Source organism: Leptodactylus fuscus, chromosome 6 (assembly GCF_031893055.1).
Source record: "Leptodactylus fuscus isolate aLepFus1 chromosome 6, aLepFus1.hap2, whole genome shotgun sequence".
In the NCBI taxonomy this organism is placed as follows: Eukaryota; Metazoa; Chordata; class Amphibia; order Anura; family Leptodactylidae; genus Leptodactylus; species Leptodactylus fuscus.
In genome coordinates, this window is record NC_134270.1 from 169,203,747 (window position 1) to 169,347,196 (window position 143,450).

General features: G+C 41.5%; 2 protein-coding genes across 3 annotated transcripts; one reads left to right on the forward strand and one right to left on the reverse strand.

The window, feature by feature from the left end:
• Positions 1–53,987: 53,987 nt before the first annotated feature.
• Positions 53,988–121,582, forward strand: LOC142209006 (G protein-activated inward rectifier potassium channel 2-like). Its single transcript, XM_075277936.1, has 3 exons — positions 53,988–54,078; positions 110,027–110,983; positions 121,009–121,582. The coding sequence occupies exons 2-3, from the start codon at positions 110,047–110,049 to the stop codon at positions 121,329–121,331; spliced, it is 1,260 nt and encodes a 419-aa protein (XP_075134037.1). The 5' UTR covers positions 53,988–54,078; positions 110,027–110,046; the 3' UTR covers positions 121,332–121,582.
• Positions 121,583–125,989: 4,407 nt separating this feature from the next.
• On the reverse strand, positions 125,990–134,722 carry COX6B1 (cytochrome c oxidase subunit 6B1). 2 transcript variants are annotated; one of them, XM_075278879.1, is made up of 4 exons: positions 134,606–134,722; positions 134,066–134,176; positions 127,890–127,990; positions 125,990–126,228 (listed from the first exon to the last, which is right to left on the reverse strand). In XM_075278879.1, the coding sequence occupies exons 2-4, from the start codon at positions 134,166–134,168 to the stop codon at positions 126,175–126,177; spliced, it is 258 nt and encodes an 85-aa protein (XP_075134980.1). In that variant the 5' UTR covers positions 134,169–134,176; positions 134,606–134,722; the 3' UTR covers positions 125,990–126,174. The 2 variants fall into 2 exon arrangements, with proteins under 2 accessions (XP_075134980.1, XP_075134979.1); XM_075278878.1 differs by having other exon boundaries at positions 134,066–134,185; positions 134,606–134,711.
• Between the last annotated feature and the right edge of the window lie 8,728 nt (positions 134,723–143,450).

Here is a 143,450-nt window from a genome sequence, read left to right on the forward strand (position 1 = left end):
AAGGTTGGGATAAGTTCAGTTTCATCCCCATCTCTAGGCCAGATACAGCCTCTGTCACAATTGTATTTTGGAATGAAGCCGTTCCCCCTCAGGACATAGTCATCTGGCTCAGGAGGCATTGTGACCTCATGTCCGATCTTAGTAAGAACAGGGATGAAGACGGGGTCTGGACCGGTGGGTGGAGGGTCCTGGTGAAGTTGCGTCAGCAGAACAACATAACCCAACATCTGCCCAATTCGTTCTTTATAGGCCGAGAAAAAGGGATCTGCTTCTATGCGGGTCAGCCTCGCCGGTGCTTCAAGTGTGGGAAGGCCGGCCATGTGGCCAGTGTATGCTCCATGGTAAAGTGTAGCCTATGTAATGAAATGGGCCACGTGAGTGCCACATGCCAAAGCATTAGGTGTAACCTGTGCGGTAGGATCGGTCACCCCCACAGAGATTGTCCTGATGCCTGGCATAACATCTGTAAGGATAGCCCTGATGAGGACTTGCTGGCAGCGGCTGATGACATACAGGAGGAGGAGGAGGCGCTATTGTCAGGGTCAGTAGTCACGGAGGCGGAGCCTCAACCACATACAGGTGATACCACCCAAGACCAGGCCGAGTCAGGTCCCATTGAGACGACCATGGAGGTTGTCGAGCAGGTTGTACAACCCTCAGTGGTCGTCTCTTCTCCTGCCCGATCATCCAACAATAATAAAAGGAGGAAGAAGGATAAAGCCAGCCGTAAGCCTGAGGGTGAGTGGACCACGGTAGAAAAGCCCACAAAGATGAGAGTAAGTAGTGCAGGCGAGGTCACTGCAACGGGGAATAGATTTAGTGTCCTATCAGAGTCAGACGGAGAAGCAGAACTAGACAGAGAACTCTCACGAATGATGGCGGAGTATGAGGAGGAGCCAGAGGGCGATCCCCCCACTAAGAGGAGACCCCACCGAGATGAGGGGCAGTCCGAATCAGACATGGAAACAGCTGGTCACCAGGACACCTCTGACTCTGATCTATGACAATGGGGCCCATCTCTCTGTTTCTCATATTCCTAGTTGTTCTGATGGCAGGTTTCTATCTTAAAGTTATCTCTAGTAATGTGAATAGCATCCGAGCAAGGAGGACAAGACACGCAGTGTATGAACATCTGAGATATCTTGATGCCGATGTCTATTTCTTACAAGAAACCCGTTTAAATACTTTAGGACTAATACGAGAAGCAGAGAGAGAATGGAAATCTGGCCCGTCCTTCTGGTCTCTGGCTGTGGAACCTTATGCCGGGGTTTCTATACTGTTTAACACCCCTGATGTCACCATACACAGATTCACTGAGGTTCTGATGGGGAGGTGCCTGGTTTTAGAAGTTACCATCCGAGGCAGAAGGCTCCGACTCATTAATATCTATGGTCCACCGCAGTCGGTGATTGAAAGGGCACATCTGTTTGATGAAGTCAAGCAGTACTTGTTTACATCTGTTCCGGTAGTCATGGCAGGGGACTTCAATGCCACCATGTCATCCAGTGACAGACCTACTGGTAGGCCTCTCACCAGGGACTGCAAGGTCTTAAGCAGAATTATTTCACAGGCTGGTCTGTCTGATGTGTTTACTGAGGGTGGTAGGAAACCAAAATTCACTTACTCCTGCGCTGGTAGATGCAGTCGGATAGACTTAGCTCTGGTCAGTCCCGCTGAGCATGTTAGTGAGAAAAGTGAAAAGACAGTCCCTTATTCTGACCATCTGGCTTTGTATTTTTGCTTGGGCTCCACAAAACGCCCTGATATTGGGAGAGGCCTATGGAAGCTCAATTCCAGCCTCTTGGACGATGACTGTGTCCGGAGTTGTGTCCACTCTCTATTTCAGAACCAGCTTGAGAGAGTGGTGTTTTATGACAACATGGCAGACTGGTGGGAGGATGTCAAGGAGGAGATCAGATCCCTCTTAAGGAGACTGTCAGTTAAGAAGGGGAAGAGTAAGTATAGCCAGTATCTCAGGCTGCGGAAAGAATTAGAGTCACTCTATTCGGCGGGCGGGGATAACCAACAGAAGATTGACCGGCTGAAATCTGAGATCAGTCAGTATCAGTACCGCAGGTATACATCCCTGGTTCTTGAACGGGATTATGGGTCCTTAGGGGCTCCGGATCCTTTTGAGAATTGCAGGGAGCGGGTGGCAAATAAATCGGTCACAGGTCTCACTGACTCCCAGGGTGTTTTACAGGAGTCTCGGGAGGGTATCCTGGGGGTGGTGAGAACTTACTATGCTGACTTGTTTCAGAAGAAGGTTTGGGATAGAGAGAAGGTGGCTCAATTCTTGGAGGCAACTCCAGGTCCTGATACTAATGATTTGGACTTTTCTCCTTTGACAGCAGAGTTAACAGTGGAGGAGGTGAAAGAGGCCATAGATAAGTTACATCTGAAGAAGGCACCAGGTCCAGATGGGATTACAGCTGAGTTCTATAAGAAATTCCGAGACCTCTTGGCACCAATTCTCGTGGATGTATACAAAACTAGTCTAGAAAACCACCTGATGCCTCCATCCATGAGAGTGTCCTCCCTGATCCTGCTGTCTAAAGGTAAAGAGCCTAGTGACATCAAGAACTGGAGGCCGATTGCCCTCTTGAATGTCGATAGGAAGATTCTTGCAAAAATTCTGTTCTCTAGATTAGTTTGTTTGTCCCCGGCACTGTTGGCAGGCTCACAGTTTGGCACAGTTAAAGGGCGGAACATCTCTGGAGCAGTTATCTCGATAAGGGAGATGTTTGAGAGATGTAAAGCTCTGAGGTGTGGGAGATATGTTGTGAGTCTTGACCAGGCTAAGGCCTTTGACAGAGTAGACCATGAGTATCTATGGGCGACTTTGACAAAGTACGGTATTCCGGGACAATTTGTGGATTGGCTGAGAACTTTGTACCGTGAGGCGGAGAGCTTTCCTCTGATTAATGGCTGGCAGGGTGATGCTTTCAGGGTTGAGGCAGGGGTGAGACAAGGTTGCCCACTGAGTCCATTACTGTATGTGTTTGCCATAGACCCGTTTCTTAGGTCACTGCAGGAGTGTGATTTTCAGGGGGCGCCGGTCCCCCACTGCTTGCCCCTGAGAGTTGTTGCCTACGCGGATGATGTGACTGTGGTGATATCTGAGCCTCGTGAGGTGGAGATGTTGTCTGCAGCCATCAGAAGTTACTCAGAGGCCTCCGGGTCTCTTGTCAACCTTGAGAAGAGTCAAGCTCTCTGGACGGGTCATACTGGTCCTACATTTGATCTGCCGCAGTTTGCCCAGGCCTCCTCCTATATTAAGATCCTTGGGGTGAAATTCGGGAGGGATGATAATTGCAGACTAAATTGGGAAGAAAAGTTGGAATCCGGAAATGCAAAGGTTCAGCGATGGAAGAACTGGAGGCTGACCTATAGAGAAAGGGTTAAAATGTTGAAGACTTACCTGGTCCCTGTCTTCTTGTACGTCTCTGTTGTCTTTCCTTTGCCAGAATCTTTCTCCGCTAGGCTCTTTAGCCTGTTCTTCCAACTTTTGTGGGGGAACAGGTTGAACCCAGTAAAAAGAGGGATAACCTACCTACAGAGGAGAGAGGGTGGGCTGGATATGTTAAATCCAAGGGTGTTTTTTGACTCCATGTTTCTAAAAGTAAATTTTGGTTGCCTGGACTCAGATAACAGCTCCCTGTGGGTAAATAGTATCAGGGACTGGATATTGCCTTTTGCAGAATCCTGGGTGCGAGGCGGCAGCCTTAAGAGGGGTCGATCGACTCGTGACTACCTCCCCCAGTATCTGGACTATGGCATAAGGTGCCTAAAAAAATGGGGTATTGAAAAGACCTATCTGGTGAGTAAGACCAGGAGAGATCTATACACCAGGGTATGTAAGACCTTCTATTGTCTCCAGCCGGCATTGAGGGACTGTACATCTATAACCCTGCAGGATAGTCTGAGGCTCCTCACTGGTCTGAGGCTCCCTGCAAAGTTCTTTGACATTGCCTGGCTATCTCTGCATGGGAAACTTTTTGTAAGAGGCAACCTAAAACATCTCAGTGTGACAGATCGGGCATGTCCATTAGGTTGTCAGCAGGAGGAGACCATGGCACATTTTATATCAGAGTGCGGGGGAGGGCGAAAGATCTGGCAGGAAATATCCCGGAGGCTGAAAATTCCCCGATTACAATCACTCAAATACCCCGAAATCATATATGGCATCCCAACTAATATAGGTGACATTAACCGGGAGACCCTGTATATTATTATTACTGTCATCAAATATTATCACTGGCATACGAGGACCCAGGTGTCCCTACACAGAGAGCCCTTCCGTCATATGACCGCTGTCACATATATCATGTCTGAACTGAGGTGGATAAAGTCTCTGGAGGTCAGAAAAAAGTCTGATAATGTAAAATTGTGGAGAAATGTATATATCGATTGCTGAATATTCTGATAACACTGCAAATAAGTCTGTTCATTTATTTATGGATTTATTTATTTTTTCCCCCTCTTTATCCTGCCAGCAATGGACTCTTAAGTTAAAGTGATTCTCATTTTTGTTATCTGACAGACATGTCTGATTTATGTTATATTATTATTATTATTATTATTAGTTATTAATTCTGCTGGAATGTAATGTATTTTTGTTTTGTTTTTACTAATAAAAATTACCTCCTATGTACAAGAATATAACTACTATAATACTACCTCCTATGTACAAGAATATAACTACTATAATACTGCTCCTATGTACAAGAATATAACTACTATAATACTGCTCCTATGTACAAGAATATAACTACTATAATACTGCCCCCTATGTACAAGAATATAACTACTATAATACTGCCCCCTATGTACAAGAATATAACTTCTATAATACTGCTTCCTATTATAAGAATATAACTACTATAATACTACTCCTATGTACAAGAATATAACTACTATAATACTACTCCTATGTAGAAGAATATAACTACTATAATACTGCCCCCTATGTACAAGAATATAACTACTATAATACTACCTCCTATTATAAGAATATAACTACTATAATACTACTCCTATATACAAGAATATAACTACTATAATACTACCTCCTATGTACAAGAATATAACTACTATAATACTGCTCCTATGTACATGATTATAACTGCTATAATACTGCCTCCTATTATAAGAATAGTATACAGTATGTTGTGCCTGTCTTGGGTTTCATCAGGTTGATATATGGACGGTAATATATCTAACCCTTCATGACCAGCCATTAAGTCATTGCTCTGTGGCCACCAATCTACTAATAGTCCCGGTGACTAGAGATGAGCGAACAGTGTTCTATCGAACACATGTTCGATCGGATATCAGGGTGTTCGCCATGTTCGAATCGAATCGAACACCACGTGGTAAAGTGCGCCAAAATTCGATTCCCCTCCCACCTTCCCTGGCGCCTTTTTTGCACCAATAACAGCGCAGGGGAGGTGGGACAGGAACTACGACACTAGGGGCATTGAAAAAAATTGGAAAAAGTCATTGGCTGCCGAAATCAGGTGACCTCCATTTTAGACGAATAGTGGATTTCAAATCCGGGTCATATGAGAATGTGAACTTTGTGACTATGAGACAGGGATAGCTGTACAGGCAGGGATAGCTAGGGATAACCTTTATTTAGGGGGGAATGTTATTAAAAATAACTTTTTGGGGCTCTATCGGGTGTGTAATTGTGATTTTTGTGAGATAAACTTTTTCCCATAGGGATGCATTGGCCAGCGCTGATTGGCCGAATTCCGTACTCTGGCCAATCAGTGCTGGCCAATGCATTCTATTAGCTTGATGAAGCAGAGTGTGCACAAGGGTTCAAGCGCACCCTCGGCTCTGATGTAGCAGAGCCGAGGCTGCACAAGGGTTCAAGCGCACCCTCGGCTCTGATGTAGGAGAGCCGAGGGTGCACTTGAACCCTTGTGCACCCTCAGCTCTGCTACATCAGAGCCGAGGGTGCGCTTGAACCCTTGTGCACACTCTGCTTCATCAAGCTAATAGAATGCATTGGCCAGCGCTGATTGGCCAATGTATTCTATTAGCCTGATGAAGTAGAGCTGAATGTGTGTGCTAAGCACACACATTCAGCTCTACTTCATCGGGCTAATAGAATGCATTGGCCAGCGCTGATTGGCCAGAGTACGGAACTCGACCAATCAGCGCTGGCTCTGCTGGAGGAGGCGGAGTCTAAGATCGCTCCACACCAGTCTCCATTCAGGTCCGACCTTAGACTCCGCCTCCTCCGGCAGAGCCAGCGCTGATTGGCCGAAGGCTGGCCAATGCATTCCTATGCGAATGCAGAGACTTAGCAGTGCTGAGTCAGTTTTGCTCAACTACACATCTGATGCACACTTGGCACTGCTACATCAGATGTAGCAATCTGATGTAGCAGAGCCGAGGGTGCACTAGAACCCCTGTGCAAACTCAGTTCACGCTAATAGAATGCATTGGCCAGCGCTGATTGGCCAATGCATTCTATTAGCCCGATGAAGTAGAGCTGAATGTGTGTGCTAAGCACACACATTCAGCACTGCTTCATCACGCCAATACAATGCATTAGCCAGTGCTGATTGGCCAGAGTACGGAATTCGGCCAATCAGCGCTGGCTCTGCTGGAGGAGGCGGAGTCTAAGGTCGGACCTGAATGGAGACTGGTGTGGAGCGATCTTAGACTCCGCCTCCTCCAGCAGAGCCAGCGCTGATTGGTCGAGTTCCGTACTCTGGCCAATCAGCGCTGGCCAATGCATTCTATTAGCCCGATGAAGTAGAGCTGAATGTGTGTGCTTAGCACACACATTCAGCTCTACTTCATCAGGCTAATAGAATACATTGGCCAATCAGCGCTGGCCAATGCATTCTATTAGCTTGATGAAGCAGAGTGTGCACAAGGGTTCAAGCGCACCCTCGGCTCTGATGTAGCAGAGCTGAGGGTGCACAAGGGTTCAAGTGCACCCTCGGCTCTCCTACATCAGAGCCGAGGGTGCGCTTGAACCCTTGTGCAGCCTCGGCTCTGCTACATCAGAGCCGAGGGTGCGCTTGAACCCTTGTGCACACTCTGCTTCATCAAGCTAATAGAATGCATTGGCCAGCACTGATTGGCCAGAGTACGGAATTCGGCCAATCAGCGCTGGCCAATGCATTCTATTAGCCCGATGAAGTAGAGCTGAATGTGTGTGCTAAGCACACACATTCAGCACTGCTTCATCACGCCAATACAATGCATTAGCCAGTGCTGATTGGCCAGAGTACGGAATTCGGCCAATCAGCGCTGGCTCTGCTGGAGGAGGCGGAGTCTAAGATCGCTCCACACCAGTCTCCATTCAGGTCCGACCTTAGACTCCGCCTCCTCCAGCAGAGCCAGCGCTGATTGGCCGAATTCCGTACTCTGGCCAATCAGCACTGGCTAATGCATTGTATTGGCTTGATGAAGCAGTGCTGAATGTGTGTGCTTAGCACACACATTCAGCTCTACTTCATCGGGCTAATAGAATGCATTGGCCAATCAGCGCTGGCCAATGCATTCTATTAGCGTGAACTGAGTTTGCACAGGGGTTCTAGTGCACCCTCGGCTCTGCTACATCAGATTGCTACATCTGATGTAGCAGTGCCGAGTGTGCATCAGATGTGTAGTTGAGCAAAACTGACTCAGCACTGCTAAGTCTGCATTCGCATAGGAATGCATTGGCCAGCCTTCGGCCAATCAGCGCTGGCTCTGCCGGAGGAGGCGGAGTCTAAGGTCGGACCTGAATGGAGACTGGTGTGGAGCTATCTTAGACTCCGCCTCCTCCAGCAGAGCCAGCGCTGATTGGTCGAGTTCCGTACTCTGGCCAATCAGCACTGGCCAATGCATTTCTATGGGGAAAAGTTAGCTTGCGAAAATCGCAAACTGACAGGGATTTCCATGAAATAAAGTGACTTTTATGCCCCCAGACATGCTTCCCCTGCTGTCCCAGTGTCATTCCAGGGTGTTGGTATCATTTCCTGGGGTGTCATAGTGGACTTGGTGACCCTCCAGACACGAATTTGGGTTTCCCCCTTAACGAGTTTATGTTCCCCATAGACTATAATGGGGTTCGAAACCCATTCGAACACTCGAACAGTGAGCGGCTATTCGAATCGAATTTCGAACCTCGAACATTTTAGTGTTCGCTCATCTCTACCGGTGACCTCTTCACCTTTCTCCTGTCTATAATCCATATAGGATATTACATAATGTATTGCCATAAATCCCCGGCAGAGCGCTGAGGCTCCCTGTGACATGTCCGGGGCTCTGTGATCCAGATACCAATAAATGTCCTCTAATATGAGAAATGGTGATTTAGTATTCTTTGATGCTTTTCTGTACTGATAAAATTCACCTGCCATCTTATAGAGACACGTCCTCGGCATTTCAATGTCTTGAAAGTTTTTTTGCAGACTGGAATCTAAATATAAGTGTGTTCACCATGGTGTAAGCATCAGATTTGCCATTCAGAGGTTTGGAGAACCACATCAAATAAATATTACCATAAAGTGCCCTAATAATAGCTATAAAAGGGCCAGATATACAGGATACGTATCGTCCCGGCAAGTACTATTAAACAGTGATGGTTATTGTATACAATGCTGGTGGTCTGGGACAAGGAAGGGAGTAAGGGCTGTCTTCTTGGTGGTCTAGGACAGTGAGGGGGTTAACAACTGTAAACCTGTATTTGTCAGTGTCATGATGATATGAGGCAGTGAAACAGTTAATTTCAATATTTCTGGCGGCCTAAAGCCGTGAAGGAGTTAATGCCTGGTGGTTTAGGACAGTGAGGTGGTTATCTCTAGTATACATTGTTGTATAGTGTGATGAAGGAGTTAATTTTGTTTTCCGGCCACAAGTGGTCAGGTCAGTACTTAGGTCTACTTGGCAGGGGTCTGACACCCAGACCCTGTACCAGTTAGCTGATGTGGCTTTTTCCTGACAATGGAAGCGACAGCACTGGGTGGGACGGGAAGCAGTCAAGTATACGTAGCGCTATACGGTAGGTCTGCGTCTATTACTTGAGCGCTTCCAGTCCCAACCAGTGCTGTCGCTTCCAGCACTGGAAGGCAGCTGGATACGCTGATCAGTACAGGGTCTCTGTGTCACAATCCCACTGATTGGATATCGATGATCTATCCTGTGGTTAGGTTATCAGTATAAAGAGCTACCTGGGGCCACACGCCTTTAATATAAGAATACCGGGTGGTCTAGTGTAGTGATGGGGTTCAATTCAGTATAACTGGTGGTTTATCCCAGTATAGGGGTTCATCTCATATCTGGTCGTTTATGGCAGTGTGGGGGTTCATTTAGGACAATTTAAGGCTGCCTACCTTGGGTCCAGTGGTTACTCATCTCTCCACCTTTTGCATTTCATTGGCTGTATCTTGCTGTTTCCTCTATATGTAAATCATGGATATAAGTGCTTGAACGACATAGAGAGAACTGTGCAGCTGTGACTGTCTGGCTGCACAGTACTCTCTTTGATCAGTCTGAGAGATTCAGGTTCGCTCTGCCTAATCAATAAAGGAGGAGTCAGAGTTTCAAGATGGGCCTCCTGGCTTAGGTGCTTAGTTACAAATATGGCCACTGCGACCCCTTTGGCTACACCACTAGGACTTACTATGTTTTACTGTATGCTAGAGTATTTTTATGTTTTCAATTTCTCTTTCATCTAAATCTCAGAAAATGATCGCTATTTCTCTTCTTCTTCTTCTCCTTATAGATTTGTACCTTGTAAACTCATCCGGCACTTACAGCTCAATCCAGTAACGCGAGGCGGGTCAGTGAGGAGATAGAAATCCATTGGAAACAACATCTTCATTAGTCTTTCGGGAAACGAGTTGTTTCCATTGAACAGGTTAATTTAATGAATAGTTAATGAATGAGACGGCTTCCAGGAAAAAAGGCTTCCCCTCTGTTGGTGGAAACAGACACAGGCGGCCAAGAAAAAAGACAGAGGGAGATAAGACGGAGACGATGTTCCTCCAGATAATGAGCCTTTCCTGGAAAGACACATAGACTTCCTTCTTCAAAGCCCGAAGATCATTAAAGAGGACTTCCCCAAGTGCACATATTTTACAAGCTTTACATGATTAAAGATATTCCAAAGAATAACAGAAATTGTTTTGAAAGCAAGATTATTATAATGTGACTCATGGTCAAGGAGTGACAAAGCTGAAGATCCTGAATGATAGTAAGAATTGTAATACTTGGTATCTTATGTGGAGGTGAAGCTTTGAACTCCCGAAGAATGGGGGTCCAATTGGTTTGAGGTCCAATTGCATTGCTATCTTTGCAGCATCTCCAGTTGCACTGCAGAGCATATGAATCGGGATCTCCATCGAGATGGTGGGCTACAAAAGAGCCCAGATATCAGAGACTTCTCAGTCATGGAAATCTCAGAGAGTTACTGAGAGCCTTATCCCCTTTGTCTTAGGCATTCATGGTGTTCCTTGGTGACTCATGGACCCAATCACTGTAAGCATTGAGTAAATCCACACGAAAACTTAGATTTCTCAAGATCTTATAGGGCTAAGAGTCAACGAGCCACTCTATTGAAGGGACAGTTGATACTAGTGACTATGTAGACTTGCAAAACAGTCAACTAGACCCCAAATGTGAGGTTCCGTGTAGACTCTAAGTATCTATCAAGTCTTCGTTCTACTTACTTCTCTTGGAAAGATGATGGAGACACAATGTAGGACAGAGTTGACATCATGTTGACTCGCTTTAACAGGAAGAGTTTGATATACTGAAGAGGAAAAGGTCATTCAAACCTGCTGGAATCCTTCTGGACATGCTCTCCATCAGATTCAAGCATGTCTGATCTGATCCCTGATCGATACTGGTCCACTCACTTGGGTACAAATACAGCTTTTTCTTCAACTCTACCTACAAATTTTGGATTGGCTTAAGGTCTGGGGACTGTAGGGGCCAATTCGGTACCTCTACTTCATTGTCATTGACGTAGTCTTCGGGTCATTGTCCTGCTAGGACACTATGTTGTCCTTTTATATCCATAGTACTCGAGTGTACAAAATAACTTGTAGGATACTCACGTACAACTCAGCATTCAGGCCGCCATCAATCCTGGCCAAGTATCCAACACCTTTTTCTCATCAGTGTATGTCAACGATTGCCAAAAAATTGGTTCAAGTGTTGAAAACTCCAAAATGTTCGTAAAATTTTAGAAATGTCTTCTATTAAAGTTAAGGCATCACATGAGGCAAAGGATAACAACCAAAGGACTGTTCAGAGACTAAAGCAGATGGAGATCCATTTGGCAGAGTCATTATTTGGTTTGGTCCATTATTTGGTATGGTCCACTTTAAGAGACTTTTTGTACATTTTTGGTGCACGTATTTTATACATTAGGAATCAGTAATCACACCAATGTTTCGGGACTCTCGTCGACACTGCGGGTCTCAGGTGTTTTTGTAGATATTGTACTTTGTCTATGGTTGATTAAGCGTTGAAGAAGTGGTGAGGAGAACAGCTGAGCTCCATCGTCTAGCACCTGAGAACAGCGTGAAGACGGGAGAAGCCTCATTTACTATGGTACGTGAACAATGTGCACTTGAGTTTTCTTTTAATATTAGTTTGTAAGAGGGTTGACCTCATCTGTAGATAATGGACTGCTCATGAATCCTTGCACGTTGCTTTAAAGGGACTACACTTTTTGCTGAGAGACTGCTCAGACATTCATCTACTTGTAGCATGGACGTCTATGTATGTAAGTTTTGGTTTTTTTGCATATATGTTCTTCTATTCATGATGGAAGTAGTGTCTTGTGGGACTCGGACCTGCTAGTATTTTGTGTAGACCACATCCTAGGTGAGACAGCTCATGTGGATAACTCTGGGAATGCTTCTGTTGTTGTAGAAATAGATGGCCCATACAGGTCAACATGGACAGAAGAAAGTCTGGGAGACAATTGTAGGGAGTGGTCAGGTCCCCTTTGGTGGGACAATGTCCCCGTTTGGGAGTGCATCCATTTTGTGACATGGATACAGGGCATGTCGCCCACTCCTCTTTATTGTGCCCCCGTCACATACAAAGTGACAGAGAGTTGGGCAGATTTTCCAGCTCTTCTAGGACTCCAGGAGGTCACCTTAGGAAGCCTCCCTGATGTCCCAGGAGGGTTAACAAGTACGAGTTAGCCCAGTATGCCAGCCATTGTTGGGGAGAGCATTGCTGTGGGATTTAGGAAGATTCCTACAGGAACTGGTTGTGCTGAAGGCTTGAGATGTAACTTAGTGGTTATGTTCTGACCTTGAGTGGAGTAAACTGGTGGAACAGGAGCCTTTGAGAGGGACAGGACCCTAAATGAGAAAGATTACCTACTGTTAGAATGAGCGTAAGACTGTAGAAGGGACCTGTGGTGAAGGTTGATAGCACCATCATGTGGATGACTACTGGACATCACTGTAGAAGACAAACCCTTAAGACGCAGGGATTGTAACCAGGACACCGAGTCCTTAAGGGAAGTCTACCACCAACAAAATTTCTTCTAAACCAATTTGCACATTGGGATCTGTGGCTTCACCCAGGTGCACAGTACAGCTTGTTTCCATATGTGCACCATGTCACTAACCCCCCCTATCATATCATATAAGGGATTTACCAGAGACTTGGTAGTGGTTAGGGCATACTTGTAAGAAACAGAGATAGGCATCTGACACATGGCGGGCAGGGACTGAGAATTTCATGATCAGAATGTTGTTCTTAAAGGGTTTCTGATGAAGAGTACCCCTGCCTATGGAAGTCCTACAGGGGGTCCACCCTTAGTACTAGTTTTGTTATATTACATGGGCCGCCATGTAATAATACATATCCCCACGGGCTTGTGCTTATGCGGAGCACTCGAGCAAAGATTAACTGTGGTATAAAGCATGCGGCCCCGGGCAAAATTATAGGGGACATGCCCATTACAGACACAGATTTATTGGTACAAGTGCAATTTATTGGTTGTATCCCAAACTAGCTACCTAATCCCAGACCCAATCCCTTCCTGTAAGATCTTGAGGCTTTGAAATGCATAAAGTATTATCAGGATCCCGTCCTATAAAGTGAGCCGCGTTTTGGGTTTAGTGCCTTTGTAACGTCTCATGACTATAAAGCTTTCATGCGGCGAGGACCAGCTCAGCAGTGAAAAGCTTAGAAAAGTGATTAGTACATGTAATTGTAGAGGAATTCTCACTTATCGCTCCATTCAGGCCGGGTATTATGTTACCAGCGATTCCTCAAACGGGTGACGTGGAAGCTTTAAGCTCGGCAGGAAACTAAGTGGAATTTCTTATTATGGTCTCCGAGCTCTTTGGTTCAGAAAAGAAGAGCGTGACGACGATGAAAAACCAATACAATGAGCAGAGCCGAGGAGCCTGGGAGAACGGCGTCATAACGTATAGGAGTTTGTGCACTTAAAGGGAACTTTCCCGTTGAAACTGAAGTCTGATCTGTGGGCATCAGGTTATAGAGCAGAAGGAGCTGAGTAGATTGATATATAACTATGTGGGGAAATATTCAGGATAACTTGCCATTTGTGGGTCAAAATATCTGCTCGTGCTATGCTTAGGAGTCCAGTGGGTGGTATTTCTTGATGAGTGGGACTGCCCACTGGACTCCTAAGCCCAGAATGAGGCTTAGGATAAATAAAGTACTAGATATATTGAACATTTTCTTACAAAACCATCCTCATTGATAAAAAAAAAAAAAATCTCAAACCAAATCTGAGTTCTTCGGGCTGGAAGCTTCCTCAGAGTGATGTAATGATGATCCATGGAAGTGGAAGGTGATTGGGAACATGATACAATTGGGCACAGGTTCTAGGACTCTGTTGGGCACCTCTAGCCTGGATACAAGATGAGTAGGGTTGAGTGATCGGCATTGGAAAAGATCGGATCCCGATCGGCGATCGAGCAAATTTCACGATTGCGATCGGGATCAGCTGGAAAAGGATAGGAAATCAGATTTTGAAATCTCAAGATCGGCTCAACCCTAACTGTGACTTTTCCCATAGAGAAGCATTGACTAGGGTTGAGCGATCGGGAAAGATCGGATGCCGATCGGCGATCGAGCAAATTTCACGATCGGGATCGGCTGGAAAATGATTGGAAATCGCATTTTAAAATCGTTCCTGAAATCTCAAGATCGGCTCAACCCTAAAGATGAGATACACTCGTACATTGTGGAGCAACATCCCAGCTGGTCCCATAAATACTCAATTGGAGATAAATCTGGTGGCCAAGGGAGTGTTATAATCTGGTGGAGACATTCCTGGGATTTTCTTGTTTGTGAGGGTGAGCATTATCCTCCTGAAAAATGCCACATGTGGCTGCAGGATGTCCTATACGTATCACTGAACAGTTAGTGTCCTTGTATCACTATTACAAGTGACTGCCATATGCGATGGCTTCTCAAATCATCACTACCGCAGGGGGCAACGCGTCACTGCACAGCGAAGGCATTATTGAAGCGCTCACCACGAGGCCTCCAAACTCCAACCCGACTGTCATTAGATCCCCAAACAGAACCTGAATTCATTCCAGTCTGCACAGTCTGTTCATGACACCGCTGCAAACGAAGGTGAAGGTGTCTGACGGTCAATTATAGAACACCTAATGGGCGCTGTGACACCAATTTTCTTTCTGCTATGCCACCTGTGTCTGGATGGAGGACACAAGCTGCTCGCACTTGTCAGTGGGTCATACAATCCTGTCTGGGCTGTCAGGATTCTGTTCGCCACATGTGCGTGTCCTCACATAACCACTGTTCTCAACACCTCCTAACAGCTAAGTCAGAACAGCCTAGATGGTTGGAAATTTGTCAAAATGACCGTCCTGCTTCTCAGTCCAGTGATGCGCTCCCCCCTCTACGTCAGTCAGCTGGCCATAAGGTCTTTGAGTGTGTCGTAGGATGGGTGCTGGTTGCTGCTGTTTTTAGCTCACATATCGATAAACCATCAGGTTCCAGCCTCTGGGTATCAATGACAGCAAGCAGAGATTTTGAAAATGATGGAAAAATTGAAACAATGTATTAAAAAGTTCCAAATCTTTTCATGCATATAAATCCGGGGCAGCCCCTTTAAGACATATTGTTCATCAAAATGATCTAAAAGGTGTCTCAGGCAGTGTGACCAGGACATGCACATTTTCCTAAACACGTCCTTTGCACCATCACAATGGATTATCTTCTCTTTGACGTCTTCTCCTCGGAAGTCTTTCATCTCCTCCAGGGCTTCGGTGTCATCTGCAGTAACATCACACACCGCTGTTCCTCTGATCCCGTGTTTTACATGTATTGATCTCTACCACGTGTCTCCATTGGCAACGACAACATAATACAGGGCTCCTGCGGGAGCAAGGATGGAACGTTGCCTCTGATCCGGCGGCGCTCATTGTATCTCGTGTATAAAGCTTTCCTGGAAACGATCGGAACGAGGTGTCACCAGAAAATTGTAGAGGAGGACTGGAGTCAGGGTCCAGCACGAGAGGTGATGGGTCGGCCGGCGCTTTGTTCCTCAATGATGTGAAAAAAATATATACAGATGTAACACCCCTTCAGACCTCGCTCTATAGGAAGGGCGGGTGTATCTTTAAATTCGCTATGGCGCAGTGCCTCCACCCGAATCTTTCTCGGAGTTCTGTAGGAAGGCAGGAGGGTTGTCCTCTACTGCCAGGGGTTGACTCGGGAAACCCCTGCCTAAGCTCAGTACACACTCACAGAAATAGGGGTAACACAACCGGGAATATTTATTGGGATAGAACAAATTGCAAAAGTAGAAAGGTAAGATAGCATATAACATAACACATAAACAATCCAGCAGTTGCTCCTTTGTAACCATGAGCTATAAATGTATGCCAGGCCTGGCGGATATAATAGTATAAATGGATCCCCTAATACTCTAAACTCTGGGGAACACAGGATTAATGTACAATGACCCCCACATAGTACCTAACTCTCTCACACACTCCACATAGCTAGCTGCATGTACCAAATCTCCCCTAATAAAGCTGCAGCAACATAAATAACTCAGTCCATCAGTTGGGGCCCTGTTGGCGCGGGTGTTGGCGCGCTTGCTGGAACTGTTGGTGCACTTAGGATTACTGACCTCAGAAATAGTTTCCACAACAAGTCTATAACACAGTTCAGCAGTGGCTGCTCACAACTCCCAGACACATAGGTGCATCCACTTCCAGAATTCTGCTTGGCTCTGCAGCAATCAAGTCCTGGTGGAGTGGGGCAGGGTCTGCCTGTGTGATGAGACAAGGGGTCTCTCCAGAGCCAAGTTGTAGAGCTGTCTAGCTGCCGGGTGACCTCCTCTCCTGGTCTTAGCTGCTGTGCTGGCAGGACTGTCCCTGGAGCTCTGCCCTGTGTCTGCCGGTGCTGGACTCTCTGCTCTCCCAAACATGCGGTCCCCTCATCTCCTTCCTGATTTTTCTTGACCCACAATCCCCCAATCCTCTGCAGCTCCTCCCCTAGGTGGCAGGGGCACAGGGAAGCAGGTGGGGGTCTGTACAGTGTTGTCTACTGCTGTTACTTTACCTCTAGCAGGTGTTACACAGAATTGTGCAAAAGCATACCTAACAACTTTTGAAGGATAGAAAGAGGGACAAAATGTGCGGCGCGCTGAGCGCGCCATGGCAAATTTGGCTCCACCCACTTTTATGTTGATTCTGCCCATTCTCATTGATTTTTCATGTGCTCCCACACAGTATAATCCTCCTATAGTCACCCGTAAATTATATGTCCCCCCTCCATCTTTCCCCCAGTTTCATGTCCCTCCAATTTCATGTCCCCCCCATCTCTGCCCAGTTTCATGCTGTTCTTCCCCCCTTCATCTGCCCACAGTTTCATGTCCCCCCCATCTCTGCCCAGTGTCATGCCGTTCTCCCCCTTGATCTGCACCCAGTTTCATGGGCCCCCACATTATGTTCCATCTTAATGTTTAACACAAACAAACACACTCACCTTCCATCGCTCCCTCGCCGCTCTCTCCCTCATACACATAGTTGTAGGTGCGATGTGACGTCATCACATCGCGGATACAAATGCCGGAGCGCAGTGAGCTCCTGCTTTAAAGAGGACCTTTCATGGTCCAGGACACAGGCAGTTCTATATACTGCTGGAAAGTCAACAGTGCACTGAATTCAGCGCACTGTCGGCTTTCCCGATCTGTGCCCCGTGTAAAGAGCCATTGTCCCGGTACCGTAGCTCTTTACAGTCAGAAGGGCGTTTCTGACAGTCAGTCAGGAACATCCTTCTCCACAGCAGCGCCTATCGTGCTGTACAGTGTGAGTGGGGAGGAACGCCCCCTCCCCTCCTGATAATACTTGTCTATGGACGAGCACTGTGAGCAGAGGGAGGTAACGTTCCTCCCCGCTCACACTGTACAGCGCGATAGGTGCATCTGTGGAGAAGGATGTTCCTGACTGACTGTCAGAAACGCCCTTCTGACTGTAAAGAGCTACGGTACCGGGACCGCTAGCTCTTTACATGGGGCACAGATCGGGAAAGCTGACAGAGTGCTGAATTCAGCAGTATATAGAACTGCCTGTGCCCCGGACCATGAAAGGCCCTCTTTGCCTATGTATTCAGCTCATCGGCGCCCTACGGATGCCGATGAGTTGAAATCGGGACATACCTCCTGCCAACCGGGACCGCGGGACAGCACACCAAAATCGGGAGTGTCCCGGGGAAATTGGGACAGTTGGGAGGTATGCAAAAGTTATAGACTGGTGAGGCAAAACTTTTCAGATATAAAGGGGTTAATGGTTTACCACCACCAATATCTTCTTATAGATGCTTCTCATATCTGTTTGATCTCAACATTTTTGGGACCCTCATTGAGGTCTTATAGTGGCCCTTTTATGGTGAACACCTTTCCCCTTAGTTATGACCCAAAGTCTTGTTATCGCCCTCTGAAGAACATACACATAGACCAACTCCCACCTACTCAGGAAAGCCATAGTTCTCCTAACTTTCCAGCTATGAAGGATCGGCTGTAGATACCCTAAAAAAATATAAAAATTCCATTGAATTTGTCAACAGAAAATTTGTACTTCAGGAGTTTGAAGCAGATTTTTTTTCTCCTTGTCAAAAACCAATGTGGATTTTGACAAATTCCACATCAATTCTGCATCCAACTCCACACTGATGGAAAAGTTGGATTTTCTGCCTTCTATTCATTTCAATGGGAGGTCTCAGAATCCTCTACTGCCGTCTATTCAAATGAATGGGAGACAGATTCCGCCTTAAATTCAGCGTGAAATTCTTATATGTGAACATCCCCTTAAAGGATTGTTCTCATGGTGGAAATTTTCCTACTGCTTCAAGAATTTTTCCTCACTGAAAAATTCAGCTTCAGGAATTTGAAACCGAATCTTCCACATGTTCAAATTCCACATAAAATTCCGCACTTGCCAGGTGGTATTTTCCGTCTCCTATTTACTTCCATGGGAGTTATCAGGCGGAAATTGGTTGAAGATCGAGAAAAAAAAATCAGCTAGAGAAAAATCAGAACTGACTGCCATTGAAGGCTTGTTTTAAGCAGAATTTGGCACTGATTTTAAGGCGGAATCTGCCTCAAATTCAGTGATGTAAACATACCCTATTCAGCTACTTTGACTTACTGGGTGACAACCCTTAATATAAGCCATGGTATTACCCATAAAGGTCCAGTCACACAGAGTTTTCTGGTGCGGATTCTGACGCGGAATCCGCTCGCAGAAAAAGGAACCCATTGAAGTCATTGGGAGGCTTTTTTTCCCGCGCGGATTCTGATGCAAATTCCACATCAGAATCTGCGCCATTAGGCTTCCATACATTCTGCATGCCATAGGAATCTAGTTCATTATAAGAAGTTATATTCACTCTTCTCGCCTGTATAAGTGTCAGTCTTCACTGTTTTTTTAGCATACTATTCATAAATCTGAAAGTTCAGGATCAATAGGTAGGAAACTACTGGAATTGTGGGAGGAATGAAAATGACAATATGAAAACCATCAGTAAGCCATGCCGCGCCGGTCTATGCAAGGGACCGGGGTCTACGGTAATAGCTCTGTAATACAGGAAAATCACACTTTGCACAAAGCTTTAGAAATAGATTATTATGCAGGTGATTCATTCGCTTTTTCACTCCCTTTGAACAATCCAATATTAATAAATTTCCTCCCGTGCAATTTTTTGACTGTTCCATCTGCCGTTTCCCACCGTACGGAGCTGAAACAATGACTGTTTTGTTTGACACCTTGTTCCTTTCATGCGAGCGCTGAACATGGCAGCCTGGCAAGCAGCGGGCAGCTCCAGCTAATCGTTTCCTATCTCCTGGAGTAAATGAACATAAAATATTAGGTCTGAATCACAATGCGGGAACCTGCTCTATTCTTGTTTCTCTCCGATAACACCTCGCGGGCAGAGACGTGAAAGGTGGAAGAAAGCCGAGGCTTCGCCTGTGTACGGAATGGTAAAGCAGGCTGAATGGCTTCATTTAAAAATGAATGAGTCTCTTTACCATAACATTGGCGTTTCCGTTCTCGGCCGCCAGATTGAGACGCTATGGATCCATAAGAACCCGGAGGCGACATCAACAAAAGAGATGAGAGTCGTAAAACCGATATACGGGATGTGCTGTACAATGCTCTGCACTAAAGCCAGCCTTTACAAAACTCCTGCACGTGCTCTGATACGTACCCGCTGAACGCCAGGGCGTCCTGCAAAATACTCACCCCTCCTGGTCACAAGGAGAGAAGAATATCTGCATTCTGGTCTTGAGTCTTTATTTATTTAGAAGGGCTAAGATCTGTTTAGGGGGTCTGGAGTGGGATTGAGGGTTTGGCCTGGGGTCTCTTTTAAAGATGGGCGAAACGGTTCGTAGCAAACCAGATTCGTTTTTTGTAATGAAACCGAACAATTTAGGATATGTCTTGGATTAACCAAAATGGCCCCCTCGACATGCATTGTGGTAAATTATTATACTCTGGGGGCTCTTCAGACCCTGGAGTTTAATAGGTAGAGGCCTAAGGCCTACTTGCAGGATTAGGCGCTCTATCTCTGCCTCCTCAGTGACATCTGGTTCTCTCTTATGATGTCATGCACCTGAGGTCACCGCTGAGGCCTGTGATTGGGCAAAATGAGCGTGATGACGTCAGTGTCCGGCACTTTGTCTGGGTCCTGCTCTGACCTCTCCAGCCTCCTGGGTCACTGCTGAGGTCAGATGGTGAGCGCTGACATCACGTTATTACACAAGGCCTCAGCAGTGACCTCAGGACACATGACGTCACCCAGGAGGCCAAAAGAGGATCCAGAATGAGCGTCGGACATCATGAGGATGCCCAGAACAGGCGAGGGAAGGTGAGTATGACTGGTTTTTACTTTTAACACCTACCCTGGGCCTCTACCTATTATATTTGGGGGTTTGGTTTGTGGTCTGGAATTTGTATTTATTTATGGGGTCTGGTTAGTGGTCTGTGGTCTGTATTTGTTTAGAAGGTCTGAGGTCTATATTTGTTTTTCTGGGGTCTGGTCAGTGATCTGGGGTCTGTATTTGTCTAGGGGGGTTGGTCAGTGGTCTGGGGTCTTTATTTGTTTAGTGGTTTTGGTTACAGGTCTGTGGTCTGTATTTGTTTAGAAGGTCTGGATAGTGGTCTGGGGTCTGTATTTGTTTTTATGGGGTCTGGTCAGTGGTCTGGGGTCTGTATTTGTTTAGCAGGTTTGGTTACTGGTTTGGGGTCTATATTTGTTTTTATGGGGTCTGGTCAGTGGTCTGGGGTCTGTATTTGTTTAGCAGGTTTGGTTAGTGGTTTGGGCCTGTATATGTTTTTATGGTTTGGGGTCTGTATTTGTCTTTATGGGTCAGGTTAGCGGTCTGTATTTGTTTTAGGGTCTGGGGTCTGTATTTGTTTAGCGGGTTTGGTTAGTGGTTTGGAGTCTGTATTTGTTTTATGGTCTGGGGTCTGTATTTGTTTATGGGTCAGGTTAGCGGTCTGTATATGTTTTTATGGTCTGGGGTCTGTATTTGTTTAGCAGGTTTGGTTAGTGGTTTGGGGTCTGTATATGTTTTTATGGTCTGGGGTCTGTATTTGTTTAGCGGGTTTGGTTAGTGGTTTGGGGTCTGTATTTGTTTTATGGTCTGGGGTCTGTATTTGTTTATGGGTCAGGTTAGCGGTCTGTATATGTTTTTATGGTCTGGGGTCTGTATTTGTTTAGCAGGTTTGGTTAGTGGTTTGGGGTCTGTATATGTTTTTATGGTCTGGGGTCTGTATTTGTTTAGCGGGTTTGGTTAGTGGTTTGGGGTCTGTATTTGTTTTAGGGTCTGGGGTCTGTATTTGGTTACGGGTCAGGTTAGCGGTCTGTATTTGTTTTAGGGTCTGGTCTGGGGTCTGTCTTTATTTGGCGTTTCTGGTCTGTGCCTGTAAATATTTATGTAAACCTAATGCCTCTGTATTTATTTAGGGGGTTGCTTTGGGGGCTCATGTGCACTATTTTTCGTTAAATGGTCTTGGTGGGGGTGAATAAGTAACAGGGGCATGTGGTTAAGACATGTGTGCACATTGTGGACATGTTAGGTGTAGCTGAGTTCTTCATGGAGCTTATCTGTCTGCGCTCACCAGGACATTATAAATAAAGATGATTGAAAATAGACACAAGTGCAGCCTCAGCAGAGATGTAAATTGCAGCTTCTGGGCCCAAATACAAAATCAGTAATGAGGCCTCTAGTGGTGCCATTTAGACTGGGGGTATATATTATGTGGCAGGGGGACCGCTGGGGCCCTCTCAGGGCCCAGGGCCTGGTAACAACAGCGGTTATAATCTATGGGGCACCTGAAATAAGTGTTTAATAGAGATATAATAAGGACTAATCTGGCGATAAAGAGAAGATTTGATCAAGGAGCCTCCATAGCCAGTATCGACGTTCCATATACTCGACCCCATCACTATGTTCCTACTACAGTGATGACCCCAGACTCATTACCGTCTCTTTACATTGCTGTGAGGCGCCTGTGTCACATGATAATTAGTCGTCTGACACGGACACGCATGTGTTTTTGCTCATTAGCAGTGACTAGGGGAATGCTCACTTCTTCACCTCCATGACACATATCAGCTCCTGCCCGCTGGGCGACACCTCCAGACAACCGCAAACACGCAATTATTACTGATAATGGTTGTAGAACCAAGAAGAAAGTGTAACGTGTGACCATGGACGTGTGTAACCCTGCGCGCTACACTACCGTAATAATCCTACACACCCGCTCTGATGGCCATTGGCAAATTCTGATCATTAACTCCATTGTTAGAAATATAATACACTGATAACCTGCACTTTTTTAATACAAATCGGATTTTACCTGAAAATTTTTGAATTTTTTGTTATGCGCCGCCCACGCCACTTTCATGGACAGGGACATTGGTGCAATACTAGATTTATGATCATTTAAACCTTGCAGAGAGTACACCTGATTTATGGCGAGGCCTGTACTATGTCATAAACAAGGTGAACCTTCCGCCTTGGCACGAGATATGAAGACTGACATTGAAAGCACTGCACGTCGTAAATCGCACCCAATGACTGGAAATGCTACTGCTTGGGAAGGAATATATAACAATGTGCAAGAACCAAGCTACTGTAATACTGTCTCTTATGTACAAGAATATGACTACTATAATACTACCTTCTGTGTACAAGAATACAACTACTATAATACTACCTCCTATGTACAAGAATATAACTACTATAATACTGCTCCTATGTACAAGAATATAACTACTATAATACTACCTCCTATGTACAAGGATATAACTACTATAATACTGCTCCTATGTACAAGAATATAACTACTATAATACTACCTCCTATGTACAAGAATATAACTACTATAATACTACCTCCTATGTACAAGAATATAACTACTATAATACTACTCCTATGTACAAGAATATAACTACTATAATACTGCTCCTATGTACAAGAATATAACTACTATAATACTGCCTCCTATGTACAAGAATATAACTACTATAATATAACCTCCTATGTACAAGAATATAACTACTATAATACTGCTCCTATGTACAAGAATATAACTACTATAATACTGCCCCCTATGTACAAGAATATAACTACTATAATACTACTCCTATGTACAAGGATATAACTACTATAATACTACTGCTATGTACAAGAATATAACTACTATAATACTACTCCTATGTACAAGAATATAACTACTATAATACTGCTCCTATGTACAAGAATATAACTACTATAATATAACCTCCTATGTACAAGAATATAACTACTATAATACTGCTCCTATGTACAAGAATATAACTACTATAATACTGCCCCCTATGTACAAGAATATAACTACTATAATACTACCTCCTATGTACAAGAATATAACTACTATAATACTACTGCTATGTACAAGAATATAACGACTATAATACTACTCCTATGTATAAGAATATAATTTCTATAATACTGCTCCTATGTACAAGAATATAACTACTATAATACTGCTCCTATGTACAAGAATATAAGTACTATAATACTACTCCTATGTACAAGAATATAACTACTATAATATAACCTCCTATGTACAAGAATATAACTACTATAATACTGCTCCTATGTACAAGAATATAACTACTATAATACTGCTCCTATGTACAAGAATATAACTACTATAATACTGCTCCTCTGTACAAGAATATAACTACTATAATACTGCTCCTATGTACAAGAATATAACTACTATAATACTGCTCCTATGTACAAGAATATAACTACTATAATACTACCTCCTATGTACAAGAATATAACTTCTATAATACTGCTCCTATGTACAAGAATATAACTACTATAATACTACTCCTATGTACAAGAATATAACTACTATAATATAACCTCCTATGTACAAGAATATAACTACTATAATACTGCTCCTATGTACAAGAATATAACTACTATAATACTGCTCCTATGTACAAGAGTATAACTACTATAATACTACCCCTATGTACAAGAATATAACTACTATAATACTGCTCCTATGTACAAGAATATAACTACTATAATACTGCCCCCTATGTACAAGAATATAACTACTATAATACTACCTCTTATGTACAAGAATATAACTACTATAATACTGCTCCTATGTACAAGAATATAACTGCTATAATACTACTCGCTATGTACAAGAATATAACTACTATAATACTGCTCTTATGTACAAGAATATAACTACTATAATACTACCTCCTATGTACAAGAATATAACTACTATAATACTACTCCTACACAAGAATATAACTACTATAATACTACTCCTATGTACAAGAATATAACTACTATAATACTGCTCCTATGTACAAGAATATAACTACTATAATACTGCTCCTATGTACAAGAATATAACTACTATAATACTACCTCCTATGTACAAGAATATAACTTCTATAATACTGCTCCTATGTACAAGAATATAACTACTATAATACTGCTCCTATGTACAAGAATATAAGTACTATAATACTACTCCTATGTACAAGAATATAACTACTATAATATAACCTCCTATGTACAAGAATATAACTACTATAATACTGCTCCTATGTACAAGAATATAACTACTATAATACTGCTCCTATGTACAAGAATATAACTACTATAATACTGCTCCTATGTACAAGAATATAACTACTATAATACTGCTCCTATGTACAAGAATATAACTACTATAATACTGCTCCTATGTACAAGAATATAACTACTATAATACTACCTCCTATGTACAAGAATATAACTTCTATAATACTGCTCCTATGTACAAGAATATAACTACTATAATACTACTCCTATGTACAAGAATATAACTACTATAATATAACCTCCTATGTACAAGAATATAACTACTATAATACTGCTCCTATGTACAAGAATATAACTACTATAATACTGCTCCTATGTACAAGAGTATAACTACTATAATACTACTCCTATGTACAAGAGTATAACTACTATAATACTACCCCTATGTACAAGAATATAACTACTATAATACTGCTCCTATGTACAAGAATATAACTACTATAATACTGCCCCCTATGTACAAGAATATAACTACTATAATACTACCTCTTATGTACAAGAATATAACTACTATAATACTGCTCCTATGTACAAGAATATAACTGCTATAATACTACTCGCTATGTACAAGAATATAACTACTATAATACTGCTCTTATGTACAAGAATATAACTACTATAATACTACCTCCTATGTACAAGAATATAACTACTATAATACTACTCCTACACAAGAATATAACTACTATAATACTACTCCTATGTACAAGAATATAACTACTATAATACTGCTCCTATGTACAAGAATATAACTACTATAATACTGCTCCTATGTACAAGAATATAACTACTATAATACTACCTCCTATGTACAAGAATATAACTTCTATAATACTGCTCCTATGTACAAGAATATAACTACTATAATACTGCTCCTATGTACAAGAATATAAGTACTATAATACTACTCCTATGTACAAGAATATAACTACTATAATATAACCTCCTATGTACAAGAATATAACTACTATAATACTGCCTCCTATGTACAAGAATATAACTACTATAATACTGCCCCCTATGTACAAGAATATAACTACTATAATACTGCTCCTATGTACAAGAATATAACTACTATAATACTGCCCCCTATGTACAAGAATATAACTACTATAATACTGCCCCCTATGTACAAGAATATAACTACTATAATACTACCTCCTATGTACAAGAATATAACTACTATAATACTGCTCCTATGTACAAGAGTATAACTACTATAATACTACCCCTATGTACAAGAATATAACTACTATAATACTGCTCCTATGTACAAGAATATAACTACTATAATACTGCCCCCTATGTACAAGAATATAACTACTATAATACTACCTCTTATGTACAAGAATATAACTACTATAATACTGCTCCTATGTACAAGAATATAACTGCTATAATACTTCTCGCTATGTACAAGAATATAACTACTATAATACTGCTCTTATGTACAAGAATATAACTACTATAATACTACTCCTATGTACAAGAATATAAGTACTATAATACTACTCCTATGTACAAGAATATAACTACTATAATATAACCTCCTATGTACAAGAATATAACTACTATAATACTGCTCCTATGTACAAGAATATAACTACTATAATACTGCCCCCTATGTACAAGAATATAACTACTATAATACTACCTCCTATGTACAAGAATATAACTACTATAATACTGCTCCTATGTACAAGAATATAACTGCTATAATACTACTCGCTATGTACAAGAATATAACTACTATAATACTGCTCTTATGTACAAGAATATAACTACTATAATACTACCTCCTATGTACAAGAATATAACTACTATAATACTACTCCTACACAAGAATATAACTACTATAATACTACTCCTATGTCCAAGAATATAACTACTATAATACTACCTCCTATGTACAAGAATATAACTACTATAATTCTGCTCCTATGTACAAGAATATAACTACTATAATAACACTCCTATGTACAAGAATATAACTACTATAATACTACCTCCTATGTACAAGAATATAACTACTATAATACTGCTCCTATGTACAAGAATATAACTGCTATAATACTACTCGCTATGTACAAGAATATAACTACTATAATACTGCTCTTATGTACAAGAATATAACTACTATAATACTACCTCCTATGTACAAGAATATAACTACTATAATACTACTCCTACACAAGAATATAGCTACTATAATACTACTCCTATGTCCAAGAATATAACTACTATAATACTACCTCCTATGTACAAGAATATAACTACTATAATACTGCTCCTATGTACAAGAATATAACTACTATAATAACACTCCTATGTACAAGAATATAACTACTATAATACTACCTCCTATGTACAAGAATATAACTACTATAATACTGCTCCTATGTACAAGAATATAACTGCTATAATACTACTCGCTATGTACAAGAATATAACTACTATAATACTGCTCTTATGTACAAGAATATAACTACTATAATACTACCTCCTATGTACAAGAATATAACTACTATAATACTACTCCTACACAAGAATATAACTACTATAATACTGCCCCTATATACAAGAATATAACTACTATAATACTACCTCCTATGTACAAGAATATAACTACTATAATACTACCACCTATGTACAAGAATATAACTACTATAATACTACCACCTATGTACAAGAATATAACTGCTATAATACTGCCCCTATGTACAAGAATATAACTACTATAATACTGCTCCTATGTACAAGAATATAACTACTATAATACTACCTCCTATGTACAAGAATATAAGTACTATAATACTACTCCTATGTACAAGAATATAACTACTATAATATAACCTCCTATGTACAAGAATATAACTACTATAATACTGCTCCTATGTACAAGAATATAACTACTATAATACTGCCCCCTATGTACAAGAATATAACTACTATAATACTGCTCCTATGTACAAGAATATAACTGCTATAATACTACTCGCTATGTACAAGAATATAACTACTATAATACTGCTCTTATGTACAAGAATATAACTACTATAATACTACCTCCTATGTACAAGAATATAACTACTATAATACTACTCCTACACAAGAATATAACTACTATAATACTACTCCTATGTCCAAGAATATAACTACTATAATACTACCTCCTATGTACAAGAATATAACTACTATAATACTGCTCCTATGTACAAGAATATAACTACTATAATAACACTCCTATGTACAAGAATATAACTACTATAATACTACCTCCTATGTACAAGAATATAACTACTATAATACTGCTCCTATGTACAAGAATATAACTGCTATAATACTACTCGCTATGTACAAGAATATAACTACTATAATACTGCTCTTATGTACAAGAATATAACTACTATAATACTACCTCCTATGTACAAGAATATAACTACTATAATACTACTCCTACACAAGAATATAACTACTATAATACTGCCCCTATATACAAGAATATAACTACTATAATACTACCTCCTATGTACAAGAATATAACTACTATAATACTACCACCTATGTACAAGAATATAACTGCTATAATACTGCCCCTATGTACAAGAATATAACTACTATAATACTGCTCCTATGTACAAGAATATAACTACTATAATACTGCCCCTATGTACAAGAATATAACTACTATAATACTACCCCTATGTACAAGAATATAACTACTATAATACTACCTCCTATGTACAAGAATATAACTACTATAATACTGCTCCTATGTACAAGAATATAACTACTATAATACTGCTCCTATGTACAAGAATATAACTACTATAATACTGCTCCTATGTACAAGAATATAACTACTATAATACTGCCCCTATGTACAAGAATATAACTACTATAATACTACCTCCTATGTACAAGAATATAACTACTATAATACTACTCCTATGTACAAGAATATATCTACTATAATACTACTCCTATATACAAGAATATAACTACTATAATACTGCCTCTATATAGAGGAATACAACCACTATTACACTGCAGGATGCAGGCCTTCAGGTCATATGATTCTTCAGACATTCCAATTTAAAGTAAATCAATTCCTAATTGTAGGCTCTACTTTGCCCCCTCGCTGTCGGGGTTGCTCCTTTTGATGACCTTTAAAATTATAATTTCTTGACTAAATGCACAGATTATGTATCTGGGTTATGATAATGATCTCCCTAGACAAGCAGGAATCACGGCTCCCCATGGGGGGCTGACAAATGTATCCTTTACCATGACAGCCTTTTTGTTTCAGGCGATAACGTGTGATAATTACCCGCTCGCTTTGTCAGATTGAACGCCGTGTGACAAGATAAATATTGTTTCTTCCCTTCTAGAGAAGTCTATAACACCTTCATCAAAAACATATTTGTATATCTTACATTTGATCTAAGCTTCAGAAGTAGAACTTTTTTCAACTTTTTTACCTAAATAAAAGTTCTTGAAGTTCCTTCTTTACCGAAATCTAAGTTCTATATATCTATAATACAGGATGTAACTCAGGATCAGTACAGGATAAGTAATGTAATGTATGTACACAGTGACTGTACCAGCAGAATAGTGAGCGCAGCTCTGGAGTATAATACAGGATAAGTAATGTAATGTATGTACACAGTGACTGCACCAGCAGAATAGTGAGTACAGCTCTGGAGTATAATTCAGGATAAGTAATGTAATGTATGTACACAGTGACTGCACCAGCAGAATAGTGAGCGCAGCTCTGGAGTATAATACAGTATAAGTAATGTAATGTATGTACACAGTGACTGCACCAGCAGAATAGTGAGTACAGCTCTGGAGTATAATTCAGGATAAGTAATGTAATGTATGTACACAGTGACTGCACCAGCAGAATAGTGAGTGCAGCTCTGGAGTATAATACAGGATAAGTAATGTAATGTATGTACACAGTGACTGTACCAGCAGAATAGTGAGCGCAGCTCTGGAGTATAATACAGGATAAGTAATGTAATGTATGTACACAGTGACTGCACCAGCAGAATAGTGAGCGCAGCTCTGGAGAATAATACAGGATAAGTAATGTAATGTATGTACACAGTGACTGTACCAGCAGAATAGTGAGCGCAGCTCTGGAGTATAATACAGGATAAGTAATGTAATGTATGTACACAGTGACTGTACCAGCAGAATAGTGAGTGCAGCTCTGGAGTATAATACAGGATAAGTAATGTAATGTATGTACACAATGACTGCACCAGCAGAATAGCGAGCGCAGCTCTGGAGTATAATACAGGATAAGTAATGTAGTGTATGTACACAGTGACTGCACCAGCAGAATAGTGAGCACAGCTCTGGAGTATAATACAGGATAAGTAATGTAGTGTATGTACACAGTGACTATACCAGCAGAATAGTGAGCGCAGCTCTGGAGTATAATACAGGATAAGTAATGTAATGTATGTACACAGTGACTGTACCAGCAGAATAGTGAGCGCAGCTCTGGAGTATAATACAGGATAAGTAATGTAATGTATGTACACAGTGACTGTACCAGCAGAATAGTGAGCGCAGCTCTGGAGTATAATACAGGATAAGTAATGTAATGTATGTACACAGTGACTGTACCAGCAGAATAGTGAGCGCAGCTCTGGAGTATAATACAGGATAAGTAATGTAATGTATGTACACAGTGACTGTACCAGCAGAATAGTGAGCGCAGCTCTGGAGTATAATACAGGATGTAACTCAGGATCAAAAAATTGATGAAAAAAATGGGTCCCCTCTCCTATGGAAGTCCTTTTAAAATTTAGCTTTTAATTTATCATATTAAAATCGAGTATCCAGAACAGAAACAAAAAAAGATATCAATAAGTGAAGGTGAAAAAAAACACACAAAGTGATTAAAAACCCATCCAGCTGACGTGTTTCAGGGTACTCTACCCCTTAGTCATAGCCTGTTCATACTTTCTCTCCTTGCAGTTTATAAACCCACTCTACGTACCTTCAACATATGTTGTTAATTAATTAATTAATCAATCAATTAATTAATGTTTTTTTTACTTTTGTTTAAATAAAGTTCTCTTAGGATTACATATATGGTGATCTACAGTCTTTCTTCTCTTTTTTTCACTTTGGTATAACTCAGGATCAGTAGAATATATTTGTGTATTAGTAAGGTTTAGTGCATGTAATGTATTTACAATATGACATCACTTTTTAGGTAGTTTTTGGACTATATGATACTGTTTTATTTCCTGCTAATGAATGTGCTCTACATAGATGGAGTCCGTATCTTCTCTGCTTCTATGGGGCACTCAGGTCCCTTTACCTTTCTCTTTGTTCTAGACGTATCTAGATAACATGGGCTCTGCACAATCTGCCAGGAATCCCTCCCTCATAGATGCTCCGTCTTTCCAGCCATCAAAGCTTTGCAGAATTCCCAGCGTGCTCTCCTCCATAGGCAGGGAATTCACTTTAATTATTTGCCTGAAGGCAAAAAAGATGAAAATCTGCAACTGGAATTTTATGTAAAATATTTAATTTACCAATTAGTCTGTGTCTACCCGTGATGATGAGAGGCGGCATCCTCTAATAGTCACACCAGTGCTGGGCCATGGACAGAGGTGTGTGCCGGCCTCCATCTAGATAGATAGATAGGAAATAGATAGATAGATAGATAGATAGATAGATAGATAGATAGATAGATAGGAGATAGATAGATAGATAGATAGATAGATAGATAGATAGGAGAGAGATAGATAGGTAGGAGATAGATAGATAGATAGATAGATAGATAGATAGATAGATAGGAGATAGATAGATAGATAGATAGATAGATAGATAGGAGATAGATAGATAGATAGATAGATAGATAGATAGATAGATAGGAGATAGATATGAGATAGATAGATAGATAGATAGATAGATAGATAGATAGATAGATAGATAGGAGATAGATAGATAGATAGATAGATAGGAGATAGATATGAGATAGATAGATAGATAGATAGATAGATAGATAAATGATTGATAGATAGATAGATAGATAGATAGATAGATAGATAGATAGGAGATAGATAGATAGGAGATAGATATGAGATAGATAGATAGATAGATAGATAGATAGATAGATAGATAGATAGATAAATGATAGATAGATAGATAGATAGATAGATAGATAAATGATAGATAGATAGATAGATAGATAGGAGATAGATAGATAGATAGATAGATAGATAGATAGATAGATAGATAGATAGATAGATAGGAGATAGATAGATAGGAGATAGATATGAGATAGATAGATAGATAGATAAATGATAGATAGATAGATAGATAGATAGATAGATAGATAGATAAATGATAGATAGATAGATAGATAGATAGATAGGAGATAGATAGATAGATAGATAGATAGATAGATAGATAGATAGGAGATAGATAGATAGATAGATAGATAGATAGATAGATAGATAGATAGGAGATAGATATGAGATAGATAGATAGATAGATAGATAGATAGATAGATAAATGATAGATAGATAGATAGATAGATAGGAGATAGATAGATAGATAGATAGATAGATAGATAGATAGGAGATAGATATGAGATAGATAGATAGATAGATAGATAAATGATAGATAGATAGATAGATAGGAGATAGATAGATAGATAGATAGATAGATAGATGATAGATAGATAGATAGATAGATAGATAGATAGATAGATAGGAGATAGATAGATAGGAGATAGATAGATAGATAGATAGATAGATAGATAGGAGATAGATAGATAGATAGATAGATAGATAGATAGATAGATAGATAGATAAGTTTAGGAGGATCAGCACAATAGAGGCCAAGATGTTACCCATCACTTTGGGCACGTACCCTCACCCCCATCACCTCCCTCCATGCAGATGTGTTACACGTATTGTTTTCTATCTGATGTTTCACCATGTACGGGCCATAGAGCTCACAGATCTGTGTAGGACTAAGCTCTTGTAAGGAGCAGGACTTGCAGGGTATCTGGGCCTGCGGGGCAGACATCACCCAGGACATCTCCTTCTGATGTATCATGACACACCACTGGTCATACGGGAGGATACGATGGGTCATGGACTGGGGCGCACATGTGTTTCTTCCACTGAACCAGTTCTGACACCCTCGGGGTGATGGATCCTCCACAGCTGCTCCCAAGAAGAACCGCAGAAAGTGTTAAAGCCTCTGGCACGACAGCGGAGAAACATAAAAAGTCACTTAGATTTAGCATAATGGCCATCGCCTCCTGCAGGCTCTGACAACCAGCCACTTTATGGGATTTATATACAGCAGGGAGGGAAAAGCTGAAGTTTAAAGAAGAGCACCAGAGAGAGGAGGGGGGGCCGTCTCCATACTGTATTAGGGTTATACAAGTGGGAAAGCTGGGTGCCGCTTGTATTATAGGCAGGTCACATTATAGCTATGGGGTGCTTGCTTTAATCATGGAGAATCTCTAAGTAAGAGTTACAAGGCAATAGTCACCCAACCCTTGTGTGACACTTGGGACACCGGTCTGGGGTCTATATTAGTGTGGGGTCTACAGGAATTATTTATGATTACTGCTTCTGGGCTCTGGACTTATTTAGGGGGACCCAGAGGAAACTCACCCAAACATGGGGAGAACATACAAGCTCCAAGCAGATGTTGCCCTTGGCAGGATTCGGACCCAGGATTCATCTCTATTATTGTCTCTATTGTCTCTTTCAGGAGAAGTCGTCATGGTGGTCTGGGCTGGATGGAGAAGAAAAGGTCAGAGAATCTCTATAGTCATCTGTGAGACACGGGATTTATAGAAGTCTCCTCTCCTGTTTTATGTAGCAAGTACAATGTGTACACAATCATTATGGCCATATTGGAGTATCACGCCATGGCGGCGTTCTAATAGCGAGTGCACAGGGGCGCTGTTGTCAATGCTATCAGACAGAGGTGGTGAGGTTTATAGACATGGTGGGCCAGGACAGTGATGAGGAAAGGAGCAGGTGAAGTCCAGGGACATCCAAGACTTACGTCTATTTGATCCACCATTGAATGGCAGCTATATAGATTGTCAGCTATTATTACACACCATTCCCTTAAAGCCAACTCTGCACCTGTGTGAACATGAGCCAAGAGAGGTTTCTGTCTCTCAATGTAAGCAATGACGGTTTCCTTTCACTGACAGCAAGCGGATGCACAAAGTATATTAGAAAGTTACAGACCTTTGCACAATTCCAAAATTAAAGGGAATGCAAATTTTCTAATTTTTTAAACTATTTTTGAAGAATTTTTGATTTTTTTTTTAGATTTTCCATGTTCTAAAAAAAAAATATCCAAAACTATATACTGCAATTTTAACTCGGATCACTAAACCTAATAATAGACTGACATTTGCCAGGGTTTTCTTTGCAGTGTTTTCATTGACATCACAGTTAGCATTACAATAGAAGATAACGCCTCTATAGATAATACCACTGACCCATCCATGTATCCACTACTGACAGTGGATGATGTTACGTTATGCACAGAGAATGATCCATAGACCTCAATATGACTATGGCCATGACTATGCAGTAAAGTTAAACACTAAATGCTGCAAAGCTCAGGCAAGATGGCCACCACTTTTGAGTAAAAAAAAAAATCTGCCATCAGAAAATAAAACAGATTAGAAAAAAGTGGTTTAATAAACAACAAACTCTGATATATTTACATAAAACTGGAGGACTCCTTTAAGGCGTTGTAAGAGAATTTTCACGGATATTAATATCAATATTCCTAAAGATACAGCTATAGGGGTTGCAGTTACTAATGCAAATCTATAGTCCTTAAATAGACTGAAAATTGACTGTTTAGTTCCTAACTCGGCCTAATTGTGCGCGCGAATCCGATAAAGTTCATTTGGCGGCCTCGGCGCCGTTTGATCTATAGGAACTATCAGGGAGATTTTAATAAGTCTTCATAGTCAGACTTTATCTGTCCTCATTAGAAACGCCGGAGAACGTCCTGTTCCTCTCCGCACAATTACTTTGTGCCTTCCATGTGCAGACTCCTCCGGGCTGGGGACTTTGTTTTGGGGGGGTCTTCCCATCTTCTGTCCCCCTATTATGAATTTCATATAAGACAAAAGGCACCGGGGCATGGATAATACAATGTGATAGTCCGCCTGTGCTCTGTGTGCCTCCTGGGGTCTACCCTATGTCATTATTCAGAGGGTGGAGCCACAAGAAAGTGTCCATGGCGGGGGCGCACTGCGTGGCCAGCACTAACTAACGGTGATAGCCCACAGCGATCCGCCGCGCCTTCCCAGGCTACTGCATAATAAGGGTAGGCTGCTGACTGCATGAATAGTGAAGGCAAATGTCTATAGAACTAAAAGGAAGAGCTCCAGGAAAGAACTGTACAGAAGAAGGGCGGCGGAGCAAGACACGGGGTCAGCATCAAAAGACCCCCCTCACCAGCTCCGACACATCCTATTTCCTAATAATCTCCCTAGAAGTTTAGTTACTTGTCATTTATAATGGAAGTGCATTCAACCAGCACTGATGTTTAGCTGAGAAAAGCTGCACTGTAAAGCATGGGAGTCGGATGGCGTAGTAGTCTTAGCCTGAGCTTGAGGCAGGAGGCCATAGGCATCAGATAAAGGTTTGCTGATCACACAGAGTATAGGAATATGCAAAGCCTGTGTCACTGATTATTACTCTGCCCTATGAAGCAAACCTGTAGTGTAAAGTATGGGGGTTGGCAGAACAGCAGCTTAAAGAGGACATTTCCCACACTCCTCAATAGCCGCTGCTCCACTGATTCCGATGCAGTTGGATTTTTTTCTCTAGCCCCCAGCATTCCCAAGCAATCGTTCATGTAAGTTTCAGCATCCAATATGCCCTGCCCCATCTGATGGGCGGTCCCTGACTATCTGCCTCTACCTAGGACACGCCCACCTGAGAGTAGAGAGTCTACATAGTGTATCGGGTGCTAAAATTAAGAGAAAGATTCTCAGGAACGGTGAGAGCTAGAGAGAAAATTTCAACTGCCCTGGAATCAGTAGAGCGGCGCCTATTGAAGGGTGCAGAGAGTTGGAGTTTCTGAAGGTGGTGAAAGATCCCCTTTAAGACTGATAAGACAAGAGGTGGCTTTCAGATGAGGTATCTTCACCCCTTTTACATGTAAGTTTGATTGTGACAGGATGGGAGTAGTAGTAGTAGTAGTCTGACAACCACCAAGGACTGAAGTGCTGCAAACCAGTTTCAGAGTAAATACAGCAGTACGAGCGCCACGTGCAATATAATATGCAAATGCCGAAAGCTTATAAAGTAAGCTTATTTACTGATGGAATTAAACATTACAGATATGGAAATGCTGCCAGAGATTAAAGAGCGACTTTCCGGAAGATTAAAGGGAACTCTGCAGGCAATCCATGAAGTCTTCATATCCACAGATAATTCCATCACGAGCTGCAAAGTATTGTTAAAACTTTCTATGTAAAAGGGAGACAACCAGGGTGACAACCTCCATTGCCAGGCATTGCTGTACTAGAAGGGGTTGTCACCCAACTTGCCACACACCATGGCGGTATATAAATGAGAATGCTTGTATATAGAAAGCTATACACCGTCCAGGCTACATCACTTTTCATTCATACTGGGGGTGGAGCCTGACACCTACCTGTCATGGGAATAACAGCCACTTACTGCAACAATGTAGACACTGTATCAGTGAGTACAAGGAGCACAAAGACTACAATGTATACATGAGGAACCCATATGGGGGTTGGACGTCCTGTTAACTTTTGACTGGAGTTCCCCTTTAAGCCACTACGTTATATACTGACCACAAAGTAACAACTCATCTCTTGAACTCTAAGATGCCAGAAGATCAAAGATGATCGACTCAATGTACTAAAGCAATATATATCTCCACCCCACACACACACTACCCATGGGACCTCCCCCAAACCACTAGAGACTGTAGCGTCCCCCCACTTTTGAGTATGTGACATGCCCCTTTTGGGATCCATGCCTGAATTTGCTGGATTGTTTCTAGAAATTCAAGAGTTGAAACTATGTATAGTTACAAGCTTCTTTTCTATTATAATTCTGCCTGTGTGTCAGTCTTCACTGCAATTCTGACATTCCGTTCATCAATCAGGAGGTTGAAGATGAGCAAAGCTATACTGTCTGACATTGTTCTGCAGAGCAGAGAATTGTGGGGTAAACAGATAACATGAATGCCCTGTAGGCGCCGGAGGCTGATATCTATATCTTCCAGATCTTCACATCTCAGAATGCTTTCAGGTTTTCTCGGGATTGTATATCGTGTTTACAGTCTCAACCACCAATGTATCTCCTAAGACAGAACAACATCGTGTATCATCTGTGCTGGCAACGAGCGGCATGCCTGGAAGCGACAATGTTTCCTCCCAGAAACTCACAAGCCGACAGATTTTTGGCGATGAGATGATTCTCTGGGACACAGGTGAACGTTTCCATCCAGGCGTCACATGTAATAAATTAGTGATGTTGATTAAATACATGTAATGCCATCGGCTGTGATCCCGTGTGAGAGCTGGAAACATGCGGCTGTGTGTACAGCAGATCAATAGGGATGGATGGATGGATGGATGGATAGATGGATGGATAGATAGATAGATAGATAGATAGATAGATAGATAGATAGATAGATAGATAATGGATGGATAGATAGATAGATAGATAGATAGATAGATAGAGAGATAGATAATGGATGGATAGATAGATAGAGAGATAGATAATGGATAGATAGATAGATAGATAGATAGATAGATAGATAGATAGATAGGGAGATAGATAGATAGATAGATAGATAGATAGATAGATAGATAGATAGGAGATGGATGGATAGATAGATAGATAGATAGATAGATAGATAGATTAGGAGATAGATAGATAGATAGATAGATAGATAGATAGATAGATAGGAGATAGATAAGAGATAGATAGATAGATAGATAGATAGATAGATAGATAGATAGATAGATAGGAGATGGATAGATAGATAGATAGATAGATAGATAGATAGATAGATTAGGAGATAGATAGATAGATAGATAGATAGATAGATAGATAGATAGATAGGAGATAGATAAGAGATAGATAGATAGGAGATAGATAGATAGATAGATAGATAGATAGATAGATAGATAGATAGATAGATAGATAGATAGGAGATAGATAGACAGGTAGATAGATAGATAGGAGATAGAGAGATAGGAGTTAGATAGGAGATAGATAGATAATGGATGGATGGATAGATAGATAGATAGATAGATAGATAGATAGATAGATAGATAGATAGATAGATAGATAGACAGGTAGATAGATAGATAGATAGATAGATAGATAGATAGGAGATAGATAGATAGATAGATAATTGATAGATAGATAGATAGATAGATAGATAGGAGATAGATAGATAGATAGATAGATAGATAGATAGATAGATAGATAGATAGGAGATAGATAATAGATAGGAGATAGATAGATTTTGCTCAGCAGAGTATTACTGGTTTGCTAGTCGCTGGCTCTCTCCTGTCTGATGATATACTATCACTGCTGTCTGGAAAGTTCTGTGATAAGTTATTTCGGCGGAGTTATTTCTCATACTTGACCATTCTGTTCCCTCTGCAGATGTGATTCATATTAGAGATGAGTATAGCGCTGGTTTCCTCTGAGAGCTCGGCTTCTTTGACCGTATTGTAATAAGGTATTTTTGGCCTCTGTTCAGGCACTTTCCTAACCCTCCGTCTCTTTAGGGCGCAGATGAACTAGTTCCAGGCGTAGAAGAATCTCACACACTTTAACTATGTTACAGTAATTAATCAAAGATCATCCTGAGGGTATCCCGCCCTGCTAATGACTACGTACAAAGGGGTGGGGGCACTTATTTATGAAAGGTTGGTTTGAGATTGCCATACATAGCTTGTAACATTGTACAGTTTAATGTGAGTTACACTAATAAACCATATAATAGAGATAGATAGATAGATAGATAGATAGATAGATAGATAGATAGATAGCTGGTGAGGCTTCGTCTGCAGCCTGCTTATTTGGGTCAGGTCATCAGCCCTGGTCTTTATGTCTTCTCTGTGGCCAAATCTTCACTATTGCACAGCTGTATATCTGCATTCCCCACAGTTTGCAGGGAGGGAGACTCCTTCTCCTCCCGTGCTTGCTCTTATGTTCTTGACTCTCTGCAGCCATCACTGGTTCCCGCAGCCAGGGTCACCGCCCCTCTCTGTCTTCTTGGTGCACCCCAGACCGGGGGATACATATCATTCATGGTTCTACTATAATGCCACATTCAGGAATCCCACCAACAAGGAGGCGGCGGCACTTTCTCTTCTTACACAGTCCAGCTGTTATCAAAGAGGCCGGGATTCCCCTTTTTGCTCTCACTTGGGGCCACCATATTAGTGTCCACAGCACAGAGTGGAATGGTTGGGCTCAGTACGTTCACTCCTGACAGATATAAAGTTAAATAATCTAATATCGATTTCATGAAGTCACCACTAGATGGAGCTCTTTCTGAATATAGATTGCACTATGTGCAATAAGCACCCTTCTAAAAGGGATACAAATTTGACGTTCCCTTTAAGTATAAAAAGTAACCCACACGTGTATGAAGCTATATGTGATATTTTAGACTTGTTCGGTGCAGCCAGACCGCCAGCAGTGATCCGCATCTTTACTTTATTCTTTTGGGAACTATTTCTGTCCTGACACGCCGAACAAACCGTCCTCAATCACAAAAACTCATTTTCACGTTGTCAGCGGTGCGGGAGGATTCGCAGTCTACCCTGTGATCCCCTCTCTAGAGGAGACGCAAGTCCCCTGTCCCTGCGCCAATTAATCTTCAGCCACAGCTGGACTCTAGATACCAATTAGAAAACCATGAACCTATAAGACGTTACATGCTAATGAAACCCGCGACAATTCACATCATGAGACAACGCTGGAAGCGCAGCCACGCTCCTACCGAGATAAGTCACATCTGGGTAGAAATATTGTAATTCATATAATTAGTTTGCAATTTATGTCAGATATTTTGCACACAACATTAGCAAGCGTTACGGTTTATGGCACACTATGAATTTAGCGGAGCCCTCCCCCCCATCCAGACCCCGCTACCAAACCAGTCTGTTCATAAGTTGTCCCATGCTTGGGGTGCAGCTGAAATCACACAAAAAAAAATCCTAAACAACAATTGTATCCAGTATAGAGAACAATGCCGACTCCAGACTGATACGTTTTTCTTGCACTGATACTTTGTAGCAAATGATCCTCCCTGTGCCCGGTTTTGGTTCTTTGCATCCGGTTGGGGACCCAAAAAACGGAAACCCAATCTGCTTAAAAAAAGTTACCCCATAGACTATAGTTTCCGCCCAAAAAATGTAGAGAGAAAAGTCCTGCTTGAAAAATGGAAACAAACAATGTATTAGAAAGTCAATGGCGGGGCCCTACTTGGACAACCCCTACCCATATACCGTATTTAGGGTACATGGATATAAAGATCGTCTCCCACTCGGTATTTTGTTGAGAAAACTTGTTTGTAACCAATTTTCCAAAAATTTGAGGTTCGGCCAAACCCCAAATCTTTAGGGTTTGCCACTCACAAATCATTATTGGGTGGGTGTAAGGTGTTGAAAATAAAACTACTTATATCCCCTTTCTATCACTTCATCGATATGTCCCAATTAGGCTGAATTCAGACTTTTTCTTTTTTAGTCAGGATTTTGGCGCAGAAACCGAGTCAAAATCGTGCTAAAAAAAACGCCTCCCATTGAAATCAATGGGAGACGGTCATTTCCTTGGGAGGACATGCTCTTTCTTCAGGCGGATTCAGCTGTGGACATCCGCCTAGTGACACCTCCCTTCCGACTAGGCCCATTAATCTGGGCCTAATCCGGAGTGGAATGCCACGTCTGGATGCCGATGCACTGCACCGACATCCAGGCGTGACTAGCCATTTTTCGGTCCGGAATCTGAGGCGGCCACCATATCAAATTCCGATTATGGTTGAGCCGATCTTGAGATTTCAGGATCGATTTTAAAGTCCGATTTCCGATCATTTTCCAGCCAATCTCGAGCCGATCTTTCCCAATCCCAATCGCTCAACCCTAGTCAATGCTTCTCTATAGGAAAAGTCACTTTTAGGGTTGAGCCAATCTTTCAGATCATTTTCCAGACGATCCCGATCGTGAAATTTGCTCAATCGCCGATCGGGATCCGATCTTTCCCGATCCTGATCGCCCAACCCTATTCCGGACCAAAAAACCCCGTCTGAACTCAGCATTAGAGTACGTGGATGTAAAGAGCGTCCTCCAGTGTCTGGCAGAGTCACATACATTTAGAGATTAGAAAATAGTTTTTTAAAGAATTTTCAAACAATTTTGCATTTGACCAAACCTAAAATTTGGGGGGTTCGCCAGATAATAATCTTTATTAAGTTCGGAGGTCTCTTTAGACCCCAGGATATAATAACCAGAGTCCCAAGGGAGATATGGGGAGAAGACGTAACATAACCTATATATATTATCCTCCGCAGCATCCTTTCTTCTTTCCCACATCTTCTGGCCTCTTCCAACCCCTGGGTCATTGCTGAGGTCTGTGACAAACATGTCATAAAGACAACTACACCCACATGACTCGGCCTTAGCTGTGACCCAGGAGGTCACTGACATCACCCAGTGCGCCAGAAGAGGCTGCAAGAAACCAGGAAAGAAGCCTGGACTGGCGGAGCCCCAGAGAGGTAAGGAAAGGTGACTACAAGTGGAGATTTTTTTTAGCACCTCAATGGGGTCTCTTTTTATCATACTCCAGGATCCAAAAGTAACAAAACTTGTGGAGTGATCCTTTCCCATCACTAGTACTATCTGGTCGTTCGTTTCTTCCAATGGACGCTGTGTAATACTAAACTTGCCCAGCAGTGGCCGCTGCAGAGAACATGATCTGAGCTGATTGCCCTGCCAATCTGGTTTGGTCCATATGGGACTTTTTCTATTAGAAGTGTTATATATAACAGAAACCTCTAATACACAGCAATCCGTGCTCTCGGCTGCACATTTGGATTGCGGCAAGTAATTTGGGAGCCGGGTGCCGCTGCCACCCATACAGCTCTGCTGGTATTGGCTACTGCAAACAAAGCAATTTCTACAACACGTCTGAAAGCAAATTAGTCTGAAAACGATCTCCAAGAGGTTTCGGGGTGAGATTGCGAGGGCAGAAGAGGGCACTGAAGGAACATTAGCGGCTGTTACAGCTCCAGAATACTCGGATACATTGTATCCATCTCCAATGCAAATAAGCTTCCACCATGAGAATCCTGAATGACGGCTCAGATAGTCATCACAATGCGAGAAGCGGCGCCAGGCGAAATCCTCACAGCAAATCCAGGAGTGCCTAGACGGAGGGGCTGTCAGCTCCTATTCACACATGCCCATTACTTCTCCATTCCAGGGGTGAAGTCTATCCTTGAGGTTTAACGGCCGCAAAACAGATATCCTCATGTCAGATTTCTCCCAGGAGCCGTTCATTAGCATTTGTAAGCATATTGTATTGTAATAGACAGAAAAATGGTATCTAACGCATGACAGGGAGCGAAAAGCCAGGGGAAAAGGTTGTTGTTCTCATTTGTGCAGAGGAGGGGCGGGGGGTATAGTCCTAGATTATACAAGAGTCTATAAGATTAGACACTCCTCAATGTGGAAACTGCAACACCAAGAAGGACAGGTCATGGAGTTCTAGAATCCCAAGATGGATAGATATGTAACTGATATGGAAAGGATGGAAAATGGATCAAAATATTCAAAATATCTGGATTTATTCAGTATGGAGAACAAGGGCCATGCATAGAGATATACACCAGTTGCCTTAGGAATTGTGGACCAAAGACATCCTTGATGGGAGATCAGTCCGGAGACAAGGTGGCGTGAGGTTTTCCTGTTGAAAAATGACTCCTGGGGCCCTTTGGAGAAATTTCCGTATCACTGGTTTCCTGACCTCTTAGGGCCCCTGAGATGAAGACTATTGTGTCCGGCTTCTATACATTATTTCCCCCACACTATATTCCTAAGAGTAGGACCAGCGTGATGTTCTTATATGAAGGTCTCTTCATGGCGCTGCCCACGTGGTCTACAGACCATCTATCATTGTGTCTTAGACAATAACAGGACTCGCTGAAGAGGATAGACCTCCATTCCCATCTTACTGTGCACTATGATCAGCAGTGACAGAGATCCATGGAGCACCTATCGCTGGACTACTGTCTCGTAGCCGAATGTCATGCCAACCTTCTGGTTTCTGTTCACACTGTTTTCTGTCCAAGCAGCCCCTTATGACATGGGGCAGCCAAACATGAGTGACTATAGCTCTGAGTTCAGGGGATATTGTCACTCCTTAGGGAGAGACCACCATATAGGTGTGTGGAGACTTATTAAGCCTTTAGCACTCCACTTTGCAAGGAACTATGGGAAGAATATGCAAATCTGTCTTCCATGATGTAATTAAGAAGTCAGTTGCTGCCTCAGTATTGCAAACCAATAGAGGGCGCCCACTAGAATGTGCAAGCCTGTCTTCCCTGATGTAGTTAGGAAGACCGAATTTCAGTGAACCAACCCAATAAAGGCTGCTCCCTTTTGCATCATGCCCGACCTTCCAAGAGGCCTTTATTTTGCAATGACGCTGGGATTATTACCAGGTATAGTCTCTCAATCGAGGACGGCCGTTTCGATGTTATTGCATCTCTTCAGCCCGATGTAGAGAGGACTATAACCTGGTAGAGGTGAGAGGCTTAGACAGGGTTAAGGGGATATTGTCACTCCTTAGGGAGAGACCACCAATCCCAGCATCATTGCAAAACAAAGGCCTCTTGGAAGGTCGGACATGATGCAAAAGGGAGCAGCCTTTATTGGGTTGGTTCACTGAAATCCGGTCTTCCTAACTACATCAGGGAAGACAGGCTTGCACATTCCAGTGAGCGCCCTCTATTGGTTTGCAATACTGAGGCAGCAACTGACTTCTTAATTACATCATGGAAGGCAGATTTGCATATTCCTCCTATAGCTCTGAGGCCACATATGATGCAATAAGTTCTCATCATAGTCTCATAGGCATTATAAAAAGCCCAGGAAAAGGAAATCTCCGTGTTGTGGGGAGAGATTAGACAGATAGGAACAGTCAGAGAGAAAGAGATAGGAAATACAGATACACAGATAATACAGTGTGATAGGAAGGAAAAGAGAAGAAGGTTTAGATTCATTGATAGAGACAGGAGCCTGTAGTCACTCTTTGTCTGTAGGACATGTAGTCAGTGACCGGTCTGCTGTATTAGGGCAGCTGCATCAATCTCAACCACAATTCCCAAAGCCAAAGCCGTCAAATACAATCTACACTGTGTCCGTAACCAAGAACAGATAATATGATCGCACCATATGGTACTTTTTTCTGACATATTTGGCCATATTATTGTCTTGCCAAATCCCAGTGAAGTTATACACCATATATCTGCTTACCCATAGCCATATCTGGTGCTGTCACTTAGACCTCTCCAAGTCAGTGATTGTGATACAGAATCAGTCCTAGGAGCCCGCGGAGGGTCGTACATGATATTTTATAGCAAATTGCACAAAACTGAACCAAATCTTTGGTGCAAACCAGACAAACCCGAAACATATTTTGGAAGGAATCTGCCATTATTAAGCACTTCCTGTATTGTTATAGATTTTATGGTAAGATTTTCTTCCCCCGGGGCCGGTGCGGTGTTTGTTCCGCTTTTCCTCTCTGTTCTACATACTACACAACGCGTTTCCTTTGTTCATCGTGAGTGATGCACTTTTACTTTGTTTGCTATTTTTACACCTGATTCTGGGGTCAGGCTGCGGGAGGATTGGGAGCTGAGCCGTAGATAACAGACGGATCTGACACCCTGACAGGCAGATGTAAATGCTACTTTTTTGTATCGGAGGATTACTGTCTATTGCACCGCAGTGGAGGAGGCTTCTCCTGTGGAGATAACAGAAACCCTTAAAGCTCCAGGAATACAGTAAACGGTATTATTGTGGGGTCCGGCATCAGACAGAGGATTTCAGCCATAACTTTTTACTTTAATGGGGAAATTGCGGAATAACTGGCACGTTTTGTATGTTTGGCCTTACTAGGAGCTGCTCCCTGAAGTGTAACCTCCTGGGCCATCACCTACATTGTGTCTTCTCATCCATTAGAGTGGCCTTAAGGTCTCATCTGGCACCAGGGATAGGGATTGACTGCTAGCTCCGCACTCCCTATAAGTGTGCACATTAGTGTTATGATGCCCGGGCGCTTACCCTTGGTGCATTCAGGTAGGGTTAAGGAAAGGGGTGCTAGGCAAGGGTCCCTGGATCCTGTTAGACAAGGGTCCCTGGATCCCGTTAGACAAGGGACCCTGGATCCCGTTAGACAAGGGTCCCTGAATCCCGTTAGACAAGGGTCCCTGGATCCCGTTAGACAAGGGTCCCTGGATCCCGTTAGACAAGGGACCCTGGATCCCGTTAGACAAGGGTCCCTGGATCCCATTAGACAAGGGACCCTGTTTCCCGTTAGACAAGGGTCCCTGGATCCTTTCCACCTTCTCCTGCCTCTTTAGGTTACAACAGCCGGAGCGTCTTCTACCTTGATCCTTGCAGCAGCTCTGTTGGGATGGACAGAAGAGGGAGGGGGAAGAAGTGCAGAAAGCTGGATCTTCTGTGCTTACTAAAACTTCAGCCCACTACTGGGAAGTGACATCTCTACAGGAGAAGTAAGGATGTGTAATTTGTATGCAATTTCTATGTGTATGCAATGTGCATGTATGTGTAATGTGAATGTATGTGTGTGTAATGTGCATGTGTGTGTGTAAGGCTTCATTCACATCTACGTTGGAGTCCATAACAGACTATGTTGCGGATTCTGCTGAAAATCAACGGAAAGTAAAGTCCTGCATGAAGGACTTGTCTCTCTGCCAGTTTAATACTATGGGGTCCGCAGATGTCTGCAGGTAACTGCTGTTTTAGCGGGCGGTCTTTCTGTCATTCATGTCCCACAGCAGATACAAATGCTGGAGAGCACAACGCACATGTGAACCTAGAGTAATATGTGTAATGTATGTGCAATGTGTATGTATTTCTGTAATAATTGTGTGTAATATGTATAACTATATGTGCATAGCTCCCAACTGTCCTGGATCTGCCAGGACAGTCCCGATTTTACACTGCTGATCCGCCGTCCTAGATAGCTTACAGTTTGTCCCACTATGCCCCTGAAGTTCTGCTAAGACCCTGAAGTCCCACTATGCCCATGAAGTGTGTTGCTGTTAACATACTTTGTTAGGGTAGGGTAAAGGCTGAATGGTAGGGTAAAGGTAGATGCAAAATCCTCGTCGGCTAAAGGACCTTTGATAGTCATGACCATGTGATCGGACTCTTCTGGGGTGGAGCTATTCTGGATACAACAGGGCAGTGCGGTGTTACACAAAAAGAGAAGCGAAGAGACAGCATGTGTGAGAAAGAGGAGAAACTGGGAGAAGATGGAGGGGGACATTAAACTGGTGGTAGATGGAGGGGGCAATTAAACTGGAGCAGATGAAGGGGAGCATTAATCTGGTGACAGATGAAGGAGGGACATTAAATTGGGGCAACTGTAGGAGAACGTTAAACTATGTGGGGTAGCTGGAGGGGGACATTTCTACCTCTTGTTTCCCCCAGTTTAATGTCCCGCTCCAACTACTCCCTCTGTTTAATGCCCCCCTCCAGCTGCCCCAGTTTAATGTTCTCCTCTACTTTACGCAAGCTTAAACTGGGGCACAAGAAGAGCGATTTAATACTGTGGGGCAATTGAAGGGGAACATTATATGGCGGGCACATATAATGTTAGGATGACTGGGCAGAGGTACATGGAAAAAATAGAAGAGAATGGGCGGAGTCAATGTAGAAGTGGGTGGAGCTAAATTTGCACCACATATTTTGTCCCTCTTTCTGTCCTTTGAAAGTTGGGAGGTATGTATGTGTGTACTGTGTGTACGCATTTGTGTAATGTGTGTAACTATATGTGTGCACAGTGTGTATGTATATACGTATATGTAATGTTTGTAACTACATATGTGTGCAGTGTTTATGTAAATATGTATATGTAATGTGTATGCATATATTTCTGTGTGTTTGCAGTGTGTATGTATTGGTATATGTGTGCATTGTGTGTAACTATATGTGTGCACATTTGTGCATTAGTTTATTACGTGTGTTTTATGTATATTTTTATATTCTCATACTTCACCATTTTCTGGATTTGCAGCACATTGTGCATTATTTGTCCAGTCACATTCTGGGCTCCCTGACTGATCCTTGGCAGACTTGGTTGTATTCAATGGTTTCCGCATCAGTCATTTGACAGATCTGTCGCTTCCATATTAGCATTGATCGACTCCTAATAACAGCAGAGCAATGGAAATAAAAATGCACCGACGTGAACCTTACGCTTAGCAGCGATGAGACGATGTAACAACATTCTGGGACACAATTTTGCCAAAAAGTCTATTGGAAAATTGTAGAACATTTCAGGAGTCTCTCAACAAGCGATGCTGTCCATGCACTGGTCACATGGGGTAATATGGCGCGGGCCCCCCTACGAGCAGGCCATAGAAGGACTAGATATTGGGAATATACACAGCACAGACAATGATGTCTCCCATAGACCTGAGTGAGGTATCCGGAGGCGGGGAGGGGTATAATCGCTGTCATTTGGATAAGCCACTTGTACGGTTTTCTTGCAGCGCTATTCATGGAGAGATTGTGCAGGAGGCGACAAAGAGTCTGAAATTGATTTTTTTCTTCCCTCCTTGTAAACACTCACATATCAGTTTTATCCTCCTTCTCCAGGAGTCACTCTTATTGTCGTGTAGTATAGGAACATCGAAAATATCACAGCGGCGACGGATCAGGGAGAACATTCTGCTTTTCTTTCATTTGCTGCAGCAGAGGAAACACATACGAGGGTGGAGGGGTCCGGGGATCATTGACTCCTATAGGGAAACACATGTCTTGTCCAATCCAACATGTCTGAGTATAATACATCCTGCAAGAAGGTGACCAGTCATTATAGACCCCGGCGGTTATGTCTTTGTCTGACATAGTCAAGGGCAGGGAATACAACTGCACTTGGGCTCCGGGGCCTGGGGTGGGGGCTCCTCAATGACCGATACAGAGATAATACACACAGTGATGTCACAGTACAGAGATAATACACACAGTGATGTCACAGTACAGGGATAATACACACAGTGATGTCACAGTACAGGGATAATACACACAGTGATGTCACAGTACAGAGATAATACACACAGTGATGTCATAGTGCAGGATAATACACACAGTGATGTCACAGTACAGAGATAATACACACAGTGATGTCACAGTGCAGGATAATACACACAGTGATGTCACAGTACAGAGATAATATACACAGTGATGTCACAGTACAGGATAATACACACAGTGATGTCACAGTACAGAGATAATACACACAGTGATGTCACAGTACAGGGTAATACACACAGTGATGTCACAGTACAGAGATAATACACACAGTGATGTCACAGTACAGAGATAATACACACAGTGATGTCACAGTACAGGAATAATATACACAGTGATGTCACAGTACAGAGATAATACACACAGTGATGTCACAATACAGGGATAATATACACAGTGATGTCACAGTACAGAGATAATACACACAGTGATGTCACAGTACAGGGATAATATACACAGTGATGTCACAGTACAGGGGTAATACACAGTGATGTCACAGTACAGGAATAATACACACAGTGATTTCACAGTACAGGGATAATACACACAGTGATGTCACAGTACAGGATAATACACACAGTGATGTCACAGTACAGAGATAATACACATAGTGATGTCACAGTACAGGATAATACACACAGTGATGTCACAGTACAGAGATAATACACACAGTGATGTCACAGTACAGAGATAATACACACAGTGATGTCACAGTACAGAGATAATACACACAGTGATGTCACAGTACAGGATAATACACACAGTGATGTCACAGTACAGGATAATACACACAGTGATGTCACAGTACAGGATAATACACACAGTGATGTCACAGTACAGAGATAATACACACAGTGATGTCACAGTACAGAGATAATACACACAGTGATGTCACAGTACAGAGATAATACACACAGTGATGTCACAGTACAGGGATAATACAGTGATGTCACAGTACAGAGATAATACACACAGTGGTGTCACAGTACAGGGATAATACACACAGTGATGTCACAGTACAGAGATAATAGACACAGTGATGTCACAGTACAGGGATAATACACACAGTGATGTCACAGTACAGGGATAATACACACAGTGATGTCACAATACAGGGATAATACACACAGTGATGTCACAGTACAGGATAATAATACACACAGTGATGTCACAGTACAGGGATAATACACACAGTGATGTCACAATACAGGGATAATACACACAGTGATGTTGGGTACAGACAGAGACAACCATTCAGTTCCACAGTGAAACTTATGATGGACCGCATAGATAGCACAACAACCACATAGGAAGAAACCTTTGCTCCCCCCTCCCACAGCATGTACATACAGAAGCTGCAGCTGCTGCCCCCTCCTCCCCCTCCACTAGTCACTGCTTTACCTCAGATGGATGTTTTGGTGACATTAGTCTTCAGCAGGGGGATAAGGGAGATGTTTCTTCCCTGTGATGAGATATATTACAATGTTTCATTCCTTGGCTGTCACTTTGCAGCCTCCTTCTCACAAGGTTGCAGTTGTCTCCACAGGTGATATACGGACCCTCGTAGATTCTGCCTCTGACGTTTCTAGGACAAGGTTTTCTCTCCAGATAATGGTTTTCTGTCCGGTAGTGAGCGCTGCTGAGAATCCTGTCTGTCTTAGACAGTAACACGCGTGTAGAACCAGTCATTGCCGTGTCGGCACGCGCCTCTACCTCTGGCCTCCTCTATAATTATATCTTTTGTAAAACTTTTCACTCGGTGCCATAATTTATGTGACGGAAATTTTTGCATTGAGTAAAGTTCCCATCAGCGCCCGTCATACGCCCACCCACACAATGCAGGGTATAATGGGTGACCTTAACCCTCTGTGCCCAACGCGCCGGCGCCAATACAACATACATCAGGGCAGCCGCCACGACATCTCGACAGATGCCTGCGCCAACAAACCTCTGGGGTCTTTTTACTCCAGAGCCGCCATATGCTGTTCCTTTCAGTAAATGGGACATTAGCGTTATTCTACTTTTTACCGTCTTCATATTTTCAGTTCTAATTGACTGATACTCCAGTCACATCCAAAGCTGCAAGCAGAATTGCATTCCTTGGCTTACCTAGAACACCTTAATTGTATATTTTTTCATAGCGTACAGTGTTATACATCCACACCGAACCACCAGAGGGCAGCATTTCAATTATAGATCTTTGAAGAGGAGAGGAAAGCGGCAAGAATTCTCTGTGCAGCTTTAGGTGTGTTTGTAGTAGAACACAAAGTTTCTCGATATTTGTGCAGATTTTTAATAAAGAAAATATAAACTTCTGGCATTTTAAGGGTGTATGGTTCACTTACATAGTCAATGCAATTGATCCAAAAATCCAAGATACAGTTATCTTCATGAGAAAAGCCTTTAAGGGTGGGTTCACCCTTAAAGGGTTCTTAAGCACAGCCCCGTATCATATCCTCCTGGGTAATGCTTCCATCTTATGTAAATAATACTGCCATACTTGTCAGATACCATACAGTGCACATATAATACTGTCATATTCATAGTGTCCTATAGTGAGAAGATATCAATAGAATACAGTGACTACTTAAAGGGGTATTCCTACCTTAGACTATTACGCATATACATAAAATATGTTCCAAATGTCTGAGAATACAGGTATGCTATAATCCACTATGTACCGTACATTGGGGGAAGTCATCATTCGCGCTACATCTGGTATATGGGATGATATTGGGGTGCACATTTGGCACCACAGGTGTGTCTCAAGCCTCGATTCAGGCCTCACTTGCCACCTTCTGCCCCGGCCCAGGCGATTTACTAAAACTCACACCAGTTTCCTGGCATGAGTTTTCTTTCAAGTAGCTCCTGGTCTCCAAATTGCTCGGCCTCCTCCAGCCCCTTTGGATTTGCCACGTACAAAACACCAAAGGACACAAGTGATGATAAACTCCCCGGAGAACCCCTTTAAAAGGAATGGGTAATACAGAGCATAGACTAATATTTCCCGCTGGATCCGCTTTTTGAGTTGTATTTTCAAGCTGTACCTGATCCCCAAATCACTCGGCCTCCTCCAGCCCTTTGGGGTCGCCACATACAAAACCCCAAAGGACATAAGTGATGATAGACTTCCCAGAGAATCCCCTTAAAAAGAATGGGCAATACAAAGCAAAGGCTAATATTTCACACCGGATCCCCTTTTGACTGCATCAAAAACCTGCACGTGTGATTCCAGCCATAGAGACTGCTGCTGTAAACTGCTGCAAATCACAGCAATAAAGTGAGCGACGAGCAATGGCGCGGCTTGAAACAAGAAAGACCAGTCTGGATGATTAAAGGGTATTTCTGGGTTATTGATAGTGATGAGCAATACTCATAGGATAGGTCATCAATATCGGATAGGCGGCGGTGTAATACCCCGCGCGTCCATCGATCAGCTTATATCGGGAGCCGCAAGACTAGCACGGTGTACGGAGGTGGAAGCAGACAAGTTATAATTGCATATGTGAGACTAGACGCAGAGATCGTGACCCCCATCATTGCCCTCAGCCGGGGGGCGAGCACTTCGGCAGGCGGCGGTCAGTTCACGCTGCTCTCTGCTTGATATTCGCCACGGTTAATACAAGGTTTTCTGTGATTTTCTGAGAATCGTCTCCTCCGTTCTTCCTTCCCCGCTGATCTCCGTTGCACTTAGCAACCGAAGTGCATTGTTTTCAGAAAATCCGTCTATAATAATGTGCGACGGGTAAACGTCGAGACGCGTTAACCCATTATTGCACGCACCGAGTTATTAATTAACCCTTTACAGTCTTGCACAAATTTTGTATTCTGGGCATCTATATTTTGCAGATCGGCCGGCCTTACCAGTTAGCTGTGTACAATAAGGCGCGACTTTCTGGATGGACGGACTTAACCCATTCTTTACCCTCGCCTATCTTATGGTTAACGTAGCTGTTAACCCTTCATAAAACAACAAGGAAGCCCTTCCCCAGGGGGGAGTCCATTGGTTTAATACCATTCAGTGGTTGATGGAGCTGTAACCAATGGAGGGGGTCGCAAAAAGCGGACCCCTCTGTGACCTCATGGGACAAATTAAGAGATAAGATGACCAGACTACCTCTATATACTATATATACTCCATATACTACAACTGCCATCGGGCCCCTGGAAATAGAGGGCCCATTCCATGCTGGATGCAACCCATTTTGCATTGCAACCTGTGCAAGACATGGTGCCAATATCCGACTGGGACCCCATTTTACTCCTTGCTACGAAGCCCCTTCACTTCTCCGATTACCCCGAGACTGAACGATACTGTAGTAATATAATCCATCGTATACGGCCATAAAACGGGGAATAAATCATAAGATTATAATTACATTTATTAGCCAATTTCCATGCATTCCCGGAGTCCTCATTAGACTTCACCTTATAGCTGCACATATATCAATATATTAACAATTTATAACATAGTAATACTCCTTAACCCGTTAATATCCAGGCCATATTGGCTAGCCAGGACGCCGTCCATTAGATACAATACAAGTCTCTATCTGCACCCGCTCTATACTCTGTGCACTCTCTAATCTCACAGAACAGATATTTTGTGGCAGCGTCTTCTTAAGGAGCCTCCCAGGAGACGTCCCTGCAGCTAGAAGAGGCGCTGGATTTGGAAGCAGCACCTGGTAGAAATTTTATGCCTAAATAAATATGCATGTATAATAATAGAGAGATCCAGAATCAAAAGGTAATTGAGATAATGGGTAGTAAGACCAGGAAAAGAGAAGGAAGACATGAAAGATGTAGAGAAGGAGATAGGAGACACATAAGACACATAATCTTACATAAGACAACGTCACATGGGAGAACTGGGTCCAGGGTTTACATGATCAGGGTCTGCCCCGAACTATCTGAGGTTCCCGAGTCTGCCCAGACCTATCTAAGATCCCAGAGTCTAGATGATCAACTTCTACCCAGACCTATCTAAGATCCCAGGGTCTAGATGATCAACTTCTACCCAGACCTATCTAAGATCCCAGAGTCTAGATGATCAGGGTCTGCCCAGACCAATCTGAAGTTCCCGGGTCTGCCCAGGCCTATCTAATGTCCCAGGGTCTAGATGCACAATGTCTGCCTAGACCTAATCTAAGGTTCCTGAGTCTTCCCTGTGATCTCTCCCACTAATATCCAGGTTTGCACTCTCAATCTTTCCTGTCTTTCAACTTTTTGAGGTTCAAGATCTATTCACTGTTGGAATTATTATGTCCTGAATTATTCTTCGGGATAAATATCTACCAACATTGTTTAGCAATTCTGACATTTCCATATATCTGATGCTTTACATTCACCCTTGGACATGACAGTATCTCCATAGATTTCAATTCTGATCATGTCAAAGACTCATCTCCTCCTGGGCCACCCATCAAGGTCCTTCTATATAAGCATATCTCCTGCATCATTTGTAGTATATGTCTAATATGGTCCTTCTATGGACTTATCTCCGGTATCACCTCTGTAGCCCTTCGATAGACCTATCTCCTCTATGGTCCTTCTATAGATCTATCTCTGGTATCATCTATTTGGTTCTCTATAGATTTATCTCAGGTATCACCTCTATGGTCCTTTATAGATCTATCTCCTCTATCACCTCTATGGTCCTTCTATAGACTTATATCCAGTATCACCTCTATGGTCCTCTATAGACCTATCTTCTCTATGGTCCTTCCATAGACCTATCTCCTCTATCACCTCTATGGTCCTTCCATAGACCTTATCTCCTATATCACATGGTCCTTCTGTGGAGCCCCCTGTGTCCCTCTATGATGGTCTTCTACACCCTCACTCACATTCTTCCACCCCTTCTGTGCCCCCCTCCCCATTTTTATAATATCACAGCCTATAAAATCCTGACTTCTGCCCCCCTTCGTTCCTCCTCACCTCTCACCAAACCAAACTTTCTTCGCCATTTTACTCTCCTCCTTGGCTACTCTGCGGTAATTGAGAAGCCACAGCTTCCATCCAGGTAATATCACACGGTGTCCTCTGTGCCTTTACATAGGACTGCCTGTAAGGCTACCCCCTCCTCCCAGCCCAGAGAGCTAGCATGCTGCACACACAAAGGGAGAGCCGGTTGAGCTCTGCTACATGCCTGACACCGCAGCACCTCTCCATTGACTGCCTGTGATACCTCAGCTCTTCCACTACACTGCCTGAGCCTTCGCCTCTGAGCTGGATGCATTGGTGTAGAAATTGAGAGCATCTTCTCGCTTGCAGCTGTCTCCTCTCCATGTGCCATACCTACCTCCCACCGCTGTCCCATTTTCCTGTGCTCAGGTCTCTGCTGGGATCTCTCCTCTCTGCCCCTCCTCTTGCATCTCTTAAGCCCCCCCATTGTATGATGTCTTCTCATTGCATGCCTGTCTGGCCAGCTCCCAGCACTCTCCTCCTCCTCCAGTCACTTCCCTAGAGTTGGATTCCAGGAGCTGTCCTCAGCACCATGCGGCTTCTCTACAAATAACAGCCCAGGTAAGAGGCAGATGATGCCTGATCCCCCCCAGCCTGCCTGCCTGCTAACTTCCATCCCCTCTACAAGTGCAATGCAACCTTGTTAACCCTTCCCCTGCTGCACCAGCCGGCAACTTCCAGCTCTTCTCAATTGTCGGGGATTGTAACCTTTTGTGTAGTCGGAGTAGTCGGGCTGCTACTGCTGATGGATCTTGGTTTATTGTAGATTATTGAGTGTCAGGTTATTGTCATGTATATGTAGGGGACCCCTCAGTATAAGTAGAGTTGTATATAGTATATACCCCTCCCCCCATGATGTGTAATTAGGGCTGACTGCTATCACCCTCATTTCCTAGTCCCACATCCAGGGCAGGAAACATAATTAGTCTTTATAAGCCAATTTCCCTTCAGATTTCACTGGAGCTTTGTGAGGCAGGAATCTATTATGTTGTGTGGATTCTGCTATTAACTCCCTGTCTGCTGGGCTTCATCTATAGGGAAGAATGGGAGTTGTAGTCCTCCTGCTGTATACTGTCTTATACTGTAGTGAGGGGGCACTAGAAGGAATCACTACCGGACACTTAAAGGAGACTGTTCTGTCTGCAGGCAGGAGCTGAGGAGATTGTATATGGTGTACTATCTGCAGGTAGTATGTAATATAGCAGGAGGAGGACAGGTTGTATATAGTGTCCTATCTGCAGATAGTAGGTTATAGAGCAGGAGAAGCAGTACAGGTTGTATATAGTGTCCAATGTGTAGACATCATGGTATAGAGCAGAACAGGTTGTATATAGTGTCCTATCTGCAGGTAGTAGGTTATAGAGCAGGAGGAGCAGAACAGGTTGTATATAGTGTCCTATCTGCAGGTAGTATTTAATATAGCAGGAGCAGAACAGGTTGTATATAGTGTCCTATCTGCAGGTAGTATGTAATATAGCAGGAGGAGGACAGGTTGTATATAGTGTCCTATCTGCAGGTAGTATGATATAGAGCAGGAGGAGCAGTACAGGTTGTATATAGTGTCCAATGTGTACATATCATGGTATAGAGCAGAACAGGTTGTATATAGTGTCCTATCTGCAGGTAGTAGGTTATAGAGCAGGAGGAGCAGAACAGGTTGTATATAGTGTCCAATGTGTAGACATCATGGTATAGAGCAGAACAGGTTGTATATAGTGTCCTATCTGCAAGTAGTATGTTATAGAGCAGGAGGAGCAGTACACGTTGTATAGAGTACCCAATGTGTAGACATCATGGTATAGAGCAGAATGGGTTGTATATAGTGTCCTATCTGTAGGCAGTATGATATAGAGCAGGATGAGCAGTACAGATTGTAAAGAGTGTCCAATGTGTAGACATCATGTTATGGAGCAGAATTGATTGCATATAAGTGTATGGGTGATAATTCAGTACAACCTGTTTTTTATCCATTGACATCTCTGCCTATTCTTTGCTGAGACGCCCAGTGGTCGGCTTCTATCAGTCACTGACAGCCTATGCTGTATAAGTTTGCTTTCAGAGATAGTTGTCAATCACTAATAGGACCGCCCCCTGGACTCCTAAGCTAAAAATGAGCAAAGAAATAAATACATAACACAGTATACCGAATCTTATATTAAATATTATAGCATATATTCTATTATATCCTCCTGCTCTATAACATCCCGCCTGTAGATATTACCTGTGACCACTTCCCTTTAATAAGATGGTTTTGCTCCTGTGTCCTGGGGATTTAAAGCAATGTTTTATATATTTATAGTGCAGGAGGGATAAACTAGACGAGGAGCAATAGTAATAATGGAGAGGATGGTAATATCATGGCAAGGTCCTGAGACTAACCCGATATGTGATACTTCTATCTATCTATCTATCTATCTATCTATCTATCTATCTATCTATCTCCTATCTATCTATCTATCTATCTATCTCCTATCTATCTATCTATCTATCTATCTATCTATCTATCTATCTATCTCCTATCTATCTATCTCCTATCTATCTATCTATCTATCTATCTATCTATCTATCTATCTATCTATCTATCATCATCTATCTATCTCCTATCTATCTATCTATCTATCTATCTATCCCCTATCTATCTATATATCTATCTATCATCTATCTATCTATCTATCTATCTATCTATCTCCTATCTATCTATCTATCTATCTATCTATCTATCTATCTATCTATCTATCTGCTATCTATCTATCTATCTCCTATCTATCTATCTATCTATCTCCTATCTATCTATCTATCTATCTATCTCCTATCTATCTATCTATCTATCTATCTATCTATCTATCTCCTATCTATCTATCTATCTATCTATCTATCTCCTATCTATCTATCTATCTATCTATCTATCTATCTATCTATCTCCTATCTATCTATCTATCTATCTATCTATCTGCTATCTATCTATCATCTATCTATCTATCTATCTATCTATCTATCATCTATCTATCTATCTATCTATCTATCTATCTATCTCCTATCTATCTATCTATCTATCTATCTATCTCCTATCTATCTATCTATCTATCTCCTATCTATCTATCTATCTATCTATCTATCTATCTATCTATCTCCTATCTATCTATCTATCTATCTATCTATCTATCTATCTATCTCCTATCTATCTATCTATCTATCTATCTATCTATCTCCTATCTATCTATCTATCTATCTATCTCCTATCTATCTATCTATCTATCTATCTATCTATCTATCTATCTATCTCCTATCTATCTATCTATCTATCTATCTCCTATCTATCTATCTATCTATCTATCTATCTCTACAAATCTGTATCTGACATTTATACCATATACAGTATATTTCGTCCTAAATACTATACAATGTTACATGTCTTAAAGGGAAGTTTCATCTTAAACTAATTTCTGACACGTTACATTTAAAGTCTATCTTTGCCTTTAAGAAGCTGATACATTGTACACATGCAGCATATCTCTAATACTAATATGCAATTCCCTAATATACAATGAATCGGAGATTTCATTCTGGAGCTGCTGCTGGGAAACCAATTTCCACGAGTTAACAAACTATTGCTTGTGCTTCAGTTCACGGTGGTCTGCGTTGCGTCTATGGAGATTGGAAGGACGATGTGAGAGAACTGTATAATATCAGATGCTGTATCTACTGGGGGTACATTGAGAATATTCCACTGACTCCCCATGTGTGCACCCCCCCATCCTCCAACCTCAATGATCAAGATGGCGGCCACACACATTAGATAATAAGTAAACTCGCCACTACTGAACATATACGTTCTGTCTATGGGGAAGGCGGGGCTTTATCAATTAGGCTCCTCCTCCTTCTGGAATTGGAAGCTCATTTTTCCCACTTGACCATATTTTGCTGCAAATTTTGCAGTATTTTTCCACCTCCCATTCAGTTCAATGGGAGCTATCAGGCGGTGTCCACCTGAAGATCAAGTATGACGCTTATTACCTATAGAAACAATCCAGCCTCTGTCTCCCATTGAAATCATTGGAGGTTGGTAGTAGGCGGATAATGGAGGGGATTTTGAAGCAGAATCTACCTCAATCAAATTCAGCACCAAATTCTGTCATGTGAATATACCCTTAGCCATTGAGGAGTATTTGGTCAGAAGTGGTCACCGGGGAGCAGCTCATTGAAAAGACGGACAATCCCTTTAAGCCAATGTCGGTTCTGTCCCAGGTTCAGCAGTCCTGTAGGGTCTCAGTCCCATAATAAATGCCAAGTCCTAAAATAACTACCCCACCCCATAATAACTACCCTGCCCCATAATAACTACCCCACCCCATAATAACTACCCCGCCCCATAATAACTACCCTGCCCCATAATAACTACCCCACCCCATAATAACTACCCCACCCCATAATAACTACTCCGCCCCATAATAACTACCCCGCCCCATAATAACTACCCTGCCCCATAATAACTACCCCACCCCATAATAACTACCCCACCCCATAATAACTACCCCACCCCATAATAACTACCTTGTCCCATAATAACTACCCCACCCCATAATAACTACCATGCCCCATAATAACTACCCTGCCCCATAATAACTACCCCACCCCATAATAACTACCATGCCCCATAATAACTACCCCACCCCATAATAACTACCCCGCCCCATAATAACTACCTTGTCCCATAATAACTACCTAGCCCTATAATAACTACCCCACCCCATAACTACCCTGCCCTATAATAACTACTCCACCCCATAATAACTACCCTGCCCCATAATAACTACCCTGCCCCATAATAACTACCCCACCCCATAATAACTACCCTGCACCATAATAACTACCTAGCCCTATAATAACTACCCTGCCCCATAATAACTACCCCACCCCATAATAACTACCCCACCCCATGATAACTACCCCACCCCATAATAACTACCCTGCCCTATAATAACTACCCCACCCCATTATTAACTACCCCGCCCCATAATAACTACCCCACCCCATCATAACTACCCTTCCCTATAATAACTACCCCACCCCATAATAACTACCCTGCCTCATAATAACTCCCCCGCCCCATAATAACTACCCTGCCCCATAATAACTACCCCGCCCCATAATAACTACCTAGCCCCATAATAACTACCCCGCCCCATAATAACTACCCCACCCCATAATAACTACCCTGCCCCATAATAACTACCTAGTCCCATAATAACTACCCCACCCCATAATAACTACCCCGCCCCATAATAACTACCTTGTCCCATAATAACTACCCCTCCATATAATAACTACCCCACCCCATAATAACTACCCCGCCCCATAATAACTACCCCGCCCCATAATAACTACCTTGTCCCATAATAACTACCTAGCCCCATAATAACTACCCCACCCCATAATAACTACCCCACCTCAATATTATCTACCCTGCCCCATAATAACTACCTAGCCCTATAATAACTACCCCACCCCATAATAACTACCCTGCCCTATAATAACTACCTAGCCCTATAATAACTACCCTGCCCCATAATAACTACCCCACCCCATAATAACTACCCCGCCCTATAATAACTACCCCGCCCTATAATAACTACCCTACCCCATAATAACTACCCCGCCCCATAATAACTACCCTGCCCTATAATAACTACCCTGCCCCATAATAACTACCCTGCCCTATAATAACTACCCCGCCCCATAATAACTACCCTGCCCCATAATAACTACCCCGCCCTATAATAACTACCCAGCCCCATAATAACTACCCCGCCCTATAACAACTACCCCACCCCAATATTAACTACCCCGCTCCGTAATAACTACCCTGCCCTATAATAACTACCCCGCCAAATAACTACCCCACCCCATAATAACTACCCCACCCCATAATAACTACCCCACCCCATAATAACTACTCCATCCCATAATAATTGCCCTGCCCCATAATAACTACCCCACCCCATAACAACTACCCCGCCCCACATCCCTGGTGGCTTTCTACCCTCTTACACCCACATTTCCCAGTCTCTTTGTTCGCTGCCCTCCAGAATTTTCTGACTTTCATGAAACATACAAGGCACAAACGCTTTGATTTCCAATTTTTCAGTTTCGCTTTTTATAATCTTTTTCCGACGCGGCGCCGACATAAGACGCCATTCCTTTTACTTTGTGGCATTGAAAGCTTGTGTGAGGTTAGCAATGTTCAGCTCAAAAAGCGAGGTGCGCGTCTCCTGGTGGAACAGTAATAGGAAGAGCAAAGTCCAGAATAAAAATTCCGCAACCAACACCACACTGTTGGCTATATAGGCGAGGAACGAATACTTGTCCGCCATGGTGATGTCGCCTCGACTCGCGCACTGTCGTGCCTGGAGGGAAAGAAAAATGACGGAAATACGATTGTTATATAATACCGATTATATAACGTGTGATGATGTCATAGCTCAGCGGATTGCAACTATCTACAAGACTGTTGAAAATATCACAGGTGAAAAATACCCAAAATGGCGCGGTTACCACATATGGCGTGTATGGTATGGTCTATACATACATATGGCGGTATATTTTTGGACCTAATTTGGCCGCTTTTCTACATCAGTTTGTAACTTTAGCAAATTCATCTGTCAGTCTCTTACCTTCAAGGAGAAAAAGAGGGCCACAAGGCCGAGGGGCGGACAGAAGCAAATGGAACTGATGAGGGAGAGGGTTAAGTAGTCACAGGGAGGGGTGGCCGTTTGGGTGAGGGTCCGCTTCTCGTCCAATAGACTGACTGTACTGAATGACTTCTGTGACGGGGGGCACTCAGGGCAAAATTGACATGGAGAGGGGTTATTCATCGCCATTCTGTCTCCCCCTGTAGGTATCAGTAGGTTAAAATGGTCGGTGACCCCCCCGGGTATCTGTAGTCACAGGAGCCCTGGCGGTTTCTTGTGCGGTCTGTTATAACCTGTGCAGGCGGTTGAAGCTCATGCAGGGTCAGGCGGTCACTGATACTGGAATATAGAAAACTGACTATCCAGCTGATACCCCCAGCCCCTTTATATGGGGCAACTCAGCAGCAGGGGCTTGTAGTCAGGTAGTCAAGAGGAGGGGGAAAAGCTAAAATACTAAATGACTATGATATATGGGGTGAAACTCCATTGCTGCAACCTATGCAATTGCTTAGGTAGAAGCGACCTAATATCTAGAGTTGAGATGTTATCGAACCTATTCTTAAAGGGATACCCTGATTTTGCAAAAGCAATGACATATAGCTATGATATGCATGACTGCAGGTCCAATACCGATCCTGGAAATCAAGGGGCCGCAGCACTTATACCCTGGAGCATAGGGAATGGGTCGGCTATTGTTTACTTTACAGGTGGGGGGGGGAGGTCCTGGGAAAAACTTAGTTCATCACCTTCCTCCTGAGGTTTGCTGGGGGTCCCTTATATCTTAGTGATATGCTAGTTGGAATACCCAAATCGAACATGACCAGGTGATGACTAGGTTATGACCCCGTTCATTGACAGCAAACAGAGATCTTGAAAATGGTAAAATTTCGTTATATAATGACGTAAGACTGGACAAGTCCTTTAAGGCCTAACAACGACTGTAGGGTATGGATAGGACTCGCTGCAGACTTGAAGGATTGGTTGGGGGGGATAAAAAGAAAACACAATTTTAGGGCAAAGGGAATCTCAGTGTCCTCTATATGTCCGTGTCATGTAAAATTGCACTATAATATATATATATAAGCTTTCCCCCCCACCCCACCCCCCGCGTGCGCATGCAGTACTCTGCGCCATTTCCGTAACTGCTGGCGGGATTTCCATGGCTATATAATAAGCTCATTAGGAATAGCAGGAGACGCCATCACGTTTCTTATTACACCGCAGAAGCCGTAATAGACAAAATGGAAACGTTTTATTCGGCTGTTGTGACATGAGGGAGTCGCGGGGACGGCGGGACGCACATCTCCTGCGAGTCTTTGATGTCTGAATTATGATGCGGTGCTTATTTGCTCGTGTAAACATTGCCGAGCGCTGCAAAAAGAGGAGGACGACAAAATAAGACTCATTCATAAAACACAACATCTGGGGTAAACTTAAAAGGAACTGGTCCCGGAAGGCGCCCCTTTAAATTAGAGCATGGAACAGATGTCTTCATAGAAGTGTAGTAGAGGGCGCTATTGTAGTCACAAGTAAAGGTTAAGTCATGGCTTAAAGGGACATTACACCTATAGAACAGCCTACTAGGAAATTAGAGAATGGGTGGGGCTGAATAAAGAGGCGGGGCTTGGTATGCCTGATCATTTTTACATATAGAGCAGCAGAGGAAGGTTTCTGATCCAGCAGGCTGCCTCCATTACTCACGGTGCTAGGAGTAAGGTTTCTGATCCAGAAGCTGCCTCCATTATACACAGTTCTAGGAGGAAGGTTTCTGATCCAGCAAGCTCCTCCATTACACACAGTGCTAGGAGGAAGGTTTCTGATCCAGCAAGCTACTCCATTACACATGGTGCTAGGAGGAAGGTTTTTGATCCAGCAGGCTGCCTCCATTACACACAGTGCTAGGAGGAAGGTTTCTGTTCAGCAGGCTGCCCCCATTGCACACGGTGCTAGGAGGAAGGTTTCTGATCCAGCAAGTATTACACACACTGCTAGGAGGAAGGTTTCTGATCCAGCAAGCTACTCCATTACAAATAGTTCTAGGAGGAAGGTTTCTGATCCAGCAAGCTCCTCCATTACACACAGTGCTAGGAGGAAGGTTTCTGATCCAGCAGGCTGCCTCCATTACACACGGTGCTAGAAGGAAGGGTTCTGATCCAGCAAGTATTACACACACTGCTAGGAGGAAGGTTTCTCATCCAGCAAGCTACTCCATTACACATGGTGCTAGGAGGAAGGTTTTTTATCCAGCAGGCTGCCTCCATTACACATGGTGCTAGGAGGAAGGTTTCTGTTACAGCAGGCTGCCCCCATTGCACACGGTGCTAGGAGGAAGGTTTCTGATCCAGCAAGCTACCTCCCTAACCACTACTTTATTACTGGAGTGGGCGGTGAGGGAGGCCTAATGTCTACCCAATCCGTATATCACATCCTTATACTATGTTATGTATATACATAGCTACATACTCAAACATGATCCAGGCTCTCCAGAGAAGCCGCCATTTCCTGTCGCCACCGCCCCCCTCCCCCCCGGGTCTTTGTTCTGTGCAGTAATTCATTAATATTGGGAATCATTATTCCTCTATTCTGCTCCTTCCTCGTCGGGAACGCGGCTTTATAAGAATTATGAATCACTGCCTTATCCACACGAGTTGCATTAGCCAGGGGCGAAAAACAATGTCACATATCCAGAAATTAGTCAGCGCAGGCCACGAACAGCGAGAGATCGTTCTTATAGATTCAACAGTCACGGAGCTATCGGCTGACAACCCGAGACCAAGAAAACCTTCCGGTGTGATTTATGGCAAGGCGCAACTTTCTATTAGGAACGGAAACGCATAGAAATGGATTTATGGGTGTTGTGGTACTACAACTATCAGCAGGTACAGCAAACCTTCACGGATTGGTTCATTATACAGTAGCCCCTCCCACAATATAGCAATTTAGGCTGATTAATTTAAGCGGGGGCGTATACCTATAACAACAACATGTATAAGATTGCCCAGGAAAGGGAAATGAGAGATATTTTGACCTTGGGAATTTTCATTCTTATAGATTTTTCCCTTGGTAGATAACAGAAGTGCGGACAGGTCAGCCCCTCCCCCACCGCACCATCCCCTTCATCTTATTCTACATCTGCGAGTCAATATATCTCTCTTGAGGCAATCTACTTATTCATCTAACGCAACGTACCCTGACATTTCGGGAAGACTTCTCATAAATCTGCTGCCTATCATTCTCTGTCACATTACCAAGACATCAGCTTATCATATCAGGTGATTGATCAGCCCGAAAGACGGATATAAGATGGAGACAGCGAACTGCACATTTACATGTAGGCCATTCATCTCCTAAGTCACAGAAAGATCTGCCCGGTGATTATCACTGACAAGTAGAATCTACAGCGCCATGTGTGAGCAATTCAGGAGATAAAGTATAGTACCGCCATACAGAGCAATTATATGATAGGGAGCGGTATTATAGCAGTTATATTCTTGTACACTGGAGCAGTATTATAGTAGTTGTATTCTTGTACATAGGAATAGTATTATAGTAGTTATATTCTTGTACACTGGAGCAGTATTATAGTAGTTGTATTCTTGTACATAGGAATAGTATTATAGTAGTTATATTCTTGTACATAGGAGTAGTATTATAGTAGTTATATTCTTGTACATAGGAGCAGTATTATAGTAGTTATATTCTTATACATAGGAGGTAGTATTATAGTAGTTATATTCTTGTACATGGGGCAGTATTATAGTAGTTATATTCTTGTACATAGGAGTAGTATTATAGTAGTTATATTCTTGTACATAGGAGGTAGTATTGTAGTAGTTATATTCTTGTACATGGGGCAGTATTATAGTAGTTATATTCTTGTACATAGGAGTAGTATTGTAGTAGTTATATTCTTGTACATGGGGCAGTATTATAGTAGTTATATTCTTGTACATAGGAGTAGTATTATAGTAGTTATATTCTTGTACATAGGAGCAGTATTATAGTAGTTATATTCTTGTACATAGGAGTAGTATTATAGTAGTTATATTCTTGTACATAGGAGCAGTATTATAGTAGTTATATTCTTGTACATAGGATTAGTATTATAGTAGTTATATTCTTGTACATAGGAGGCAGTATTATAGTAGTTATATTCTTGTACATAGGAGCAGTATTATAGAAGTTATATTCTTGTACATGGGGGCAGTATTATAGTAGTTATATTCTTGTACATAGGAGTAGTATTATAGTAGCTATATTCTTGTACATGGGGGCAGTGTTATATAGGATTGAGCCGATCTTCAGATTTCAGGATTGACTTCAAAATCCGATTTGCGATCATTTTCCAGCCAATCCCGATCATGAAATTTGCTCGATCGCCGATCAGAATCCGATCTTTTCCGATCCCGATCGCTCAACCCTAGTGTTATATGAATAGGTCACACCTGTTGCACCCTATAGAGCAGTATATATAATGTATAGCTGTAGTTTCTGTCCGCACTCCAGTATATAGCGTATGCACCTACTTCTCACACACCCAGACAACATTTTTATCATTTGGTCGGTAAGAATCACATTATTTTTGCCGACAGAGAACTGTCAGCTACATGACATGACTGATGTAGCCAGATTTACAGGATAAAAAGCGTGAATTCACAAACTGACAAAACATCCTCTTATTTCAATGAAATGCGATGGCCCTGACAGTGGCGGTAACAGAGGAGCGCGCTCTGTAGCCCATCCAGCTGACTGGAGTAGCGAGACACTCGGGAGCGCCTTGTAATTAATCACCCGGCGTAACAATTGCAGATTAATTGCTTTTCATTTGTGTTTGTTATTTATTTTCTACTTGTCCCTTGAAGCGTAATAAGAACCAATAAAATGACAGATCAATTACCGTCAGCCCGAGCAGACAAGTATCACCGCCGCATGGAGCATTGAAAAGATCACGTTATTGGCGCGGTGACAAAAACTCTATTGTGTTTATTATGTTTTTGAGCGTTTTCTATGGTTATTCGCCACAGGTCCGGGGTCGATTAAATTTCTATTATGGTGAAATGATAAAAAGAATAAAATGCGTGCGTAACAATCAGCGGTATAGTAGCAGAGTGACTATATGGGGATGGAAGGGCTAATATAGCATTCCGAAGTGAAGCAGACAGCAATGGGATAGAGTCACAAGGGTGGAAGTGGTTTATTTTATATAAATGAATCCCAAATTCTGCGCCAGTTCATTAAATATTAATTATTTAATTGTATTTTCTCAGTCAAATCTCTGAATAACCTGCACAAACTTAAATGATCCAATTCTGCGTTACTGCAGTCACCACCAGGGGGAGCTAAGGGAAGACAATCGAAGATGTATCCTCCATATGCTCCCTCTAGTGTAGACTACGGGTTCCCACTGCTGTCCTGACTCCTAGACATTGTCCTCTATTACCTCCATGTGTCCTAATAGGGTGCACACAATGAGGTGCACGCAATGAGCTGCAGACGTCCCTCTCAATCCCCATTATGTCCCATTAATTGTTACTTAACGATTCGCTCCCGAGAATCGAAATAAACAAAATGAAGCTGAACAAACATCTTCTAGCCGGTGATTAATTCCGCCACCTCCTCGCTCACGGTTTGAGAGCAGTTTCATGTTGCTCCCATCTGTCCCTCTCATTGATGACCAGGGAAAACAAGATGAAAGAAAGCGACATCAAACAGAGACGAGCGGCGCCGAGCTCCCTCCGGATTTGTCACTACTACATTCCTTGGTGTATCCTCTCAGCCCTGGGGGACGCCTGCGGGGCTGCTGAGTGTTTGCAGATTTTTTTTTTCTTCTATTGGAACAATATCTTGTATCATGAAACATCTGGAACCGGTGCAGAAGCTCATAAACAATAGTTCAGTATTGAATGTGCTGAATTTGTACTGCGTGGGGAGAGGGGTACACGTCTTAAAGACACCATATACAGCGGTATATCTCCCCCATTCTTATTTCTTCTAAAATTTGATGATGGGGGGTCCAGATGATCTTTATGACTAGTGCCCAGACGGCATGAAAAGAGGTTGTTGTAATTTGAGGTTAACCTCAGAGGCTACTTAGGTAGCAAACTATTCCAACTTTTCCAGGCACTAATGAATTAGTTTCCCCCACCTTAGGGTGTAGTAATGGGGGTGCACCCTGGCAGGGGGTACGGCTATGCTGGAGCCATCTAGATAGCCAGTTGTTCCCATTTTTCCATCACAGATCCTCCAGGCACCATGGAACCGAAAATGACTCTGAGAATTAGCTTTATTCTATGTTTCTCCCATTATTTTTAGAACTATTTGCTTGTTTGTCATTTTTAGGGTTGAGTCGATCTTGAGATTTCAGGATCGTTTTTAAAATCCGATTTTCGATTATTTTCCAGCCGACCCCGATCATGAAATTTGCTCGATCGCCGATTGGTATCCGATCTTTCCCGATCGCTCAACCCTAGTCATTTTGTTTCCCTTGTGTTTTCCATATACACAGCACTGAACCCTTTGGGTGTTAAATTGTTAAATTTAAGGTTACTTTGTGTTGCTGTATGAAACATTACCTTTTTGAAGTGTGTTTGCATCTGACTGTTGGAGAGATGCGTGTATAGGTGAGCATGGTTTCTGCTGAGCTCAAAGTCAGTGGTGGCGGCAGCGTGTATTTGGGATGCGTGGGCTGTGTTGGGGTACGAGTTACGCTCAGATTGCAGTGTGAGTAGAATGAATTGAACGCTGACAGCCGCACATGTCATGTGCTAGCACGGTCCGTACATGACAGGGACATTATACCTTATGAAGGGGCATTACTGTGTACTGTGTGCAAATGGGGCATTATACCATGTAGGGCAAGGAAAGGGGAGCACGTGCCAGTGGGAGTGGGGGGATCCAAGTCAAAAATTTGCTATGGGGCCCAGTCTTTTCTAGTTATGCCCCTGAACCATATCAATATAGAAATAAAATGCCACGGCCTGTACCATTCTTGCTATAGGTAGGGACTAGCTCAGTGTTCAGATGATGCAGCTGTAAATTTAGGGGATGAGAGGCGAGGGAACATCATAGACAATGTGAGAACCTCCAGGAGTGACAAGTTACCAGGCGACATAGACTCTCATTGATTTTCACACCTTGATGAAAACTCTTTCGCTTCTCTCTCTAATTTCCATCTTGATGTGACACTAAAACAGTAGGACCTGCGGGCGACTTCAGGCAACGTGTTCTCTCCTTCAGCTACCTAATAAAAAAAACACTCGTGTCTGTAAAAGGTGAGAATTCAGACAAAAGAAGAAATCTACAGTTTGCGGAAAGTGTCTTAGACATTGTCAAGTGGCTTCTGAAAATCCAGGACTGAGACCTGCACAGAAGATGAAGATCCATCACCTTAGAATGAGGCTTCGGTCCACCGCTGCGGAGGTCTATGGACACCCATGGACTAGTCTTTTGTACCGGGACCGCGTTGAATCGAGTTATGGTTATGGACAAGATGTAAGGACAAGCTATAAAGGGAACTCGTGGGGTTCCTGGAGAGAGAGAGGAACCGATCAGAACGTCTAGATCAACGTGGTCACCACCACTGCTGCAATGGTAGCAAGTCATGGATATGGGATGGGGACAGTCGAACCCTGTTGCGAGTGGTTAGGCGTGGCGGTGATATCATAAGGTCTTCTTCATATTGCTGCTATGGGTCTCCCACCCATGTAGACTACTGAAGGACCCCAAAGTTATGATCAAATATGGAGCTCTGCTGTATTTCAAGGGGATGTCCAGTGCACCAACCACCAAGACCCCAGTGATTGTGAAGAAAGAGTCCTTGGGTGCTCCCATAATTTTGCAGGTGGCTCATCTTCCGCTCCATTCACTTCTCCACCAGTCCCACAGAAGTGAATAAACTGGGGGTCCGAGGGTGCACAATACTGCTCTACTTGCCTAGAACCCTCACGGACTCCAAATATTATAATTGCCCGGATTTGCGGTGGTTGTACCCCCTGCAGTCAGACACCTATTCCATATAAATAATCCTATTAAAATTTGCATAAAATAGAATAAAAAAATTTTCAAAAATAGTTAAAAATTTTGCAAAATTTTAAAAATTTTCTCTAACCATCTTGCCAACAGATATGACCATGAATGCCAGAAATTTCTGTGGTCTGGGACTTGTCAGAAACCCAGCCATATATAAGATGATAACAGGCCACTTAACTTATGGAGAGACTCCCATCGCCCATGATGCACTGCAGTATTTGCATAATAGAAGGAAGCCGTTAGTTTTGGCTGCGGGGTCCCTTTAAAAATGTAATTAATTTAGCCGAACATAAGGCTTTGATTTTATTATCTCCTGGTAATTACGCCAGGTTTTCATTATGGCTGCTCCTTGTAATTTGCAATCTCATTACCAATTAGTGTGTAAATTACTCAGCAATTTTAAGGGAAAGCGAGAATTTAGCGGTGATGCAAAACGTGGCAAAAAAAAGCCGCAAGAAGTTTACAGCTGGGTAATGCAACCAAAGCAATTTGCACAGATATTTGCTAAAGATGTGCTAAAGTTCCTGGAAGAAAGGGGCGGAGCTGTGACAACCTTCCCTATATTAAAAGAGTAGTTATCACAATGCCTAAGAGCTGTTAGGTGATACAGCTGCCATTCTAACCACTACTTTCATCAGCAGGTGGCAGCAGTGAGCACTGGAATAAGCTCCACCCAGCAAAATTGAGTCTAAGCTCCATTCTGAGCATGATGGGAATAAAATTTAAAGCTTATTTTTCTAAATTTTTTTACTATATGACTAAGAGACATTTACAGTAGTCATTAGTACCAATAAGAATTGTAACCGGAGTTGCCCTTTAAATATGGACTTCCCCTTTAAATAAGGTACTTTATACATACTCATTACCTTTACGGCGCTACTAATCAATACAAGGATCTTCCTCAGTGATCCCTCAGCACACGTTGTCAGTGTTCTGTAAGCTCCGCGTGTACGTGGACGCGTTTCATTAAATAACCCTCCCCCAGGAATTTCGGAAGAGGCTCCCCGCCGACGGTCGGAAGGATTTTAAAAGTCTCCTATTGATTCCCATGTCATTTAATTTATCGGCGCGTAACATTCCCATTCCAATTTCTTTGTTATCTGAGCCGCCACAGGGCCTGACCTCAGTAGGAACCGAGAGATAATGATATCCCCGGAAAGTGGCAATTTCACTTAAGTCAAGACTACGCTAGGAATGCACAATGCTGGACTGGGAATCGGGAGGCAGCGCGAGGTGCATTGTGGGTAAGCCGGAAGATAATGTCAAGTATAATGTGATACGGTAAACTGATGCTGCGAATAAGAGAAAATTCAGGTGTACAGAATATTAAAGGGGAACTCCACATAAAATGGATCCAACGTGTAACGTCCAATCATGGGGCCATCTCTTGCGTAATGAAGCTCTATATTATTCCATGCACACAGTGGATCAGTGCAATGTCCCTTTAATTTGGCTTAGAAATATCTCTACTTCCTGTATCTCCAGGCTCCTCCCATGAATAGAGGCTCCTCCTCCAATCCAATATAGGATCATCTCTTCCTCACTAGTGCCAGAGTTTATGAATATGGAATTGCGTTTTCCATGTACTTACACCCCGCTGAGCCTGGGCTTATACACAGCAGCCAATCTAAAGAAGCAGAGCTGCAGTATAAAGCATGGAGGAAGGAAGACAGAAGCAGTCTCTTCACTAGACAAAGTCAGAAAATATCTATATAGCTCACAGACTCTTGTTCTCCCCCTGCAGGCCGAGTGCTGTAAGCACATGATGGTGGATCTTATCACTAAAAATCTGAATTCATGCAACTCTGGGGTCACAATAAAGGGGGCTGGGGGTTAAATTTGTCTTGATTTATCTGGCGGATTCTTGATCATGGACCAACCCCGTGTCATGTGATTAGAACAGGCCCCCAACCCTTAGGTCACTCCACCCCTTCCTTCTTCTCTTGTTCACACTTCTAAGGGGAGTAGCTGTGTGATCGGTAGAGGAGGGAGGGGTCTAGTTCTGATCATGTGATGGGGGTCTGAACCAGGACAGTCCATGATGCAGAATCAAGGTAAAATGAAGTTCCTGGACAACCCCTTTAATCTTGATGCCTCCACTGCATTGGACATAGGGTGCCCTTTAAAGAGAACCTTTCACCACCTCCACCAACTCCAACTCTGCTTTCTTTCATAGGTGCCGTTCCACTGATTCTGGCACAGCTGGAATTTTTTCTCTACTCCCTACCGATCCCGAGCAATCAGTGCAGTTGCCTACTGTAAGGTGGGCGGTCCCTGTCTGTCTACTAGAACCACCCACCTGCCAGTAGGCAACCACATTAGCATATTAGTGCTGAAACTAACAACCTTGATTGCTCAGGAATGGTGAGGGCTAGAGAAAAAATTCCACCTGTTCTGGAATCAGCAAAGCGGTGACTATTACAGGATTCAAAGGTGGAGGTGGTGAAAATTCCTTTTTATACCCACTATAAGCCTAGGCATTACTCCTTTCCAGGCAGAAAAGAGTTAATGACTCAAGAGCCGGGAGGTAGTAATCCCAAGTTGGCGATTTGGTGTGCGAGGAATGAAAGGCTCCGGGTCTGCAGGGAGGTGCGGCTCGGAGAGATCACTGCAATATTTCTATATATTGATTTACTTCCGAAGCTTCTGCTTAACACAGCGAAGGCTCCGGCGCACATGAAGGGATTCGCCTGAACACTGGTAAATTATTAACACGGAAACCTGACTTATAAAAGAGCTGGTAGTCAGCGACTACGGCCTCGACGCAGCATCACTTATTCCTTTACAACCAGTGCATTGTATATCTACAGTATATATATATATTTAGGACTGTCATGATAGACGCCTACGAGGGTATTAGTAATAGGGGGAGTCTAAGTCCCCGCAGATGCTATGTGTCAATCCAATATATATAATCAGTAGATCGAGGAGGGGTCACAAAATTCAGGAAACAGAAACACATTTGGCCATTGCTCCGTAATGCAAAGATGGATTCGAACCCAGATACACAAAGTGACAGTGCTAACCACTGAGCCACCTCGCTGCCGATACCCCACTATACACATAATGGTTCCCCAGTGGTCCCAAATCCCTGTTAATGACTCAGTAGGCTGCATAGAAGCCAACAATCCTGATTTACTTGAGATTGCCCCTCGGGGGTGTATACCAAGAAACTCAGGGGTGGGGCTTAAATGCCCCTACTATAAGAAGAGTTACTTCTTTGGGTTCTATTATTTGGGATGTTCTCAATTTCCTGAATTGAAGAAAGTTCATTAACCACTTCATGACTGGGCCAATTTCCCTGACCAGACACATTTTTGTTTTTATGGTACACAGACATTTAAACCCTATAATTAATTTTTTGTTTGTTTGTTTGTTTTGTTGTGTTTTTTATTTTGTTTGTTTTTCTAAACATATGTGGCGAAAATATTAAAATAAAGGCAAGGAAACGTCTGTTTTTTTAAAAGGGGCGGGACTGACTCCTCCCCCAGGACACTGTCTGGTCCCTGCTGGCCTCTATTTCCTGACCCCTCATGAAATAACTGCTCAGCCAATCCCTTTCAATAGCCGTGACCCGCCTCACTCCCTGATTGGCTGAGGGCATTTTATGGCACTTCCTGTTTGTGAAGACCAGGAGACAGAAACCAGCAGGGACCCGGGCAGTGCCAGTGGCAAGGGATCAGTGACATGGGTACTGCTCCTTTTTTAACCCATTCTGAGCATGTGTTTAAATTAGACAACCCCTTTAAGATCCCTACACACCATTAATGGGAAACAAATAAATCTGCCCATATTGCTGATATTTGGGAGGAAACTGCAAATTGAAATCGACAAGGAGATGTCATAGGTGTCTTAGGGTCTCCTTGGCTGTATTACCCTGATGATCTCCATGATACTTAGATTTCTATATATTGCATAGTTCACACAAGGCAGATTTGTTGCAGAAATTTCTACAAGGAAAATCTCTTCCGTCCCTCTGAATGGGCCTGCTGTGATGGCCTACACGTGGATCTCAGAAAACCCCTTTCAGATATAAAGGACAGTCGTAGAGAAGTAATCTGCCATGTGATTGCAGTCAGATAATGATGTCATCCATCAGGATGAGGTCACCGATACAGATATCCACTCATGTTCTGGGGACGTCTACGGTGTCTGAAGGGTTAAGGTGAGCATGTTATGGATGAGGCCGCCTGCAGATTCCACTTACAAGTCCTTGAGCATCTCCTGAGCCGGAGCATCCATCATCACACAGGGGTTTATTAACACAGAGGAGACACCGCTGGCTGCAGAATCACCGTCCTGAGGAGCAGAGGGAGTGCACACAGTGTATACTTATGTCAGCACCCCGCAGTATACAGCCAGGGGACCCCGACTATGGATCAACAAGGCAAGAATTACACCAACACTGCCCTGATGTAGACATTATCTATCTATCTATCTATCTATCTATCTATCTATCTATCTGCTATCTATCTATCTATCTATCTATCTATCTCCTATCTATCTATCTATCTATCTATCTATCTATCTATCTATCTCCTATCTATCTATCTATCTATCTATCTATCTATCTCCTATCTATCTATCTATCTATCTATCTATCTATCTATCTCCTATCTATCTATCTATCTATCTATCTATCTCCTATCTATCTATCTCCTATCTATCTATCTATCTATCTATCTATCCGTCTATCTATCTATCTATCTATCTCCTATCTATCTATCTATCTATCTATCTCCTATCTATCTATCTATCTATCTCCTATCTATCTATCTATCTATCTATCTATCTATCTCCTATCTATCTATCTATCTATCTATCTATCTATCTCCTATCTATCTATCTATCTATCTATCTATCTATCTATCTATCTCCTATCTATCTATCTATCTATCTATCTCCTATCTATCTATCTATCTATCCGTCTATCTATCTATCTATCTATCTATCTCCTATCTATCTATCTATCTATCTCCTATCTATCTATCATCTATCTATCTATCTATCTATCTCCTATCTATCTATCTATCTATCTATCTATCTATCTCTTATCTATCTATCTATCTATCTATCTATCTCCTATCTATCTATCTATCTCCTATCTATCTATCTATCTATCTATCTATCTCCTATCTATCTATCCGTCTATCTATCTATCTATCTATCTATCTATCTCCTATCTATCTATCTATCTATCTATCTATCTATCTATCATCTATCTATCTATCTATCTATCTATCTATCTCCTATCTATCTATTTATCTCCTATCTATCTATCTATCTCTTATCTATCTATCTATCTATCTATCATCTATCTATCTATCTATCTATCTATCTATCTATCCGTCTATCTATCTATCTATCTATCTCCTATCTATCTATCTATCTATCTATCTATCTATCTATCTATCTCCTATCTATCTATCATCTATCTATCTATCTATCTCCTATCTATCTATCTATCTATCTATCTATCTATCTATCTCTTATCTATCTATCTATCTATCTATCTCCTATCTATCTATCTATCTATCTATCTATCTCCTATCTATCTATCTATCTATCTATCTATCTCCTATCTATCTATCTATCTATCTCCTATCTATCTATCTCCTATCTATCTATCTATCTATCTATCTATCTATCTCCTATCTATCTATTTATCTCCTATCTATCTATCTCTTATCTATCTATCTATCTATCATCTATCTATCTATCCGTCTATCTATCTATCTATCTATCTATCTATCTATCTCCTATCTATCTATCTATCTATCTATCTATCTATCTATCTATCTATCTCCTATCTATCTATCATCTATCTATCTATCTATCTCCTATCTATCTATCTATCTATCTATCTCTTATCTATCTATCTATCTATCTATCTATCTATCTCCTATCTATCTATCTATCTATCTATCTCCTATCTATCTATCTATCTATCTATCTATCTATCTCCTATCTATCTATCTATCTATCTATCTATCTCCTATCTATCTATTTATCTCCTATCTATCTATCTCTTATCTATCTATCTATCTATCTATCTCCTATCTATCTATCTATCTATCTATCTATCTCCTATCTATCTATCTATCTATCTATCTATCTATCTATCTCCTATCTATCTATCTATCTATCTCCTATCTATCTATCTCCTATCTATCTATCTATCTATCTATCTATCTATCTATCTATCTCCTATCTATCTATTTATCTCCTATCTATCTATCTCTTATCTATCTATCTATCTATCATCTATCTATCTATCCGTCTATCTATCTATCTATCTATCTATCTATCTATCTATCTATCTATCTCCTATCTATCTATCTATCTATCTATCTCCTATCTATCTATCATCTATCTATCTATCTATCTCCTATCTATCTATCTATCTATCTATCTCTTATCTATCTATCTATCTATCTATCTATCTATCTCCTATCTATCTATCTATCTATCTCCTATCTATCTATCTATCTATCTATCTATCTATCTCCTATCTATCTATCTATCTATCTATCTATCTATCTATCTCCTATCTATCTATTTATCTCCTATCTATCTATCTCTTATCTATCTATCTATCTATCTATCTCCTATCTATCTATCTATCTATCTATCTATCTATCTATCTATCTCCTATCTATCCTATCTATCTATCTATCTATCTATCTATCTATCTCCTATCTATCTATCTATCTATCTATCTATCTATCTATCTATCTCCTATCTATCTATCTATCTATCTATCTATCTATCTATCTATCTATCTATCTCCTATCTATCTATCTATCTATCTATCTATCTATCTATCTCCTATCTATCTATCTATCTATCTATCTATCTATCTATCTATCTATCTATCTATCTATATATCTGCCATTTCTCTCTCTACATACATATATATATTTAATTCATGTCTGTATTCTCTATTATAGATATTATTTCGCTGTTATACATTTGTACACCTTTCCTTTCTGTACAGAGTAGATGACTGCACTATTCTACTACTTATAATACCGCCATACAGTACCAATACAGAGGTCAGATATCAGCTCTACCCAAGTGCTCTGTAGAGTCCTCAACTTAATACAGCAATGTTCAGTCACAGGCAGAAGCCATAACTATGTGACTCATGGGTGACTTCTTCTAAAATCAGAGTTATTCAATATACTTTTATTCTCCATTTGGCCCAGACCACCATGATAACTTCTAACGATGTCTGGAAAATTTGCTATATAGGTGGAGAAGGTTATGGAAAGGGGTGCGCAGGGGAGGAAAAGTGGGGAGAAAGCTGCAGCTGATGTGGGTGAGAATGCTGTTACCAGTGAGGGAAATGGGGTGGGGGTAATAATGTAACCGCTGGGGGGAGATAAGGGAAATGATATAGCTAGTGAGGGAGAGGTAGGGAGAATACTGCAGACACTGGGAGACTTTGCAGGAATTGCAGGACATATGGGGGGAAAGCTGCTGCCAGTCAGGGGAGGTGGAAGTGAATGCTATGGCCAGTTGGGACTTTTTGGGCAGAATATTGATGATAAGGTAGAAGAGGTAGGGAGCATGCTGTCAGGTGGAGTATTCCTTCTTCCCTCCTCCAGGACACCTCTCCAGTTTCCAGTGTTGTAGGTGCAGGACCCCTGCACACATGATCACATGACCACCTTACTCAGCGGGTCCTTCACCTCTTCTTGCCACAGACTCTTAATACAAGGCAGATAGTATTTATGCAAAGGGGCGTGACTACCGGAGTAGCAGCTGCTACCAAATTTTTTATTTTTTTTTAAATAGGCCGTAACCTGCTGGAGTAACACCAACAAGTCAAGGGCCCTATTTACTTACCGAATTCTCCTCCGGCACACGGCCGCCCATGTTACCCCATCTGTAGAAGCCAAGGCAGCAGTGAGCAGGAGTGGGGGATGGGTCAGTAAATAGGGCTCCTGACCTGTTGGCGTTACTCCAGCGGGTTACTCACATCTCCTCGCCCCAGGAGGGATTCAGGCCTACTTGGTGATGTCACAGATGTCACGTGGGCTGGGCTTGCATACTTATGCATCACGATGCAAGCTCAAGTGGCATCTCTTCCATCACTGAAGATGGCCGACATCAGCGGGGAGTGCGTCGATGCCAGGGAGAGGTAAGTAACAGGGTTTTTTATGTTTGTATACTGTTTGTATACTCCCCTGTGTTTCTGATTATTATACTCTGGGTTCTGAAAAGACCCCAGAGTATAATAATTGTTCATGGGTGGTCCACAGTGGAGCATAATACTGTGTGCAGGGGCCACTATGGGGAATAATACTGTGTGCAGGGGCCACTATGGGGGATAATACTGTGTGCAGGGGGCAGTATGGGGCATAATACTGTGTACAGGGGCCACTATGGGGACATAATACTGTGTGCAGGGGCCACTATGGGACATAATACTGTGTGCAGGGGCCACTATGGGAGATAATACTGTGTGCAGGGGCCACTATGGGGGATAATACTGTGTGCAGGGACCACTATGGGGGATAATACTGTGTGCAGGGGCCACTATGGGGGATAATACTGTGTGCAGGGGCCACTATGGGGGATAATACTGTGTGCAGGAACCACTATGGGGCATAATACTGTGTGTAGGGGCCACTATGGGGGATAATACTGTGTGCAGGGGCCACTATGGGGGATAATACTGTGTACAGGGGCCACTATGGGGTACAATACTGTGTGCAGGGGCCACTATGGGGGATAATACTGTGTGCAGGGGGCAGTATGGGGCATAATACTGTGTACAGGGGCCACTATGGGGACATAATACTGTGTGCAGGGGCCACTATGGGACATAATACTGTGTGCAGGGGCCACTATGGGAGATAATACTGTGTGCAGGGGCCACTATGGGGGATAATACTGTGTGCAGGGACCACTATGGGGGATAATACTGTGTGCAGGGGCCACTATGGGGGATAATACTGTGTGCAGGGGCCACTATGGGGGATAATACTGTGTGCAGGAACCACTATGGGGCATAATACTGTGTGTAGGGGCCACTATGGGGGATAATACTGTGTACAGGGGCCACTATGGGGTACAATACTGTGTGCAGGGGCCACTATAAGGCATAATACTGTGTGCAGGGGCCACTATGGGGCATAATACTGTGTGCAGGGGTCACTATGGGACATAATACTGTGTGCAGGGGCCACTATGGGGGATAATACTGTGTGCAGGGGCCACTATGGGGGATAATACTGTGTGCAGGGGCCACTATGGGGGATAATACTGTGTGCAGGGGCCACTATGGGGCATAATACTGTGTGTAGGGGCCACTATGGGGGATAATACTGTGTGCAGGGGCCACTATGGGGGATAATACTGTGTACAGGGGCCACTATGGGGTACAATACTGTGTGCAGGGGCCACTATAAGGCATAATACTGTGTGCAGGGGCCACTATGGGGCATAATACTGTGTGCAGGGGTCACTATGGGACATAATACTGTGTGTAGGGGCCACTATGGGGGATAATACTGTGTGCAGGGGCCACTATGGGGGATAATACTGTGTACAGGGGCCACTATGGGGTACAATACTGTGTGCAGGGGCCACTATAAGGCATAATACTGTGTGCAGGGGCCACTATGGGGCATAATACTGTGTGCCGGGGCCACTATGGGACATAATACTGTATGCAGGGGCCACTATGGGACATTATACTATGTGTAGGGCTGCTATGGGGCGTAATAGTGTGTAAATAGCTAATCTGGCAACAAATTGTATTGGGAACAGGGAATATATACTTGTGTCGGCCATATTGGTTGTCACTGATTTCCTCCCTTTAATAACGTCCGGTGACAATGACTTCTCCTTTTATACACAGAGATCGATATTTCAGCAACTGAGGGTAAAGAAACTCTGCACTTACTGTCTATTTCATTTCTGCCATCGCACGGCGGAGCGCGGCGCAGGGATCAATAGGAGATCCCAAATGTGAATATACAGTCCTATGAAAAAGTTTGGGCACCCCTATTAATCTTAATCATTTTTAGTTCTAAATATTTTGGTGTTTATAACAGCCATTTCAGTTTGATATATCTAATAACTGATGGACACAGTAATATTTCAGGAGTGGAATGAGGTTTATTGTACTAACAGAAAATGTGCAATATGCATTAAACCAAAATTTGACCGGTGCAAAAGTATGGGCACCTCAACAGAAAAGTGACATTAATATTTAGTACATCCTCCTTTTGCAAAGATAACAGCCTCCAGTCGCTTCCTGTAGCTTTTAATCAGTTCCTGGATCCTGGATAAAGGTATTTTGGACAAACAATTCAAGTTCAGTTAAGTTAGATGGTCGCCGAGCATGGACAGCCCGCTTCAAATCATCCCACAGATGTTCAATGATATTCAGGTCTGGGGACTGGGATGGCCATTCCAGAACATTGTAATTGTTCCTCTGCATGAATGCCTGAGGATTTGGAGCGGTGTTTTGGATCATTGTCTTGCTGAAATATCCATCCCCGGCGTAACTTCAACTTCGTCACTGATTCTTGAACATTATTCTCAAGAATCTGCTGATACTGAGTGGAATCCATGCGGCCCTCAACTTTAACAAGATTCCCGATGCCAGCATTGGCCACACAGCCCCAAAGCATGATGGAACCTCCACCAAATTTTACAGTGGGTAGCATGTGTTTTTCTTGGAATGCTGTTTCTTTTTGGACGCCATGCATAACGCCTTTTTTATAACCAAACAACTCAATCTTTGTTTCCAAAATTAAGTTGGCTTCTCCAAATGTGCTTTTTCATACCTCAGGCGACTCTATTTGTGGCGTACGTGCAGAAACGGCTTCTTTCTCATCACTCTCCCATACAGCTTCTATTTGTGCAAAGTGCGCTGTATAGTTGACCGATGCACAGTGACACCATCTGCAGCAAGATGATGCTGCAGCTCTTTGGAGGTGGTCTGTGGATTGTCCTTGACTGTTCTCACCATTCTTCTTCTCTGCCTTTCTGATATTTTTCTTGGCCTGCCACTTCTGGGCTTAACAAGAACTGTCCCTGTGGTCTTCCATTTCCTTACTATGTTCCTCACAGTGGAAACTGACAGGTTGAATCTCTGAGACAACGTTTTGTATCCTTCCCCTGAACAACTATGTTGAACAATCTTTGTTTTCAGATCATTTGAGAGCGGGCTGTCCATGTTCGGCGACCATCAAACTTAACTGAACTTGAATTGTTTTGTAGAAAGAAATGGTCCAAAATACCTTTATCCAGGATCCAGGAACTGATTAAAAGCTACAGGAAGCGACTAGAGGCTGTTATCTTTGCAAAAGGAGGATGTACTAAATATTAATGTCACTTTTCTGTTGAGGTGCCCATATTTTTGCACCGGTCAAATTTTGGTTTAATGCATATTGCGCATTTTCTGTTAGTACAATAAACCTCATTTCAATCCTGAAATATTACTGTGTCCATCAGTTATTAGATATATCAAACTGACATGGCTGCTGCAAACACCAAAATATTTAGAACTAAAAATGATTAAGATTAATAGGGGTGCCCAAACTTTTTCATAGGACTGTATATAACAAAATCAATTCCCGACACCCCGAAAGATTATCACAAGAATTGAGGATCATGTTATGTCTAGGAAGGCGCCGGCCCTTATACATCACATCACAAAAGCTCCACGTGATGCTGATTTAATGGGTTAAACTTTTCTATTGGTGCCGAAAGCCATGACTGTGCTGTAAAGCAGATCACTAAATGCTGTTACAGGAGCAGAGAAGCTCAGGCAAGATGGCCGACAATATCATCCTCTACAGAAAATAGAATACAATCAGAAAATAAAAGAGATTAGGAAAAAAGTGATAAAAAATTTCCATATAATAAATAAATAAAATTGGCAACTCTTTCCCTTTAAAGAAATCCATGCGGGTAAACAAGAGCCCGCCATTCACTGACAACAAGCAGAGATCCTGACAATGGTGACCAAGACTGAATGTGTCGTCCTTCGTATCTCAGCAGCGTCTCTCGGAGCCGTATATATGTGCCAGCGGGTTGTGAAGGATGAAGAGTTAATTTCCCCTGTGCCCCGAGGCCTGTGTGTAATGAGTGTATGTGACAGACCAGGATGTAGGAGAGCACCAGTCCCAGCCCAGTAAATAATGGGAACACTGGGAGTTGCGATCGCCCCGGCCTCCGCACTGGTTCATCATCCATTACAAGGCGAGGTCCCCGGATGATTCCAGTACAGCCAGTTCTGGGCAAAAATGTCAGGTTTGTTCTGGCTCAGGATCCACATGTCTCACAGGCCAGCCCGAAATAACAGAGAGATGGGGGAGGGGCGGAGAGTCCTCAGACCGGGCATATACTGTATACCTCCTGTGATGGATACAGGATGGCCGGAGAGTCATTGTATGATCAGACCGGGCATATATACTTCCTTTGATGGATACAGGATGGTTGGAGAGTCATTGTATCCTTAGACCGGGTATATATACCTCTGGTGATGGATACAGGACGATCGGAGAGTCATTGTATCGTCAGACCGGGTATATATACCTGCTATGATGCAAACACAATGGTTGGAGAGTCATTGTATCCTCAGACTGGGTATATATACCTCTGAAGATAGATACAGGACGATCGGAGTGTCATTGTATCCTCACACCGGGTATATATACCTCCTGTGATAGATACACAATGGTTGGAGAGCCATTATATCCTCAGACCGGGTATATATACCTCCTGTGATGGATACAGGACGATCGGAGAGTCATTGTATCGTCAGACCGGGCATATATAACTACTGTGATGGATACACAATGGTTGGAGAGTCATTATATCCTCAACCTGGGTATATATACCTCCTGTGATGGATACAGGACGATCGGAGGGCCATTTTATCCTCAGACTGGGTATATATACCTCCTGTAATGGATACAGGATGATCGGAGGGCCATTCTATCCTCAGACTGGGTATATATACCTCCTGTGATGGATACACAATGGTTGGAGAGTCATTGTATCCTTAGATCGGGTATATATACCTCTGGTGATGGATACACAACGGTTGGAAAGCCATTATATCCTCAACCCGGGTATATATACCTCCTGTTATAGAACTTTCTCTCTTTTTCTGAGTCCACTTTTGGCAAAAACTGTATCCCCACCCCGGCCGCGCGTCTTTACCGTTAGGCGGGAATGACACACAGTTTTTTTCTGCAGTCTTTGATTTATGTTTTTTTAAAACCAAAGCAAAAAGAGAATTCAAAGAGAATGTGATATACAGTCCTATGAAAAAGTTTGGGCACCCCTATTAATCTTAATCATTTTTAGTTCTAAATATTTTGGTATTTGCAACAGCCATTTCAGTTTGATATATCTAATAACTGATGGACACAGTAATATTTCAGGAGTGGAATGAGGTTTATTGTACTAACAGAAAATGTGCAATATGCATTAAACCAAAATTTGACCGGTGCAAAAGTATGGGCACCTCAACAGAAAAGTGACATTAATATTTAGTACATCCTCCTTTTGCAAAGATAACAGCCTCTAGTCGCTTCCTGTAGCTTTTAATCAGTTCCTGGATCCTGGATAAAGGTATTTTGGACAAACAATTCAAGTTCAGTTAAGTTAGATGGTCGCCGAGCATGGACAGCCCGCTTCAAATCATCATCAGTGGCGTACGTGCAGAAACGGCTTCTTTCTCATCACTCTCCCATACAGCTTCTATTTGTGCAAAGTGCGCTGTATAGTTGACCGATGCACAGTGACACCATCTGCAGCAAGATGATGCTGCAGCTCTTTGGAGGTGGTCTGTGGATTGTCCTTGACTGTTCTCACCATTCTTCTTCTCTGCCTTTCTGATATTTTTCTTGGCCTGCCACTTCTGGGCTTAACAAGAACTGTCCCTGTGGTCTTCCATTTCCTTACTATGTTCCTCACAGTGGAAACTGACAGGTTAAATCTCTGAGACAATGTTTTGTATCCTTCCCCTGAACAACTATGTTGAACAATCTTTGTTTTCAGATCATTTGAGAGCGGGCTGTCCATGTTCGGCGACCATAAAACTTAACTGAACTTGAATTGTTTTGTAGAAAGAAATGGTCCAAAATACCTTCATCCAGGATCCAGGAACTGATTAAAAGCTACAGGAAGCGACTAGAGGCTGTTATCTTTGCAAAAGGAGGATGTACTAAATATTAATGTCACTTTTCTGTTGAGGTGCCCATACTTTTGCACCGGTCAAGTTTTGGTTTAATGCATATTGCGCATTTTCTGTTAGTACAATAAACCTCATTTCAATCCAGAAATATTACTGTGTCCATCAGTTATTAGATATATCAAACTGACATGGCTGCTGCAAACACCAAAATATTTAGAACTAAAAATGATTAAGATTAATAGGGGTGCCCAAACTTTTTCATAGGACTGTATATGGGAGGACGCCTACCTCTACCGCCTGTCAGATCCTTCCCTTACTATGGCCCATAAACTGCATGCGAGTCCCCAGCCTTGGTGTCTATTCACACTTAGATTTGTGGCAGGGATCTGTTTGACTATTCTATACATGTAAATGGAATTTGTTACCAAAAATTGATTTTTATGTTAAACATATTTTTTAGGAAATTTTGATGCCTATTTTTAATTTTCCATGTCACTATCTGTATTTATAAAAAGAAAAGTACTATTTCCTGCAATTTTCACTTTGACCACCAAGCTTAATAATAGACTGACACATTCTAATTCTTTAGGGGTTTTATTATATTATTTATTGTACTATAATATTATTATTATTATTATTATTATTATTATTATTATTATTATATATTACTTTATTCTTATTATTTGATTATATTTTTATTATTTTATTCCATTCTTGATTCTATTATATTTCTTCCATAATTATTATTCCTTTCTTATTTTATTCCATTCTTACCGCATGACATCTTATTTCTCCATTTCCTCCTCTCACGATGACATTGATAAATTCCTTGGATTCCTAATTATTTTGATCTACGTCTGAATATCAGAGCGATTCCTTGTTTCTCTGCCCTCCGGTCTTTTCCTTTGTCTTCCATCCATCTTAGATTTATAACACGTCATGTCAGGGTCGAGGACTTGAACATACTCCCCGCTGCACAGATCTGGGTGGGGTCGACATCATTCAGACACAGAAGGAGATGTACTACCGTACAGACGTGTAACATGTTTAGTTTAGTATTGATAGATATTGTTGTATAGCGTCTTATTGATGTGATAGGACAGGGTTAATGTCTTACTGATCCATCGATGTGTATTTCATGTTGTATATCAATAGGAGGTTCACTCTGTAGCTTTGTCTGTATTCCTGCATACTAAGAATATTGTATAGCATTCGGCAAATCAACACTGGTTTTGCAGCAGGCTCGTCCTTGCTAGTCGGGAGAGCTGGCAGTTTGCTGTTATGCGAGAGCTTTTTCTCATAGTAATGCATTGACCGGCATTGATTGGCCAAATGCTAAACAGTGTACAGCATTTGGCCAATCAACGCTGCTTCTGCCGGAGGCTCGTCTGTGAGTAGCCAGAGTCTAAGATCGGACCACAATGGAGACTGCTGTGATCCGATCTTAGACTCCGCCTCCTCACAGACGAGCCTTCGGCAGAAGCAGCATTGATTGGCCGAATGCTGTACACTGGTCAATCAACGCTGGTCAATGCATTCCTATGAGAAAAAGTAAGCTCCCTCATAACAGCAAGCTGCCAGCTCTCCTGACTAGCAAGGACGAGCCTGCTGCAGAACCAGCGTTGATTTGCCAAATGCTATACAGTGTATAGCATTCGGCCAATCAATGCTGGTTCTGCAGGACGAGTAAGGGCCGGTTCACATAAGTGCTAGCCTCCCGTCTGGAAAGAGTCCACAGGAGGACACCCCAACGGAATATCAGCAAAAGCGCTCCTCCTAAACACTCTCCTCCTGCTACTCGTGGACTTGGTGACTCTCCTTTAGTCGAATAGTGGTTTCCCCTGAAACGAGCATTTTCTCCCATAGACTATAATGGGATTCTATATTTGATCGAGTAGTCGAATATTGAGGCTCTACTCGAAACGAATCTCGAATCTCGAATATTTCACTACTTGCTCATCTCTTCTCATGTTACAAGTTGACCACATCTGCCCCTTCCCCCACCCCAAGGGTATTACACACAACTGGACCAATAGGGAGTCAAATAACACTATACACCTAGGATTCCCACACACAGACATTACTAATAAACAGACATCACCACCGACTTGGGTCTGCCATTCGGAATAGCGCCACAATCCTGAAGTGTTGAGTGCACAGTGTTGTGATCTATCTCCTACCAGGGGACTGGACTTTATCATCATCTACCCCTACACTAAACATATTGGCTGACCCAGACCTCCTATAGATACACAACCTGTAATCCATTAACCCTGTCCTATCACATCGATAAGACGCTATGATTTTGTAGAAAGATGCTCTCGCTGACTGAGGACTGAAGGTGTCCATACATATTAGATTAACATCTGCCCAACCGGATGACCAGGGATCGACAAGGGTCAGGCTCTAGGATTTCAGCATGACTGGAGGAATAGCAGTCTAAAGTATGTGACCAGTCTAGGATTTAGCATTTTGAGTGCAGCTTTGGAAGTGACTGGAGTAAAGTGAAGTAGTTCTAAGTTATTGTTTGCAGCTTCTCGCCTCCTCCCTGACTTCCTTCGCTCCTGTGTCTTCCCCGCTGACAACAATACTTAAGAAATAGGTCATTTTTGCAGCCTTGTTCTGCTCCGGCAATTTATCATCTTCCTCCACATCGGAGGATTAGCCTCTATTCGATTCTTCATCAGAAAATCCCCGTCTTCCTCGTTGCTCCAGATCGAGCAGCGCAAAGTTATTGGAATCGCGATCCCACAATGCACTGGGGGGTGGCGGTAATGAGCGATGGGGAGCGCGGCCGCGGCTTCTCTTCTACCTGTCAGGCTTCAATAACAAGAGCAAAAGTGGAAGAAAACTCATTTAAAGTTTACAATGACATTCGCTGCTCTCTCGCACTTCGCTCCGGAGGGGAAATTGCTGCGAATTTAAAGCCATTTTACTCTGAGCGATCATTTAGCAGATGATTGCAGAGCGATGTGGCGAGGAAGCTGCGGAGGCGATGGGAATGAGACATTAGTGCGATTAATTTGTGGAATGTAAATCCTAGGCAGAGATCATCCACGTAACATAGAAGAGCCCGGCAGTGTGCTCCATCATCTATAGATCAGCAAGCACCTCTCCTGAAATACTCTGTACTGCTGGGGACCCTGCTCGGTCCTCTCTATAACTCTATAGCCTCCCATGAGATCAGCACATTTAGCTCTGAAATACTCTGTGCTGCTGGGGACCCTGCTCGGTCCTCTCTGTAACTCTATAGCCTCCTATCAGATCAGCACACTTAGCGCTGAAATACTCTGTGCTACTGGGGACCCGCTCGGTCCCCTCTGTAACTTTATAGCCTCCCATGAGATCCACACACTTAGCGCTGAAATACTCTGTGCTGCTGGGGACCCTGCTCGGTCCCCTCTGTAACTTTATAGCCTCCCATGAGATCAGCACACTTAGGGCTGAAATACTCTGTGCTGCTGAGGACCCTGCTCAGTCCCCCCTGTAACTCTATAGCCTCTCATGACATCAGCACACTTAGTGCTGAAAAACTCTGTGCTGCTGCTGTTCCTACATCTTGAACTTATTAACTCTTTGTCTGTGGCCTCCCACAACATAATGCCCCTTTTTCCTAAAATACTCTGTGTTGCCTCAGATCCTTCGTATTTCTCTTACTGCGATCTCCCACACTCAGCACACTCCTCTTCTGAAATACTCTGTGCTGCTGGAACACGTTACTCAGTTTCAGTCTGTACCACCTGTAAATGAATAGGCCACTGAACACATGAAGCTCCCAGGGGTGCCCTGTAGATGTCTGGTGGAGTCTTCTCAGGTCATCCATCCTCAGCCATCTGTGTCTATTTCCGAAAATCATCTCTAAAGTTGTTTGAAATCCCCAAGTAATATCTGATGCCATATGTACAGATGTCTGCCATCTATCTAATCGTGTGACCGCCACTACAGCATCAAAGATTAATCACACAGGCTGCCAACCACTATACACACACTTGTCTGGAAATAGAGGGGTTAACAACTGGGCAGAACAATGAAGACACTGGATGAACCTTATAAGTTGCAATTTACACAAAATTACGAGAGATCTACAGAGAGCAGTATTATAGTAGTTATATTCTTGTACATAGGAGTAGTATTATAGTAGTTATATTCTTGTACATAGGAGCAGTATTATAGTAGTTATATTCTTGTACATAGGAGCAGTATTATAGTAGTTATATTCTTGTACATAGGAGCAGTATTATAATAGTTATATTCTTGTACATAGGAGTAGTATTATAGTAGTTATATTCTTGTACATAGGAGTAGTATTATAGTAGTTATATTCTTGTACATAGGGGGTAGTATTATAGTAGTTATATTCTTGTACATAGGAGGTAGTATTATAGTAGTTATATTCTTGTACATAGGAGCAGTATTATAATAGTTATATTCTTGTACATAGGAGTAGTATTATAGTAGTTATATTCTTGTACATAGGAGCAGTATTATAGTAGTTATATTCTTGTACATAGGAGTAGTATTATAGTAGTTATATTCTTGTACATAGGAGTAGTATTATAGTAGATATATTCTTGTGCATAGGGGGTAGTATTATAGTAGTTATATTCTTGTACATAGGAGCAGTATTATAGTAGTTATATTCTTGTACATAGGAGGTAGTATTATAGTAGTTATATTCTTGTACATAGGAGCAGTATTATAGTAGTTATATTCTTGTACATAGGAGGCAGTATTATAGTAGTTATATTCTTGTACATAGGAGGTAGTATTATAGTAGTTATATTCTTGTACATAGGAGCAGTATTATAGTTGTTATATTCTTGTACATAGGAGGCAGTATTATAGTAGTTATATTCTTGTACATAGGAGGTAGTATTATAGTAGTTATATTCTTGTACATAGGAGCAGTATTATAGTAGTTATATTCTTGTACATAGGAGCAGTATTATAGTAGTTATATTCTTGTACATTGGAGCAGTATTATAGTTAGTTATATTCTTGTATATAGGGGGCAGTATTATAGTAGTTATATTCTTGTATATAGGAGTAGTATTATAGTAGTTATATTCTTGTACATAGGAGGAAGTGTTATAGTAGTTATATTCTTGTATATAGGGGGCAGTATTATAGCAGTTATATTCTTGTACATAGGAGTAGTATTATAGTAGTTATATTCTTGTACATAGGAGGTAGTATTATAGTAGTTATATTCTTGTACATAGGGGGTAGTATTATAGTAGTTATATTCTTGTACATAGGAGTAGTATTATAGTAGTTATATTCTTGTACATAGGGGGTAGTATTATAGTAGTTATATTCTTGTACATAGGAGCAGTATTATAGTAGTTATATTCTTGTACATAGGAGTAGTATTATAGTAGTTATATTCTTGTACATAGGAGCAGTATTATAGTAGTTATATTCTTGTACATAGGAGTAGTATTATAGTAGTTATATTCTTGTACATAGGAGTAGTATTATAGTAGATATATTCTTGTGCATAGGGGGTAGTATTATAGTAGTTATATTCTTGTACATAGGAGCAGTATTATAGTAGTTATATTCTTGTACATAGGAGGTAGTATTATAGTAGTTATATTCTTGTACATAGGAGCAGTATTATAGTAGTTATATTCTTGTACATAGGAGGCAGTATTATAGTAGTTATATTCTTGTACATAGGAGGTAGTATTATAGTAGTTATATTCTTGTACATAGGAGCAGTATTATAGTTGTTATATTCTTGTACATAGGAGGCAGTATTATAGTAGTTATATTCTTGTACATAGTAGTATTATAGTAGTTATATTCTTGTACATAGGAGCAGTATTATAGTAGTTATATTCTTGTACATAGGAGGTAGTATTATAGTAGTTATATTCTTGTACATAGTAGTATTATAGTAGTTATATTCTTGTACATAGGAGCAGTATTATAGTAGTTATATTCTTGTACATAGGAGGTAGTATTATAGCAGTTATATTCTTGTACATAGGAGTAGTATTATAGTAGTTATATTCTTGTACATAGGAGCAGTATTATAGTAGTTATATTCTTGTACATAGGAGCAGTATTATAGTAGTTATATTCTTGTACATAGGAGCAGTATTATAATAGTTATATTCTTGTACATAGGAGTAGTATTATAGTAGTTATATTCTTGTACATAGGAGTAGTATTATAGTAGTTATATTCTTGTACATAGGGGGTAGTATTATAGTAGTTATATTCTTGTACATAGGAGCAGTATTATAGTAGTTATATTCTTGTACATAGGAGTAGTATTATAGTAGTTATATTCTTGTACATAGGAGTAGTATTATAGTAGATATATTCTTGTGCATAGGGGGTAGTATTATAGTAGTTATATTCTTGTACATAGGAGCAGTATTATAGTAGTTATATTCTTGTACATAGGAGGTAGTATTATAGTAGTTATATTCTTGTACATAGGAGCAGTATTATAGTAGTTATATTCTTGTACATAGGAGGCAGTATTATAGTAGTTATATTCTTGTACATAGGAGGTAGTATTATAGTAGTTATATTCTTGTACATAGGAGCAGTATTATAGTTGTTATATTCTTGTACATAGGAGGCAGTATTATAGTAGTTATATTCTTGTACATAGGAGGTAGTATTATAGTAGTTATATTCTTGTACATAGGAGCAGTATTATAGTAGTTATATTCTTGTACATAGGAGCAGTATTATAGTAGTTATATTCTTGTACATTGGAGCAGTATTATAGTTAGTTATATTCTTGTATATAGGGGGCAGTATTATAGTAGTTATATTCTTGTATATAGGAGTAGTATTATAGTAGTTATATTCTTGTACATAGGAGGAAGTGTTATAGTAGTTATATTCTTGTATATAGGGGGCAGTATTATAGCAGTTATATTCTTGTACATAGGAGTAGTATTATAGTAGTTATATTCTTGTACATAGGAGGTAGTATTATAGTAGTTATATTCTTGTACATAGGGGGTAGTATTATAGTAGTTATATTCTTGTACATAGGAGTAGTATTATAGTAGTTATATTCTTGTACATAGGGGGTAGTATTATAGTAGTTATATTCTTGTACATAGGAGCAGTATTATAGTAGTTATATTCTTGTACATAGGAGTAGTATTATAGTAGTTATATTCTTGTACATAGGAGCAGTATTATAGTAGTTATATTCTTGTACATAGGAGTAGTATTATAGTAGTTATATTCTTGTACATAGGAGTAGTATTATAGTAGATATATTCTTGTGCATAGGGGGTAGTATTATAGTAGTTATATTCTTGTACATAGGAGCAGTATTATAGTAGTTATATTCTTGTACATAGGAGGTAGTATTATAGTAGTTATATTCTTGTACATAGGAGCAGTATTATAGTAGTTATATTCTTGTACATAGGAGGCAGTATTATAGTAGTTATATTCTTGTACATAGGAGGTAGTATTATAGTAGTTATATTCTTGTACATAGGAGCAGTATTATAGTTGTTATATTCTTGTACATAGGAGGCAGTATTATAGTAGTTATATTCTTGTACATAGGAGGTAGTATTATAGTAGTTATATTCTTGTACATAGGAGCAGTATTATAGTAGTTATATTCTTGTACATAGGAGCAGTATTATAGTAGTTATATTCTTGTACATTGGAGCAGTATTATAGTTAGTTATATTCTTGTATATAGGGGGCAGTATTATAGTAGTTATATTCTTGTATATAGGAGTAGTATTATAGTAGTTATATTCTTGTACATAGGAGGAAGTGTTATAGTAGTTATATTCTTGTACATAGGAGCAGTATTATAGTAGTTATATTCTTGTACATAGGAGTAGTATTATAGTAGTTATATTCTTGTACATAGGAGGAGTATTATAGTAGTTATATTCTTGTACATAGGAGTAGTATTATAGTAGTTATATTCTTGTACATAGGAGCAGTATTATAGTAGTTATATTCTTGTACATAGGAGCAGTATTATAGTAGTTATATTCTTGTACATAGGAGGTAGTATTATAGCAGTTATATTCTTGTACATAGGAGTAGTATTATAGTAGTTATATTCTTGTACATAGGGGCAGTATTATAGCAGTTATATTCTTGTACATAGGAGTAGTATTATAATACTTATATTCTTGTAGATAGGAGTAGTATTATAGTAGTTATATTCTTGTACATAGGAGTAGTATTATAGTAGTTATATTCTTGTACATAGGAGAAGTATTATAGTAGTTATATTCTTGTACATAGGAGCAGTATTATAGTAGTTATATTCTTGTACATAGGAGGTAGTATTATAGCAGTTATATTCTTGTACATAGGAGTAGTATTATAGTAGTTATATTCTTGTACATAGGGGCAGTATTATAGCAGTTATATTCTTGTACATAGGAGTAGTATTATAATAGTTATATTCTTGTAGATAGGAGTAGTATTATAGTAGTTATATTCTTGTACATAGGAGGTAGCATTATAGTAGTTATATTCTTGTACATAGGAGAAGTATTATAGTAGTTATATTCTTGTACATAGGAGTAGTATTATAGTAGTTATATTCTTGTACATAGGAGCAGTATTATAGTAGTTATATTCTTGTAGATAGGAGTAGTATTATAGTAGTTATATTCTTGTACATAGGAGCAGTATAATAGTAGTTATATTCTTGTACATAGGAGTAGTATTATAGTAGTTATATTTTTGTACATAGGAGCAGTATTATAGTAGTTATATTCTTGTACATAGGAGGTAGTATTATAGTAGTTATATTTTTGTACATAGGAGGTAGTATTATAGTAGTTATAATCTTGTACATAGGAGTAGTATTATAGTAGATATATTCTTGTGCATAGGGGGTAGTATTATAGTAGTTATATTCTTGTACATAGGAGCAGTATTATAGTAGTTATATTCTTGTACATAGGAGTAGTATTATAGTAGTTATATTCTTGTACATAGGAGTAGTATTATAGTAGTTATATTCTTGTACATAGGAGTAGTATTATAGTAGTTATATTCTTGTACATAGGAGTAGTATTATAGTAGTTATATTCTTATACATAGGAGCAGTATTATAGTAGTTATATTCTTGTACATAGGAGTAGTATTATAGTAGTTATATTCTTGTACATAGGAGTAGTATTATAGTAGTTATATTCTTGTACATAGGAGTAGTATTATAGTAGTTATATTCTTATACATAGGAGCAGTATTATAGTAGTTATATTCTTGTACATAGGAGTAGTATTATAGTAGTTATATTCTTGTACATAGGAGTAGTATTATAGTAGTTATATTCTTGTACATAGGAGTAGTATTATAGTAGTTATATTCTTGTACATAGGAGTAGTATTATAGTAGTTATATTCTTGTACATAGGAGGTAGTATTATAGTAGTTATATTCTTGTACATAGGAGCAGTATTATAGTAGTTATATTCTTGTACATAGGAGAAGTATTATAGTAGTTATATTCTTGTACATAGGAGGTAGTATTATAGTAGTTATATTCTTGTACATAGGAGCAGTATTATAGTAGTTATATTCTTGTACATAGGAGTAGTATTATAGTAGTTATATTCTTGTACATAGGAGTAGTATTATAGTAGTTATATTCTTGTACATAGGAGCAGTATTATAGTAGTTATATTCTTGTAGATAGGAGTAGTATTATAGTAGTTATATTCTTGTACATAGGAGCAGTATTATAGTAGTTATATTCTTGTACATAGGAGTAGTATTATAGTCGTTATATTTTTGTACATAGGAGCAGTATTATAGTAGTTATATTCTTGTACATAGGAGGTAGTATTATAGTAGTTATATTCTTGTACATAGGAGGTAGTATTATAGTAGTTCTATTCTTGTACACTGGAGCAGTATTATAGTAGTTGTATTCTTGTACATAGGAGTAGTATTATAGTAGTTATATTCTTGTACATAGCAGGTAGTATTATAGTAGTTATATTTTTGTACATAGGAGGTAGTATTATAGTCGTTATATACTTTTACATAGGGGGCAGTATTATAGTAGTTATATTCTTGTACATAGGAGGTAGAATTATAGTAGTTATATTCTTGTACATAGGAGCAGTATTATAGTAGTTATATTCTTGTACATAGGAGGTAGTATTATAGTAGTTATATTCTTGTACATAGGAGTAGTATTATAGTAGTTATATTCTTGTACATAGGGGCAGTATTATAGTAAATATATACTTGTACATAGGGGGCAGTATTATAGTAGTTATATTCTTGTACATAGGAGCAGTATTATATTAGTTATATTTTTGTACATAGGAGTAGTATTATAGTAGCTATATTCTTGTACATATATTGCAGAAATATGATAGTCAGAAGAAGTCTTATACTTAAGTGACTTACTTGCTTTGCTCCAGCCAAAAACTACCACGCCATTGCTGGTGCCAATTAAGTGGAGGAATGATTTTCCTGCTTGATAAGGACAAACAAATATTGCAGGTTCTAGGTATTATGGTCACATTGGGATAACTTGCAGGGCTCCCTGGTCTTATAATGAATCCCCCCACAGTCAGGGTTCAGTCACTTTACACCCCGTAGTCTTGATTACTGTAAATGTGCTTGGAATGACATGGAGACCAGCCAGGACTGCAGTGCTCAGATGATAATCCCTCCTTGTGTAATAACATTTACCCCAAGGGGGTGATTATCAACTTGTAAAACAAATTTATGCACTGAATCCAGAGAAGTGAACGAAGCTTCGTCTTAGATTCACCCAGTCATTGCCGGGAGCAAAAGCTTCTGTAGATCAAGACTGCAAAAGAGAAAACACAACCAATCTTATGTCTGCTTATCTGTACCTGATGGCTCCTTAATAAAGCTGACAGCGGCTGAGGAGCAAAACTGAAAACACTGACAAGTTCAGAGACCTGATGGATAATTATACATAACCGCCATATCTCCCGTAATCACTGATAGGAGAGGGGTATTACCTGTAATGGTAGAAAATGTACTAATGCACATTATGCTGCAATCTATATCAGTTATTAATTATGTAAGATGTATTTATCTATGAAAATTATTAAATTATGTACATCGCTTATATGTGAGAATACTGACCTCATGTATGGAAAGAACAGATATAACACTGCTTCATACCTAAAAGAATATAACCATTATAATAATGCCCCCAATATACAAGAATATAACTACTACAATACTGCCTGCTATGTACAAGAATATACCTACTATAATACTGCTCCTATGTACAAGAATATAACTACTGTAATACTACTCCTATGTACAAGTATATAACTACTATAACACTACTCCTATATACAAGAATATAACTACTATAATACTGCTCCTATGTACAAGAACATAACTACTATAATACTGCTCCTATGTACAAGAATATAACTAATATAATACTACTCCTATGTACAAGAATATAACTACTATAATACTGCTCCATGTACAAGCATATAACTACTATAATACTACCTCCTATGTACAAGAATATAACTACTATAATACTGCTCCTATGTACAAGAATATAAGTACTATAATACTGCCCCCTATGTAAAAGTATATAACGACTATAATACTACCTCCTATGTACAAGAATATAACTACTATAATACTACCTCCTATGTACAAAAATATAACTACTATAATACTACCTCCTATGTACAAGAATATAACTACTATAATACTGCTCCATGTACAAGAATATAACTACTATAATACTACCTCCTATGTACAAGAATATAACTACTATAATACTGCTCCATGTACAAGAATATAACGACTATAATACTACCTACTATGTACAAGAATATAACTAATATAATACTACTCCTATGTACAAGAATATAACTACTATAATACTACCTCCTATGTACAAGAATATAACTACTATAATACTGCTCCTATGTACAAGAATATAACTACTATAATACTGCCCCCTATGTAAAAGTATATAACGACTATAATACTACCTCCTATGTACAAGAATATAACTACTATAATACTACCTCCTATGTACAAAAATATAACTACTATAATACTACCTCCTATGTAAAAGAATATAACTACTATAATACTACCTCCTATGTACAAGAATATAACTACTATAATACTACCTCCTATGTACAAGAATATAACTACTATAATACTGCTCCTATGTACAAGAATATAACTACTATAATTCTACCTCCTATGTACAAGAATATAACTACTATAATACTGCCCCTTATGTAAAAGTATATAACGACTATAATACTACCTCCTATGTACAAGAATATAACTACTATAATACTACTCCTATGTACAAGTATATAACTACTATAATACTACTCCTATATACAAGAATATAACTACTATAATACTGCTCCTATGTACAAGAATATAACTACTATAATACTGCTCCTATGTACAAGAATATAACTACTATAATACTGCTCCATGTACAAGAATATAACTACTATAATACTAACTCCTATGTACAAGAATATAACTACTATAATACTGCTCCTATGTATAAGAATATAACTACTATAATACTGCCCCCTATGTAAAAGTATAAAACGACTATAATACTACCTCCTATGTACAAGAATATAACTACTATAATACTACCTCCTTTGTACAAAAATATAACTACTATAATACTACCTCCTATGTACAAGAATATAACTACTATAATACTGCTCCATGTACAAGAATATAACTACTATAATACTACCTCCTATGTACAAGAATATAACTACTATAATACTACCTCCTATGTACAAAAATATAACAACTATAATACTACCTCCTATGTACAAGAATATAACTAATATAATACTACTCCTATGTACAAGAATATAACTACTATAATACTACTCCTATGTACAAGAATATAACTACTATAATACTACCTCCTTTGTACAAAAATATAACTACTATAATACTACCTCCTATGTACAAGAATATAACTACTATAATACTGCTCCATGTACAAGAATATAACTACTATAATACTACCTCCTATGTACAAGAATATAACTACTATAATACTACCTCCTATGTACAAGAATATAACTACTATAATACTACCTCCTTTGTACAAAAATATAACTACTATAATACTACCTCCTATGTACAAGAATATAACTACTATAATACTGCTCCATGTACAAGAATATAACTACTATAATACTACCTCCTATGTACAAGAATATAACTACTATAATACTGCTCCTATGTACAAGAATATAACTACTATAATACTGCCCCCTATGTAAAAGTATATAACGACTATAATACTACCTCCTATGTACAAGAGTATAACTACTATAATACTACCTCCTATGTACAAAAATATAACTACTATAATACTACCTCCTATGTACAAAAATATAACTACTATAATACTACCTCCTATGTACAAGAATATAACTACTATAATACTGCCCCTATGTACAAGAATATAACTACTATAATACTACCTCCTATGTACAAGAATATAACTTCTATAACACTGCTCCTATGTACAAGAATATAACTACTATAATACTACTACTATGTACAAGAATATAACTACTATAATACTACTACTATGTACAAGAATATAACTACTATAATACTGCCCCCTATGTACAAGAATATAATTACTATAATACTACCTCCTATGTACAAGAATATAACTTCTATAACACTGCTCCTATGTACAAGAATATAACTACTATATTACTACTACTATGTACAAGAATATAACTACTATAATACTGCCCCCTATGTACAAGAATATAACTACTATAATACCTCCTATGTACAAGAATATAACTACTATAATACTACCTCCTATGTACAAGAATATAACTTCTATAACACTGCTCCTATGTACAAGAATATAACTACTATAATACTACTTCTATGTACAAGAATATAACTACTATAATACTACTTCTATGTACAAGAATATAACTACTATAATACTGCCCCCTATGTACAAGAATATAACTACTATAATACTGCCCCCTATGTACAAGAATATAACTACTATAATACTGCCCCCTATGTACAAGAATATAACTACTATAATACTGCCCCCTATGTACAAGAATATAACTACTATAATACTGCCCCTATGTACAAGAATATAACTACTATAATACTGCTCCTATGTACAAGAATATAACTACTATAATACTACTACTATGTACAAGAATATAACTACTATAATACTGCTCTTATGTACAAGAATATAACTACTATAATACTGCTCCTATGTACAGGAATATAACTACTATAATACTGCTCCTATGTACAAGAATATAACTACTATAATACTACTATGTACAAGAATATAACTACTATAATACTGCCTCCTATGTACAGGAATATAACTACTATAATACTGCTCCTATGTACAAGAATATAACTACTATAATACTACTCCTATGTACAAGAATATAACTACTATAATACTACCTCCTATGTACAAGAATATAACTACTATAATACTACCTCCTATGTACAAGAATATAACTACTATAATACTACTCCTATGTACAGGAGTATAACTACTATAATACTACTACTATGTACAAGAATATAACTACTATAATACTGCCCCCTATGTACAAGAATATAATTACTATAATACTACCTCCTATGTACAAGAATATAACTTCTATAACACTGCTCCTATGTACAAGAATATAACGACTATAGTACTACTCCTATGTACAAGAATATAACTACTATAATACTGCCCCCTATGTACAAGAATATAACTACTATAATACTGCCCCCTATGTACAAGAATATAACTACTATAATACTACTAGTATGTACAAGAATATATCTACTATAATACTGCCCCCTATGTACAAGAATATAACTTCTATAACACTGCTCCTATGTACAAGAATATAACGACTATAATACTACTCCTATGTACAAGAATATAACTACTATAATACTGCCCCCTATGTACAAGAATATAACTACTATAATACTACTCCTATGTACAAGAATATAACTACTATAATACTGCCCCCTATGTACAAGAATATAACTACTATAATACTACTGCTATGTACAAGAATATAACTACTATAATACTACCTCCTATGTACAAGAATATAACTACTATAATACTACTCCTATGTACAAGAATATAACTACTATAATACTGCTCCTATGTACAAGAATATAACTACTATAATACTACTACTATGTACAAGAATATATCTACTATAATACTGCCTCCTATGTACAAGAATATAACTACTATAATACTGCCCCCATGTACAAGAATATAACTTCTATAATACTGCCTCCTATGTACAAGAATATAACTACTATAATACTACTACTATGTACAAGAATATAACTACTATAATACTGCCCCCTATGTACAAGAATATAATTACTATAATACTACCTCCTATGTACAAGAATATAACTTCTATAACACTGCTCCTATGTACAAGAATATAACGACTATAATACTACTCCTATGTACAAGAATATAACTACTATAATACTGCCCCTATGTACAAGAATATAACTACTATAATACTGCTCCTATGTACAAGAATATAACTACTATAATACTACTACTATGTACAAGAATATATCTACTATAATACTGCCCCCCTATGTACAAGAATATAACTACTATAATACTACCTCCTATGTACAAGAATATAACTTCTATAACACTGCTCCTATGTACAAGAATATAACGACTATAATACTACTCCTATGTACAAGAATATAACTACTATAATACTGCCCCCTATGTACAAGAATATAACTACTATAATACTACTCCTATGTACAAGAATATAACTACTATAATACTGCCCCCTATGTACAAGAATATAACTACTATAATACTACTGCTATGTACAAGAATATAACTACTATAATACTACCTCCTATGTACAAGAATATAACTACTATAATACTACTCCTATGTACAAGAATATAACTACTATAATACTGCTCCTATGTACAAGAATATAACTACTATAATACTACTCCTATGTACAAGAATATATCTACTATAATACTGCCTCCTATGTACAAGAATATAACTACTATAATACTACCTCCTATGTACAAGAATATAACTACTATAATACTGCTCCTATGTACAAGAATATAACTACTATAATACTGCCTCCTATGTACAAGAATATAACTACTATAATACTACCTCCTATGTACAAGAATATAACTACTATAATACTACCTCCTATGTACAAGAATATAACTACTATAATACTACCTCCTTTGTACAAAAATATAACTACTATAATACTACCTCCTATGTACAAGAATATAACTACTATAATACTGCTCCATGTACAAGAATATAACTACTATAATACTACCTCCTATGTACAAGAATATAACTACTATAATACTGCTCCTATGTACAAGAATATAACTACTATAATACTGCCCCCTATGTAAAAGTATATAACGACTATAATACTACCTCCTATGTACAAGAGTATAACTACTATAATACTACCTCCTATGTACAAAAATATAACTACTATAATACTACCTCCTATGTACAAAAATATAACTACTATAATACTACCTCCTATGTACAAGAATATAACTACTATAATACTGCCCCTATGTACAAGAATATAACTACTATAATACTACCTCCTATGTACAAGAATATAACTTCTATAACACTGCTCCTATGTACAAGAATATAACTACTATAATACTACTACTATGTACAAGAATATAACTACTATAATACTACTACTATGTACAAGAATATAACTACTATAATACTGCCCCCTATGTACAAGAATATAATTACTATAATACTACCTCCTATGTACAAGAATATAACTTCTATAACACTGCTCCTATGTACAAGAATATAACTACTATATTACTACTACTATGTACAAGAATATAACTACTATAATACTGCCCCCTATGTACAAGAATATAACTACTATAATACCTCCTATGTACAAGAATATAACTACTATAATACTACCTCCTATGTACAAGAATATAACTTCTATAACACTGCTCCTATGTACAAGAATATAACTACTATAATACTACTTCTATGTACAAGAATATAACTACTATAATACTACTTCTATGTACAAGAATATAACTACTATAATACTGCCCCCTATGTACAAGAATATAACTACTATAATACTGCCCCCTATGTACAAGAATATAACTACTATAATACTGCCCCCTATGTACAAGAATATAACTACTATAATACTGCCCCCTATGTACAAGAATATAACTACTATAATACTGCCCCTATGTACAAGAATATAACTACTATAATACTGCTCCTATGTACAAGAATATAACTACTATAATACTACTACTATGTACAAGAATATAACTACTATAATACTGCTCTTATGTACAAGAATATAACTACTATAATACTGCTCCTATGTACAGGAATATAACTACTATAATACTGCTCCTATGTACAAGAATATAACTACTATAATACTACTATGTACAAGAATATAACTACTATAATACTGCCTCCTATGTACAGGAATATAACTACTATAATACTGCTCCTATGTACAAGAATATAACTACTATAATACTACTCCTATGTACAAGAATATAACTACTATAATACTACCTCCTATGTACAAGAATATAACTACTATAATACTACCTCCTATGTACAAGAATATAACTACTATAATACTACTCCTATGTACAGGAGTATAACTACTATAATACTACTACTATGTACAAGAATATAACTACTATAATACTGCCCCCTATGTACAAGAATATAATTACTATAATACTACCTCCTATGTACAAGAATATAACTTCTATAACACTGCTCCTATGTACAAGAATATAACGACTATAGTACTACTCCTATGTACAAGAATATAACTACTATAATACTGCCCCCTATGTACAAGAATATAACTACTATAATACTGCCCCCTATGTACAAGAATATAACTACTATAATACTACTAGTATGTACAAGAATATATCTACTATAATACTGCCCCCTATGTACAAGAATATAACTTCTATAACACTGCTCCTATGTACAAGAATATAACGACTATAATACTACTCCTATGTACAAGAATATAACTACTATAATACTGCCCCCTATGTACAAGAATATAACTACTATAATACTACTCCTATGTACAAGAATATAACTACTATAATACTGCCCCCTATGTACAAGAATATAACTACTATAATACTACTGCTATGTACAAGAATATAACTACTATAATACTACCTCCTATGTACAAGAATATAACTACTATAATACTACTCCTATGTACAAGAATATAACTACTATAATACTGCTCCTATGTACAAGAATATAACTACTATAATACTACTACTATGTACAAGAATATATCTACTATAATACTGCCTCCTATGTACAAGAATATAACTACTATAATACTGCCCCCATGTACAAGAATATAACTTCTATAATACTGCCTCCTATGTACAAGAATATAACTACTATAATACTACTACTATGTACAAGAATATAACTACTATAATACTGCCCCCTATGTACAAGAATATAATTACTATAATACTACCTCCTATGTACAAGAATATAACTTCTATAACACTGCTCCTATGTACAAGAATATAACGACTATAATACTACTCCTATGTACAAGAATATAACTACTATAATACTGCCCCTATGTACAAGAATATAACTACTATAATACTGCTCCTATGTACAAGAATATAACTACTATAATACTACTACTATGTACAAGAATATATCTACTATAATACTGCCCCCCTATGTACAAGAATATAACTACTATAATACTACCTCCTATGTACAAGAATATAACTTCTATAACACTGCTCCTATGTACAAGAATATAACGACTATAATACTACTCCTATGTACAAGAATATAACTACTATAATACTGCCCCCTATGTACAAGAATATAACTACTATAATACTACTCCTATGTACAAGAATATAACTACTATAATACTGCCCCCTATGTACAAGAATATAACTACTATAATACTACTGCTATGTACAAGAATATAACTACTATAATACTACCTCCTATGTACAAGAATATAACTACTATAATACTACTCCTATGTACAAGAATATAACTACTATAATACTGCTCCTATGTACAAGAATATAACTACTATAATACTACTCCTATGTACAAGAATATATCTACTATAATACTGCCTCCTATGTACAAGAATATAACTACTATAATACTACCTCCTATGTACAAGAATATAACTACTATAATACTGCTCCTATGTACAAGAATATAACTACTATAATACTGCCTCCTATGTACAAGAATATAACTACTATAATACTACCTCCTATGTACAAGAATATAACTACTATAATACTGCCTCCTATGTACAAGAATATAACTACTATAATACTACTCCTATGTACAAGAATATAACTACTATAATACTACTCCTATGTACAAGAATATAACTACTATAATACTGCCCCCATGTACAAGAATATAACTTCTATAATACTGCTCCTATGTACAAGAATATAACTACTATAATACTGCCTCCTATGTACAAGAATATAACTACTATAATACTACTCCTATGTACAAGAATATAACTACTATAATACTGCTCCTATGTACAAGAATATAACTACTATAATACTTCCTCTATGTACAGGTATACATCTACTTCTACACCATTATGTACTGAGCAGATGTATTGATGTTCCTGCTGTTCTGTGATATGACAGGTTGCGGTATTGTTGGATGTTGGGTTTCCTTGCTTTGTCTATTACTTACCGTATACATGTTGCTTTTGTTGGTTTGTGCCTTTCGCACCCGCACTGAATATATTCTGACATTACATACATGACTTTTCACCGTTCCTGGTGATTTCCCAGCAGATAACAGACAGCAAACAGAATGTAATGTATGTAAATATGAGGTGCGGGCAGCGTGACATTGACGTTCCCCGCACCCGCTGTTCTTTGTCTCCAGATGTTTGTGATGAAGGATTGATATAAAATCCTCTCTATGAATCTGCATCTTGTCATCACCGGAGCATTGCCGCACTGTCAGCGGGAAGCTGAGGCTTATATGAGCCAATGACATAAATTTACATAAATCTGTGTTCACATAGCAGGGACTTTATAGCCTGGGAGGTGAGTGACAGTAAAGGGGTCTCTGCAGAAGTTCTGCAGCTTCCTAATATACTGTGTATATCATATTTTCACCATCCTGGTGGTCTGTAGCGGCACAGCAGGGCGGGGTGGTAGACAGGAGAGTGCTTGTTAATGCAGCGTGGGGGGTGTTTGTGGCCTTGAAAAAAACCTAGGTATGCTACTGGCACTCAAATATTGTCACCAAGCAGAGCCTATATCACAGTCCCATATAGTGCCCAAATACTACCGCCACATAGTAACCATATAACTGCCATCCAATGAATACCTATATTGACTTTGGATGCGGTGTATTGGACACATGTGCTTTGCTCTGGAGTGGAGACCCCTCTTCCCTTTCTGCCTTTATATCAAAACATTATATAGTGCCCCAATAACCACTCTAAAATAATACCGTTGCATAGTAAACAAATAACTGGGATTGAATCTATGCCTATACTGATACTGATCCTGGAAAGGAAGCACTTGGACACTTTTGCTCCATCCTTGCCCTACAGCTTAGCGACCCTCTCCTCTTCTATTCCTGACTTTACATTATAATACCGTGTAGTGCGCAAATGACCACCCTAATATAATACTGTCACATAGTAACAAAATAACTGGAATCCAATGTAGGCCTATACTAATCCTGGAAGGGGGCACTCCGTCACTTATGCTCTATCTTTTTCCTGGAGCTGAGACCCCCCCTCCTACCTTACTGACTTTTTAACATAACGCAGTATACAACCCCAAAATATTACTGCAACATAGTAACTAAATAACCGGCATACAGTGTATTTCCATTCTGAACTTGGAGGGAAAGTATTGGACACATGCTACATTTTTGCCTTGGAGCTTAGCTCCCCTTCGTACCTTCCCGCCTTCACATCGTAATACCATATAGTACCCAAATAACCACCCTTAAATAATTCCGCCACATAGTAACTAAAGAACTGTCATCCAGTGTACATCTATACTAATCCTTGAGGGGGATTATTGGACACTTGAACTCCATATTTACCTTGCCTTCCCGTCTTTATATCATTACACCATGTACTGCCCAAACAATTACCCTAAAATAATACCGCCACATACTGCCTATACTGATCTCAGAGGGGGGGCACTGGACACATGTAATTTATCTTTGCTTTGGATTGAAGACCCCCCCCAATTCCCACCTTTAAGCATAGCACAAGGTCACATGATCCTAAAGAAACCTAACGTGACCCGCTCGCTCTGCACGCTGCGGAGAGCACAGAACATTTTGTGCTCCGGATGCTGCGCCGTCGACTCGTAGCTTTATTTACACTCCAGCGCATATCGGAGGAACAACATGAATGTATTTTAAATGGGAATTTTGTCCCTTGGAGGTTGGAGCAGCTCGTAGCGAGGTTCTCATGCACCAGGTTAGAAGTTAGCCATGTAATTGATGGAATGTTTTCTTGAGCGCCGCTGCTCTCCCCTAGTCATGCTACGCCGCAGCGCACACACAAGATTTGATCTTAATACATAATGTCTGGCCTACGAGGTTCCCCTACGGACTATGACGGCGGCTGTCAGCTGCTCTCAGATTTAACAAGTCTCATCCAGGGCGCACGTTGTGTGCTCCTATAAGATGTGCATGAATATGCCACGGCGCGCTCAACCCTACTAATTGGAGCAGACGGTTGGAAAACATCTGGATGTTGGAGGAGATGGGAAGACGTGGAGGCGGCGGTATATTAATGAAGTATGTCCCAGGTCGACTGGTCTAGTAACAAGCAGCAGATAGATGCCCGGGAAGGATGGTACAGGCCCTTACACCAAATCCTGCTATACCAATAATGAGTGGTTATACTATACTGACTTATATTGGATGCATAATACTGTCATACAGTGATGTATAATTCCTCAATACAGAACCTAGATAATACTGCTATACAGTATTTATACTATACTGACTTATATTGGATGCATAATACTGTCATACAGCGATGTATAATACCTAAATAAGGAACCTAAATAATACTGCCATACAGTGGTTATACTATACTGACTTATATCGGATAAATAATACTGCCATACAGTGGTTATACTATACTAACTTATCTAGAATAAATAATACTGCCATACAGTGGTTATACTATACTTACTTATATGGAATAAATAATACTGCCATACAGTAGTTATACTATACTGACTCATATCAGATAAATAATACTGCCATACAGTGGTTATACTACACTGAATTATATAGAATAAATAATACTGCCATACAGTGGTTATACTATACTGACTCATATCAGATAAATAATACTGCCATACAGTGGTTATACTATACTGACTTATATTGGATGCATGATACTGTCATACAGTGATGTATAATTCCTCAATACAGAACCTAAATAATACTGCTATACAGTATTTATACTATACTGACTTATATTGGATGCATAATACTGTCATACAGCGATGTATAATACCTAAATAAGGAACCTAAATAATACTGCCATAAAGTGGTTATACTATATTGACTTATATAGGATAAATAATACTGTCATACAGTGATGTATAATACCTCAATACAGAACCTAGATAATAATGACATACAGTGGTTATACTGTACTGACTCATATAGGATAAATAATACTGTCATACTGTGATGTATAATACCTCAATACAGAACCTGAATAATACTGCCATACAGTGGTTATACTATACTGACTTATATCGGATAAATAATACTGTCATACAGTGGTTATACTATACTAACTTATATAGAATAAATAATACTGCCGTATAGTGGTTATACTATACTGACTTATAAAGAATAAATAATACTGTCATACAGTGGTTATACTATACTAACTTATCAAGAATAAATAATACTGCCATACAGTGGTTATACTATACTTACTTATATGGAATAAATAATACTGCCATACAGTAGTTATACTATACTGACTCATATCAGATAAATAATACTGCCATACAGTAGTTATACTATACTGACTCATATCAGATAAATAATACTGCCATACAGTGGTTATACTATACTGAATTATATAGAATAAATAATACTGCCATACAGTGGTTATACTATACTGACTCATATCAGATAAATAATACTGCCATACAGGGGTTATACTATACTGACATATAGAATAAATAATACTGCCATACAGTGGTTATACTATACTGACTCATATCAGATAAATAATACTGCCATACAGGGGTTATACTATACTGACATATAGAATAAATAATACTGCCATACAGTGGTTATACTATACTGACTTATATCGGATAAATAATACTGCCATACAGGGGTTATACTATACTGACATATAGAATAAATAATACTGCCATACAGTGGTTATACTATACTAACTTATATCGGATAAATAATACTGCTATACAGTGGTTATACTATACTGACTCATATTGGATAAATAATACTGCCATACAGTGGTTATACTATACTGACTCATATCAGATAAATAATACTGCCATACAGGGGTTATACTATACTGACATATAGAATAAATAATACTGCCATACAGTGGTTATACTATACTGACTTATATCGGATAAATAATACTGCCATACAGGGGTTATACTATACTGACATATAGAATAAATAATACTGCCATACAGTGGTTATACTATACTGACTTATATCGGATAAATAATACTGCCATACAGGGGTTATACTATACTGACATATAGAATAAATAATACTGCCATACAGTGGTTATACTATACTAACTTATATCAGATAAATAATGCTGTCATACAGTGGTTATACTATACTGACTTATATCGGATAAATAATACTGCCATACAGTGATTATACTATACTGACTCATAGTGGATAAATAATACTGCCATGCAGTGGTTATACTATACTGACTCATATCAGATAAATAATACTGCCATAAAGTGGTTATACTATTGTTGGCTGTAGTTGGCACTGAAATGGAGATTTCTAAATCTTTATTGAATAATACTTTTGCTCCCTGACCTTCTCCTTCCAGACTTGCGGTGACCAAAGGGGATCTTCTCCCCAGTAGGGGGCGCACACATGGCAGGGTGATCTCTGACAACCTTATTCCCACACACTGCCTGCTGCAGCCATTGTCAGACACTGGATTATATGCATATACTTGTAAGAAGAAAGAGACGACTCTGCCGCCTGTGAGCAGAACTGACCGTCCTGTTATGTGGGATCTGGAAGGTTCTCTGACAAACACTTCTTCATCTCCCTCCACCATGAGGACTGAGCCAAATAAGTGAGGCGGTGACTATATACTGAATGGCTGGTAATGACGCCTGGACCGCGCTTCTTGTTTTGGCACTTGTGCTGAAACAAACAAGAGCTGATTGAAAGTACCAGCATGGCAGGCGCGACCATCTGTGATTCCTCCGCTGCCAGGCCAGCAAATTACATGAAGCTTTAGATCTGCCAGTATAGAGCGGGGTCACCTGCTGCCAGCTGTGGTACCTGCTCAGCACAAGGGGGTGATATCCATAGGGGGTTGTATAATCTACCAATACATCAATATACGAGACTGCAGACACCGAACAAGCAGGGAAGGCGGGAAATTTCACTTTGAATTTTGCAGAATTGAGAATGCAGCTCTGGAGGACACTACAGAATCAGTATGCGGTGAATGATATAATGGTCTACAAGAAGATGTATCACCTATACCAGATGTACATATATAATTATATACAGGAGATACCCAGGTTATACCGGCTGTACATATAGAATTATATACAGGAGATCCCCAGGTTATACCAGCTGTACATATATAAGTATATACAGTATATACCCAGGTTATACCAGCTGTACATATATAATTATATACAGTATATACCCAGGTTATACCAGCTGTACATATAGAATTATATACAGGAGATCCCCAGGTTATACCAGCTGTACATATATAAGTATATACAGTATATACCCAGGTTATACCAGCTGTACATATATAATTATATACAGTATATACCCAGGTTATACCGGCTGTACATATATAATTATATACAGTATATACCCAGGTTATACCGGCTGTACATATATAATTATATACAGTATATACCCAGGTTATACCGGCTGTACATATATAATTATATACAGTATATACCCAGGTTATACCGGCTGTACATATATAATTATATACAGCATATACCCAGGTTATACCGGCTGTACATATATAATTATATACAGTATATAGCAGGTTATACTGGCTGTACATATATAATTATATACAGTATATACCCGGGTTATACCAGCTGTACATATATAATTATATACAGTATATACCCAGGTTATACCGGCTGTACATATATAATTATATACAGTATATACCCAGGTTATACCAGCTGTACATATATAATTATATACAGCATATACCGAGGTTATACCGGCTGTACATATATAATTATATACAGTATATACCCAGGTTATACCAGCTGTATATATATAATTATATACAGTATATACCCAGGTTATACCAGCTGTACATATATAATTATATACAGCATATACCGAGGTTATACCGGCTGTACATATATAATTATATACAGTATATACCCAGGTTATACCAGCTGTACATATATAATTATATACAGTATATACCCAGGTTATACCAGCTGTGCATATATAATTATATACAGTATATACCCAGGTTATACCAGCTGTACATATATAATTATATACAGTATATACCCAGGTTATACCAGCTGTACATATATAATTATATACAGTATATACCCAGGTTATACCGGCTGTACATATATAATTATTTACAGTGTATACCCAGGTTATACCAGCTGTACATATATAATTATATACAGTATATACCCAGGTTATACCAGCTGTACATATATAATTATATACAGTATATACCCAGGTTATACCAGCTGTACATATATAATTATATACAGTATATACCCAGGTTATACCGGCTGTACATATATAATTATTTACAGTATATACCCAGGTTATACCGGCTGCACATATACAATTATATACAGTATATACCCAGGTTATACCAGCACGGTCCATACTGTTATGTAATATATCTTATATTTGGCCGTCTCTGGAGGTGATCTCTCCCCGCTCCGAGGTGTCTCCTTCCCCTATGAATTCTCCCGGTGACGTCCGTACCTTGCAGACCTCTCTCCGGCATCTGGACTCAGTCATCCCAATAATTTCCGCTCACAGATTTTGTATTCAGGTTCATGATGCATGAAAATCTAATAAAGGCGATTAGCACACTTCTTAAATATCTAATGCGGGGAGCGGGCGCTCACATATAGCCCGGATGGATCCTGCACTCAATTATTTACATTGGTTAATAATTTACATTAATTAAATGTGCAGACCCCGGCGCCTAATTCTGGTGTCTTGTAAGATAAATTATCGCCCGTCAGTCACCTCGAAGATGTTTTATTAACGGGCACGGAATTCAGAATTGTGCGGGGAAGGTCCTGGAATCCTGACAGTCTTAGAAGATCGGTGGTAGGTGGGGTCTTAGTGGTCAGACCTCCAACCATCATAGATGACGTAGGTGAGAATTGACTTTGGTAGACCAAACCCATTGTATTGGCAGAATTGAACCCACTCATGGACCACATGGTAAAAATCTAAATGTTCCCCTCACCGGTGCTGGATTATACCCTAGGGTCGAAGTGCAGGACCCTTGGGACTATAGACATGTATAAAAAGGAAGCCCCATATGGTACGTTCTTCCAGGTCTAATATTATCTACAGTATAACACTGAGCCAGGCCTTACGATCTCTGAATTACTTTCCATCCCACGTCCCAAAGACGTCCTGACCACAATGAAGGTCGTCGCTTAATTTAGTCAAGTCAACGCATTCTGATTCTATTGGAAACGCGTGACCTGATATTGACGCTTGTGTCTTCACAGGTTGGGAGTAGTCGAGCACCATGAATCCCACCGGCAGGATGAATTCGTGCAAATTTATGGACCAGGACATCGAAGGTCGAGGCATTAAGTTGCCCAAACAAGCACAGAGCCCTCCGGTGGTGCCAACCAACAGAACCATGACAATGGCAGAACCGGAGAAGAGACGGAGGCAGCGGTACGTAGAGAAGGACGGGAAGTGTAACGTTCATCACGGAAACGTCCGGGAAACCTACCGCTATCTGACAGACATATTCACCACCTTGGTGGACCTCAAGTGGAGGTTTAATCTTCTAGTCTTTACCATGGTCTACACCATCACATGGATTTTCTTTGGATTCATTTGGTGGCTCATTGCCTATATCCGTGGAGACCTGGACCACATTGAAGATGCAACATGGACGCCATGTGTGGATAAGTTGAACGGTTTTGTGTCGGCCTTCCTTTTCTCCATAGAGACAGAGACCACCATAGGTTATGGATACAGAGTCATAACGGACAAGTGCCCAGAAGGAATCGTCCTTCTACTGGTCCAAGCCATCCTTGGCTCCATAGTCAACGCCTTTATGGTGGGATGCATGTTTGTAAAGATCTCCCAACCAAAGAAACGGGCAGAGACCCTCATGTTCTCCAATATGGCCGTCATCTCTGTGAGGGATGGGAAGCTGTGTTTGATGTTTAGGGTGGGGGACCTCAGAAACTCGCACATTGTGGAGGCGTCGATCAGAGCCAAGCTGATCAAGTCCAAACAAACTAAAGAGGGAGAGTTTATTCCCCTTAACCAGACGGACCTCAATGTAGGTTTCGACACCGGAGATGACCGTCTGTTCCTGGTGTCTCCTCTTATTATCTGTCACGAGTTTAATGAGCAGAGTCCATTCTGGGAGATTTCCAAGGAGCAGCTGGGGAAGGAAGAGTTTGAGATTGTGGTCATCCTGGAAGGAATGGTGGAAGCTACAGGTGAGATCTACAGTATGTGACCGAGTGAGACCACGTGCTCCGATATTACCCATAATGCTTTGTACACTCTCATTATATGCTATGGTGCACCGATGGTAGGAGATGGGGTGAGACACGAATCAAACACAGCTGTATTAATGGCAACACTGCACACAGTATTATCCCCCATAGTGGCCCCTGCACACAGTATTATCCCCCATAGTGGCCCCTGCACACAGTATTATACCCCATAGTGGCCCCTGCACACAGTATTATCCCCCATAGTGGCCCCTGCACACAGTATTATGTCCCATAGTGGCCCCTGCACACAGTATTATGCCCCATAGTGGCCCCTGCACACAGTATTATACCACATAGTGGCCCCTGCACACAGTATTATCCCCATAGTGGCCCCTGCACACAGTATTATGCCCCATAGTGGCCCCTGCACACAGTATTATGCCCCATAGTGGCCACTGCACACAGTATTATCCCCCATATTGGCCCCTGCACACAGTATTATCCCCCATACTGGCCCCAGTACACAGTATTATGCCCCATAGTGGCCCCTGCACACAGTATTATGCCCCATAGTGGCCCCTGCACACAGTATTATCCCCCATAGTGGCCCCTGCACACAGTATTATGTCCCATAGTGGCCTCTGCACACAGTATTATGCCCCATAGTGCACCCTGCACACAGTACTATACCCCATAGTGGCCCCTGCACATAGTATTATGCCCCATAGTGGCCCCTGCACACAGTATTATGCCCCATAGTGGCCCCTGCACACAGTATTATCCCCCATAGTGGCCCCTGCACACAGTATTATGTCCCATAGTGGCCTCTGCACACAGTATTATGCCCCATAGTGCACCCTGCACACAGTACTATACCCCATAGAGGCCCCTGCACACAGTATTATGCCCCATAGTGCACCCTGCACACAGTACTATACCCCATAGTGGCCCCTGCACACAGTATTATTCCCATAGTGGCCCCTGCACATAGTATTATACCCCATAGTGGCCTCTGCACACAGTATTATGTCCCATAGTGGCCCCTGCACACAGTATTATACCCCATAGTGGCCCCTGCACACAGTATTATACCCCATAGTGGCCCCTGCACACAGTATTATGCCCTATAGTGGCCCCTGCACACAGTATTATACCCCATAGTGGCCCCTGTACACAGTATTATACCCCATAGTGGCCCCTGCACACAGTATTATACCCCATAGTGGCCCCTGCACACAGTATTATACCCCATAGTGGCCCCTGCACACACTAGTATGCCCTATAGTGGCCCCTGCACACAGTATTATACCCTATAGTGGCCCCTGCACATAGTATTATACCCCATAGTGGCCCCTGCACACAGTATTATCCCCCATAGTGGCCCCTGTACACAGTATTATACCCCATAGTGGCCCCTGCACACAGTATTATCCCCCATAGTGGCCCCTGCACACAGTATTATACCCCATAGTGGCCCCTGCACATAGTATTATACCCCATAGTGGCCCCTGCACATAGTATTATACCCCATAGTGGCCCCTGCACATAATATTATACCCCATAGTGGCCCCTGCACACAGTATTATGTCCCATAGTGGCCTCTGCACACAGTATTATGTCCCATAGTGGCCCCTGCACACAGTATTATGTCCCATAGTGGCCCCTGCACACAGTATTATTCCCCATAGAGGCCCCTGCACATAGTATTATACCCCATAGTGGCCCCTGCACACAGTATTATACCCCATAGTGGCCCCTGCACACAGTATTATACCCCATAGTGGCCCCTGCACACAGTATTATGTCCCATAGTGGCCCCTGCACACAGTATTATGTCCCATAGTGGCCTCTGCACACAGTATTATGTCCCATAGTGGCCCCTGCACACAGTATTATGTCCCATAGTGGCCTCTGCACACAGTATTATCCCCCATAGTGGCCTCTGCACACAGTATTATGTCCCATAGTGGCCTCTGCACACAGTATTATCCCCCATAGTGGCCCCTGCACACAGTATTATCCCCCATAGTGGCCCCTGCACACAGTATTATACCCCATAGTGGCCCCTGCACACAGTATTATACCCCATAGTGGCCCCTGCACATAGTATTATACCCCATAGTGGCCCCTGCACACAGTATTATACCCCATAGTGGCCCCTGCACACAGTATTATGCCCCATAGTGGCCCCTGCACACAGTATTATCCCCCATAGTGGCCCCTGCACACAGTATTATCCCCCATAGTGTCCCCTGCACACAGTATTATACCCCATAGTGGCCCCTGCACACAGTATTATGTCCCATAGTGGCCCCTGCACACAGTATCATCCCCCATAGTGGCCCCTGCACACAGTATTATGCCCCATAGTGGCTCCTGCACATAGTATTATGTCCCATAGTGGCCTCTGCACACAGTATTATCCCCCATAGTGGCCCCTGCACACAGTATTATGTCCCATAGTGGCCTCTGCACACAGTATTATACCCCATAGTGGCCCCTGCACACAGTATTATGCCCCATAGTGGCCCCTGCACACAGTATTATCCCCCATAGTGGCCCCTGCACACAGTATTATCCCCCATAGTGTCCCCTGCACACAGTATTATACCCCATAGTGGCCCCTGCACACAGTATTATGTCCCATAGTGTCCCCTGCACACAGTATTATGTCCCATAGTGGCCCCTGCACACAGTATTATGTCCCATAGTGGCCTCTGCACACAGTATTATGTCCCATAGTGGCCTCTGCACACAGTACTATACCCCTTAGTGGCCCCGTATTATGCCCCATTGTGGGGGCATTATGGGACCACCCATGAACAATTATTACATTCTGGGGTCTTTTCAGACACAAAAGTATAATAATCGGAGAAGCAGGGGAGGATACAAACATAAAAAAAACCTGTAAATTACCTCTCCTGGGGTCCAGGTCTACAGTGATGGAAGAGACGTCACTTGAGCTGGGGTTTGTGTCGCGATGCATAAGGACGCAGGACCTGGCCCATGTGATGTCTGGGACGATACACAAGTAGGCCTGAAGCCTTCGGGAGTGCTGGTGTTCCGTCACCTCTCCCTGAGTATAATGATAGCAGTGCTTGTGGGTTTTATGGGCCTGCGGCCTCACTTACCGATCCTGGTTCCTGTTCACATCCGCAGGAGTGGAAGCGCCGGCGGCCCTGAGCAGGAGCCAGGATCGGTCAGTAAATAGGGCTTGTAAGCTGCCGGAGTAATTCCAGCAGGTAATGGCCTATTTTTTTTTAAAAAACACAGCCGGGCCCACTAATGTCCCAGACCCTCTAATGTCCCGGGCCCTGTGGCAGCCACTACCGCTACTACCCCGTTAATAACGCCTCTGGAAGTGATGTCATGTGGCAGAGACATTTCTGGAGAACCCTTGTGTGTGGGCGAGCATTATCCTGCTGAGAAATACGAGTAGTCCACCATGCCATGACAGATAACACCATACCTCCCAACTTTTGAAGAACTGAAAGAGGGACAAATTGTGCGGCGCGCACAGCGCGTCGCGGGAAGTTTAGCCCCGCCCACTTTTGTGTTGACTCCGCCCACTCGTTAATTTTTCATGTGCCCGCACACAGTATAATCCTCCTACAGTCACCCGTAAATTATATGCCCCCCCTCTATCTCTCCCCCAGTTTCATATACACCCTTCATCTGCCCCCAGTTTCATGTCCCTCTTCCATCTCTGCCCCCAGATTAATGTCCCTCCATCTCTGCCCCCAGATTCATGTCCCCACATCTCTGCCCCCAGATTCATGTCCCTCCATCTCTGCCCCCAGATTCATGTCCCCACATCTCTGCCCCCAGTGTCATGCCGTCCTCTCCATCTCTGCCCCCAGATTCATGTCCCCCATCTCTGCCCCCAGATTCATGTCCCCACATCTCTGCCCCCAGTTTCATGTCCTCTCCATCTCTGCCCCCAGATTCATGTCCCCCATCTCTGCCCCCAGATTCATGTCCCCCCATCTCTGCCCCCAGTTTCATGTCCACTCCATCTCTGCCCCCAGATTCATGTCCCTCCATCTCTGCCCCCAGATTCATGTCCCCACATCTCTGCCCCCAGTTTCATGTCCACTCCATCTCTGCCCCCCAGATTCATGTCCCTCCATCTCTGCCCCCAGATTCATGTCCCCACATCTCTGCCCCCAGATTCCTGTCCCTCCATCTCTGCCCCCAGATTCATGTACCCCATCTCTGCCCCCAGAGTCATGTCCCACATCTCTGCCCCCAGATTCCTGTCCCTCCATCTCTGCCCCCAGATTCATGTCCCTCCATCTCTGCCCCCAGATTCTTGTCCCTCCATCTCTGCCCCCAGATTCATGTCTTCCATCTCTGCCCCCAGATTCATGTCCCCACATCTCTGCCCCCAGTGTCATGCCGTCCTCTCCATCTCTGCCCCCAGTGTCATGCCGTCCTCTCCTTCATCTGCCCCCAGATTCACGTTCCACCTCCACATTAAACTTACCTTCTTCTCCGCTCCCTCGCCGCTCTCTGCCCGCCTCTCTCCCTGATACATGCGGCTGAAGCTGCTCGCGTGCTCGCTTCGCCGCTGCGTCTCTCTCTCGCTGACACATGCGGCTGAAGCGAGGAGCTGACCTGTGTCAGCTCCTCGCTTCGCCGCTGCTGCCGGCTCCTGGCTTGTACATCGCGTCTACAAGCCAGGAGCCGGCGGCAGCAGCGAAGCGAGGAGCTGACACAGGTCAGCTCCTCGCTTCAGCCGCATGTGTCAGCGAGAGAGAGACGCGAGCAGCTTCAGCCGCATGTGTCAGGGAGAGAGGCGGGCAGCGGCGAAGCGAGGAGCTGACCTGTGTCAGCTCCTTGCTTCAGCCGCGTATGTGTACAACTCAGATCTGCGTCCTCTGGACGCAGATCTGAGTTGAAATCGGGACATACCTCCCTCCAACCGGGACCGCGGGACATGTCACCCAAATCGTGACTGCCCGCGGAAATCGGGACGGTTGGGAGGTATGTAACACACGTGGCTACAGGATGTCCTGTACATATCACTGAGCTGTTAGTGACCTCCCATCACTACTCAGGATGACTTACTGTCCTACGTGATGGCTGCCACATCATTACACCAGCAGGGGGCAGAGTTTCACTCCATAGCATAGACAGGTGCGAGGCCTCCATACTACAACTCTACTGAGATCCCCAAACACAGCCTGGATTCATCAGTAAAGACAATGCAGTTCCAGTCTGTACAGTCCAGGGTTCTTGTTCACGACACCCATGTCAAACGTAGTTGATGGCAGGACATGTAATGGGTGCCATGACATTAAATTTCCTTCAGCTACTCACCTGGAAATGGTGCGGTCAGCGACAGGAGGTGTAATGAAGGGGCCACCTATGTCAGGATGGTGAACAAGGAAACTGTGGGGGCTGTTTGTGCTTATCGGCAGATCCTACCATCCTCTGTACTGGATTGAGAACATTGCAGAGGCGTGTGTGACAGTCAGCCATCTCTCAACAAGAGGTACACTACCCAAAAGTAGCTTCTAAGAGGCTTTTTTTATAGGCTACTTTTACGCCCTCTGGTGGTAAGACCCAGTGTCTTATCCAACCTCACCTGTAATCATTGACATATCTGCCGCACTTGAGTCCCGTCACTCATTTGTTCCTATGTAGAGGGAACTTCATAGGTTTTATGTGTACTCGGAGCCTCTTCTATTCCCTGGTCTCATTTCTATGGATACTCTGTATCTGGCGGTGTGTTCTGTGTTATAATGCGCGCCCCCGGTGATGTGGGGTTTTTACATCACTCATTTGTTCCTATGTAGAGGGCACTTCATAGGTTTTATGTGTACTCGAAGCCTCTTCTATCCCCCTCATCTCATTTCCATGGATATTCTGTATTTGGCGGTATGTTCTGTGTTATAATGCGCGTCCCCATTGATGTTGGGTTTTTACGTCACTTGGTTGAGTCCCATCACTCATTTGTTCCTATGTAGAGGGCACTTCATAGGTTTTATGTGTACTCGGAGCCTCTTCTATCCCCTGGTCTAATTTCTATGGATACTCTGTATCTGGCGGTGTGTTCTGTGTTATAATGCGCACCCCTGGTGATGTGGGGTTTTCACGTCCCTGATTTGTTCCTATGTAGAGGGCACTTCATAGGCTTTATGTGTACTCAGAGCCTCTTCTATCCTCCTCATCTCATTTCCATGGATATTCTGTATTTGGCGGTATGTTCTGTGTTATAATGCGCGCCCCCATTGATGTTGGGCTTTTACGTCACTTGGTTGAGTCCCATCACTGATTTGTTCCTATGTAGAGGGCACTTCATAGGTTTTATGTGTACTCGGAGCCTCTTCTATCCCCTGGTCTAATTTCTATGGATACTCTGTATCTGGCGGTGTGTTCTGTGTTATAATGCGCACCCCTGGTGATGTGGGGTTTTCACGTCCCTGATTTGTTCCTATGTAGAGGGCACTTCATAGGCTTTATGTGTACTCAGAGCCTCTTCTATCCTCCTCATCTCATTTCCATGGATATTCTGTATTTGGTGGTATGTTCTGTGTTATAATGCGCGCCCCCATTGATCTTGGGTTTTTACGTCACTTGGTTGAGTCCTATCACTGATTTGTTCCTATGGAGAGGGCACTTCAGAGGTTTTATGTGTACTCAGAGCCTCTTCTATCCTCCTCGTTTCACTTTCATGGATACTCTGTATTTAATGGGGTGTTCTGTGTTATAATGTGTGCCCCTGGTCATGTGGGGTTTTCACATCACTTCATCTGGACTCATCACTCATATGTTCCTATGTAGAGGGCACTTCAGAGGTTTTATTTGTACTCGGAGCCTCTTCTATTCCCTGGTCTAATTTCTATGGATACTCTGTATCTGGCGGTGTGTTCTGTGTTATAATGCGCGCCCCCGGTGATGTGGGGTTTTCACGTCACTGATTTGTTCCTATGTAGAGGGCACTTCATAGGCTTTATGTGTACTCAAAGCCTCTTCTATCCTCCTCATCTCATTTCCATGGATATTCTGTATTTGGCGGTATGTTCTGTGTTATAATGCTTGCCCCCATTGATGTTGGGCTTTTACGTCACTTGGTTGAGTCCCATCACTGATTTGTTCCTATGTAGAGGGCACTTCAGAGGTTTTATGTGTACTCAGAGCCTCTTCTATCCTCCTCGTTTCACTTTCATGGATACTCTGTATTTAATGGGGTGTTCTGTGTTATAATGTGTGCCCCTGGTCATGTGGGGTTTTCACATCACTTCATCTGGACTCATCACTCATATGTTCCTATGTAGAGGGCACTTCAGAGGTTTTATTTGTACTCGGAGCCTCTTCTATTCCCTGGTCTAATTTCTATGGATACTCTGTATCTGGCGGTGTGTTCTGTGTTATAATGCGCGCCCCCGGTGATGTGGGGTTTTCACGTCACTGATTTGTTCCTATGTAGAGGGCACTTCATAGGCTTTATGTGTACTCAAAGCCTCTTCTATCCTCCTCATCTCATTTCCATGGATATTCTGTATTTGGCGGTATGTTCTGTGTTATAATGCGCGCCCCCATTGATGTTGGGCTTTTACGTCACTTGGTTGAGTCCCATCACTGATTTGTTCCTATGTAGAGGGCACTTCATAGGTTTTATGTGTACTCGGAGCCTCTTCTATCCCCTGGTCTAATTTCTATGGATACTCTGTATCTGGCGGTGTGTTCTGTGTTATAATGCGCACCCCTGGTGATGTGGGGTTTTCACGTCCCTGATTTGTTCCTATGTAGAGGGCACTTCATAGGCTTTATGTATACTCAGAGCCTCTTCTATCCTCCTCATCTCATTTCCATGGATATTCTGTATTTGGTGGTATGTTCTGTGTTATAATGCGCGCCCCCATTGATCTTGGGTTTTTACGTCACTTGGTTGAGTCCCATCACTGATTTGTTCCTATGTAGAGGGCACTTCAGAGGTTTTATGTGTACTCAGAGCCTCTTCTATCCTCCTCGTTTCACTTTCATGGATACTCTGTATTTAATGGGGTGTTCTGTGTTATAATGTGTGCCCCTGGTCATGTGGGGTTTTCACATCACTTCATCTGGACTCATCACTCATATGTTCCTATGTAGAGGGCACTTCAGAGGTTTTATTTGTACTCGGAGCCTCTTCTATTCCCTGGTCTAATTTCTATGGATACTCTGTATCTGGCGGTGTGTTCTGTGTTATAATGCGCACCCCCGGTGATGTGGGGTTTTAACGTCACTCATTTATTCCTATGTAGAGGACACTTCATAGGTTTTATGTGTACTCGAAGCCTCTTCTATCCCCCTCATCTCATTTCCATGGATATTCTGTAGTTGGCGGTGTGTTCTGTGTTATAATGCGCGCCCCCAGTGATGTGGGGTTTTCACGTCACTGATTTGTTCCTATGTAGAGGTCCCGTCATAGGTTTTATGTGTACTCGGAGCCTCTTCTATCCCCCTTGTCTTATTTTCATGGATACTCTGTATCTGGCGGTGTGTTCTGTGTTATAATGCGCACCCCCATTGATGTTGGGTTTTTACGTCACTTCGTTGAGTCCCATCACGCATTTGTTCCTATGTAGAGGACACTTCAGAGGTTTTATGTGTACTCGGAGCCTCTTCTATTCCCCTCGTCTTATTTTCATGGATACTCTGTATCTGGCGGTGTGTCCTGTGTTATAATGCGCACCCCCATTGATGTTGGGTTTTTACGTCACTTCATTGAGTCCCATCACTCATTTGTTCCTATGCAGAGGGCACTTCAGAGGTTTTATGTGTACTCGGAGCCTCTTCTATCCTCCTCGTCTTATTTTCCTCCTGCACTTATTACATCCAGCGGGGGCCTTGCGGCTTCACCAGAGCACAACATTAGTGATGCATAATGCGCGTTACTGTGGGATCTACGAGGACATTATATCATTATTACTCACTTTATTGATTTTTTTTTTTTGTGGTTTAGGGACCTGGAAAATATATTGATATTTTCCTAAACAGTACAGGGGGGCATTGTTATATAATAGGGGCCCTGCTACTATGGGGTACAATAGCGGGCACTATTATAGAAGGGGCATTATATATGTCACATGTCCATATGTTTCTCACTTATTATATACATCTTGTAACCATAGGATTATACAGACAGTGAAGAGTGACACCTAGTGGTGTTCCTGTAACATTACATGAGAATCTAGATTCTTTATGCAACACTGACCTCTGGTGTTAAGAGTGGATACTGCAATGTGTTACAAAATTCAGTGCTTCTTAAAGGGGTTTTCTGAAAATTTTAAATTGTTGACCCTGTCCTTAGGAAGGGTTATCAATTGAAGATATGTGGGGGTGCGACCCCCATAAATTAATTAGTTGAAGCAGCAGTTGTGATCCCTTAGAGACATTTCTACGTTACAGGCCATGTGACATCAAGTTCATCGATCAATCTAATAGTATCTCAGTCCCATTCAAGTTAATGAGCTGAGCTGCAATACCAAGTACCGCCACTATACAATGTACAGCACTGCAGCTTATTAAAAACAGCTGATCAGCAGGGGGGGCCGGGTATCGGACTACTGCTATTGGAAGGATAGGTCACCTCTAGTGCCTAGAACTCCTCTTTAAAGGAATTGTCCAGACATAAGTCATCAATATCAGATCAGAGAGGTCCTGACACCCCCGCCGATCAGCTGTTCATAGATATGTAGCTGTGTAGCAGCCATGCCAGGTTTCTACAGGTAAGTGTAAAATAAATAAAAAAAGTTGTCACAGTCCCACCCCTTGGATAAATTAAAGGGGTCCTCTACTTTGGACAATCTATACGTGTTGTCACACTATTGTAGATAACGTGTCCCCCAGTTGTAATGAGTGGGGGAACCTTGTAGTAAGTGTTCAGTTTCCCTGCAGCGCCTCCGCAGGAGAGATAGAGCATTACAGAGTCAGGTCCTCCAGAGCGAGGGACACTCTTTCTGGCTGTTCTCCGTTCCAAAAATAACACATATTGGTCAAATTTACCTTAATAATTTTTTTATTTTTTGCTGCAGGTATGACATGTCAGGCTCGCAGCTCCTACGTGGAACGAGAGGTGCTCTGGGGTCACCGCTTCATGCCGGTCCTCACGCTGGAAGAAGGCTTCTATGAAGTTGACTACGACACGTTCCATAACACGGACGAAACGCCAACCCCTACCTGCAGCGCCAAAGAGCTGGCGGAGCTGAACGAGAAGGGCGAGGCGCTGCAGCTCACTTCCACCAACAGCAAAGGCAACCAGACCACAAGTGACCTGGAGGAAGGGTCAGAGGTCACGAACGCCCCCCCAATGTCCAACGGGGACGTCAGTAAAATAAAGATGGATGGTTGTGAGTGAGGGACGTAATAAAAAAAAAAAACGAGTGACTTTTTCGCCAGCAATAGCGGGACGGGTGAGGACTCGGGTCGTGTATCTGAGCGCTATAGTATCAACGACCTGCAGCATACGCCAAATCAATCATCGGACTGTACGTGGCCTGCGCAGCGGCGGCCATCTTGTCTGCTACACTGTTTATTAGGGCGCGGCCAATCAGGACTCTAGGATCTGATGACATCACAAGGACTGTCCCTGGATATAGGGAACAACTATTTCAGATGGGAGAGATGTGAAAAAGAGCAGCGCCCCTTTAAATGAAACTAGCCATACCTTAGGTAGATCTGTTTCTGGAAAAGCTGGGTGACCGATAAGGAAGCCATGATCGTTTTTACTGCAGCGGTCACCCAACTTTCCTAGAATCCTGTATGTAAAGATTTATTCCCATCTGTCCATTTCACTGGGTAGTTTGCCTTTCAGGAGCCAGGGAAAGCTGGATGGTGTCTCTACTGATCTTTAACTAAAAGATGATCAAAGAGATTATAAAAATGTGACCACTTGGTATATCTATTACTGGGAAAGCTGGGTGATAATCATAATGTGCACCATTACAGGGCTTGCTGGTGTCACTCAGCTTTCCTAAATTCCTGATAAGCACATCTAGCTAGCTTTGGCATAATATACCTGCTGTTCATTTACCATTCTGATTGACAACCACTGTGGATATTCTATCTGCAGCCATATTGTGTAATCACCCAGCTTTCCAGAAGCAACTCGTGGCTCTCCAACACTTGTGAAACTACAACTCCCAGCATGCCTTGGTAGCTGGAAAGCCTCAGGTGGGGGGGCTGCACTAGAAAACGTCAGCTTTCTCCCAGAAACAGTGCCACACCTGTCTACAGGTTGTGTCTGGTATTGCAGCTCAGCTCCATTCACTTCAACAAGTTGCAATACCGGACACCACCTAATGACAGGTGTGGCGCAGTTTCTGTTTGTTTTATCCCCGTAATGTTTTACTGGGAGACTTGTTATGAAGGGGTTAAGAGCATGTGCTGACTCCAATCCCAGGCATTAGTCAGTGACTAATCCATTCATCAGCATTGCAACATGTATTAAAGAAACGGAGACATCAGGTGTTCAGCTAAAGGGCAGATGTTGTGCAACTACAACTCCCAGCATGCACACTGGCCCTGCTGTTCTCGAAACTGTGATAGAAGTGAATGGAGCATGCCGGGAGTTGTAGTTTCACAGGCCTTAGGTGGCCCCTGAAGATCCCAGTATTATAATGGCACATGGTAGGAGGGGCCCCTGGTACACACTGTCCATTAGGGCCCCAGATTACACCTCTGCTCCACATCCGTAAGGGGTGACAGCGAGATAAGGGCGGTGCGTTAATAAACACGTACGCGAATACTTCTTACAGGGCCCCATTATTCATATCCACACCGTACTGGTAAGTCTTTACTTACAGGTGGGGTTGAGCCGATCTTGACTTTTCAGGATCAATTTTGAAATCCAATTTCCGATCATTTTTCATTCGAACCCGATCTCGATCCCAACTCCAATCCCAATGCAAGTCAATGGGATTCTTTTACTAATCGGAGATCGGATTTTAAAAGCAATCCTATTCACTATACAGCATGGAATCTAACAATTAAGCTTTAATTGTTAGAATCCAAATCAAATGTGTAGCGATTTTTTTTAATCACTAAGTAGCCAGAGGATTTTTTATTAATCCTCTGGCTACTTAGTCCCCCCTGGTGTCCACTTACCTGCAGAGATGGCTGCTCCGGTGCCCGGTGTTCTCGGTCTTCTTCGCCTCGCTATTCCCCCCCCCCCCCAGGTTAGGAGAGTGTGGGCGGGTACTGGGAGGGGAGACGTCACGTCTCCCTGCCCTGTACCCGCCCATACTCCTAAGCCACAAGCCCCGCCTTCTTCCTAGCTCTTTAACACTAACCAGGGAGGCAGGGGCAGCAAGGCGAAGAAGAACGAGAACACCGGGCACCGGACCAGCCATCTCTGCAGGTAAGTAGCTACTAGAGATGTTAGCTAACCTCCCATTAGAATGAATGGACGCAGCCGGCGCGCAGGGGGTTAAGGTTGTGTGCCGGCTGCTTCCATTCATTCCTACGGAACTGCAGTGGAGCCTTCACACTGAGTATACACTCTGCTCAGAATGAGCGGAGCGTATACTCAGTGTGAAGGCTAACATCATTAGCTCTTCCCACAATGCTTGGCCAGTAGCAAAGCATTGTGGGAAATAATCACCGATCTCCATCCCACCTAAAAAGATCGTGTTCGGAATTCCGATCGCGATCGTGAAATTTTCTCGATCGCCGATCGGAATCTGATCTTTTCTGAACACGATCGTTCAACCCTACTTACAGTACTTGTCTCCGGTCACTGACAGCAAGCAGAGATGGTGAAGGACTGACCAGGCCTCGGATTAAAGGGATGTCCTGGTATTTACAACAGATCGTAAAGCAATTCACAGAAGCCTGCACTGCACAGACACCTACAGTGTGATGTCATCAGAAGGTCTCAGTAGTGCAGCCTCAGGCTTTGGAACGGCCAGGTCTCAGAGCTGGAGGAAGACATTAAAATGGTGACATCTTAAAGGGGTCTTTCTGGACTTACAATTGATAGCCTATCCTTAGATCATCAGATCAGTGTGGGGGGGAGGGGGCAGACTCCGGCCATCCCCATTGATTGCAGGCATGGGCCACATAAACGTGGCCAAGTGTGGTGTCCAATTTCTTTACAGAATTCGAGATGACACTTGGAGGACATTGAGTTCCTTTCGTCCACCATTGATTTCAGTTATGGTTTTGTTCCAATTTCACAGGGCAGGACCTCGGGCTGCTCGCTTGGTTGTATGGGGCGTTAGTAGTTGACGACCTATTCTCTTTAGGCCCACCAATCAACTGTTTGAAGAGGATGCAGCATTCAGGTGAGCGCCATACATTATGTTGTGGCGGTGTTTGGTACTGCAGCTCAGTCCATTCACTTGATGTTATGTAACCAGCACCACTTCACACAGCTAACACACAAGGCTTCCCTGACCCCTGCCGAATATAAGGATAGATTGTCTATTACCCAAGCCCAAAAAACCCCTTTGAAAAAATTGACTTCTGCGGCCTCTTCACTGCTTACCCAGAACAGCGCCGTACATTGCATAGTGGCCGTGTTTTGTACTGCAGCTCGATCCCAGTCATTTGGAGAGTACTAACCTGCAGCATGGTCATGTGACCGACCGCTTGTGAAGAAGTGGAGCTCCATATCATAGTCCTGGGTTCTTGGGCAAGCACTGCAGCCCCTTCCTCACCAAGTTCATGTCCACAACAATGTGTAGCGGCTGTGATGGTAATGCACATTGGTCTGTCCCATGCACTGAATGGAGCTGCAATACTTAGTGCAGCCACTATGAAATAGGTGGCGCTGTAACAGATGAAGACCTCACAGTTCTTGCTCATATAGGTCACTGGTCTGACTGCCAGCAACACTATCCATCTAATAGGGGGAAGGGGACGGGTTACCAGTTATAAAGTTCTGGAGAGAAAGAGTTTTCGGGGGTCGCCTCTGCATTACATGGACTACACCTACAATTAGGATCACCCCCAACATTGATTAACCCTATCCTGTATATCAATGTATCCTTACACTATTACTTTACCAGCAGATCCCTCTTCTGTACCGTCCATAAGGCACAAGGTGACCTATACTGGGGCCAGTTATAAACATCCGAAAATATACAGGGTTCTATTTTAGGAACCAGATTGGCCTAATCTGGAAACTACATGTCCCTCGTGTACTTCATATCGACAACCTCCGCCATTACAACACACACAAGTGATTTCTCAGCAGGATTTCTGTTTTCAGTTCTTACGCCAATAGAAACAAGTTCAGCTGCAGTTCAAGGTATGAACACCAGGTGGCAGCAGCAGAGATACACCTATAGGCCTCCAGTCGGGCTTAGTCAAGTATTTCCACCATGCCGGCCTATTACAATGCACTGTGACTAGATGAACGTTTGCCAACGACTTGTTAACCGTCTGTCTCCTGTATGCGTCTTGTATGTCCGTGTCCTGAGAGCCAATAAATATTTCATATATAAGATTTGCAGCCTGGGGGTCTTTTTTGGGGTCTATTTAGACAGGACATCCTTCTCCAGATGGATCATGAAGTTGCACAAGAGTGAGCAGACAAAGAATAACCAAAAATCAACCAGGATAACCCGTGTGATTTTGGTTATTACAATATTTGCAAGGTTCTGCCAAACCAAAACTGCTATTGTATTCTCTACAGACCCCAGAGTGCAATAAGCGGGGCCCAGAAACGTGTTACTCGCCTCTCCTGGGCTCCAGCGTGACTCCCTGCTGTCTGGGACTGCGAGGCCTCTTATTGTGTCAACACTGTGTGACCCATGTGACCGCTGAAGCCCAATCACGGGACTCAGATCAGTCAGAAGACTCGAAGAGAGCAGGGCGTCACGCCAGAGCCCAGGAGAGGCGAGTAACACTTAACGTAAAAAGCCCAATTAATAGTAACTTTGATTTCAGGTCATCATCGCCAGCTCTCTCTGCAAGGCTGAGATACGGCGAGGTGCAAGGAGTGATGTCACTGAGAGTAAGGTCCTGGCAGGGCACTAGAGGGGCATAAATAAATACCACGAGACGTACGACTCAGATTTTCCCGATGTATTTTATTCACATAGATAGAAATGTACTAGATGCTCTTCTTATTACCGAGCAACACAGATCATCAGATTCACGTGGACGATTCCCGGCTGACTGTCAGGATTCAAGTGTAAGTCATTCCAGGTTAGTGGAATCAAGGAGAGTCCATTGTACAACAGACACGCGGGGCTTTAGATTTTACCAGGGTAGGTGCCGGCTTCTCTCTGCTCGTCCCACTTCTCCACCTGCACCAGGATAGAAGGAACACCGTTACCACAAGAGGGCAGTAGTCACACAGCTTATCTATATAGCAAGGAACACCCCCCCCCCCCTTTATATATCTGGTGTTCCTTCAAAGAAGTTCTCCGGTATTAAAGGGATCCTATCACTCACACACTATTTTTTTTCTAGGTACAACGTTGGAATAGCCTTAAGAAAGGCCGTTCTTCTCCAACCTTTCGTTGTCTTCTCCACACCGCCGTTCCCCTACAATCCCGGTTCTTGTCTCTCACAGCACTAGGGGGCGGGCTCCAGCGCTCAAACAGCACTGAGGTCGTCCCCAATATTGTCCAGCGCCGCCTCCATCTTCGTCAGGAGTATGTCCTCTTCAGCCTCTTCTTCCGGCGGTGGCTTGTAACTTCTAGGCCTTGGGCAGAGCAGACAGCGCAGGCCCACAGGCCACGAGAAAATGGCCGCTTGCATAGTATTGTAAGCGGCCATTTTCACGTGGCCTGTGGATCATGCGCTGTCTGCTCTGCCCGAGGCCTAGACGTTACAAGCCACCGCCGGAAGAAGAGGACGCGGCGCTGGAGAGAGTTCTCTCGCAGCATTGGCAACGCCCCCAGTGCTGCGAGAGCTAATTGGCATACCGACAAGAACTGGGATTGTAGTCGAACGGCGGCACGGAGAAGACAACGAAAGGTAGGAGACGAATAGCCTTTCTTAAGGCTATTCCGACGTGGTACCTAGAAAAAAAAAATAGTGCGTGAGTGATAGGATCCCTTTAAAGGTTACGCACGTTAGCTCAGTAGTGCCACCTAGTGTGAAGTAGCTACACTACAGCCAGTGCTCGATTCTTTGAGGCCGGGTTCACATGAGTTTCTTTGGTCCGAAACCTGAGGCGGCGTTCCAGAGCAAAAAAAAAAAACGGGTAACCATGACTGAATAGCGGTGCACTGCCCTGGCATCTAGTCGTGCACTGCGCTCCAGGTTACGCCTAATCGGGAATGTCTTCAGGCCGAATCACGAGGCGAATTGGCCTGAAGAATGAGCATGTCGCTTCTTTTTTCCAGGAGCCGTTTCTTCCCGGAAAAAAGAACTGACCGGATACGGCCTCAAAATCCTGACCAAAAAGCCCCGTGTGAACTTACCCTAACAGGCCATGCAACATGATGAAACTGCAGACAACAGGGCAGCTACCACCACTAGGTGGCACTACAGAGGCAGTCTTCTCACCACCGATATTGGGCTTATTTGCATATTCATTTTCCCCAGGAAGAAATGGGAAACTCTACCCCCTCTGAGAACTATCCATGCAGGCAGACGGAGCCATGTACACACATAGGAGGCAGCACTGCCTCCCTGCGCGGTGCAGGACCTTCAAAGGCTGATCGGCAGGGATGACAAGAGTCAGTCCCTGATACGCCATAGTTGTCATAATCTCTGCACTCCTAGAGGATAACAATAAAACTATATACACCATCATGGCCGCCACACCATACAATCTGTACGGTTTGCTAGAGATACATGCCGCGCCCTGTACTATGTATAATCTATATACTACTGGAGCAGTTTGCCTGGGAAGATCCCTCAAAACCCAATGAAGAACATGGAGGAGACCAGGGTGAAGTCACGTCGATGCAGGAGATCACAACTTGATGACGTGCAAGTATCCAGGATTACCTACCCAGGAGTTGGGGCACATGGACCTGTAGACATTGCGGTACCACCTGCAGGGGTAGGGGTCCACACCTTTAGCGTTCAGAGACTTCTCACATCGATGGAAATCTAAGCAGAAAAACAAGACTCCAATTAGTATCCTGCGGCCCGTAAGTCTGGCGTCCATTCAGGTTTTTAGCCCATTCCTGCTCGGTGACAATACTCTTATGCCAGAAGGTAACGGTGATGGTGCGGGTACAGGCGTGGCATCAAGCACCCAGCCACCAACAAAGACAATTCAGATCCCAACTGCTTAACCCTTACGTGCCAGGTCCACGATGACTGCGGGACCTAAGAGGTTAGACAGCGGGAGGGGAAATCCTATCAGGATGCTGTAACTCTGGTTACACCTGATATAGCCATCCTCTGCAAGATTAACCCTTTAGATGCTGCAGTCCATAGTAACTGCAGTATCTAAGCTGATGGAGAGCGGTGCCCTGTCTGTCCTTTGTCGCCGCTAAGACACTACAGCTGACAGCCATAGTTCCTGCCGTAGGCTACTAGTGTAAAATACAGAAGTATTGCAGCGTATCATACAACGGATCGTATATTCCTACTGAGACTTAGGCCTCATGCACACGACTAAGTGTGCAAGCCAAGGGGGAAGCCTTGTTTTGTATAAAGGATGACAACTAAGTGTGTTTCTTTCTCCATTGGTTCAAAGGTAAGTTCCCTTTCCAGTTTGTTTCTGCAGAGCAGGATTGGACCTGTCCTATAAATATTGTAACCGAACATCGAATCCCCCACAACGGTGCGTGCATGAGGCCTAAGGGAGAAAAATATAGATATCAAAAATATTACGTGCTTAATAAGTCTAATGTGTGTATAAATTGCATCCCCATCCGGATTGCACAGCAGAACCCGCGGCACCACATGACCACTAAATAACCAGAGACGGAAAACCAAAGCTCTCAACCAGCAAGCTAAACTTTTATTTTATTTTTACATAAATCACAGCATATCAGTTATACCTACGGAAACGCTGATGTTTTCCATATAGGTGTAACTGAAGCAGAAAGTTCACAAAGGAAAACTCTGCATTCCCGTAAAAAAGCACCGCCGGAACAACTGCTATGCGTTTCTGCTGCATTTTTTCCCGCAGTGCTTTTTTTTTTTTGGGCTGCGGCTTACTACGTAGGGTCAACGTGATGTAAATGATTGAATCTGTAGGAGTCAATGAACTCGCCGGGAGCAAAAGTGATAAAAGCAAAGTGCTCAGAAACCGTACTGGTGCAAATAAACTGCGACAACGTGTGATAAATATGTCCCAGCAGAATAGTGAGCGCAGCTCTGGAGTATAATACAGGATAAGTAATGTAATGTATGTACACAGTGACTGCACCAGCAGAATAGTGAGCGCAGCTCTGGAGTATAATACAGGATAAGTAATGTAATGTATGTACACAGTGACTGCACCAGCAGAATAGTGAGCGCAGCTCTGGAGTATAATACAGGATAAGTAATGTAATGTATGTACACAGTGAATGTACCAGCAGAATAGTGAGCGCAGCTCTGGAGTATAATACAGGATAAGTAATGTAATGTATGTACACAGTGACTGCACCAGCAGAATAGTGAGCGCAGCTCTGGAGTATAATACAGGATAAGTAATGTAATGTATGTACACAGTGACTGCACCAGCAGAATAGTGAGCGCAGCTCTGGAGTATAATACAGGATAAGTAATGTAATGTATGTACACAGTGACTGCACCAGCAGAATAGTGAGCGCAGCTCTGGAGTATAATACAGGATAAGTAATGTAATGTATGTACACAGTGACTGCACCAGCAGAATAGTGAGCGCAGCTCTGGAGTATAATACAGGATAAGTAATGTAATGTATGTACACAGTGACTGTACCAGCAGAATAGTGAGCGCAGCTCTGGAGTATAATACAGGATAAGTAATGTAATGTATGTACACAGTGACTGCACCAGCAGAATAGTGAGCGCAGCTCTGGAGTATAATACAGGATAAGTAATGTAATGTATGTACACAGTGACTGTACCAGCAGAATAGTGAGCGCAGCTCTGGAGTATAATACAGGATAAGTAATGTAATGTATGTACACAGTGACTGTACCAGCAGAATAGTGAGCGCAGCTCTGGAGTATAATACAGGATAAGTAATGTAATGTATGTACACAGTGACTGTACCAGCAGAATAGTGAGCACAGCTCTGGAGTATAATACAGGATAAGTAATGTAATGTATGTACACAGTGACTGCACCAGCAGAATAGTGAGCGCAGCTCTGGAGTATAATACAGGATAAGTAATGTAATGTATGTACACAGTGACTGTACCAGCAGAATAGTGAGCGCAGCTCTGGAGTATAATACAGGATAAGTAATGTAATGTATGTACACAGTGACTGTACCAGCAGAATAGTGAGCGCAGCTCTGGAGTATAATACAGGATAAGTAATGTAATGTATGTACACAGTGACTGTACCAGCAGAATAGTGAGCACAGCTCTGGAGTATAATACAGGATAAGTAATGTAATGTATGTACACAGTGACTGCACCAGCAGAATAGTGAGCGCAGCTCTGGAGTATAATACAGGATAAGTAATGTAATGTATGTACACAGTGACTGCACCAGCAGAATAGTGAGCGCAGCTCTGGAGTATAATACAGGATAAGTAATGTAATGTATGTACACAGTGACTGCACCAGCAGAATAGTGAGCGCAGCTCTGGAGTATAATACAGGATAAGTAATGTAATGTATGTACACAGTGACTGCACCAGCAGAATAGTGAGCGCAGCTCTGGAGTATAATACAGGATAAGTAATGTAATGTATGTACACAGTGACTGTACCAGCAGAATAGTGAGCGCAGCTCTGGAGTATAATACAGGATAAGTAATGTAATGTATGTACACAGTGACTGCACCAGCAGAATAGTGAGCGCAGCTCTGGAGTATAATACAGGATAAGTAATGTAATGTATGTACACAGTGACTGTACCAGCAGAATAGTGAGCGCAGCTCTGGAGTATAATACAGGATAAGTAATGTAATGTATGTACACAGTGACTGCACTAGCAGAATAGTGAGCGCAGCTCTGGAGTATAATACAGGATAAGTAATGTAATGTATGTACACAGTGACTGCACCAGCAGAATAGTGAGCGCAGCTCTGGAGTATAATACAGGATACGTAATGTAATGTATGTACACAGTGACTGCACCAGCAGAATAGTGAGCGCAGCTCTGGAGTATAATACAGGATAAGTAATGTAATGTATGTACACAGTGACTGCACCAGCAGAATAGTGAGCGCAGCTCTGGAGTATAATACAGGATAAGTAATGTATGTACACAGTGATGCAGCTCTGGATGTTATGACGCTAGGATGTAAGGCCCCGCCCTTTTGACAATGGAATGAATGGCACAAATATCTCCAGCACCAGGGTGCATACCAGGAAAGCTGACACATTTTAGGTTTATTTTGTATGTGCGGTTTTGAGGGCTGTAACATTTTTCCTGTATGTCTCAGTCAACTAATTTTTGCGTCTTTTTTCGTAGGGCTTTATTTTTATGTTTTTATTTTCAAATGTGTTTTAACTTTTTTTTTTTATATCCGGGAAAATATAAACAGAATAGGAGGGAAATTGTTTCTGGTTTTCAATTTATTTTTATTTTTTAATTTAATAACACAAAGGGTCACTGAAAAACTTTATAAAATTGTTTTTCCTCTCCATTACAGTAATTTTTATTTTGTATGATGTTGTCGGGGGTGGGGCTATAACCTTTAATAATGGCGTTTTATTAGCGTATTATTAATTTATTAATTAATTTTTTATTATTATTTTATTTATTTGCTTTTTTTTAACTTTTTTTTTTCTCAGATTGTGTCCCCATAAGGTAATAAGAGACCTTTGGGGACATCTGATCACTTATTTTTTTGTACTTGAGGCTGATTTCTCCTATATCTGCGGCTGGTACATTTAACCCCAGATGTAGGAGAAATACAGCCTCCTGCACACTGTATACACAGCTTACTGAGCTGAACTGGGATCCTGTAGGACCCAGCAGCTCTTGGAAGTTGCTGCTCACAGCAGATCACGTGACCGTCGGGTCAGAGGGCAGCTGAATTATGGCAGCGTCCATAGCTGTGTATACAGCGCTCATTGAGTGCTGTATACACAGCGATTGAGATAACAGGGAAGGGAATAAATCTTCCCTGCCATCTCTCTGGGAGCTCCGGCTGAAGTTACAGCCGGCTCCCAGCTTCAGCAGCTGCACAATCTCTGTGCAGCTACTGTGTTCTGACTGGACGTACCGGTATGTCCTGTCAGAACTAGGCAACCACTTCCCAGACGTATATAGTCTATGGACAGTCTGGAAGTGGCTAAAGGGATTGGCCACTTTCAGACCAAAATTGAGAGACAACTGTTAAGGTTTGTAAAATAATAAGTTGTACAATGTTCCAATATACTTTCTGTATCAATTCCTCACGGTTTTCTAGATTTCAGCTTGCTGTCATTCATTCTGTTACTTGTAGTGGATAAAAGTCTGACCATGGGCATGTGATTTACAGTCCATGGTCATGTGATTTACGGTCCATGGTCATGTGATGAGCACACAGGTGCACAGCTGATTACCAGGCAGATGTCTGATTGCTGTGACTGTAACGAGCTGTGCACCTGTGTGCTCATCACATGACCATGGTCAGACTTTAATCCACTACAAGTAACAGAATGAATGACATCGAACAGAAATCTAGAAAACCAGGAGGAATTGATACAGAAAGTATATTGGAAAATTGTACATCTTTTTTATTGTACCAACCATAACATTTGTCTCTTAATATTGGTCTGAAAGTGGACAATCTCTTTAAGTACTAAAGGAGAATATAATATAATGAGTGGTGTACTGATCGCCTGCCTCCTCCTAAATACAGAACCTCCTCTGCTGAAATCTACAACACATGAAAGGGTCATGAGGGGTGTAAAGATGGCTGGACCTGTCAAAAACTGCATTCAAAATTTTAACCCTGATTATTATTGTTCATTTATATAGCACCATTAATTCCACGGCGGTTTACATTTGGGTAATTTACTGCTTAACAGTTGCACTGATTACTTTCCTCTCTATATATAAAAAACAGAAAAATATAGCAGCACTCTGACACAGCACATAGGCTATATGGAACAAAGAAAAACTATAAAAATACTATAAACTAAATATATAAATAAATTTGATTGAGGTTCTTCGTTGTACATATTTGATCAAACAGTAGGAAGCCCCTGTACCTGCCCCGACATGGCGACCTCATTAAGGTAGGACCCTACACTAATACCTCTCCTGGACCCAAGTATGGGTCTGCAGTGTGAACACAGGGCAATAACATACCAAAATAAGTCTACAGTGTGAACACCAGGGAAGTGAGGTCCAGAGAACACTCACCTTACAGGCCTGGAACAGAGAACCCATTTTCTGAAGGCCATTTAAGTTGAGTGTTCTCTGGACCTCACTTCCCTTGTGTTCACACTGCAGACCCATACTTGGGTCCAGGAGAGGTATTAGTGTAGGGTCCTACCTTAATGAGGTCGCCCTGTCGGGGCAGGTACAGGGGCTTCCTACTGTTTGATCAAATATGTACAACGAAGAACCTCAAATTTATTGATATATATTTAGTTTATAGCATTTTTATAGTTTTTCTTTGTTCCTTATAGCCTTTGTGCTGTGTCAGAGTGCTGCTATATTATTTTGTTTTTATGTATTTTGCCACGGTAGCTTGCACCTGTTCACATTGGGAGGTGCTGTCTGAATTTTCTACTATGTATTTCCTCTCTCTATAGAGATGTAACAGAGTTATCCTGAACTTCTACAATGGGTTAAATTTCTGCAGTGTAATATCTCAGAAGACAAGAAAAACCAAAGAAAAAAGGAATTAAAAAGTATTTTTCACTGGATTCTGTTGTCGTCTGTGATAAGATACCGTGCTGCAGCAGCTCAACTGTGAGATATTTTTATATATATATATATATTTATTGTGTGTGTGTGTATATATATATATATATATATATATATATATATATATATATACACACACACGTGTGTATATAAGTGTATATATTACATATACACACGTCTGGGGTCAGATACAGTCAGTAGACACAGGTGACATCTCTTACCCAGGTAGTTCTGGACACAATGTTTGGTCTGGTTCTGATTTGGGAAGCGGGCATCAAATGGAGCGGTCTTGTAGTTCTCGATCTTATGACGGATGTCTGCCATCTTGTCAGCTGTATACACTAGGACAGACAGAGGTGACTTTATAACACTGTGTATAGGACACTCCAACCCGCCGTACCTCATACCCATGGGGAGGACAACGTACAGACAATCCCTTTAAGCACAGATATTACAGACTTCCCCTTTAAGGACAATCTTGGTGCTTGTACAGTCACTCTATGCAGAAACCTTCTGGAACCTTCCACAGAAAATAATATCTGTCATGACTGTAATATATATAGAGCTGATATTGGAGAAGAATAAAGTGACGTAACACCCTGCAGTATATAGATGTATAGTATATATGGCTGCACCCGCCAAGCCCCGACCACCTAAAACACGACCCTTCCAATCTTACCCTCACCCTTCATGACTATAAACCACCCCCAGCCCGCCATGAGCCCTCCCCAGGACCCCGCACACACCGCCCGGCCTCTCACCTCGAGCTCTCCCTCAGCACACCCGCTTCAATGTCACTGCTCACAGAGACCGGAAGTGCGGGACGATGACAGGAAACACGTCCCCTAGGTAAGGGCACGACAGAAGGGCATTGCGGACTCTGCGCAGGGAGCGTGATGACGACACGCGACGTGCGCTATACGTACTTTAACCCCGTCACTGCTTCGGCGTGACTGAAGGGGCGGCGCAGTCCTCGTTGGCTGTCATCCGGAGCGGCGGTGAATGGGTTAAGAGAGCTCGCGTCGCCATTGGCCGCTTGGCTGTTACTAGGGCGGCTGGTTAGGCGCCATTTTGTGTGTGAGGAGCGTCACATACACCAGTCACACGGCGGGGGAGGGGTGGGGCGGTAGGGCTGCGTGCACACCCTGCATTTCAACTGCATTAAAACTGTCACACAGAAAAAAAAATACATGCGGTTGGTGGTACATTTTCTTTATTTTACAGGTGAAAGTGCTTGTGTGTACGTGAGCCTAGTGTACAATTCAGGAATTACATCCAACTCAGTGCGGGTTTTTTCTCATACTTTTACCTCACAAGGTTTAAAGGGATTCTACCATTAAAACATTTTTTTTTTTGTGTGTGTGGATAAGACGTCGGAATAGTCTTTACAAAGGCTATTCGTCTCTTACCTTTAGATGTGATCTCCACCGCGCCGTTCCTTAGAAATATAGTTTTTTACCGGTATGCAAATGAGTTCTCTCACAGCACTGGGGGCGGGGCCCAGCGCTCAAACAGCAATGAGGGCGTCCCCACCGCTGCCAGAGAAGTGTCTACAAGCACCGCCTCCTTCATCGTCCACCGCGTCATCTTCAATGTCTTCTTCCGGCGCAGGCTTGTAACAGAGCAGACGGCGCAGGCGCACAGGTCACGGGGAAAATGGCCACTTGCACAGTATTGTTAGCGGCCATTTTCCCGTGGACTGCGCAGTCTGCTCTGCTAGGTTACGAGCCTGCGCCGGAAGACTTTGAACATGACGCAGCGGATGAAGAAAGAGGCGGCGCTGGAGACACTTCTCTGGCAGCGGTGGGGACGCCCTCATTGCTGCGAGAGAACTCATTTGCATACCGGTAAAAAACGGTACTTCTGAGGAACGGCGCGGCGGAGACCACGTCTAAAGGAAAGAGACGAATAGCCTTTCTAAAGGCTATTCTGACGTCTTATCCACAAAGAAAAAGGTTTTAATGGTAGAATCCCTTTAAAGGAGAGCCCCAGCCATTTCCACTTTCACACCGACCTGTCCCAACCATTTCTCTTTCTGCCCCATACACTATAATATCCCTACAGTCACCCTAATATATGTCCTCACAGTACAATGTCCCCCTCCAACTGTCCCCCCACAGTGTAATGTCCGCCTCCACTTACTGCCACAGTTTACTGTCATACTCCAGCTGCCCCCACAGTTTATTGCCATACCTCCAGCTTCCCCCACAGTTTAAAGTCACCCTGAAGTTGCCCCCGCAATATTATATCCCCCCCCCAAACAAACATAAAAAAAAAAACTAATACTCAGCTCTCCTCGTTCCCTGCTGTTCTCTCTGCTGTCTCTGAGCCTTCTGTGAGCTCCTAGAGCAGAGATCGGTGCCAAATGGTGAAGCAGGGAGCGGACAGGTCACTGCTTCACCACTGTATTCAACTCATCTGTGTCCAGTCACAGAATTCGGGACAATTGGGAGGTATGCTTCAGTTTGATAGGATGGCCAACACATAATGGAGAAGAATTAACGTCATTTATAGGCAGGTGAATGTAGCAAACATATTCGAAAATTACAGATGTGCGAAAAATTGCTAAATTACCATTTTTTTCACTTTTGGGATTTCCTTGCCACTTTGCTGAAATGTTGCATGCTGAGAATTCAGGTACTGCTGATCAACCAGATTTATGATCATGTATACAATCTAAGGGTGCATTCACACTGAGTAAACGCTAGCTTATTCTGAACGTAAAACACGTTCAGAATAAGCGGCGTCTAAAGCAGCTCCATTCATCTCTATGGGAGCCGGCATACGAGCGCTCCCCATAGAAATGAATGGGCTGCTTCTTTCACTGCGAGCAGTCCCATTGAAGTGAATGGGGAGTGCCGACGTATACGGCAAGCTCTGCTCATGTCGAAGCGTACACGCCGGCACTCCCCATTCACTTCAATGGGACTGTACGGAGTGAAAGAAGCAGCCCATTCATTTCTATGGGGAGCGCTCGTATGCCGGCTTCCATAGAGATGAATGGAGCTGCTTTATACGCCGCTTATTCTGAACGTGTTTTACACAGAATAAGCTAGCGTTTACTCAGTGTGAATGCACCCTTACTGGCACAAATGATCCCTGAGACCAATTTCATATGAGGAAGAGCACCCTCTGTCAGTGGACAAGATATCATAACTCAGTACTATTAAACCTGACCCACACTACTACAGTAGTACTTTATCACATACCATATATACTCATGTATAAGCCGACCCGAATATAAGCCGAGGCCCCTAAATTTACCACAAAAAACTGGGAAAACTTATTGACTATAGGGGACTATACTTATACTATACTATAGGAGACTATACTACTGCCCTTATATACAAGAATATAACTACTATAATACTGCTCCTATGTACAAGAATATAACTACTATAATACTACCTCCTATGTACAAGAATATAACTACTATAATACTACTCCTATGTGCAAGAATATAACTACTATAATACTACTCCTATGTACAAGAATATAACTACTATAATACTACCTCCTATGTACAAGAATATAACTACTATAATACTACCTCCTATGTACAAGAATATAACTACTATAATACTACTCCTATGTACAAGAATATAACTACTATAATACTACCTCCTATGTACAAGAATATAACTACTATAATACTGCTCCTATATACAAGAATATAACTACTATAATACTGCTCCTATATACAAGAATATAACTACTATAATACTACCTCCTATGTACAAGAATATAACTACTATAATACTGCTCCTATATACAAGAATATAACTACTATAATACTGCTCCTATGTACAAGAATATAACTACTATAATACTGCTCCTATGTACAAGAATATAACTACTATAATACTGCTCCTATATACAAGAATATAACTACTATAATACTGCTCCTATGTACAAGAATATAACTACTATAATACTGCTCCTATGTACAAGAATATAACTACTATAATACTACCTCCTATGTACAAGAATATAACTACTATAATACTACTCCTATGTACAAGAATATAACTACTATAATACTACCTCCTATGTACAAGAATATAACTACTATAATACTGCTCCTATATACAAGAATATAACTACTATAATACTGCTCCTATGTACAAGAATATAACTACTATAATACTGCTCCTATGTACAAGAATATAACTACTATAATACTGCTCCTATATACAAGAATATAACTACTATAATACTGCTCCTATGTACAAGAATATAACTACTATAATACTGCTCCTATGTACAAGAATATAACTACTATAATACTACCTCCTATGTACAAGAATATAACTACTATAATACTGCTCCTATGTACAAGAATATAACTACTATAAGGGCTAGTTCACACGTGAACTGCCCGCGCGGGTTTTGACACAGAGAGAGACGCGGCGAGCCGCGTCTCTCTCTTGTCAAAACCCGCCCGCCGCGACCATCGCTGTTGCGGCTTAACCCCCTGCTGTCGGCTCAAATGAATGAGCCGACATAGGAGGGAGCTGCCGGGGGCGGAAGCCGCGCGACTGAGACAGCGCGGCTTCTGCCTGAAGAAAGGACATGTCCTTTCTTTTCTCCGCTAGCAGCAGCTCGCCGCTAGCGGAGAACAGAAGCCCGGCGGTCTCCATAGACCACCATTATAAGGGGAGGTTTTGGACGCGAAATCCGCTGTCAAAAACCTCCCCTTATACTCACGTGTGAACTAGCCCTAATACTGCTCCTATGTACAAGAATATAACTACTATAATACAGTCCCTATGTACAAGAATATAACTACTATAATACTGCTCCTATATACAAGAATATAACTACTATAATACTACCTCCTATGTACAAGAATATAACTACTATAATACTACTACTATATACAAGAATATAACTACTATAATACTACTCCTATGTACAAGAATATAACTACTATAATACTACTCCTATGTACAAGAATATAACTACTATAATACAGTCCCTATGTACAAGAATATAACTACTATAATACTACCTTCTATGTACAAGAATATAACTACTATAATACAGTCCCTATGTACAAGAATATAACTACTATAATACTACTCCTATGTACAAGAATATAACTACTATAATACTGCTCCTATGTACAAGAATATAACTACTATAATACTACTCCTATATACAAGAATATAACTACTATAATACTACCTCCTATGTACAGGAATATAACTACTATAATACTACTCCTATGTACAAGAATATAACTACTATAATACTGCTCCTATGTACAAGAATATAACTCCTATAATACTACTCCTATATACAAGAATATAACTACTATAATACTGCTCCTATGTACAAGAATATAACTACTATAATACTACTCCTATGTACAAGAATATAACTACTATAATACTGCTCCTATGTACAAGAATATAACTACTATAATACTGCTCCTATGTACAAGAATATAACTACTATAATACTGCTCCTATGTATGTTCCCAGTTGGTATAATATGGGATGGTCTTGAGTTACCATATACAGTAATACAGCTGACCAGTATCTGTTGTGAATGCAGCTTTATTGTATATAAAAGGAATACTAAGGGTTAGTTCACACGTTGGCAGTCCAGTGCGGGTTTTGACACAGAGAGAGACGCGGCGAGCCGCGTTTCTCTCTGGTCAAAACCCGCCTGCCGCGACCATAGCGGTCGCGACTTTCCCCTCCGTAGCCAGCTTAAATGAATGAGCCAAAATAGGAGGGTGCTGCCGCTAGGCGGAAGCCACGGTCCAGTGCGCCGCGGTTTCCGCCTGAAGATAGGACATGTCGCATAGACCATCATTGTAAAGGGGCTGATTTTGAAGCGAAATCCACTGTCAAAATCCGCCCCCTTGTTCACGTCTGAACGAGCCCTTATATGAATGAAGCAGGACTTGTCCTATTTTCTGTGTCCCCTGCACACCCGCCACTCACTTGTTCTTACTGTTCCTGGCTGAGGTCATACAAAGTGTCCCTGATGTTCTCTGACTTGTTACTAACTATGGTCATGTTAAATATCACAATGATACGGTGTCAGAGATGAGCAGTATGCTGGGAAATCTTTCTTTCAGGTATCCCGGGAATACATTTCCATGACACAAAATGACGTGGATTATCTGTTTTCCTTTTCAGCACTTGTAGTAGCCTTGCTATGTGCCAGGAGGTCAGACAGAGGACAAGGCAGTCATAACTGCCACAACTTGGTATGTAGGATATTTAAAGGTCTTGCTAGTAAATGGGTGAAGATACTCTCATCTGTGACTATTTCTACACTCTGCCTGCAAAATACACATCTTTTTAAAACATAAAGAATATGTCCACTTCAGGTCACTACTGTATAGTTTACTGTGTACATACATTACATTATTGTATTATACTCCAGAGCTGCGCTCACTATTCTGCTGGTGCAGTCACTGTGTACATACATTACATTACTTATCCTGTATTATACTCCAGAGCTGCGCTCACTATTCTGCTGGTGCAGTCACTGTGTACATACATTACATTACTTATCCTGTATTATACTCCAGAGCTGCGCTCACTATTCTGCTGGTGCAGTCACTGTGTACATACATTACATTACTTATCCTGTATTATACTCCAGAGCTGCGCTCACTATTCTGCTGGTACAGTCACTGTGTACATACATTACATTACTTATCCTGTACTGATCCTGAGTTACATCCTGTATGATACTCCAGAGCTGCGCTCACTATTCTGTTGGTACAGTCACTATGTATATAGATTACATTACTTATCCTGTACTGATCCTGAGTTACATCCTGTATGATACTCCAGAGCTGCGCTCACTATTCTGCTGGTACAGTCACTGTGTACATACATTACATTATTGTATTATACTCCAGAGCTGCGCTCACTATTCTGCTGGTACAGTCACTATGTACATACATTACATTACTTATCCTGTACTGATCCTGAGTTACATCCTGTATTATACTCCAGAGCTGTGCTCACTATTCTGCTGGTGCAGTCACTGTGTACATACATTACATTACTTATCCTGTATTATACTCCAGAGCTGCGCTCACTATTCTGCTGGTACAGTCACTGTGTACATACATTACATTACTTATCCTGTATTATACTCCATAGCTGCGCTCACTATTCTGCTGGTACAGTCACTGTGTACATACATTACATTACTTATCCTGTACTGATCCTGAGTTACATCTTGTATTATACTCCAGAGCTGCGCTCACTAATCTGCTGGTACAGTCACTGTGTACATACATTACATTACTTATCCTGTATTATACTCCAGAGCTGCGCTCACTATTCTGCTGGTGCAGTCACTGTGTACATACATTACATTACTTATCCTGTATTATACTCCAGAGCTGTGCTCACTATTCTGCTGGTACAGTCACTGTGTACATACATTACATTACTTATACTGTATTATACTCCAGAGCTGCGCTCACTATTCTGCTGGTACTGTCACTGTGTACATACATTACATTACTTATCCTGTATTATACTCCAGAGCTGCGCTCACTATTCTGCTGGTACAGTCACTGTGTACATACATTACATTACTTATCCTGTATTATACTCCAGAGCTGCGCTCACTATTCTGCTGGTACAGTCACTGTGTACATACATTACATTACTTATCCTGTATTATACTCCAGAGCTGCGCTCACTATTCTGCTGGTACAGTCACTGTGTACATACATTACATTACTTATCCTGTACTGATCCTGAGTTACATCCTGTATTATACTCCAGAGCTGCGCTCACTAATCTGCTGGTACAGTCACTGTGTACATACATTACATTACTTATCCTGTATTATACTCCAGAGCTGCGCTCACTATTCTGCTGCTACAGTCACTGTGTACATATATTACATTACTTATCCTGTATTATACTCCAGAGCTGCGCTCACTATTCTGCTGGTACAGTCACTGTGTACATACATGACATTACTTATCCTGAATTATACTCCAGAGCTGCGCTCACTATTCTGCTGGTACAGTCACTGTGTAAATACATTACATTACTTATACTGTATTATACTCCAGAGCTGCGCTCACTAATCTGCTGGTACAGTCACTGTGTACATACATTACATTACTTATCCTGTATTATACTCCAGAGCTGCGCTCACTATTCTGCTGGTGCAGTCACTGTGTACATACATTACATTACTTATCCTGTATTATACTCCAGAGCTGTGCTCACTATTCTGCTGGTACAGTCACTGTGTACATACATTACATTACTTATACTGTATTATACTCCAGAGCTGCGCTCACTATTCTGCTGGTACAGTCACTGTGTACATACATTACATTACTTATCCTGTATTATACTCCAGAGCTGCGCTCACTATTCTGCTGGTACAGTCACTGTGTACATACATTACATTACTTATCCTGTATTATACTCCAGAGCTGCGCTCACTATTCTGCTGGTACAGTCACTGTGTACATACATTACATTACTTATCCTGTACTGATCCTGAGTTACATCCTGTATTATACTCCAGAGCTGCGCTCACTAATCTGCTGGTACAGTCACTGTGTACATACATTACATTACTTATCCTGTATTATACTCCAGAGCTGCGCTCACTATTCTGCTGCTACAGTCACTGTGTACATACATTACATTAATTATCCTGTATTATACTCCAGAGCTGCGCTCACTATTCTGCTGGTACAGTCACTGTGTACATACATGACATTACTTATCCTGAATTATACTCCAGAGCTGCGCTCACTATTCTGCTGGTACAGTCACTGTGTACATACATTACATTACTTATACTGTATTATACTCCAGAGCTGCGCTCACTATTCTGCTGGTACAGTCACTGTGTACATACATTACATTACTTATCCTGTATTATACTCCAGAGCTGCGCTCACTATTCTGCTGGTACAGTCACTGTGTACATACATTACATTACTTATCCTGTACTGATCTTGAGTTACATCCTGTATTATACTCCAGAGCTGCGCTCACTATTCTGCTGGTACAGTCACTGTGTACATACATTACTTATCCTGTATTATACTCCAGAGCTGCACTCACTATTCTGCTGGTACAGTCATTGTGTACTTTCATTACATTACTTATCCTGTACTGATCCTGAGTTACATCCTGTATTATATGTATCATACTCCAGAGCTGCGCTCACTATATCTGACTCAGGCTGAATTCACACGGAGTAAAGTGGAGCGCAATCTGGCATGTATACAGGTGTCAGCAGTTTGCGCGCTCAAAAAGATTCCATTGATTTCAATGGGAGTTACGAGCGTATACACTGCGTAATTTTGCGCCCGCAAAATTACGGGCGCAAAATTACGCGGCGTATACGCTCGTAACTCCCATTGAAATCAATGGGATCTTTTTCAGCGCGCAAACTGCTGACACCCGTATACGTGCCGGAATGCGCTCCACTTTCCTCTGTGTGAATTCAGCCTCACAGAGTGGAGTTTGGATGACAATCCTGTGTTACATCCAGTAGAGGGCAGCAGAGTCCACTGAATCCCATGCTGTACTTGCCAGGTTGCTGCTCATGGGTATGTGGTGGCTTCAGGACAGCGCTCAGATACAT

Bases quoted from the DNA above. Each gene is read 5' to 3' on its own strand.
- LOC142209006 (XM_075277936.1), top strand. From the start codon at position 110,047: ATGAATCCCACCGGCAGGATGAATTCGTGCAAATTTATGGACCAGGAC. The intron at 110,984-121,008 runs GTGAGATCTACA...TTTTTGCTGCAG, and splicing joins AGGAATGGTGGAAGCTACAG to GTATGACATGTCAGGCTCGC.
- COX6B1 (XM_075278879.1), bottom strand. From the start codon at position 134,168: ATGGCAGACATCCGTCATAAGATCGAGAACTACAAGACCGCTCCATTT. The intron at 127,991-134,065 runs GTAAGAGATGTC...TTTTCTGCTTAG, and splicing joins TTGTGTCCAGAACTACCTGG to ATTTCCATCGATGTGAGAAG. The intron at 126,229-127,889 runs GTAGGTAATCCT...ATCCTGGTGCAG, and splicing joins CCATGTGCCCCAACTCCTGG to GTGGAGAAGTGGGACGAGCA.